Source organism: Thunnus thynnus, chromosome 7, assembly GCF_963924715.1.
Source record: "Thunnus thynnus chromosome 7, fThuThy2.1, whole genome shotgun sequence".
In the NCBI taxonomy this organism is placed as follows: Eukaryota; Metazoa; Chordata; class Actinopteri; order Scombriformes; family Scombridae; genus Thunnus; species Thunnus thynnus.
Genome location: NC_089523.1, coordinates 14,007,700 through 14,130,278, shown reverse-complemented (window position 1 = coordinate 14,130,278; position 122,579 = coordinate 14,007,700). Strand labels below are relative to the sequence as shown.

Genomic DNA, 122,579 nt, shown 5'->3' with positions numbered 1-122,579 from the left:
CATCAGCATGTGTTGACCTGTGAGCACAGTGGCTGTTACAATTGAATATATAGCACTGCTAGGACTTATTTAAAGTAGGTTTGTTTTGTCAGTCTTCACTTTCTTTGATAAATAATTAAACTACACATATTAATTAAAAGGTGTACTATACAGGGTTTCCTAAAAAATAATGCAAAGACTCATAAAAAAACTAATCCTTCTCAATCATCACTTATGACCCTATGGAAGTGTGTGGTGATGTATTTATCTACGGAGACTCTGCCCTCTGCCTGTATTTTCTGATTTTGCTGTGTTTGGGACAAATCTCAGCGTCAACCTTTGGACAAGTGGGCGTGTAGCCCCCAATAACAGCGTGATGGGTGTAGCGTAGCGACCAGGTTACATCACTCTCTCCATCTCTCTGTGTCATGGATGTATAAAGAGCTGCAGGTCTGTGTGTCTGCTTGACCGAGGGCGGGGATGAGCTACACACATGCAGAGCAGAGAGGCCACCGTGGACAGGATGAAGCTCTGCGTTACATGGTTGTGCAGAGGTGTGGGCGTGTTTATTTATGTAACAGCCTTGTTCTCACCAGCACCACTCACTCTCCTCATTCACTCTCTAGCTTGCTCGACCACCACTGCTCTCTCTCTCTCCCTCTCTCTAGTTGAGTTGGGGAGGAGGGGCCAACTTTGAAAGTTGTGTGTTTTTAAAAACACCAACTGACAAATCTTGCATAGTATACCTTTAAGGTGTATTCCAGCATTTCAGAATTGTATTTACATATAGTTGGGCTCTCGTCAGAAGTGTATTGAAATAAGAAGGAAGAGGAAAGAGGCTGAGAGTACCTTAAGTGCATGTTTTGTTCGACCCTCGCTCCTTGTGCTTTTAACACTGTCATAAATTTACCAGTTCCAAGCTCAAACTGAGATGACTCAGGTGTCAAGTCAGTTTTATTTATATAGCAACAAATCACAACAGAAGTTATCTCAGGGCACTTTTCACATAGAGCAGGTCTAGACTGTACTCTTTAATTTACAGAGAGCCAACAATTCCCCCATGAGAAAGCACTTGGCAACAGCAGCGAGGAAAAACTCCCCTTTAACGGGAAGAAACCTCGAGCAGAACCAGGCTCTAGGTGGGCGGCCATCTGCCTCGACTGGTTGGGTTGAGAGAGACAGAAGGAGGGAGGGAGAGAGAGACAGAGAAGCATAATAACAATAACAATGATAATAATAATCGCGATATGTCTAATGATAATAATAGCAGGTGTGGGTGTCAAGCAGGACCACAGCAGCCATGGTCCATGGAAGCCCGCAATCCATAACCAGGCAATGATCCATTGAAACCTGCAGGACAAGAAAGCACAAAAACTCTGGGGAAAAAGCCAAGTTAGTAACATGCATTCATGGTACATGAATACAGATGGAGAGGAGGAGGAGAGATGAGCTCAGTGCATTATGGGAAGTCCCTGGCAGTCCAGACCTATAGCAACATAACTAGGTCCAACTGGACCAAGGCAAGCTTGGCCGGCCCTAACTATAAGTTTAATCAAAAAGGAAAGTTTTAAGCCTATTCTTAAACGTAGAGAGGGTGTCTGCCCCCCGGACCCAAACTGGAAGATGGTTCCACAGGAGAGGAGCCTGATAGTAAAGCAAGCCTGCATTCTGACAGTGCAGTGTTCTAGTGGGATAATAAGGTACTATGAGCTCTTTAAGATACGATGGTGCCTGACCATTAAGGGCTTGTAGTTGAGGAGAAGGATTTTAAATTCTATTCTGGATTTTACAGGGAGCCAGTGCAGAGAAGCTAAAATGGGAGAAATGAAATCTCTTTTTTCTAGTTTTTGTCAGTACACATGCAGCTGCATTTTGGACCAGCTGGAGAGTCTTTAGAGACTTGTTAGGGCAGCCTGATAATAAGGAACTGCAATAGTCCAGCCTAGAAGAAACAAATGCATAGACTAGTTTTTCTGCATCTTCTTGAGACAGGATGTCATGTGACTTATTTTTTCAGACTTGACAAAGCTCCTCTAGAACCACAGAAAGCATAATACAACTCTTGTAAACTGACTTTGGCGTGTAAAAATCAGTGGTTTGGACTAGCCCCCCAAACCAAACCAATCTGTAATTGGTTAATCGGTTAAACAGAAAACTCTGCGAGCACCCTCTGCAGGATTTTCAAAAGAGGGCATCAGATTAGGGACTTTGTGTTCTTAAGGGAAAATCCACCCCAAAACAGAATTCATGATAATGTTTTGCATATTGCAGTATAAGACTACAGAATAAGTAGCAAAGACATGTTGTAGTTGTATGTCGCCCTAAACATTAAAAACAAAGGTCTTTTCCAACTAACAGCCCAAAACATGTCTGTTGTCTTTTGTGGATTCATGTTCATAAAAATGTTCATAAAAACTTCCTTACTTACTTTGGGATTTAGGAGACCTGACTGCTCTTATTTTGACTCAGATCACTCTCCACCTTGGTTGGATGATCTCTAACCTTTGTGACAGCACCATCCATCTGCTTTTTGGAACTGTTTTAAGAATAATTTTGTTCGAGACTATAAACCACCTTCAGCGTCCAAGCTGACCTTGGCCGGTCGGACTCTGTTAGCGAGTGTCTGAAAGCATCATCTCCCTTATGGTAACACTGCCTGTTATCACTGGAAAGCAGCTATTCTTAACGCCACGCTGATGAGGATTTTCTCCAACACAACCCCATCTCTTCCTCTTCCTCCTCCTCCTCCTGTCTTCCCTGACTGCAGCTTCCTCCTTCCTTTCCCTTCCTTCCTTGGAAGCCCGGCTCCAAGGAGAGGTTATGGATGATGAGACTCTAAATGAGGAGGGTGCACAGCTCCTTTGTTACTCTGCACAGTGTGTGTGTGAGAGAGAGAGACGTTTCGGAGAGGGAGTGTGTATGAAGGGGGTGGAGTGTGTGTGAGTGTCGTCAGCTATCATCGTCATAGTGACAGCAAAGAGCCCTCCCTTTCTCTGTTCTCCTCCCACATCCCTACCTTCTCTCCCTCAGCCTCCAGAGCATCAGCCAGTCGCCTCTCAGTCATTCTGCCTGCGCACAGCTGAGGCTCAACATCCTAACAGCCTGCCTCCTCCTCCTCTCTCTCTCTCTCTCTCTCTTTCTTACACGCACACAGTCGATCACACACCTCTCAGTTGCTGCTGAGCCCAGCCAGCACCAACAGCAGCTGTGTGAGCTCTGAGGAAAGACAAGAAAGAAAGAATAGAAACCAGAGTGAATCAGGATGAGTGTGTGCAGTGTTTTACAAAGCTTCACATCCCCGCTGCTTCTCCTCCTCCTGCTCCTGAGCAGCAGCAGCAGCGTCGGGGCCGTCCCTTCCCCGTTCCAGCTGGCCCCGGACACCCCGGCTCCGGCCGAGCCCACCCCGACCCAGGCCACACCTCGTCCGGACCCCTGCGAAGGCCGACCCTGCCTCAACGGCGGGCTCTGCCTGGCCCTCCCCTCCGCTGGCAGGCCAGAGGACACCTGGGAGTACACCTGCACGTGCAGCCAGGGCTTCACCGGACGCAACTGCGAGGTGAGAGCACTGTTTCTTTCATCCTCACCAACCTGTATGAACACTGGATCAATAATGAGCAGTCTGTGTGTGTGTGTGATGTTATTCCTCAGCTTTTGCTTGAGAGGATTGCACCCTCCAAACACAGAAACAGATACTGCATGGAGTATGGGCTTAAAAGTAGCCGATGTTCCAAAACAAGTCTGTTAATAGCTGTATTATATATATGTGGGAGTTTGTGTGTTTGTGTGTTAATTTTGTTTTTTGGGTTCATCAGATAGAACTGCACCATGTAGGCTTCTGTTATCTGAGTTTATTTATAAAGCAGAGAATAACGAGTTGAGTTTTCTTTTATTTTGATAGGAATCATAGGAAGCTTGGCGTCACCGGAATCCATTATCATTTTTTAATTTGTATGAAATACTGCTGCTGCTCCCCATCATGCTAGAACAATGTTTCTGCTCAAAGCACCTACCTTGGATAATGTGTGTAATAAACAGGCACTGTGTCTGTGTGTGTGTGTGTGTGTGTGTGTGTGTTTTGTGATTTGCATGTGTGCTGTAGATGACGGTTCTCGCTCTTTGCTGTTCAGGGATGTCTTTTTTTAATGGGAGCATGTGCTGTCACAGAGACACGGAGACAAGTGCTGCGTTGCTGTGGCAACAGGAGGGAAGAGTGGCGGTGCTGAGATGCGAGTGAAAACTGTTGGTGTGTGTGTGTGTGTGTGTCAGTGTGAGTTCCTGGGTATTTTGGACCCTTTTTTTTTTACCCAACGACTCCCAAATTTAGTTTCATGTGTGTAACCTGGAAATAGTGCAAAGCTGCATTGGATTCTGTAAAATGTATTCCTGTGCTGTGCTCTGATTTGTATGCACACTGAGAGAAAAACTCAAGTACGGGAGAATGTATTAACATCTGGGATACTGACGATCAGGCCAAAGGACCTGCAGTCTCCACACTGCATTTATTAACTGGAACATCTGGACAGTCATGAATAACATAAGTACTGTTCTACTGAAGGATCCACAACATCAATGTCTCATATTCTCAAAGTTATTTATGTCCATCTGGGTGCAGCTAATGCTTTAGCAATGCTACCTGTCTGTGAATTTAAACGATAACATGATCGAAGTATTAGTTTTTCCTCTCATATTATGCATCCAATTTCTAAATCATCACCTATGCAATGATACAAAAGAATCTCAGCTCTTAAGGTCCACTTACTAGCTGTTTCTGAGCTTTCAGCTACTTCTCACGGCCTTCTTTGTATCTAGATTTGGCTCACCAATAATGTTTTCGTGTGATGGTAGTTTTCAAGCAGATTTCTTTATACTGTACTGAAATAAGGACAACGAGGGTCAAGTCTGATAGAGCTAATCCACCTACACACATTGTCACATTCTTTTAAATGTCCCTGTCCCTGATGTTGACCTACACTGTAACTACTCCCCTTCTCCTTCCGACTGAATTGTTTTTAGGCTTCTTTATAGTCAAGGACACTGAAAGTCTGTGAAACAGCCCTCTTTTATTTTAATTTAGCAGTTTATTGATCTCTGTGTAAACCTGCTCTTTTTCTGGACTGCATGAGATTCGTCTGAGCTTATTATTAATGGACTGTGGCTGAGCTTCAGTAGCGGTAAGCCAGGCCTCTGAGTCATGCTGGGGTGAAAGAGAGCATCCGCCAGCAGTGGAGAGGATAAATGAGTCTGCTGCAGCATCACGGAGGGAAGCGACAAGGTGACTGGGTGAACTTTAGCAGAATCGCCAACAGGTGGCAGCCATATCTCTGCCCCCCCCCTTAGTGTTTACACATGCATATGCATGCAGTACATGTTTCCTTATCTGTGTGTGTGCTTGTGAGTGTATGTGAGGACAGGTGAGCCTGCTGGTAGTCTGCCATCAGGGCTGAAACTATTTAATGAAGCATTTTAGCCAAGGAGCTGATCACCGTCTCCTTGACTGTCCTGGTTTCATCTCTCAGAATAGAAAGCAGCAGGGGAAGCTGCAGTTTGTTACCTCTGCAGCCTGCTTCACTGCGCTCTGCTCCACAGAAACCACAGAGGACAGTGTTGTCACACAGCCTGAGCTGAGGACGGACAACACATTCATAGGTGGAAATTTTCCAGTTATCTTTTTTATATTCCATCACTTCTTGAGCATGTGAAATCCTGGAACAACAGCATCCACTCAAGCTTTATTCCTCTTATGCGCCAGAGCTCAGGTCCGGCACGGCCCCCGAGCCGAGCCAGAGAGGAATTATTGATTTTTTTTGCCTCGCTCCCCTCTCGCTGGTTGTTTCTTCTCCATGGAAACTGGAGCAGTAGTCAATTGAGATTTGGTAAATGACCTGATTGGATGAGCACAGTGCTGGTTTGCATCCCCTGTCCTCTGCATGCGTCACAACACAGATGGTCCAGCAAGGGAGAAAGAGAGGAGATCGAAGAAAGAGATAGGGGAGGAGGAGAAAAAGGACGGAGTGCTCTGATCATCCATGGATGTCTTCTTATAGAGAGTAAAGTCCTGGTTTTGTGCAGCTTAGTGAAGAAATGCTGTTGTAAATTAATTCTCTCTCCCTCACTGTTCTTTTATCTTGAATTCTGTGACAGATATGAAGTGCTGCTTGCCATAATCATCCCCCTGTTCACACTGGCCATTAGAGGAACCCTTCATAATACACTTACAATGTGATGGGGGCCAAAATCCACAAGCCTCTTTCTGAGCAAAAATGTATTTAAAAGTTTATCTGAATCTAATATGAAGCTTCAGTCGTCCAAATTAGTCAAATCAAGTAGATATCTTCCAACATTACAGTTTTTTTGAATAGTAGGATTAAAACTCAGTAATGCCTGTTGATTTCAGAGGATATTTCACAACTTTGTTTTTTTTAATAATCCAGCTAAATTGCTAATCCTGGCTGCGTTTTATACTGTAGGACTCAAAGCAGCCAAATGCAAACCGCAGCACCAGGTAGTAGGGGAAAACCAATCCACTCCACTCCACTTGTTAAACTCGGCAAGTTTTAATATCAGCCTGCACCTTTTCTGGGTCACAGCCTGTAAGCTGTCCTGTTGGAATTCTCTGCCGCTGGCCTTTCTGTAAGTTATTAGTTCCTCAGCTTCTAGCTTATTCATTATTGAAAGGCCTGTTGTGTGCCCTGATGGATTTGGTAACTTGCTCTACAACACAATAGGGCTGTGGCAGCGCAAAACAGCCATCCGTCACGAAACAAGTCTGGGGAGCTGTTGCTGGGTTACTCAGCCATTCTGCAATATGAAAGCAGTGGATCATGCCAGAATTTGCAGACTTCGCCTAAATTTTTTATTCTGCTTTTATTTGGAGAGGGGACATGGGACTGGAGGTGGTTAAAGAGGTGATATCTCTGAGGTGGAGCAGCAGTCATTTTCGATAGTTCTGCCACATTATAATAAGCTCGCACGAAGCATGTGAGAGCTGTGACGGAGCTTTTTGATCCTTATGATGAAGGTTTTTAGATCTCAGCTGAGAGAGTTCACCCTCCTTCTTCTCTCAATGCCTCCAGGGTTGCTTTCTCACTCACAAGTTCCCCAGTTTCACTGTTTGATAAGCATCACTTTAAGTCTTCTTCATCAGGTTTCTTACTGTGATTTTTTCATTTTTCCCCTTTCTGACTCTGAGCAAGAACATATTAAAGGAATAGTTTTGGAAATACACATATTCATACTCTCTTGCCGAGACTTAGATCAGGATTGATACCACATGTATGTTTGTACAGTAAATGTGTAGTTGAAACCAGTAGCCACTTAGCTTAGCTTAGCATAAAGACTGGGAACAGGGGGAAACAGCTAGCCTGGCTCTTACTTTATGAGGCAGCTGGATTCGTGGGATCACGACATCACGACATCACGCGAGAATCCATCTTGTCAGGCTTTAAGTTATGCGCTTGTGTCCGAACCACCAGTGTTTCAGACCAATCAGCATTTTAGGAGGATTCTCACGTGATCTCACGAATCCAGCTGCCTCGCAAGGTAAGACGGTTATGGACAGATGGTTCATCCAATCACCTGTGAAGTATTTTTGTTTTCAGTGCCTGCCCTTTTCTAAACAGTTTCCAACTATGACTTCTATGATGGTTCTGTGTAACAAACCATCTGGCATGTCAGGCACCTCTAAACCTCTCTAATTAGCACATTATATCTCATTTGTTTGTGTAGCTAAGCTGACAGCCTGTTGGTTGTAGCTTCATATTTACCGTACATGCAGTGGTGGTTGAGCCTCTCATCTAACACTCGCCAGGAAAGTGAATAACTATATTTCCCAAAATGCCAAACTATTTCTTTATATGTGTTGCCATATTTGTGATATGTATCTGTGCCAACCATAGACTGTATATAAAGATGGACGTAACAAGGTGTGACATCACCTGTTGGTTTGCATTGAAGCTGGTTTGAAGGCAGAGTTGCAGCTTATGGTCGGCACCAGGGATTTTTAGGAGCCAGCATCTAGCGGCCGTTGGTGGCATTGCACTTTACTTTTGCACTGGTTTCGGCCTCAAACTGTGATAGTTGCCGCTTGGTGTCACCATCTGCAGGATTATTGTGTACGTGAGAAGACAGATGTTGACTCTGAAATCCAATTTAATTTCAAGCAAGTTGAAAAAACTATTAGTGGATGAAGAGATCTGCGTCTGTTGCGGTTTCATATGTTTTATAAATTTGGCTAAAGTAACAGTATGTTGACATAAGATGCACCACTCTAGCAGTCTCAAGGAAAGCTGCACTTCAATCAAACACTTGAAATAACTTGACTTGCATCAGAAACAAGTTAAATGATCTCACACTTGGCAGATTTGTATATTCACAAGACTCAGCAGCAGACTGAAGATGTTAATTAGATATTAAGACGAGAATGCAGTGTGAGACTCGCTATACACACCCGACAGCCTTTCACTTGCAATCCAGCCAGTTTAAATAAGTGTCGAGTAGAAACTGACATTTGTTTGGTAATGACAGAAAATGTATTTTCTTTTCCTGTTAGGCTGAATGTGACAACCTTCCCACGCACAAGTTGTTGCATTCCTGACAGGACTCAGTGAAAGCAAACAAAGCCGAGTCCTGAAGCTGTTTCATCGTTATTGCGAGAAAGAGTTTGTGTGTGTGTGTGTGTGTGTGTGTGTGTGTGTGTGTGTGTGTGTGTGTGTGTGTGTGTGTGTGTGTGTGGTGGTCAGCTCTTGTCTCCCAGGGCCATTCACTCTGCTGCTACAGATACAGCCTGAGCTGCATCCAATTAAGCAGAGTTCAAAGCTCATCACCAGCCTTTGGTCTCTTTGATATCCCTGGCTTGTTAGTCAGAGGAGAGATAGAAGCTATGAGGAATGTGCTTCTATTAAAAATTATATATATATATATATATATATATATATATATATATATATATATATATGGAGTCTGGCCCTCTTTATATTGCTCTATTTGCTGAAGCACTTCAGTTGAAGGCAGCGGTCAGTTGTGTCGTTTGTTCAGAAGATCATCCATATGTCCTGGGCTGGTGCTCCCCAAAAGCCAATTTCAGCTCTTTGGGTTGCTAGTAGTTATCAGGGAGGGCTGCAAGCAATGCTTACTCTCATTACTGATTAGTTTATTGATTGTTTTACTGATTCATAATTTTATATGTCAGAAAACTGTGATCACAGAGCCCAAGTTGACGTCTTCGTATGTCTCGTTTTGTCTGACCAACAGTGCAAAACTCAAAGATATTCAAATAAAAAAGATATAAAACAGAGAAAAGCAGCAAACCTTCACATTTGACACACTGGAACCAGAGAAAGTTTGAGATTTTTGTTTGACTAATGGCTCGAATTTAAAGTTTCTTGCAGATTAACATTCTGTCGAAGGACTAATTGATTAATTGACTAATTATTTCATCTTTAAAAAGAAGACGGCATTGCTGTTAAGATGACAGTTCTGTGCATTACAATTTATACTATGCTTTGTTGAAATGCTGATTATTGTAGCAGGGATTGATTGTGAATGAAGGTAAAACGTACCTTTGTTAATCGTAACGTGTACAAGAAAAACACAAACACTATAAATAAGGCTTCTGGTTGGCCAGAGATCATTAATAACCTTCTTCTAATTTGCCATTTCACTGTGTCATCACAGATAGTTTTGACCAGTTTCAGCATGTACAGCAGAAAATCATTATCTTTATAGAGTTGATTATAAAAAACACAAGTCATCTGATCTTTGTTGTAACTGTCAAACCCTCTGCAGGATTCCCATAATTCCTCTGAGAGATGACCAGTTCAAGGCCAGTTTTACGAGGATTAAGCATGGTCTTAAAAATCGCTTATTCAACAAACTGTGAATCAGTTTTTGCAATCAAGAAAAGAGTCAAGAGATAAGAGTAAATTGAGTACAACTCTAGACAACGAACCACATTGTGTCAAGATATCACATTGTGTCTGACACCACAGATCCTTCCTCTGAAAGGATCTGTAATTAATTTTTAAGAGTTATTCTCTTTTTTTTGTGTTCTTACTTTGTTTTTAATGCTTCCATTCTTTGGTCTCATTCTTCTGTTTCTGAATATAAATGCATTTCAGACTGTACAGACTTTTTGTATGAGTGTGGAGATGAAGGGAAGGATGTGGGGGCATTAAAATCAAAACTGTTCATCTGCTCTGGAGCATGAATGTGCTCAGCAAATTTCATGGAAAATCTGCCTTTTAGATTAAAAAAGATATCTTGTGAGCAAAACTGAGATTTTAGCCTGAGGGTGGAGCAAGAAAAAGCTCATGAAGTGTCAAAAGTAGAAAGACGTCAAACTTTTTACAAAAATTTTAAAGTGAATTGTTGCAGTTTTTACCGTAAACTTGTAAAATAGAGGGTAACCTGTAGCAAACCAAGCATAATTTGCAAATAGAAACATGCATTCTCATGTAATCAATTACAGATGGTGTGATGAAAGCAGCTGATGTTACTTTGGTAACAGGCTGCTTATAACCCTGATGATACCTGTGATATCGCCGCTACCCATCAGCCAAAAAAAAAAAAAAAAGAGACAGCTTTGAGCTATTATCACTGAGCTATCACTGCTACTCATGTTGAAGTCCTTAGATGTTACGATGCGGATTGTGCTGCCTTTGAACAGGAGGGCTCATGGCCAATCACTTTGGTCATTTCCATATCACACATCACCTGGCCTTTTGATCTGTGGGGAGTGCATGAGGAGGTGGCGGCATGATGGTTTAGTGAGGCCTTATACATATGGATGATACAGGAGATGGTGTGCAGTGGACACCACTCAGCACCAGTACTTAACGCTCTAAATATCGATTTCTACAGGCAGTTATGGGTCATTTATTGGATTTATTTTCATTTGATTTATTTGTGCTAGCGGCGTGGCTTCAGGGGTGGCCAACTGGTTGGTCCACCACTTTGGTCCAGACTGAAATATCTCAACAAATATCGGGATGCATCTCAATTCCCTTAATTGCATCCAGTTTTCCCTCACTTGCCTCTTTATCTTCCTTGCATCTTAGTTCCTCCCACTAAAGATGCAAAGAGAGGCGCAAGGGAAAGATGCAGGAGAGAGGAAACGAGGAAATATGTTTTTAGAGAAATGAGACGTCCTTTCCTCTGAAGCGTCACGTGAAGCAACGTCTGTTTGACAAACACCTGCACATGAATAAAAACCAGCATTCTGTATTTATACTGTGTACTGTGTTCTGCTCAGAGGCACATGAACCATTTCTACTGGCAGAATGAATGCGTTTATGTTATTTATTAATTATTTGTGTCTCTATTTATTGATATTCTGATTGTGAATTCATTATTTATGAATAGGGTGTCTTTTGAACACTGGAAATGATCTATTGAGCTAAATGTTTCAGGGAAAATGGAAATTATGTAACTCATATCAAACCCGACACTCAGGAATTTTTCAGCATCACATGGGACTGAATGGAAATGACGATAAATGATGTAAGATATAAATGTGTTTAAAATGTGTTTCTTGCTGACAGACAGACTCTCCCTGACTTTAATTTGATCCATAATAAAAGTTCATGGGGGAAATAACAGATCATGAAAAGAAAAATCTTTCTAATAAATGAAGAAAGTTGTTTATAGTTCTTTTGTTGATCAGACCGTCAACTGACACAGATTTACTATTTTTAAATAGATGATGAATCAGAAAACATGTAAATATAAGACTTGAGAGTGATACACTTGAGTTTAATCTGTTATCTGTCTCCACTCCAGTATGAAACTGCAGGGATATTGTGATGTATCAGATCAGTCCGATCAATAACTGCTTTCCAATAAAAGGGCGTGTTGGTAAAAGACTTCCACAAAGTCTGCTCTTATGTATCCTCGCTTATGGCTCCTTAGAGATCCCTCCTTGCTCCTCAGAGCAGAAATAAGCGCTTTGGGACGGCCTTCATGATGGAGGACCAGGACAACTTCTGGGTCAAGCGAGGATTGAGGTGCGAGGATTGAGGTGCGAGCAAAGATCAAATAAGGGAATTGAGATGTAACCCGTGGATAGATTGATGTGAAAAATTTGTGCAGACAGTCACGGACCCCAGACAATTCCTTGTATGTAGTATGTTAACTTCTTAGCTGACAGTGAATGTGATGAACATTATACAGGCTTCACATCAGCATGGCTGTGTTCAGAATGGCATACTAACATACTGTACAAAGTATGACATCAAATTGAGTATATAGCGTGTTCCAACTGCATTGATTGACTGATTGATTGATTTAATTTATGGATTACACAGACACATAAAAAACAAAAATCCACAGGATGGCATGTTAAAGTGAAAACACTTATTTCCAACATGGTCCCCAGCTGTTAAAAGACAAAAACATAAAGAAACTCAAGACATTCAACATAAAAATTAAACAATACAATCCTGAAATCCAAAAACACATCATAACAATTTAAGAAATAAAAAAAAACTCCCACATCACAAAACAAGAACAGGTAAAGCAACAGTGTCTTTGCAGATTTCATTATAAATCTGTTACCCTGTTCCATACAAAAGTCCTAACCTGACTTGTATAAGCTCTCATATTTAAATACTGGATGTGTAGTGGAGGGCTGTTTCATCCCTGCTTCTTTGATTTTTTATTTTCTTTTTAATTCCTGTTTCTTTGAATACAGTCTAATCAGTCGCTGCTGTTGAGCATTTCTCAAGCACTCCTGACGGCTCACATATCTCCAGCCCATATTTCTTTTCTCATCGCCGCCACTCATCATGAACAGAGGCTCTTATCTCCGTGTCATTGGCTCTTTTATTTTCCTGGAGTCTGCCAGTGAAACTTCCCTCCTCTGTCCTGGATAGAAAAGAAGTCATTACATTTCTCCCTGTGGTTTGGTTTAGGTGTTTTTTTATTGCTTTTTGTCTGCCCTCATTGCTATTTATATCTTTAATGGAACTGAATGGAAGTGAGTTGTGTCACCATTCACAGCATAACGTAAAAAAGGGCAGAGCAGCTCTTACTCAGCAGTAATTCACCTCTGTAATAACCCTCTGCTCTGACACCATCATTGCACTGTCGCTTTTAATGATTAGTCTTGGTGTTGTTGTTGCTGGCATAATGAGCGTACAGTATGTGGCAGGAAGGAGGTGTGTGTGTGTTTAGTAAATTATGATGGGTGTTTTGTGTGTATATGTGTCTAAACGCTATATAACTGTGTGTATGAGTACACGCTGGCACTGTTATGTGTGTGTGTTCATATGCTGCAGATACACATGTACATGTCGGGGCTGCCTTCAGCATTTTCGATTCCTTTTGTGATATTTTGCTGTGGGGCCCCCTTTCCTAATTACCCTCCTCTGATAACTCACACATCTCTGATTTGTTCTGCGATTTAAATAGGTCTCGTTGTGCTCATTAACAGCTTTTACCCCCAGTAAGATGTCACCTTCCCACATGACTAGCTACTGGCTGCCTAGCTACATTACTGAAAAACTGCAACAACAAAAAATGGGCACCAACAGTTAATGCGACATTAGATTGAATACACCTGTCATGACGAACATTAACTTCTCCCAGCAACTACCTGTGTTACTTGAAAGATGTAATCACTTGGGAAATGTAAACACATTACATATTAATCACATTACTTTATTACTCATCATCATACTTTAGTTACTCAGACATCAGCTCCATCAAAAGTGCATTTTAAACAACTTCAAAACCTCCACATCCACATGTAACATCTTCTGTGTTTGACATGAGAGCAGCAGTCTACATTATTGAGGTATTGAATGATCATCAACAGCTATCTTAACGTTAGCTCCAGTAACTGCATGAAGTCCGATCCTCTCAGTGAAGCTGCGATTTTCTCTTCTCTTCTCCCTCCACCTGCGAACTACACCAGCTGATTCCTGCATGTAGCCTTACCAGCAGGTAACGTTAGCAAGTCAGGTATGAAGACACAACCTGTAAATTAGAGTCACATTTCTCCTCTTTGGGTGGTGGTAGTTGTAGTTTTTGATGAAATAATGTGTGATGTTTGTGAAGACAGATTTTTTATAGATCCGTGTACTGTTGCCAAGCTTCTTAAAACTATACATACTAACAAAGCGACGGGGCCGGATGGCATGTCTGCATTTCTTTTAAAGACATTCGCTGAGAAACTTACACCGGCATGGTGGCGACTCTTTCAGCTCTCCATATATACACACGCATTCCAGTTCCCAAAAAAGTCTTGTCCCAGGAAAATAATGATTATAGGTCAGTGGCTTTAACTTCCAATGTCATGAAATCCTTAGAGAGGATCACGACAGGTGAACTACGCAGGGAGGTGGAGCCATTCCTAGATCGGTACCGATTTGCTTACAGAAGAAATTGCAGCAAAAATGAAGTCATTTCTACAATAATGACTTAGAGAGTCCTGTTGCATATGCCAGACTGCTTTTTATTGGCTTTAGTTCTGCTTTTAACACTATTCATCCACACATTTTGCTTAGTTCAGTTGAAGGTGAAGTGAAAATTAATTCAACACTCTCCGATACAGCAGAAAGCAACACAGGGTCTCCTCAAGGACGCATCAGTTCACCCTTTTGTTTTACTCTGTATATGAATGACTGTGTCAGCTCCCAACCTAATCAATTTGTTGTTGTGAAATTTTTAGATGACACTGTTATTCTCAGCTTACTCACAAGCAACTCTAACATTAGCAGCTATAAGGCTGAAGTGGACAGGTTTGTGAACTGGTGTGCTGAGCATAATTAACACATCAATGCACGGAGAACTGAATAAATTGTATTAGATCCTAGATTGATTAGAGATCACAGCTCTGTTGCCATACGCAGTCATGACAACATCAAACAGGTCACTAGGTCATGTCGCACGTGTCTGTGCGAGAATTCATCAGCGCCTTCATTTCCTTCTAGACTCAGAGGTTATGGTGTCAGCAGGAATATTATACTCATCTTCTATAGAGCTATCATAGAGTCCATTTTACATGATGGTTTTACCTGCTGGTTTGGAAACCTAACGGTGAAGTTTAAGGCTCAGGTTTTTGGTCTGGTTGAGACAGCAGGGAACACCTACACCCCTCACTCCTCAAGATATTTTTGAGCAGTCGACTACCATCAGAATTTTATCTGACCCCTCTCATGTGTTGGTGCTAATGAACTCTGGAAAGAGGTACAGGGTCGCCTTTTGTAAGCACAATCGTTATAAACATTCATTTGTCCCTTTATCAGTTAAACTTACTAACGCACATTTCATGGAGGACGGAGGGGCTCTCAGATAACTGCTGCTCTCCATCGTTTCTCGTGCTTGTTTGTAAGCATGTAGAGTGAGATGTGTCTGTAATTTATTTACTAAAGCGTTAATCTCTATGTCTGCATATGAATGCAGAATCTGTAGGCAAGGGACGAGATTTTGGTATCGGAGGTGTTCTGGTTTCCATTTGTAATCCGAATAGTATTGACCAATCACGTTTGAGCAGAAGATGGAGCCTGAAATGTAGGCGACGATTTCTACAGGAACATGCTTTGGTTGCATGCAGGTAAACAGTCCGTGTGGAGAGCGAAAGAGGTGGAACACATTGGTTGAAATGTCGTCTTGACCTAAAACACCTACAAAAAGTATTGTTGTTTATGTATTGTGTGGAGAACTTCAACTCGTGTAATGAAAGAAACAAATTGGTTTCAAAGTCAGATTACACAATTGCCTTTGAAAAAATGACAGGAGTTGGCGATTCTCCCGGGGCCACATGTAACTCTTGTAAAGAGCTTCTAATACAATCACAGCAATGAAGAAGCCAAAACCAAAACTGATCTCGTTTGAGACAAGGCAGCAAATAAAGATATCACACAAAAACGCTGTGCACCATCAATGTCTTCACAAGACAGCAAAAGATGGGAAAGTACTGTGACACAGAACACATGTCCAGGACCAAGAAAAGCCTTGTTCACCTGGAATCTGACTGACCGATGTAGACGTCATCTCTCAACTCCAAATCCATTCTTGTGGCTCAAGTTGCTAATCAGACTCTAAACAATGACCGGTGCATGGAAGAGGAAGTCTTGGATCAGATATCTGAAACGTTGGCCGTTGCCCCCAGAGGCTAAATCGTTGTCAAATTGTTAAGGTGTGTATACTGTAAATGGAAATAGTATAACTTACTAAAAATAACTGAACAAGTTTAATAGATTTTAACAAAAATGTTGTGCTCACTAGTGTTTATGTTGCCTTCAAATGGACCTTGTGAGCTTGTGGTTATGACATGGGAAGTCGTGTACACGATATGCTTGGCTTCATCGTGTACACCGCTGCTAGGCCAAAAGACTCCTTGTTCTTTTGTCATTCTTTGCTTCTTTATATACATATACTATACTATTATACTATATATATACATACATATATATATACACACGCACACACACACACACACACACACACACATATATGTATATATATATATATATATATATGTGTGTGTACAAATTACTATAACTGTATGGGGCAAGGAAATCGATGAGGCCGTTGGGAATATCAACATTTTTCTCAGACATATAAAATAACTAAGAAAAACTCTATACGACTAAAAGAACAATATATTTACTTACCATCCACTGAAAAATTAACTTCCATAGCCTCTCCTGTTTCTGAAAACATCAACAACACGTCGCAGCTCGTGGACTTGGAGCTAAAATTTCAATGACTGAAAGTGTAGCCTGAAACTGGAGCATGCGCAGTTGTGTGCGCCCACCCCTGCTCTTCACCTGTGCCACCAGCCAGACAGGTGTGAGGGTTTGTCAAAGCTGCAGCAGCGTGAAGTGAGGCGGCAGAAAGAGGACACTCTCCTTGATCACTGAGGTAAACTCATTTTTATGTTCAACTTTTGCGTTGCTCATTAGGTTGATGCTGAATTAATTTTGCTTTGTTTTGCCCTGTTAACTGAAGTTAATGTAATTTAGCTAACACGTTTTAAACATAGCCTCAAGGAAACTAATTTAACCAATCAGCTCCGTCTGGGAACGTTTTCTCTCTTTCTCTGCTCCTTAATCAAACCCGCCACTTTCGTCTGGCCATTTTGGTTTGCATTAACTTACTGCCATGAGACGAACGAAGCTAATGAGCTAACGCTAATTAGCAATCGTTAGCGATGCGGCTAATGAACAAGGTCGTTTTTCCCAATTGAATAATAATGCCAGTTACCACGTTGAAACTTACTAGAGAAGTAAATTATTATTCTGTGATTATTCCACTGACAGGCACAGTAGGCATGCCATCCTCAGTAATGTAGAATAATAATGCTAACGGCGCTAATGCTAATGTTGCTAATGATAAGATGGTTTTTTGTTAAGTAACAAAAGGCGGGTCACAGGGACTTTTGTTAATTAACGGTCAGCATAACTTATCTGAATTAACTAAGCAAGCCCAACTTGTTGATGTCTGGTTGAAGTGTCTCTCCACTGCTCTCCAGCAAATGAAAATGGATATATAAAAATCAGACAACCAAATATTAAGTGACAGACATAATGAATAAAAACAATTACGAGAATGATAAGACATCAGATAGTAGAGATGATCTGAGCCAATCCTAAGCATTTAAATCTTAACAGAAAAGCTAGTTTGATTTTTGGGGTAAGTGTTGAATATAAACTGAACTCCATAGTATTCTTATGAGTCAGCATGAGTGTATGTCGATTAAAGTTTTAGCTACAGATGTAGAGAATAACATATCATTATTGATAATGATGTTGATTATTAATGACAATTGGAAGGCAACAAAGGCAGACTGAGGAATATATAGATGGGACATCAGAAGACTTTTACATTTTAGTGTTAAAATCTGAATGGTTGTACATATAAATATAATGATATATTGTGCTATTTGTTGCAGATTTGCCTGGATGTTGTGATGCCATGCAGTGGAAATGTAAGTTCTGCATATTTTATTCTGCAAAGAGGGCACAACTTTTCAAGCATTATCATCTAACATACTCCCACATTGTGCCTGTACCATGCCTTCATTCAGACTGTCTGTGAACTTTTAAATCTTTTAATGCCTTGAAAGTGCATTTATCTAAAAAAGACACACAGCTAAATATTGGTGAATCAAGTAGACTGGAACAAACTCACATATCTTAGCAGTGCCACCTTTTGATATTTGTGAGCCATGCACAGAAGATTATTTTTAACATTTGTCTAAACCCTTTAAGGCTAACCAGAAAGTTCAATGTCCCTTCCAAGACTGCTCTTTTGATACTAATGTCTACTCAACTTTTAACACACATTAAAGTAAGATGCATCACATTGACCATTTTTAAACAAGGGATTGTTTCAGACGATCAGACAAAGTCTATGTACAAGATATAACATGTTAATAATTGAGCTTGAAATGTGCTTGTAGGTGGATTTTGTTACTTTTGGCTGTAGCTTCATATTTCGCAGATCTATCAATCTTCTCATCTAATTGTCAGAATTAGCGTGTTTTCCACAATGTCAAACTATTCCTGGAGAAACTACAGGACACAGGGTTGCCTCCTGGTTGATGGGTAGCAGGGATGTAAGCCTCCTATTGCATATAATCCTGATTGTTTTCCCTTTTTCTTTTCCTCAGATTTGTGATGTTGATGCCAACTTACAGCCAAGTTACAGGTTCTGTGCTCACGGTGATCCCTGAAGATACACCACCCCAGAGTCCAATAGTCCCTGCACTTCAATCCTGTAAGAGCAATCATTCTGGAGGGGCAGATTGTGGTTGACGAAGATCCAGAGGGGTGTACTACGAAGCAAGTTCAACATACCCAGGCTTTCTTTGTGTGAGCTGGATCAACAAACCCTAAACTCGCGATCGCGAGATAAGTGGTATCACAACGGTGGATATGAACTTTCTTTGTTAACCCAGGCTTTCTGCTTCAGGCTCTGTGCGTGTCCCCATGAGAGGGGGCGTTTGGCGCGTCATTTGACTCTTTTTCCGCACAAAATGGACCGATCGCGTGCCGCCTGCTTCAGTCAGGAGGAACAGATCATTATAACGGAGAGCTATGAAGAATATAAATACATTATCACAGCAAATAGCAACACTGTTAAGGTGAGAGAGGAATGCTGGCAGAAAATTGCTGATGTAAATTTGTTAATCAAAAAAACGAATGTATTAATTACGTAATTAGTTTATATACATATTTTACCTCTCAATGCACTCTCCGTGCCTCCCTCATCCAAAGCTCTTAAACTTTAAACTTGATGCTGCAGATTCAAACATTATCCTTCATTATGGGACAGAGTCAGACCTGAATGCACTTCTTGAGCATAAGTGGAAATCACTTTAGATTCTGGCCAAATCAAAGTGAAATTAATATTATAGATTGAATATTATCTGTGATAAATACCAATAGATTAATCTTTTTTGTTAAAAGTAAGTTTTTTTTCATTAGTTTTTTGTACTTTTTACAATTTGAAATACAGTTTGATATATTGTAACAAAATCCCATCCCACAAGTAACCCTAACCTCTTGCACCATTACAAATTTACAATATGACATATCAAATCAATGGCAAGTATGGTAAAAGACTAATCAGTTTTCTAATCAGTGTTCTAATAGCTGCAGTAGCAGCAGTATTAAACGGACTTTGCAGGAAATCAGGTGGTTAGTGAAAGGGCAGCGCTTTTTATTGCCGATTTAAGCCGAAACTCGGAACATAACCTGCTCCAGACCAGGTTAAGTTTGCAGTATAAGTTACCATGGTGATGTAGCCAGGTTAAAAGAGAGCCACCTTCGTGACATTGAAAACCCTGGCTTTATGCTCAACCTCGCTAACCCACTAATCTCGCTTCGTAGTACACCCCTCAGATCTGGCACACACAGTTTGTGTGTGTGTGTACATTCTGAATTTGAACCAATGAAAAACACCTTTGATTTTATTCAGCGGTAGTTGTGATAGAAAGCAGTTTTCAGAGGAAAACAGCTCCTGTGTTAAGGTATCTTATTGCAAACACACTGAATATAATGATTTCAGTTTGTAGATGAGTTTTAGTTCAAGATGAATAACTGACAAGTATTTAGTGTCTCTAGAGCCTCCATTATACCTCTAACTCTCTATACCTCAACTAATACCTTAAATTAATAAGGTACTGCTGTTGGACAGTAGGTGCCAATACTTGGAGCCATTTGACACTGATGTCACTTACTGTCCACTTGGCATAACGGCGGGCCTGCTGTAAGGTATGAGAAATGTGGACAGTCAGTGACAGTGACCTAGCATTCATAATAACACCATATACACTATGTTACTTTTTGTAATAACACATTTATACTATGATAATATGAGTTAGCATTGATATTATATTGATTTAATAAGTACTTGATATTTTTTCCCAATCACTTTTTAATGTGGCAGTAATAATAGTTAAGTGTGCAGTTAGTAATACACAACAAAAGTATTCACAATTAAACCTTTTATTTTGCACATTAACAATATAAAAATATTAATACCATGAATAATATTTACAATATTACACTATGAATAATGAATAATATTGACTAAATGAAAATATGAATATTTACAATATTACACTATGAATAATGATATGAACTATATGAATAATATTAATTATATTTACATTATGACACTATTAAAAATCAGCAATATTAACAACAAGAACTTGCAGAGCACAAATATTTACCCAAACAGGGCAGAAATTGTTTTGGGTTTTATTTATTTATTTATATATATTTTTTTAATTAAACCTCAGCCTCTTGCAGGCAACTGTCTGTCTGACCTTTTCTGAAACCTTTTTAAGCTTTTCATCTTTCTTGTGAGATGAAAAGCAACATTAGAGCTTCTAATGTTGACTCTCCCTGCAGCCATGTTGAGGAGTATCCTACGAGTCATTTGTGACAAGGTGTATGGCCTTCAAGTACTTGCTCAGAGCATTACACCTCTTCAAACACAAAGGGCAGGAATGCATTCTGGCTTGAAAGGAGAATTTCACGGTTTACATTTTAAAAATAACTGAAACTTTTTTTTAAGAAATACATCGAAGTAATTCTGTCGTAAGGCACATTAGCGTCAGAGCTCCCATCTCTCGACCAAGCAGATCAAGGGAAAATCTAGTTTTTGGGCCTTCTCCCCAGTTTTTAGGACTCCGGGAAGATCCCAGAAGGAAAGGGTTTTGTTTGTCCAATTGGAGTACCTGGACCCCCATGTTAGGGTATTTGAAGTTGACGCCAGGTCCCTTACAGTATGTAAGAGAAGGCTGAAGAGAATCCATATTTGATAACAGTGTATCAATAACACTGTTTGGTAGCGTGAAATCCTTGTGTAGTCCATCGTAATCGATGTGGGCAAAACAGTAGCTGCTTTGGCACCACAATTATGTGGTCTTGACTACCTGTCCTCTTATTTCTCACCCAGTTCTTTCTCTCTCTCTCTGAACCACAAGGCAATACATACTGACCAAACTTCTCAAACTACCGGCAGTTAACATCATGGCTCGTTCTGAAACGTCAAGTGTCTGATAACTTGTTCACTTCTAAGCCTTACGTTAAATTACTTTGATACACCACCAAATACTACATGGAATCAACTGCACAGTAATAACAACCAATTTCATCCAAAAATAAGTGGGCTGATACCGTAGTTCAGCAGTGATTATGACTATGACATGTATGACTGGTTTAATTTAATTTATATAAATATTTTAAGTAATTTTAACCTACAGCCTCATAAGTGAAACAAACTGCTGAGCTTATTGAGGAGCGTTTTTAGCCTACCTGTCAGTTTCGGCCCAGATCACAGGCGTGTGGTAAAAAACAGTAATAAAACACAAAAAATATCACACCAACCCACGCAAGGCGTTTACACATTAAGAGAGACAGAGAGAGAGACAACTACTAAAATGAAAGCAATATTTGAGTCTAGCGGTGGAGCTCATATTAACTTTTTACTATTGGGAGTTTGCAAGCCGAATATGCTTCCTCCGAGTGGAGCAATAAAGAAAAGCTGTTCTCATGAACTGCTTGTAGTGGACCGTTCCTTCTGCCGCTGCTGCTTCTTCTACTTGTTCTCTGCCTCCTCCTCCCCTTTCTCAAATTGACCCATCTGTGTGTGTGTCGATCCCAGAGACCGCTGGTCAGGCGCCCTGTCCACTTAGAAACAGAGCCACAAAGTCTGTCCACAAAGTTATTTAAATCTGGGTCATTTATTTACAGGAAGTCATTAATATAATGAGATTCAAGAGTGAATTTACTTTTGTTCAGTAATCTTACTTAGAATTTGTCCTGTAGTTTACTCTTAATCAATGGGTTAAATGAGTTTTTAATGCATTACTGACTTAGCTTAAATTTGGTTTTCAAGTTTGCTTGGTAAAAGTCGGTTTCCCGCCTTTTTTTTGAAGTAAAGTGAACATGTTAGGATTTACAGTGTATGCTTGAGATGTTTTGCCCTAGACTGCAGTATTTTTTATAGAGTGGTTTTTGTACTAATTTGCTGATAATTTTTTATCTTAGGCCACTGCCTGCATATGTGTTCTTATTTATTGTGTTTTTGCTTAATTGTTTTATTGTAATGTTGTTGCAGCAATTCCCTTTGTCCAAGACGAATTTCTCCTGAGAAAGACAATAAAAGTGACCTTGACCTTGGCTAACCACGTCCCCTCACCTTCAGCCCCTGCACCAAGTTAGGATTTACCAGACCAGCCTGACCACTGAACGCACCAAACTGATATCAACCCTCAAACTACCAGATAGAAAACAAGCCCACCCTAAAATTGTCAAAGTAACAGAACATTACTGGGATTAATAACCATAATATAATTACTGAATTTCAAATTGTAATCACGTACGCTACTCGTTACTGGGGAAAAAAGCAACTGGCAACCATTTCCACAGTTTCTATGATGACTTACAATAACATTGGTGGGAGGAATAGTCACACACTGATAGATAAGAGGGAAAAAAACTAAACTAAATAACTCTCCTCTGAAACAGAAATAAACATATCATCAGGCTAAATAATGAAGTGAAATGAAATGGCAGTTCCATCTAATTATTGGCTACCCCCTTTGATTTCTAACCTCTCCTCCTCTGCAAAACCACAGAAGATTAAAAAAAAAAGAACATCTGTAAAACGATGAATACATTTTTCTGAGCGCCACAAACATATTCTGACAAGTCTTGAATCTGAGTCATTATATCCACTAGGACTCTCAAAGTGCCGTATCATTAAATTGTTTTCATGCCATTCAAGTGTGCAGGGAGCCAGCGGGAAGCCTGTCAGCTCAACCAGAGTAGCTTAATGTGCAGACTGTGAGCTTTAAACATAGAAAAACTTTTTTGGCTTATGCAACAGGTGGGCAACTTTTATTGAGATGAGTGGATGACCTTTTGGAACACAGTATCCGGTTTTCTGGATCTCCCTTCTTAGACCTGAACATGGATGTCTTATCAGAATAACACACAAATAAGCTATGAAAAAAAAACTTTTGGGTGGGGTCCTAGGTCGCCGCAGCAAGCTCTGAACTGGACAAGAGTGTTTTAGTGTGCAGAGGAGGGAGTGACAGCAGAGTTAGTGTGTGTATCATCCTCTGCTTTGTTGCCCTCATTGTACCGAAAGATATTCATTAACAGATGCAGAATTGCCTCTTGCTGTCTCCTTCTCAGACACAGACAAGTTAAGTTGATCTGACAATATGTTATTTAATGAAGCCAACTGGGAGAAAAGCCAGCACTCTGTGGCGTGTGTGTGTGTGTGTGTACTGGTGTGTGTCGTGAACATCTTCTCTTAGCTCTAGACAATAAATGCCAGTTTAATCCCAAAAATCCCTCCAGGACCGGTAGAGCACCTCCGACAGAGAGAGGAGCGAGGCGCAGTCACCAGCCTCTGCGTCAGACACACAGATTAGCTCGTATTAACAGCTGGGCCTGTCTGCGAGTTGATAGGAGAGACGATGTGGAAAATTTGGCTGTCTGTTGGGGATTGTGCTGCAAATTTATTCATCAGAAAGTAAACACAGACACTACAATTTAAAGAAAGTTCACAGAAAATTAGGATTTGTTGAAAGCAGTTTAAGTGGGAGGAGGGAATAGTACGGAAGCCTTGTGAGGCAAGTGAGGAAAAAAAAATTCTATTGATCCATTTTTTAAAGTCTGATCTAAATAGTTTTTTCTTGTGTGTTTATGAATTAAGAACAGATGAAAAAAAAAGGTTTTGCCGGGATATTTTTTCTAAGTTCCTTAATTTTTTTTTCGGACAAGTCATTTTTAAAATGTATTTATTTATTTGTTAGGATTATAAGTGTTTGTTGTTGTAATACTCATTTCAGCCACAGGGAGCTGAAGTGCACCACTAGCCCACTAAACTGACTAAAAGCATGTTTTCCTCCAGGTGAGTTTTAATTTCTCCATGCACTCTAAACACTAGGTACATATATTGTGTGTTAGCAAGTTATGTAACGTTACTGTCATGTGTCATGTGGCTAGAAATGTATTTTCATTGGTGCTAATCTGATCTGGATATCAATAGAATCAAACCCTTTCAGATATCCAATCTGCTTCCTTGAAGAGGTTGCATAATCTACTCGGGTCACCCTGATTGGCCCATCAGTCCGTGGTCAGTAGTTGTAAAGGATATCAGCTAGTTTGTGCACAATTACATGACAATTACACAGTTAGCTACAATTAAGTTAATTTTAGTGGTTCAAAAACATTGCACAGCAACTGTGATAATTTATTCATCACCTGCTAGCACAGATTAGCTATTGTTAATCTCCCATAGCAACAGGTCACACTGGTCCTGTGAATTTGTTAACATTTGAAAGCTTCATGTATTATGATACTAACTTGACGTCTCTTTCAATGAACAGAAGGCAACGCCCCTCAACATACTGAGAGTTGGCTGTGCTCAAAGAGGGAGCACTAATGCATTTATCACAAATCAAATGATACATCTGACACTGAAAAAAATGACACTCCTGACGTTTAACCCTCTACAATAAGCTTTTTTTCTGACTGAATTAACGTCATTATACTAAGTCTTTAAGGACTGTATATTTGAATATTATTTATAATAAAACAGTCTAAAAAAAAAAAGAGCACATTTTCAGTGTCTCAGTCTGAAAGCATCCAATAGCATCTTTATTGGTAGCATAAGACAACCTTCCTCTGGGTGAATCAGTTGTTGGAAAGCCTCATTTACAAAAGTATAGATCTGCTGGCAAACAGTTGTGGCAAAAGCCTCTGGTGTTGCAGAAAACTCCTTTTTTCACATGCAAATTAGTTTTGTTGCAAAGTTCTGGCATACGGCATTCTGGCAAACAGCTGTAGCAACGTGTGGCACCTGTGGTTTCTATTGTTTGCAGCCAGTTTGTAAAATCACATCTGTTTGTGGCATTTTTTTTACATTTCCCTGGCAAACACCAGTTGCAACATCCAGGTTAACAAAAAACATAAATACATTCTAATGTCAAATATCTTCATATGACTAATTATTTGACCATGTAAATTAGGTTTAGCAACAGACATTTCAGATAAAAATGAACTCTTGTATAGTGAAAACATCCCTGTGTTAAGTCATGGGATGTTCGGATTGTGATGCACCAACAACCTACAGTGTTTTCAAAATCAAAGGCACTCTTGCTCAGGATTAAGTGAAGAGGCCTGAAAGATGGATCAAGTAATGGATTGTGGTTTATGCTAAAATGATTGGTAAAGTGGTATTATAAAGCATACTTGATTGATATTTTACTTGACATGGGTGCCATTAATTCTGGAGCAGTGGATAGGTAATGTATTTAGGATACCTCAATCATCTCTAAAATCAATTGATGATGCATGGTAGCCAGAGACCTTGTGGCAGGGTGGTGCATGCGTAAAAGCTTAACTGAGTGGAAAACTTTTTCTATTTTATAAATATCTTTGTAAAAAAAAAACAAACTTAGATACTGATGATAGGGGTCTTTTAAGTGTGCAGCTTACTGCCTGGCTGGCATTACCAATATGGAACTGACTTGTCATTAAACAGACTTTGGTTTAATTATTTAATATGATATCTACCACAGATTACATGCAGTGAAATTAATCAGGTTGTGTAAATGTCTGATTATGTCCTCCAAAACTATAGGTACAACTCTGACACAATACGGAAAAGCTGGAAACTTGTCATGTCCTCATCTGATCAGGTTCAGGTACTTGGCCAACAGTGGAACCCTCAGGTGTGCTTGGACCTTTGAGTTGTGCACACTATATTTTTCCTATAGATTTCATCAAGAGAAAGTATGATTCATTCACATGAAATGACTCTACTCCAATCAGCAATAATATTATATTTTATATCACAGCAAACAAATGGAACAGTCTAAAAATAAAAAAAGGAAAGGGAAGGGGAACGAAGGGGAAAATCCACCACTGAAAGTGAGCATAATTATAATATACTGAGAGAGTGAGATAAAACTGTCTTTTTAATGTGCTGCATGTTTTACAATCATTACTGTGTTTTGCATAAAAGTATTCATGAGGTTAGACTAACAACATGTTCTTATTTTCTCTCCGAGCACTTTCATCTGCCAACAAAATCAAGTTCAGCTCCCTGCTCCAATATGCTTGAATAGCTTGGGTCATACTTTATAACACCTTACCTACGCACAGCTGATCAGGTTTGAATATCTACACAACAGTGAGTAGGTCTCATTCTGGCCTCTGTGAAACAAGACAGCATCATTCAGAGTCATAGTTGCTGTTACTGAAGCGTTTCCATTAAATAAACAAAGTTTATTAACCTTACATGGCCTCCTCCCTCACTGACGTGGCTTAACCCTCTAGGATGGAACTGTTGGACCCACAAGACAAATTTTGGACTTCACCCTGTAATATTAAACAAACAAAAATAAAATGACTGGTTTCAAGGGTGATTTATATTGGTCTAAGTCATTGGTTCTCAATGTGGGGTCCGGGGACCCCCAGAGATCCTTGAGGGGGTTCCAGTGGGGAGTAGTTCAATTTTACTAATATTCTATTCATTAGAAGTTAACACAATGTGAATGAATGACTATTCTGATCAGAGGGTTCACTCGCCATGGTTATCTTCCCACCTACAATATAGACAGTTTCTCTGCTAAATCATATCTAACAACTCTCCTCTCATAGGGGTCCCAGGTACAAAAATCTTATCAAATGGGGGTCCACAGCTTGTTACTTATCAATTTGAAAAGGTTTGAGAACCAATTGTCTAAGTACCAATAGTTCAACTATCAACTGAAGGACTGACTAAAATTAAGCATCACATTATAATTGAAATATTCAATAAACAGCATCAAATTCTATATCATAAATATGAATAATAACATTAATTTAAAATGCCAAAATCAAAATGTATCCAAAGTGCTTAATCTGTTGTGTATAGCTGTCATTAAATGTACAAAATTATCCTGTTCCCTTAGCAAGTGTTCAAATGTCCACTCATAAGGTTTTGATTTTTAAAAAAAATCTTTTTGGTAAAACATCCCACTCATAGAGGTGAAGTGTCTCTACAGTAAACTAACGTTAGCTATGCATTCGACTTAACCTAGGTTGTAGCTTTTGGTTAGCCATTTCATTCGCTAGCTAGCAGGCTAACAGCTAACGTCAGTAAAGCTAATGCTAACGGTAAATTAGCGCTGATTAAAATACATTTCTAGCCAAAAGAAAGACATGACAGTAATGTTGCATAACTTGTCAACACACAATATGTGTACCTTGTGTTTAGAGTGCATGGAGAAATTAGAACTCACATGGGATAGTGGTGCACTTCAGCCTCTTGTGGCTGAAATGAGTATCACAACAACAAACACAAAAAATGATCCTGACAAAATAAAAAAATTCACCTGCCAAAACTTTTTTTCACGTGCTTTCACAGATGAAAAAAAAATTAAGTAACTTAGAAAGTTCATCTTGGCAAAACCTTATTTTCACCTGTTCTTAAGTCATAAACACAGGAGAGAAAAACAACTTAGATTAGAATAGATCACCAGATTATTTTTCTCACTTTCATCTAAGGTTTCTGTAGAGTAAACAGGAACAAAGACACAGAATGTGAAGTTTATCTGACAATAAAACAGAATTATTAGTGTATATTGGTATTTGCTCATTACATTTAATGAAGCTACACTACACATTGTATTTTATTTTATTTTTTATAATGTACTGTAAGCTGCTTTGGAAATTTGGTTTCAATTACATAAACATATTTTACATAAATCCACTTAAGTGTCTCCAAAAGTCCATTTAAAGTCTGTTGAAATTATAGTGAAAACTGTATATGTAAGTTTTCTGTAAGGATTTTGTACTGGCACTGAAGTGAACAAGAAACTGGTCTTTACACAATATCTGTAGCATTATGTCACATGTTTTGTAATAATACAAGTTATATAACTGCAACACTAAAACAGAAGGCTGCGCAGATGCTCCATGTTGTAAAAGGAGACATTTTTTCTTTCAAGGAATTATTTGAACCCAACTGGTCTTTTAGCTTCTGCATAAAAGGGTTTTTTATCAGAGCGGTAAGCCTATATGATGGGATTTTAAACAATATATTCACTGTTGGGTAACTGGTAAGCAGTGATGTGTTAGACTTGAGTTACAGCTGCGGGGGACAGGCAAGCTCTCTGCCGGGAGGAATTGATCCTGTCTGGAGCTTCAACTCCTGCTGATTCATCCGCCTCTCGCAGCTCTGCTATGATCACATCAAACCTCATTGATCAGCAGTCCATCACTGTTTATCAGCAGGGTTTTGACACATTTATGAGGTTGCACTTCTGTTCACAACATCTCACAAAATTGAGACTTTTCAAAAGTAATTTGTACCATTCAGTACCACTTTAGTGTTTTTGACAATATTGAACTCAATTTAGCGGACTGAACAATCAACATATTGAACCAGGCGTAGAGATGCTGCATCTTAAATGGCTTTTAACAACACCGAGTCTCTGTCGTGGAGTAAAATAAGCAAATAAGTGTTTGGAGAGAGAAGGCAGGGATAAAGCTTTAATATACACCAAGATATTCAAGAAAAGCAAAAATGTTCATCTTTTATATGTGTTATATGAATAGCTGATTATTTTAAGGCAAAACCACGACTCCACTGTTCTCATCAAAAAAAAAATAGTGTATCCTGGTGGCTGAATGGTTAAGACATGCCACAAAACCAGAGCATCCATGGCTACAATATGGCTGGGGATGTTTGTTGCATGTTACACTCCCCCCTCTCTCTCTCCTCGTTTCCTGTCTACCTCTGTATGGCCTTTAGTCTGCTATCAAATGAAGGCAAAAATCACAAAACATATCCTTGCCTTTGCCAACTTATGTCCTGCTGGTTTACTGGTAGTTTGAGATTTGGGAGCATTTTTGGCAGCTTGGAAAGCTTGCACAACACTCCAGATTTGTTATTTTAGTCATAAAAATGTTTAGAAAGTTGTAATATGCATCTGGGTCTGTATTACAATACATATAGTGATAAAAAATCATGAGACAATAAAACGTTCTCACCCATCTGTCTGAAATCCTTAGTTCATCCCTCTGACCCATATTGTTGTCCAAAAACTATTAAAAACACACTTTCCCACTGGATGACATGTTCCTTCATGACCATGAGCTCATGCACTATAGTTTATTTCATTCAATCCCACACACACCGTCCTGCTGCTGTAAATACTCCATAGCTAGCTATTCCAAATGTGTTTTAATCTGCCACTACAAATAGTCCTCAACAAATTTACAATTTACTGCTGTTTAAGTAACATTTGGTTGAATCATCTCTGTCCAGCTGTTTTAGGAAATTATTTCACTTTTACATCTTAAGAAGAGACGGATGGGCTTCCACAGACAGGATAGTATTGAGAGATGGACAAACACACTGTTGGTTTTGGTCTTGTCATGGGATTTGTTGAAAATGAACATTATTAACATTTATTGCTATGGTCTATTTCAATTCTAGTTAACCACACACAACTGTGTTCAGGGGAAAAAAAATCCCCTGAATCATATTTGGTATTGTCAGTTCAGATCATGCTTCCTGTCGTCTTTCTCCCTGCCTCTCTCCTTGTTGGAGCATGTTCTGTAGGCGGTTTTGCAAATCACAGTCAGATGCTCAAACAGGATGAAAAGCTGCATCTTCGCTGTTGTGGCTTCTAAAAAACATGTTTTCCTTCCTCTTCGGGGACAAAGCCGGTGGGTGGAGAGCGATGATACATGTCCAGTGTCACCTCCTACTATGAGGCCCAGTTTTAATTTTCATGCCCCCATTCCTCCTCTAGGATCTCCATGGCAACAGAATAATGTAATGACAAGTAGAGCCAAAAGATCAACAGGTGGAAAGTACATAACACCGAGCAGAAAATGTCAGCTACTTCCTGTGCTCGCTATTGATTACTTAAATTCAGAAAGGAAACATGACAAATCACGTGTCCCACATTAAACAGACAGAGCTGTCGGCAGGAGGCATGACATGTTTTCAAAATTGCTCTTTTGTACGATCTGTTTTTTTTTTTTTACAGAATTATTCCTGTGCACAATAGCCATCCCGCTGTTACCTCACTTCCTGAGAAGCAGGTCCAATGAATGGTGATAATTTACATCAGATTTTTGGTGACAATGGGAACAGGATGTTCTACTTGCAGCGTTACAGTGACTACTTGCCTGTGGCAGCAGGACCAGCTCTAGACTTATTTTTAGCCTGATGTGAAGCAAAAGGGATTTTTGTGATTCTCCGCCTCATACCTATTAAAAACAATAAGATGTGACTTGGAAATCATCTGCTCAGTATTTGAAAAGCATTCAAAACACCTCATGTCTTTGATTTAACACCAGCAACTGTTTTGCCTTCATGCCAGCGCGCTTTTAATCATGTCAGCAGTAGGTGTCACCATTTTTTTCATACGGTGGATATCTTGTTTTGCAAGGAGCCTTCTGCGTATGTAGGTCAGAGCGAACAGCGAGCTCGTAGATCGCCGCACAGAAGGACATCCGTCTCTACCAGCTGTGGCCTGAGAGAGAGACACACAATTAATGTTGCAGTATGGTGTTTTGCTCCTGATGAAAACCATTTATTTATACTTTAATTCCCCCTCTCTCTGGATACACCAACTATCTACATCTAAACCTGTTACCTTAAATTTACCGTAACGTATAATAACTAACAGTCATGCTCCTCAGGAAGCCAGATCACAGTGGGGTAGTAACTTTTTATGCAGAAAGTAATGATGAAACAGCATGTCATACAGAGAGACAGCTTAAAAGCCAGGAGGAGGGCGTCCATCCAAATCATTAAGTCTTCTGTGTCGCACAGCGGAGCCTGCATCTGATTTAATGCTTTGGAGAAGGCAGCAGTGAGAAAATACAGAAAAACAGCCGTCGGGCCCTGTGGTGTTATTGCTATAACATCATTGTAACATGACATATGTGTGATATATACTGCACATAAATACATACACACATCCAGCGTTGCACCGTAACTGTCTGAGACTCTGATTTTGGATTTTGGAGCTGTCAGTAAGTCGGATCACTTTTACTTTAATGAAGAGACACACTGCTCATTTTTCATGCTGCGGAAACACTACCGCTGGTGATATGCCATCACTCATGACTCTGATTAATGCACACACACACACACACACAATCATTCATGGATGGTAATTTATGGTGTACTGATCTTCTCTCCTTACTCTAATGTTAAACCTAAAGCTATCATTCCTCAACAAGAGTTACCATTCCTCATGAGATAATGTAGCGTGTCACTCAAAAGTCTGCAAAAGTTACAGGGCTCAAACATTACAGGGTGTGACTATGCAGGATCCTTTTTTGGAAGTATTGAGTTTGGTGTTTGTGCTGCAGCGTTGCAAACAAATGTGCGTTAACTATGACTGGAGGTGTCTGTTGCTGTCTGTGCCTGGTGGAGGGTCTTGAGTGAGGAGAAGAAACATGATGAGAAAACCATACACATGTCCCACATCCATACCACACATACGTGGCCACTTGTATGAAATGAATGAACTGTTGTAGACCGGATGACATATTAAGAGTTAATGTTATGTTATGAGTGTCACTGTGTTCACAGATGTTAAAGAAAGATAGTTTAAGTGAGATTTCCAGGGTGTCATTAACATGTTTTCAGTTGAGATGCTGTGAAGCCCCTCAGTCATGTTAGATCTGTGTGAGATAGTGTGTGAGATAGTGTGTGTGTGTGTGTGTGTGTGAGAGATAGCTAGAGGGAGCTTAGGGAACATATTTTGTCTTTCCTCCTCTCGATTAGACTAAAGTTTACTCTAAGCAAGTTTTTTGCCGTTACAGTCCTCAGTAGCCTGTGTTTGCTAATAATTTGTAAGCAAAGCTAGGTGACATCTTCTTCCTCAGGGATGCTACAGTTCTTTACTGTCCTGTACTAACAGGAAATGAACACAAAGAAAAAGCTATATGTTTCGCCAATGATTTATTACTTAATTTTAGTTTCCTAGAAGTCCTCAGGCTGTCGCCACCATCCACAATTTGTTTTTATATTTTGCAGCTGTAAGAGCAGTGCCTCCATTTTCTATGTGCCGTGTATTGTTGGGCAATAATGTACATTAACAGCACAAATCAAGTATTTCTAGCATTTTGAGTATATTTAAAGATCCCCATCAGATATGTTTTAAGACATATAAAAATACTCTGCTTTAAATCATAATTTGTGTGTTTGATGATGATAATTTGTCCACTGAAGGCTTCAAGTTTCTACATCACACTTGTGGAAGTTGCGTACGGGACCAGGATTGGCTTCCAAACTAGTTGTGATGTCACAAATCATGCTCATAGGTCCACCCCTTAAAATCTGATTTTCAGTGAGCACAGAGAAACTTTCCACTTTCAGCAGATGAGTATGAAAACATCCTTCCAGTGTCAAACTCTGCACGTACATCATTCTGCACAGTGAAGCTCGAACATCCAACTGCAGGAACAAGAAGAAAAACATTTTTGAGTGAAGGGAGACTTGTCACTTTTCCAGTGTGAACACTCTACATACTCAAAACATGTTATGATTAGCATGTAGTATGAAACTGGGACACAGCTATGAACAAAAAAATGAAGCCAACCACTTCACATTGTTCATTTTATTTAAATGTGTCATTTTGCCATTGCAGACTTAGTCATTTGAACCTACGGTTCTCAGATCTAGTAGCTGCACATGAAGACAACGCTACGTACTTTTCCCCGACAGATGCCCATGACAAAATGTGTCCAAGGCTAGAGGCTTTTAGATCACTGATCCAAACCAAAATATAATTTTATGATTCAGTTAGCTCAGTCATATGTTTAAATGATGAACTACAGCGTATTTACTTATAAATAAGCAAGCAGACAGACTTGCTGTCATTGTAATGTGAAAAAGCTGCGTATGGGAGATGTAGTACCAAACAAAAGACACTCTATCTCTTTTTCTGTCAAAGTATCTACTGCAAGAGCAGCTTCTGATGGATTGAGAGAGAGCCTGAGAGGTCCTCATCCATTTTAGTCCCTGTCTGATAGAATAAGAAGACAGACAAGTGTGTCCCAGCCCTGGAGAAGAAGACGCCCGAGTCCCCTGCAGCCCTGGCTTGACTTGGATAGGTATAAATAGAGCCTTGCAGCACCTCCTCTCTTAAATCATTCTCCACTCACTTAGTATTCTCCTTACTCCTCTCCTCCTCCTCCTCCTACTCTTGATCTCATTTTCTTGCATCAATCCCTCTATCGCTCTATCTATTTCAGCATTTGGAAGAGTAGAGAGGTAATTGTCTTTTGAGGGATGATGTCGGGCAATCATGGCAGGTTATTTAATGTCATGTGTTTGATGACAGCATTGGGACTCTGGCGGAGCGAAGTAAGCGTCCTCCTGCTGTGTGCTGGCTTGTGAGTGACAGATCCTGTGCAAAAAAAAAAATACCCAAAGCTTTTCTAAAATATTAGGAACAAACCAAGATTGATTAAAAAAAAGATCTAAAATATTTTATTTGGATGACAATTATGAGTACGACAGGCAGTTTCACCTCATTAGCATGTTCCTTCCACCGCTCCTCCATTTACATCTATTTATGCATCAAGGCGAGATTGAAATTTATCAGGGAGCTCGACCATGTTTGTGTAGGCTTCATGGGTCCAAATTGTTAAAGAGGAGTTGCTCTTTGAAGCCACTGGGCCAGGAAGTGATGGGGAAGTTTGCTAGAGAGAGGGAGGGATGACAGACGCTTTGATGTGCAGAAATAGATAACATTAAAGGCTCGCTGACAAAAACACACTTTCTGGCCACAACACAGGCATCGTCCTGTGTTACTGGATGGTACAACAACTTGGATGAATATAAAGCAGATGGTTGCAGATTGAGGACGAAAATGTAGGCCTACTGTTTTTGGGGTTTTTTTGAGGATTATCTGTGTTTTCATACATTTCTGGGAGCCACATTTTTAAAGAACAGTTATTAATATTTTCTGGATTTTTTTTTTATATTTTAAAAAGATGATTATGAACATATTGTGTTGTTGTGGTCAGAGAGATGGCACCTCATCAATGCCATGGATGTATAAAGAGAACTGGATACAGTGTTGGAGGCGGGGCCCCGTTCATTCTTATGAAAGTTGCTCAGTGGCGCATGAGGCCAAAAAAAATCGACTTCCCGGTATGAAAGTACTTGGATCTTCGGCATTGTGCGGCCCATAGAGCATGCGCACTAGTGACTTTCGCTGGCTGAGTCGGCTACTTCCGGTTTAGCCCTCCGGCTAACTTGAATGGGAATAAAACAACTCAATCATGCGACTCTTCTAGGCTTTTGAAATGTGATCGGACCAAACAGATTTAATTCTGATAGAGAGACAAGTCATTTCGCGGGGGTTGTGATGCTCAAAAAAATGTATCCGCTGATTTACAGACGTCTCTTTCACAATGTAAGTCTATGGGAAAAAGTCTTTTTGGGCCAGTGTGCATCAGGTGACGTTTTAATTACACGGTTTGGCCGCTATGTCAAATTGGCTTCAAAGCCTGGCGCTCTTCCTGTATCCAGTTCTCTTTATACATCCATGCTTTAAGCTGGTTCACATGGCTCAGTCTGATAATGTGGACAGCAGCAGCCTGAATATGAAAAAACTTGCCAGAAAATCCAGTCACAGGACGTAAATTCCTCTGAAAGCAGTTAAAGTGTGCTTTAAGTACCCTTGAGCAAGGCTGTTTAGCAGTGCCAGCAGGAAGCCCCGAGCAGTAACTGAATGAGAGTAATCCATCTTTTTCCTGCTGTACTCCCGCAGGCTTTGCTGTAATTTGTTTTTATGAGGCAGCATGAAGGGCTGCACAAACTGTATGGTCTGTATGACTTTCGTTTGTTGGTCATATTGAATTTTGTGCAAGTAGAGCATTTGTACCATCTTTGTATATCTGGTAAATAGCTTTATCTTCATATGAGGCTAAATGGTTAATACAAAAAATGACTGGTGTTTAAAGCCTATAATCAATAACTATAATCAATGTTTTTACAATAACAATGGATCACATGACTTGTATTAAAAGGTGTGGCTGGTCGTGAGAAATCACAAGGAATTATTATTTCACTCTTCAGTTCTCATCAGAGCGTTTGATTGTCTTTCAGTTCATTGTTTTGGTTTTCTGGCCTCAACTTTACTGTTTCGATTCAGATTCACCGCTCTCATCAGTACTGTTTCCAGGAAACTGCGGACTATTTTCAGCAAAGCTACTCTAAACAACCACTGTATGCTACCTAACCAGCACAAGACGGTAGACATACAAAGTTAGCGACTAGCATACTGGAGCATTTGGCAACTATAGAGATCAGCAGATATTTCCCTCAGGAGTTGATAGAGAACAAACCAGAGCTTAAAACAAGAGTAAATATTGGACCTGCATTCAACAGGTGGCCAGAAACACAAATGAATGCTAATGTCACTCTGCATCTGCTTGATGTTTAAATTAGATGCTAATGCTAATTTACACAATAATGTAATGCACGTTTAAAGCTGCATTGTTTAATTTTTGGACACTTAAAAACACACCTTTTGAAAACACATCTTTGACATATTATCACCTTTTAGGGTGTTATGATGAACATCTTAGCAAACAACTGCCTTATTACATTCAGCTGACAGAAAAATGTGTATTTGGAGTCATAAAAACCAAAGTGTTTTATAGAGCTGAGAGACAGTGGGTGATATTTCTTTGTGGGTTCATCACTAACAGCGACGCTTCTCATGCTACGAATATAATTTGATCTATTGTAAAAATGAAAATATTCGTGCAGCTTTAACTTCTACATGCATTCCTCTATATATAACTCAGTTGTTTGTGATGTCAGTGAGATCACCACCTCTTCTTGCTTTAGCCGTGTCTGAGACTTGTCAATCACCTCACAGATAGCAGAGCTGACAGCTGACACTCTTCATTCCAGTTTAACTTCATACCCAAAATGGCTCGTAGGATTAAAAAGAAAAAAAAAAAAAAGTTGTTGAGGACCGCAGCCTCTTGAGAAGAAACTAACTCTCCACTCCTATTGAAGAGGAGGAAAACACAGTGTTTACTTAAGCAGATCAATGCAGTGGAGTAATTGTATTGGCTGTTCATGGTGTTGAAACTGAAGTGCTGGATTTTCACAGGAACTGCTGCGGTTGCTCCTGCTGGGAAACGGGGCCAAGATATTTCAGTATACTTGCTTCACTGGCTGTTCCCAAACTCTACAAGCAGACATCTGGGCATGTGATGCATGAACATCGCTTCTCTTTTCATTGTCTCTTTTTATTCTTTGTCACTGATTTAGAGACAGCATGAGCTCATTGGTGTTTTCGTTGCTGTTTGCTGTGACAATACATTCTGTGTTGACAAAACAACTTTTTCTATTTCTATTTCCATTCCTACTTTCCCAGCGGGGATCATTAAAGTTTCTACTGATCTCATTTTTAAGCATATAAAAGGGTCACTAGAAAAATCTATTTCTGTTTTGTGCTCTTAGTAAAGCATTTAAAGTTTTTTTTATTCCAATATTTATTTATTAAAATATTGCAGTTGTCTTGAAGTAGGTGGAACGTTTTTATCTGAACAGCCCTGTTGTCTCCTCGGCTCTTTTATCACTCGACAGCTGTCACTCCCTTCTCGGTGGATGATTTGATTCATGTCTTCTGTCTTCTTCGCACCAAACAGACAAAAGCCTGAGGACTGTTTTTACACTGATGTGTGTCTTCAGCTAAAGCACGAGCCCTAAAATGGGTCGTTGGCCTGTTTCTGTTGGGTCTCCATATGACAAGAGCGTTAATGTATTTTAATGAGCTTGAGTCCCAAGACAACAACACAATTATTCACTTTCACTCGTAGGCTTAAAAGATTAAAATGTTGTTTTGTTTTCGTTATATTGGAGGACGACGATGTCTGAGCTCTTCTTATTTGTCCAATAATAATAATTTAGGTTCAACGACTGTGACAGAAAAAGGCTTAGAGGACACTGCGTTTCATAAAGGAACATGAAAGTGACAACAAAGGTGCAAGGAAAGAAATGCACTTTTAGTTATTAGCTAGTTTCCTACCATGAGTAGATCCAAGCAAGCACCTGCTCCTTCATTCAGGACCGTGATAGAAATGGGAGAAAGTGTCAGACTGAGTATCTAAAATGGTGTCTTTAAGCTGCGTCTGTGCTGACAGCAGAAGTGATGAGGCTGGATCATGAGGGGTTTTACGCTGGGTGGTTTTCTGACTGACGGGTGTAATAAATCATAACAACAACAATGTCTGTCTGGAATACTGACGGGATATCGCTTAAATGCTTAACCTCCAGCTCAAAACACTGCATTACCCCGTCTTTGGATATCACTGAGATGATAATGTTGACAGGGTGGCAGGTGATTACCTTTTTACTTGAAAATGTTATAAAAAAAAAAAAAAAAAGCTAAATCTCACCTGTCTACTTTCTTTATCCACTTTTAATGTTCAGGGATGAAGGGCAGAGATTATTACAGCATGTGTTGAGCAAAAGTACATCTTTGGCAGGTTGCCAGTGCTTCCTGAACAGCATCATTAACTCCTACAGGATATTTAGAGGTTTCAGTCCACTTGACCTGTCTGTCTTTGGACTGTTGGAATAAAAGACTACAACACCCAGAGGAGAAACCCGGCATGTTCACTGAGCCACTGAGGCCACTATATAATCTGTACCATGCTAACACTACCAACAGCATCGTCCACTGTTCAGATTATATGCTCACATTAAGTTTTGTGAAACGTTCCTCCACGATGAACTGCATTATACATACAGCATGTGTCCCTGTGTCCCTTTATATGATAGTAGCACAAACTGAAGAAACTTTCTCAAATGCACATTAATTAATTTTGGCCACTTCAGCACAGAAAAACATCAAAACATGCAGAAAAAACACACAACTACCACTTATCCTGAGAGTGGTTTTGGTTAATGAGTTGTCCTTCTCGTTGCCTGACAAGTGTAAGTCCAACATTCATTCTTTTTTTTTTTTTTTTTAGCTCTACTTTGTTCTCCGCCAGCTCCTGATAAAAATCTCTGGATCTTAAGCTCACTAGACCTTTTTCACCAGCTAACTCTAGTTGCTAATTTTGTCTGTCTGCTGTTTGGTGCTGAGCAGGTAGCATATAGTCAGTTTATCAGAGGTTGTTTGCTGTTGCAACACCATTTAAAACATATGGTTTGTATGCTGGTATTTCAGATTACCAAAAACCTAGAAAATATACTGCATGTTACCGAGTCCAATGTTCCCATTTTCTTTCTGAATAGATGCTCAGTAAATCCAATTTTTTGCCTCATAAGAATTTTTGTGTTTTATCTATTTACAAGGCATATTAGCCCTTTTCTATTTAACTCACTTCATGCATGGAGCATTCATTTGCATTTTAAGACACTTTGCTTGCTTCATGAAATTTCAGGAAGCTCCTGGAGACACATCCTCTGAGTTTTTGTGAAAAGAGGCTTTGTAGTGCAGGTACAAAATGCACAGTAGCTGTGACTCATCAAGTCTTTCAATTTTATTTGACACTTAGGCAGTTACTCAGCTGGTTTTCCATAAGTCTATTGTATTGTAAGAAGGAGCAGAGATTAGACTCGCTGGCAAAAATGTTGATCCTCTTGTGAACAAAACTGCCACTTTTCTGCCAAGGATGGAAATGTTTGACACAGTCTTGCATCATGATGTGAGCATTATATAAAACACTTGAAACTCAGCTTGTTCTTGTGACAAGCTTGTATTCACTTCACAGTATGATGCATTTTAACTAGGGGTGGGAATCTTTGAAAATCTCTCAGTGATGACGTAGAAGCTTCACAATATCCTTCATGTTTGTCTCACAAACTGTAATTATTTAGTCATTAAATCAATGCTTGCAGCCGCTGCCTCTTTTGAAGATGAAGCACAAGATAACTCTAGCGTGTGTGTGTGCTGTAGATGGTCTGGCTGCTGCACTGCCCTCACAGCTGAGTTCCACCTTTTTTCTTCTGTCAACATCACGTTATTAACTAACATTCAGACATTTTTGACATTTGTGAATCAATGCAGAATCGTCCACATCACGATGCGTCTAAGAATCATTTTTTCCTCCCACCCCTAATTTGAACTCTCCACTTTTTATGTAAGGAGTACATATTGCAGTTTATTGTCATATTTTGTCATATGGACAGGTTATAAAGGTCTAAATACAGTTCTATGACGGAGGAAATCTCACTTTGACCAGCAGTTTTCATAAAGCTCTATTAAACTATCTTTGGTTTATATCTGGAAATGCTCTTAGATCTTCATCGTCTTCCGCCTGGACCACTTCTCTGCTTTGTTGATTCCTTAATCGTCGGTTTATTTGTTTCTTCATGCTTCATTCGGTCGTCTTCGCCTGCTCGACTCCAATTCCATGGTCACTCCTCACCTAAAACAGGGATGCAGCTCAAAAAGCCTGCATGCACTGCACACACACACACATTCCTGGGGCTGTATGAAAGCTGACGTTTCCAACATAGTGCATTTTTAACTTGATTAATACAGTTAATTATGTACCAGCAGCGATTTTTCATGCTTTTCTGAAAGTATTTACTTCATTTCTAGATTTTTGTGGCTCTTCCTTATACAACCAGATCACATCCCAGGGCTCAAACCTCAGGAGAGCAGATTGGAGAGAATACTGAGGGGGAAAATTACACCATTGAAGGATGATTTTCAAGCAGGCCTATTATTTTGTCACTATCATGAATTAAATATTTTGTTTTAGCTGGTGCTCATTATGCACTGCTCATTCGAGATAAAAATTACTGCTGGCTATATGAAAGTTTAAATTAGTTCATCTAGCTAATTGCTGTATGATTGATTATATAATTACAGAGTATTTGTTCCCTGGCTGTTATAGTCATAGTTCTGCTAGTAATTCCCTAACTGTGGTGATGCAGTTTCACAGATGTCGATCTTTGGAGGCTAATGTGTGTATATGTATATATAAGTGTGTGTGTGTGTGTGTGTGTGTGTTGTAGGGTGCATGGCCTGTGTGTTGCAGGGTTGTATTTTCTCTCCAGCCTTTATATTTCCTGATGTTTGTTCTGCTCCTGTGAGATTACGCAATGCAGAGAGATGCTCCAGTTTCTCTCTGTGGCCTCGAATTCAGCAAACAGCCAACGCTTGACAAATACTCGCCCGCTCACTCTAAAAAAAAAAAAAAAAAAGACAAGAAAAAAAGATGGATCTAGATCAGACGCATCAATTTTTAAGCACCCTCTCATTAGTAAAACATGAAAAATAAGACCATTGTAGATACGTCACATGAAGTTTCTACTGATATCCCTTGTAGTCGGGGCTGCAGTTTGAGAGAAGCACGTTATCATAACCATAGATCCTGCTGAAAGTGATGTTTGCACCACAGATTTTCATTTGAATTCCTACTATTTAAATCATAATATGAAATAAGCTCCAGAATAATTGACAAAAATCCAGCTTCCTGTCTCTGGCTAAACCTGAAGCATATTTATAGTTTAACTACTGACTTTAAGTGCTTTGATAAACCTCTAGATGTTTTTAGCATGTGAAATACTTCTTCTTAATTCAGAATGACAGCCAGAAATGCATCAGGTGAAATGTTCCAGTACTCGTATACAGCATGTTACACACCCTGCTCATTGCTCAGACAAAAATGAAAGAGTTGTGTTTTTGTCTGAGCAGACATTTGTGGCTAAAACACAACACAGACTGCAAGTCAAAGCACTTAACCATCACTGAATTTTATTAAAATTTCAAAAACAGCAAAGAAAGAAGCAAATAAGACATGGCTCTATATTTAACAGCTGCAAAAATCTGTGTGAGGTGCCAACTATGCATGTTTTGATTTTTTTTTTTTTTGGTAACACTAACAGGCACACAAAATATTGAATATTTACCAAGAAATGATTAAGGAACAAATCTGGAACTTGCTGATTATTGATGAAGCTCTAATAAGTTGTTCCTGAATAACTCAGAAACATGGAATTTAACAATGATGAGAACAGACTGTGAGATGAGACATTATGTAAGGAAGTGAATCCACATTTAGACCATTTTTTCTTCATTTCAAAAGTGAATCAGTGATGGTTGATGCACTTGTGATCTTTTGTTCGTTGATCATGTTTTTCAGCCGCATATGTCTGCATGTAAGGTCAAGTACATACAGTCAATCTCATTAAATCTCAGACTCTCCACATTGAAAACTTACATAACACTTTATTTTAAGTCCCCCTATTTAGCATTTATAAGCGATATATAAAAAGTTAATAAACGGTTTACATCACACCAATGTAGTATGAGAATTTATTGTTGTATTTGTCAACTATAACTCCTCCTGTGGGCATTTATATTTGGATGCTGCTGTAAACAGATAATGACAATATATTAAAACACAGTTGTAATATTATAAAATATGTCTTCATAGGAGTTATAATTCTTGAGAAATAGTGTACTGTATTAATATACACTTAAAATGTCCTTATATCTGCTACATTATAGTGTGTTATAAACCTTTATTAAATGTTTATATACTATTTATAAATTATAAATAGGACTTAAAGTAAAGTGTTATCAAAACTTCTTCTCATGTCTGTTGGTAATGCATCCTTCTGCCAAATGACAGTAGTATTTGCTTCCCTGTCACACTTTGGAGTCAGTTTCATAAAGAAAGAATCTGTTTTTTACAAGAATGATGTGGGTTTATCATATAGACATGTGGTCCTTCCCTCATCTACAGTATGTATGTGTGTGTTATTTAGAAGGTTAGTGGATTGTTTGGGGTTTAGCTTCTGTATGTGTAAAATAGCAGATAGCCCAAATGGCCTGAGATGTTCTCAGTTAGTTTTGTTGTTGGTGATGGTCAGATGAAAAAATATATGATCTGGAGATAGTTGAAGCAACAGTTATCAAAGTGATGTTGGGAAATCTAGAGTTACTTTAAACTACAGTTAAAAATGCAGCCTGCCGCTCAACCTAACAGCTCTGCTTCACTTTGAACATGTCACCCTATTCTTTGAAATATTTCTGGCTGTGTCTGGAAATGCACTTGTCAGTGTTCAAACTTCACCATCAGACACTGCAGATGCTCTGTGGCATCACTGCATCACAGCGACTGCAGTCGTCCACATATGAACATCCTGACGTTCCGTATAGCCGCTGGAGCAACTTTTATGAGACAAATTAATCCTCTCTGAGATCCTGCAGAGATATTTTTTCCTTATTTGTGTGCAAGTGTTTTCATGAGAGAGTGATTAAGCAAACGTTATCTGTATCTAGTTTGCCTCTGCAGCGGGATGGGGGGTGGGGGTGGGGTCTCTGACTGAAGGAGACAAAATGGTGATGAACAGCCCAGATGAGCAAGTAAGTGGATTATAAGATGGATCACCTCTCTGCAGCATGATGGGACTCTTTGAGCAAATATTGAGACTGTGTGTAAGGCACAGGTGAGGTGGGGGGCGTGAAAACACACACACACACACACACACACACTCCCTGTGTATAGTACAGTGTGCTAATTGCTCTCATCTTACCTATCTACTGTAGCTATGGCAACACATCTTGATCGTTATAAAGGGGCTGTAGAACAATTTCATGAAACCTGCTGAGTGACCATATCAGTTTTTCAGAGTGTCACACACTCATCTTTTCGTGTTCTTTGCTGGTGTCTCTGTATGTTTGTCCTCGTCTCTATGACGACATACCTTACATGTACAATACATATACATACCCTGCATATGTATTATATTACAAATGCTGAAAAACCTACTTTGCAGACAGATAATTTATGCTTGATCAAATCTACGCTATAATACACTTTTTATTGTGTATATTTGCACCATTTTCATGCTTAGTGCAAAACTTTGTTGACGTTTCCTCAAATGCATTGTGAGTCATTTCTGCCCTTCTAACTAATTTTGTGTGTGATTAGCTGAACGATCTGGCCATTCAAGTGAACCCCTGCAGTATAATCGCCTATCGCTCAAATGAGTCACCCATAAACAGTAAGTGGCTGATAAAGTGGTGAAATGAAGCGCTCAGTTAACTACTGCTATGAAACAGCAGATTGATCAAGCTCCACCAGGGCTGTAGCTTCTCAGACAGAAGATGCCACTAATCTAAGTACTTGAACCTAAAGTCTTAAAAGCAATGATTCAAACATTCTTTCCACAAGATTTGCTAATAAAAAATGAGAGATAGTCCACACACTGAATACTGAAAACTCCCAAAACATTTAATGATGCAACATGGTGACCTTCAAAGTCTTTTCTGCACACCGTCCACCTTCTGTTCTTGATTTTCTTCCTTTGAGCATCAGTGAGGTCGGGCACTGAGTTTGGGAGATGACGCCTGGCTCGCAGCCAACGTTCCTGTTCGTCCCAAAGGTGTTGGATGAGGTGGAGGTCAGGGCTCTGTGCAGGCCAGTCAAGATCTTCCACACAAAACACTTTCTTTGTGGAGTTCACTTTGTGCATGTGGGTCGTATCATGATGAAACAGGAAAGCGTCTTCCTGTTGCCTCAGAGTTGTAGCACACCACTGTCTAAAATATAATCGTGTAAAAGATTTTCCTGTTGCCCAAACCTTAAAAAAACAACCTCAGAACATCCTCATCTACATGCTTTTGGCCATACAGTATACTGTAATAATTAAAACAATGAAAAAAGGACCTTAAAGTTGACATATGCACATTCCCAGGTCTATATTTACGCTCCGGGGCTCTACTGGAATATCTTTGCATGATTTACTGTTCTCCTTATTTATCTTATAACGGACTTTTACCCGGTGAACCCACTCTGTTCTGATTGGCCAGCAGACTTTGAGGAGAGGCTACGTCAAGAAACATCAGATTTTACTTCTTTTTCTCGGTCTTTACTCATAATGGAAACCTCTCAAATACAACCAAGCCCGAATCCAATCTGAAATATGGGTGTGGACAATGCTAACAACCTTAGCAACAAAGGCTACGGAACGGACTGCCGTTTGTGGGCATGTGCAAACAATCTGACGTCATGACGAGGTGGATATAGAGGTACCTGTGTTAAGAGCATTTTTACATACATTTACTTTGAGTTTTGGAATTTTGACCATTTTTAACACGGACATCCGACATTACAGTATGAAAACCACCTTTAACATTCACCATTCACTGCTGTGATTTAAATAACTGAACAGCAAAACACAACTTTTGCACATAAAGCATTTCAGCCACTTGCTGAGTTACTTCAGGCAATCCGCACTGGGAAAACCTCATAACTCTAGCTATTGATCTTTCTTAAGCTTTACTTGAAGGATTACATACTGCTCAGTCACGGTCAGGCTAAAAACAAGGCCATTTTTCTGAGTTCTTGAGAAGTTGGCAGCACATGTTTTCACCCGACAACAACAGTTTGTCGAAAAATCAGTTGTTGAGGTTCTTTTCATAACATTAGAAGTGGAGGATAAATCATCATACGGCTGCCTTTCTTTTCCTCAGAGAACCACTTTCCTCAATAATGTTCGCTGTTTGTGATCACCACCTACTTATTTTGTAATATCAGGCTGATTTAAGCCCTCTGCAGGCTGCAATACAACTCAACTACTGTATAACCCCCTGGACAGAGCTGATATAACACAGATAGTGGGCAGTTTTATAATAACAATTATTAATCTGCATGGAGAAATTCTCTTTTTACTCTCTCAGAGGTCAGAGGGCAGCTTCAGATCTTTTGCACTGGTTTGGATTTACAGTAATTACTTGCTCAAGGGCACTTCTGCCAGTTTTCCTGCCTGAGCTTTTTTTTTTTTTTTTTTTTAAAGGGCTCCTTTCATCACTAATTCTGCAGCCAAACTGACTTCAGTTCACTTTTTTAAACAATTAGGACAAATTCACCCACATCATGACAATATTAAGAGATTTTAAAGATAATATTCTTATGCAGATAAAATGTTAATTTATGGAGAATGTTTTACATGCCCTTAAGACAGAAAGGAGCAGAAGTTCAGCTGAGTTTTTGAGCAGGGCTTAATTTTTTTTATAACATGAGTGTATGAATTTTCTTGTTTTCCTCATTACAGAAGCTTCAGCTCAGTGACACAACATGTCACATCTGTTGGATGCATCATCAGAGTGTAAACCTTTCCTTTCCTTTCCTTTCCTTTCCTTTCCTTTCCTTTCCTTTCCTTTCCCGTCCTTTCCTTTGTTAATTGTCAGACATGTCAGGTTGTCAGGCGTACAGTTAAACAGCTTGAAAAGACACCATTCAGTTTGTTTGGTTGATGTCAAGGTGCAGTGCACGCACAGCTCAACATGTTTGGCTGCAATAACTTCAAAAAGGGAATGTTATACTGTAACCATATGTTTCTTACCAGGCTTAGTCAGCCACTTCTTTCACTTACATTATTGATGTGCGGAGACTAGGATGTAATATAGTGGTCACGTGTTGTGTTTACACTGCTAAATTACATTATCCATTTGCCGGGGTTCATATTTAATTTACGATTCTCCAAATGAATAAACCTACACCCGAAGTTCTGCTCACTTTCTACATAATGGCTTTCTTTTGTGTCGTTCGTTCACCAGTCCAGTCCAATTAAAACACACTGTGCAGAAATGCATATGAATGTGTTCACTTGCATAAATGTGTCTCCCTACCAGAGTTTGAAGAACACGTGTGTGTGTGTGTGTGTGTGTGTGTGTGTGTGTGTGTGTGTGTGTGTGTGTGTGTGTGTGTGTGTGTGTGTGTGTGTGATATGGCAGGAGTAACAGACTCATCCCAGCCCCTCCACCAGGTTAAATTGATGATGCCAATAGTTTAAGTAGCGTTGCTGTTTCCCTCCATTCGGCTGTATTGATCCTCTCTCCTCAGGGCGCCCATCCCAAATTAGCAAATAGATCACAGCACCTTGTGAAGCAATTAATTTGGCCTCAGAGAATCTCTTTGTTCTGTTTGTTGGTCTATGTGGCAATATACTGTAGATAAAGAGACTAATATGGGTTATTATCAGCTGCTTAGAAGAAATTGATTCACATGCTTTGCCAGAGCCCAGGGCGTATAAGCTGTTTGGTGCTGGAGAGTAACGAGCAAAATCATGCAGGCCCAAATGCATGGATACTAATGTTACCAAGCAACATAGCGAGCGCCATATACACTGAGTAGTAATGTCACCAACAAGTTAGAGATGAATGATGAACAAAATTAGTGAAATGACTAATGTTGTGAATCTCTTACCAACCAAAATAGCAGTTTTTACTAAACAGTCTGAATCTGATATAATTGAAATGAGAGTTTAACCTGATGTTCAACCAATCAGCAGTGCAGATGTTCAGCTTCAAGGGCTGCAACAAATGATTATTTACATTATTTACATTCCTTTAGATTCATCATTTAGTCTAAAGAATTCCAGAAAGTTGTACAAATTTCCATCAAAATCTTCCAAATTCAGGTGTTGGAACCAACTAATGTTTGGCATTTTTGCTTGAAAAATGACTGAAATGATTATCAGATCTGATAATACATTGGTTGTTTCTGTTAGTATTACTGGAATCTTTAAAGGATCACAGTGGCATTAATTCAGACAAACATATAAAAACTACAAGAAAGAAAGCACAGGAAATAAATACTATTTACTGCTGCATAAAAGAAATGGTTACATTTATAGTTATTGAGATAAATGTGACATTTTATTCCGATAGACTTTAGATTATATCACCAGCCGTCTATAAATCCCGATGTACCTGCTTTATTAGAGGACAATCTGTGCAGCATGGATGGAGGCTGTGAGGATGGAGGAGAAATCAAGAGTGACACATGAAAAAGGTCATGAGCTGGGCTTAAATGTTTCCTGTAACCCAGACAAGCCAAACGTTGCTGTCTCCTAAAGGTTTAAGGTTAAAGTCAATCCCTGGTGCTGTTTGGGTGGAGATAAGAACAAGGGACTGACTGTGTGAGGACATCCGAGTGGCCTGCTGGGACTGCTGCGCTTCGGAGCAGAAAGAGAAAGTTTGATAGAAGCATCGCAAGTAAGAACCTGAGAGAGATTAGCACTAATGAGCTGTGACTCAGTCGTGGAGAGAACGGACTGTTAATGACGCTCTGTTATTCTGCTTCTCGCTCTTTCTCTCTCACTTTCACACACACACACACACACACACACACACATATGTACATTCACATGCTCATATACACATCCATATGCACCGGAGGATTAGGTATGAGCATCATCACCATCCCTCTGTTCACCCTCGCTCCAGCATGGCTTTTTGTTTTTCTCATGGTGTCATTAAAACTGTTATCTGAAAACATTTAAATCGGACAGCTGGAGCCACAGATACCTGAAGCTGTTTCAGTGAATTTGCCAAAAGAAAAAAAGAAACAGCCGGATTAGAGACGTTCTTAAGCCTAAGAAGGCTCTGAAAGCCATGCAAAAGTACAACACGGTGTTAGGCGGAAAGCTACGTAAAGCTCGGCTTTGTCCTCTTTCACCTTCAACATCCATAATGTTTTTCTCCAAATATGATCAATTATTGATGAGGGAAAACAGCATGAAGGAGACTGTCAGGGTGCATTTTTATCATTGCTGCATGATGGGGGGAAATCTTGTTTTGAAATGAAATGCGAGTGTGTGTGTGTGTGTGTGTGTGTACCGTCAAATTGCAGTATATGTGTGTATGAGAGAGAGGGAGAAACGCAGCCCTGCAACTAGAGCCGGCCCTGACCAATGTGGTGCCATAGGCGAGGTTTTAGCTGGTGCTCCTTGCATCGTAGCCAGTTCCACCACCAATGTTCATACACTCACACAGAAACTGCACAGCTTTATGTCTTTGAGATTTTCTTTATTTTTAGAAACAAAAAACCCCTCCCACAAAATAAAAACAGTATTAAAGAACCTGATGCTGCATTGCTGGAAGATGCTGAGGTGGAGAAGGTGTCTGCAGGTGGCCCAGGATTTGCAGTGGTGGGATTAAAATATTTCAAAAGTGCATCTGAAGAGAGAAGAGGAGTATATGTGACCATTGGGTGTTACATTATATTCATAAAAAAGCTGCTGATGGTGAAATCCAGCCAATAACGGCACCCAATCCCCATTATAGCTGATAACAGTATATACATAAACAGCAAGAGTAGACCGGGGGCAACTGTAACATCTCAAATTGCACCAATCAGAAACAAGACAGAACCATGAAACTCATGATGTACATGATCCCTCTCTGCTGCTGATGTCTCTAACTATATCTAAATGTTGATAAAAGGAAACCCATTTTTTGTGTGTGTGATGCTGTTTCTGTTGCTTATTCATTAATTGTTTTTATATTAGTATAATTATGATTAATTATACTGTTTTAGTTTAACTGGAATTAATTGTTCAATCGATATTAAATTGTTTTAACTATATCTATATTCACAAGAGTTTATTGTGGTACTTGGTATTTATATGAAGGTATTATGTGTGTTGTTACAATCGCCCCTGCATGTGGGGGCAGATGTAACATTTGACTTCTAGTGTTTCAATCAATACTGTGGCTCTAACGTTGCTTGTAAAAACATTTGATGATTGTTAACAAGTAGAACACAGATACAAGTTTCCTACATACAAACTGCATCCAAATAGTTCAAAAGGTTTTTGAGTTATGACAGAAAACCCAAAAATTGTTACAATTGCCTGCAGTCTCTCCTACACCCAGGAGACGCCAGGCAACTCAGAAAATAGGGTCTATTTAATAGGCTATTCTATGTAGTTATGTTGTTGTGGGCTTTTTTTGCAATATTTCCCTCATTTGGGGCGCCCCTATGGATGGACGGCACCTCTAGCATTCGCCTATACCGCCTATGCCATAGACCAGATCTGCCTGCAGCAATTTATTAGAAACACAGAGTCACAATGTAATAAAAGGAAAGAGCAAAGCGCTGAGTCAGAGAGCAATAAAAGAAGGAGTTTTGACTAACAGTATGCGCTTTCTTGTTATTCACAGTATTTTAAGGACCACTCCTTGAGCCTGTATAAAATGACGCTCCCAGGTTGATACTTGGACAAACTGACCGAAGGTGACAAAAAAAAATGTAGATGATCAGACGGTTTAGACTACAGGAGGACAGCAGTGCAGACAGGAGCTGAAAAAAACACACTTAGATAATAATGTTTTTGTTCTGTCTCTCTCTCTCTGGCTCTTCCTGTTTTTATTTATGTTTCTCCTTATTTCAGTTTTTCACAGACCCTTGTGCCAGCAGCCCCTGTCTCCATGGAAACTGCAGCCGGAGCAACGGCGGGGAGGAGGGGGAGCCGGCTTACACCTGCGAGTGTAGTGAAGGCTACGAGGGGGAGAGGTGCGATCAAATCCTATTGGACCTGCCGGCTGCAGACTGGGACCTCGCCACCCCCTCCGCTCCTGAGCTGGCTACTCCCGTCGCCTCCACGACCGTAGCCGCCACTCAGCCGCCGCAGCCAACCACCGTGCCCTCCACCACAACACCAGCACCTCCCACCCTGCAGCCATGGAAACCCAAACCTGGGCAGAGGCTGCTGGTGGTGCCGTGGGAGGCAGACAGGGTGAGACGAACTTCCGCGTTGAACTCACGCTACTGCGGACTGACTTCATCTTCAGAATCTATAAACAAATATATATATTATGTGCGTGTGTGTCCTCTTTCAGGTGACTGAGGGTCTGCACTGTGTGAGCAGTGAGCTGTGTGAGCTGACATCAGGAACTCTGACTCTGTCTCTAGATGTGCCCGAAGAGACGGCTGTAAAGTAAGAGCACCATTAAAGTACCTTTTTATGACTGACATCTGTCTCCTTAAAGGAATACTCCATTAAAACTGTATCTTTCAAGCCTGCAAGCAGTGGATATTTCATACTCGGTCCACTCACACAGATGTTTTGCCTGGTTAGACCTCTTCTCAGGACTGTGTGAACATGTACAGACTGTTCTATGTATATATCTCTGTTGGAACAGGACAGATTACACCTTTATCATGTTTATGACTTCATAGATTTTGGTGACCTCACATACAGTTTTAGTCGCATTGTCCTAGTAGGAAAATTGCAGGTGTTACTAATATCATTAACAATGGCTCTGTTTTATTAAAGTGTCCCCATAAACCATGACAGTGAGCCGGTAATTGGAATTCAGCCATCGTTAATTTTATTATTAACACCTGTGCTTTTCCTCGCTGTGACAAAACTAAGGCTGCGGTCCAACTGTCTTTTTTGCTCAGGAAGGTTCCTAACTGAGTGAAATGACCTGGAAGTATTTAAGTGGCAGCATTGATAAGAGCTGGTCGAATTCTCTAAATGCTGAGAAAAGGTACTTCAGTGCTTCCTTTCTAATCTCTTTTAACATAGGATACACTTGACCATCCTTTACGAAAGGAAAGGAGATAATTCTGTGCCACAGTTCCTTGCAGCAGCAATATTTAAAGCGACCAAGCGACGCACCATTCAGACAAAATAAAGTTTCAATAGTATAAAGTGTAAATAAATAACTAGTGTGCTGTTTTTTCCTCTTTTTTTTAAACCTAATGATGTATTATTGTTGTGTAAGGCAAAACAACAGCAATATTCTGTGTGGAAACACATTAGATATGCAGGAACAATTTCAGTTATGCTTTGATGTTATGTTCAATTGAAGCATTCCCTGTGATCTATGTCCAAAACACACATCAGCATCCTCTTGCCATTTGTGAACACAATGCTATGAGCCTCCATAACCCTCCTCTTATCAATGTTTCTTTGGTTTCGCTGTGAGGTGAGCCACACAGCAGCAGCAAGCCCAATGTCTTTGCTGTACAACTCTGATACTCCCCAGCTGCCCTTTTATAGGCCAGTAATTGAAGATGGGCTCATTGGGATATATATGATTCAGCTGGCTAGATGGTTATTGGCCAATCGTTGAGTGCAGTAGCGTTGGGTCCTTGATTATCTGATAGTAATATCTTTGGGGAATCAACGATTTTGTCACATTGCACATCCACAGCCTGTATCAACCATAACAACTTCAAAGCACATTCAAGTCAACATTTCAAGGTGTTTGCTGAGTTGTGTGGTGGTTCTTAAGCTATTATAACAGATCATAATCGGCATATTAATCATAACAGAAGCCTGTCATTCAAGAAAAAGGGATGTGAGACATTTTTAGACCTCATGACGTTTTTCATCGAGGTCAAGGAAAAGTAGTTTGGAAAAAAGGATAGGACGTACTTGTTGACCGCAGCCAAAATTTGTTCACTGATAAAAAAGCCTAATCTCAGCAGAGTTCTGCCCAAATCTAATCAGCCAGAATAAATGCAGGTCCCTTAAAAGATAAAGTCTTCCTTTAAAAAGTAACAACAAGTGAAAATTTTGTTTTTGTTCGCATCCAGGGGATCAGGTCCTCACTGTACTGCAGTGTACACAGCATGTGGTTAGTATACTCTGACAGGTGCGGTACAGGTGCAATAGGGTTTCAATTTTCAAAAAAGCTCAGAGAAACAGTGTGTTTCTTGCATGTTATTCAGTTACACTTCCGAATTAAGCCTAAAAACGGCCTTAATTGCCTGTTGTAATATTTGCCTGTTTTTTTGGACACTAATCAACAAGAATAACAACAAAAAATACTGTTTACTGTATTCATAATCAACATAAAGAATACATAGAAATGTTAAAATAGAAGCTGCTTTGCACAGCATTTTATCTGCATACTTACCATGCAGCAACTTTTGTAATTGTCCGCAACACTACGACTTGAATCTACGCATGACTAGCATGGCTCCTGAAACTCTGTATTACACGACTCCAGGTGTTTTCCATCTTTTCAGAACATATTTGCTCATCAACAATATTACATTAATTCTGTGAAGAAGGTCAATGAATTATGCAGAAGCAACGGTCAAGGTGAATATTGAACGTCCTTCATGTTGCCCCTCATTATAGATGGCAGACACGACTCAGGGTTCATGTTCACGATGGCAGACTGGGAGCTACGAGCTGCAAGTTAATCAACTGCTGCTGCTTTGTTTTCATACTGTATAATTACACACGACACCTGATTGCAGACCCAGATGCAGGCAGTGAAGGACACTTACATACAAACACACCCGCACCACTTAGAAATGAAGCACTGATCCAAAAGTGACATCGATTTAGAGATGCTGATAATTATGTAATAAAACTCTTGTATCCCAAAGAGGCTGCAGAGTGAGTGAGAGAGTGGCTGTCACTCTGCCACTTTGTGTTTGCAAAGAATTACAGATAGACTACAATGTTATGTAATAATATTAACAACACTGATGCTGAGTATTACTCAATAGAGTATCAACTCTTGTCTAATTAACTTAATTGCTTTGAAATTAATTTAGTAAATAACAACCGTTCACTAAGCCCCACCCCCACTTTGTATAGCCTGTGGAGCTTTCAGTCTTTGCACAGCACGAATGCTGTTTAGAAAGATAATGGTGACAGATTTACCACTCAGACTACTTTGTTAATTTTGAAACAAAGTGCACTTGGTTTCAGACAGATGTAAACAACAGCAGGCTTCTCATTTCGAGCTAACAGCTGTCGATTTAACATGGACGTAGGTCATAGTTAGCTAGTTAATTAAGTTCATGTTACCTCTATGAGTTGGTTTAAAATGCTTTCTGCAGCTGAGTTTTTAGCTAATGTTTCCAGCTGACTGGTTTTAAAATAAGAATCCTGTACATCGGTCCTAAATGTGCACTTGATAGCTGCATTAATGGTATTGTACCAAAAAAGTCAACATCCTCACCAGTTGAGGACCCTGTAGACATGAAAATAAAGAACCAGCATTGTTCTGAGCTCGTTTGTCCTAATAGCATAAGGAAAAATCTAAGATTAGACTGTTATTCTGCTCTAACATAACCCTTTTTTGCTGCTTAGTGTACATGCTTGTTTGCATTTTTAAAAGTATGTTCACACTTTGAATGTTAAAAGAGACTTTAGAATGAGGACTCACATATGTATTCCTTTGGCAAACTGAGTAACTTTAGCTGGGTTGTTGACAGAGCTGCTAACGTTAGGTGCTACGGAGGGTAATTCTGTACAAGGCCGGCTTCTACAAAGTTATGAAATACATCACAGTTGATGTGTTAGTTGTTAAGAGGCTTTCATAATATAATCTGTAACCCCACATACTAATGTAGAAAGTTAACAATGTGCTTGGTTATTACTGTAGGTTGGTAATGACTGCAGTTCATGTTGGAGCAGAAAAACACAGTTTAATTCATTCATTATACTTAAGTTCTTGTGCTCTTATGATAGCCCCATGCACAATGCGTCAGCGTCTGGAGAAATCCAAAGCTTGACATATCTGTTGTGCCTATTTATAGCAGCTATGACTGGATGATTGGGTTTAGCAAATGGTTAACTGATTGGCCGCTATAAAAACTTGAAAATGGAAAAAAACAAAATGAAAATTAGATGAAAATACCAACGAAATGAACTTACATGAAGTTTTACTACATTGAAAATATGTCTTAATCTGCAGGGAACGTAGCTATAAAATATAGGGCATAATTTACAACTATCCCAAATCTCAAATTACTCATTTCAGCTAGACAGGAACAGCAGCTCCCCAGATATATGAGCTCCTTACGTTGTCCTGCAGGCTGAGCCCAGTCACCCTGCAAAGGAAAACTCATTTCAGCTGCTAGTAGCCTGTCCACCATCTTATTATTTCAGTCACTGCTCACAGCTTCACCTTCAGACCAATGCAGCTTCCTTTTTTCACTAAGATTTTGGGACAGCCGTTGTGCCGATCCACCTGTGACGCTCCGACTTGCCCTGACTAATGAACATGACCCAAAATATGTTCCGTTTATATCCTGAACTATGCTCTGCTGTTTTCCTCTGATGGTATTTTATCTCTCCTAAAAGTGGGTTGCATATTTTTTGTAATGTGGGAATGATTATTTCAAGTGTGGGTGTGAGGTTAGAGGGATACTTAGAAGCATTTAGCTAGTGAGAGGCTTCATTCAAGCTGTTCAGTATCCGGCTAACAGTTCTGGTTGACAGATGTCACTCTGCTGCTATTTCTATCTTTCATGAGGACTCGTAGTGTAGTGACTCAGCTTGGCTCGGCTCTGGTCTTTGCTCTCTCCGTAGCAGGCTGGCAGCTATTGGAGCTCAGTGTCACATGTAGGAAACATGTCCTGAGTTTGGCTGATCTGCTCAGATGTTTACAGATGCAGTTATGAGCCTCCTCAATATCCTCTGATGGGCAGCCTCAACCACAACAGGCCTGCAGACAGATAATTGATCCTCTTGGTTCATGTTGTCCATGGTTTTTCTTGAGGTGAGAGGTGAAGTGAACTCTGTCTCTCCTCAGTCTCACCAAAATACCATTTGCATTATCGGGAATGTTGACTGGAATAATATACCTGAGTCAGTCATGTATGCTGAAGATTTTGATGTTATTAGGCTCAACCTTACCAAAGATTTCTTGGTAATAGGTCTGGTTTCTTCACATATGTGTCTAGAATTAGAGGTACAGTACTGTGCAAAAGTTTTAGGCACTTTAGATGTTTAGATTCTTATCCATAATAGAAAACCATCAGTGAGACATCTGATCAGCCCCAAATTTATTCTGCAACATGACAACGACTCCAAACATACAGCCAGAGTCATAAAGAACTATTTTCAGCCACATGAAGAACAAGGAGTCCTGCAGCAGATGGTTTGGCCCCCACAGAGCCCTGATCTCAACATCATGGAGTCAGTCTGAGATTACATGAAGAGACAGAAGCAACTGAGACGCCTAAATCCACAGGAGAACTGTGGCATCTTCTCCAAGATTTAGGAACAACCTTGAAAAACTGTGCAGGTGTACTGACGAGAACTGCCAAATCAAATATTGATTAGATTTGGGTTTCTTCTGTTTACTGAACTTTGTATGAAGTTAACAGATAAATAAAAAACATTCATGGCATTTTTTTTGAAAGTATCCTTACCTGACTTTTAGTGCCTAAAACTTTTGCACAGCACTGTATATATCAAAGTATTTACCACCATAAATACTTTCAAATATCCCTTTGACAACACGAGTCATACAGTGTCCAAACTTTAAAGGGTTCATCCTTTGGGGACCATAAATGTCAGTAGATTCCTTCTCATTAAATTTTGATTCTGTATGTCTGATCTCTTCCTCATGGCTGGATGTGGTGCTCCAGGGATCGTTTTGTCACCGGGGTCTGTTCATGTCTGCATGAAACCTTCCAACAGCAATAAAAATGAAGACAATTCAATTTTAATAAGGAAATTTTAATAGATATCAGCACTAAATGCGTCACATTTGAGTATCAAAGTATCAAGTGTGGTATTGAGGTGACTACACACTCTTCTCTTCTCTTTTCAGTTGGTCCGTCTTGATCTTTCTCTCTTTAGTACAAACTGTCCGAGATCCTGATGAATGATAGCGCCTGACCACACTGGCTGTATTTCACAACTGTGTTCATGAGGGTTTCAGTGTTTCCACAGGAAACAACATAACTCCCACAGAGTTAGATCACTGGCAGCTATTACTCACCAGACCTGACCATGATGCCAGGGTGCAGTAACAAACACAAAGACTGTCCTCCAGTCACCAGTCTTGGGTTCAAACATGGGACAAAGTGTCCTGACTGTCAGCATCACTACTGCTGTACTGCCAAGGACCATGTGTGACAGAGTGGAGAGTCATGTCTTATTAAACTCCTTATTTTGAATACATAAAGATTAGAAGAAGCAGGGAAGTTCACATAGAGTATTAGTTCATTCATCTTATCTTGCATGCTGATTTTGCTGACATTTTAATGCTGTTTAAGATGTCCAGCAAGGTGAATCAAGTGCTCAAGGGCAAAGTACAATATACAATATGTGGATTGTGTTCCTAATATTTTGTGGATTCAATGTATTTCTTGGTAACGTCTGGTACAATCCATTATCTACACTGTAAATATGCAAAACAAGCTGAAAAAGCAGATGAGAATGACTTATTATAACTTATTGTTTGGGACAGACTATAATATGAGTCCAGAGGAATCAGATTTCCCTTTACTGTGGGACCTTGTATCCCTCCCTCACTGACTTTTCTCTCTCCTCCAACCAGAGTGGTTGTGAACGCCAGTGGAGCCCCAGTGCTGTGGCGTGTGAATGAAGAGGGTTTCCTCCGCTCCTCCATTTTGAATGGAACTACAATGTGGTTCCTGCAGGCCCCTGATGGACTGGTGGTGCCAGACTACTCGCTGCCCCTGGGACAGAACTACTTCCTCAGTAAGTCACCTTAGTTCTTAATAAAGCATGAAACATGAAACATTATTTTCACATAACCTCTGTTTTATCATACAGCCACAAAATGGACATCAAAGCTCATTAGCTAAAACTCAAACATACACTCATAGACTAGTAGTGTTGGCATGGAAACCCCTATCAATTATAAAGTTACCATTGCTGCTATAGAGGAAAATACAGTATGAAAGCAGCATGAAGGTGATTCATTCTGAGGCAAAACTCACAAAAAATAAGTGACAAAGACGAACTGAAATAACTGAACTGATACATTTGGTTTTAACTTTTAGTTTGTTTTGGAGACACAAATGATTTGATGAAAACAAGCTTAATAGGATGACTCAATGTCAGTACCAAACCATCTCCAGAACAAAGATGGCTGATTCAAATTTCTATTTGTCCTACACTTTAGTTTTTGATCAAATTCCTGCTAAACTAATGACATTCCCACCAGACTCAACTGTACTTTGTGTGTAGTGCTAATTGGAAAATGTTGGCATGCTAACAAGCTAAATTAAGATGGTGAACATGCTAAACATCAGCACTGTAAGCTCTTCTAGTTAATTGATACATGTGGTCCGTCCATATGATAGCATATCGTAACTCATTGATTATGCAACTAAAGCTTTGCAAAAGGAGTTTTTGCAAGTTTTTACTGGATTAATGTGTTTTTTCTTGTCATGACTCGGCAGCAACATGTAGCTATTGAAACTTAATATAACAACTTAGCATGCTGAAAAACTGTGTAGTTTATTGAAAACGTCACTGCCCACCATAACTAACATATCAACCACCAGACAGGTAAAATGATAAATATTCACCTAAGTGCACAGAAACACAGAATGCTGAATTATTTATCATATGAAGCATGTTTTAATCAAATCAGATGAGTTACAGTTTAGCAGAAAATGCATCATTTTAATTATACTATGATTGATGACTGTTTTTATCATTTAATTTGTGTTAAGTTCCACCTCTCACGGTTCATCGAACAATTACAGAGAAGCTAAATAGGAAACATTTTAAAATACCTCCAAATAGCTCATTTACAACCGAGCCAAAAGCATTTGAGGATTAATAAATTTGAATAAATTGTATTTACAGTATTTATTCCTGACATATAATTGGGGAGAATCGCATAATATTTGCATTTATATATGAGTCAGAATATTATATTTGCATATTGAAAGAAAAAATAACATATTTATGCTGATATTCCATCTGTACTTTACTGCCGCACACACACTCAGACGTAGATTTTGTGAAAGAGTACTCACACGATTGTGCCAAAATTGTGTAGTGAACTGCAGCTGGTCCTGGAGGGGGTTAACTGTTTGACTGAAGGGCTGGCTGACCTCTGCGTGTGCTCTACATGTATGATGCTGTTTCACTGCTGACCTTGGCATGTCTGGATGCTGCCTGTCTGCGTACCTGACATGTCTGCTAACTCTATGGCAGCACAGCCTGAGAGAGGAAGAGAGAGAGTGAGAGAGAGAGAGGTGGGGGGGGGGGGGGTGGGGGGGGGGGTGACATTGGGGAGTTGAATCAGGGGGGAGGAAGGATAATGGAGGGTGGGAGAGAGTCAGATAAGGAGAGAGAAAGACGGGAAATACGGCAGGGTAAGACAGAAAGGGATTAGAGAAAAAGACAGAGGGACAGAAGATGCAGAAGGAGGGGAAGACTGAAGGTCAAATTGTTAAAGATGAAATCGGATGGTGGTTTTTCTGCTAGCAGCCAAGCTAGATACTAAATGAGTAATGTTCACACTGACTGACTTGTATTTTTACACGTTAATACAAGTGTGCGGCGTGTACTGTAGGCCTGAAGGTGTGTGACCTTGCACAGGCTCATGCGTGGTGTGAAAACCCGTGTAAGGAGGGAGGGAGGAGCAGTGACATTGCATTTCCTTCTTCTACACGTCATCGTGTCTGAATGTTGCATGCTTTCACGACTGAGCATTTGAAAGGAACGGTGACTGTGCAGGTCCGACGTTCGATGTGATTGGGTTGACAATCATTCGGTCATTTGCTTGACAGGGAAGCCTCTGATTGGCCAAGGAGCGTGCACTGTCTGTGTCTCGTCAGCGGGTGTGCTCGCAGCTCATTGGCTCGCATCAGGCTCTAAAAAATGGCCGTTAATATTCACTATGAGGCTATTTTTATCCAAGTGCCTGTGTGGCTGTCAGCTTTGATTGAAGATAATAAGAAATGTTCTGAACTTAGAGAGAGACAAGACAGAGGGGGACATAGGCTATTTTAGTCATGATGAAGAGCTGCCTACATCAGTTCTTCTCTTAACATGTTTTATTAGATTATTGTTTGTAGTTAATAGTGGCAGCAAACTGTAGTTTTCAGAAATTTACAATTTGACAACCATAGTACATTTTAAAAATGCTGTTTTAACAAATGATTCTAATAAAAGTTGTTTATTTCTCCTCCCTTCTACATTTTCAGACGTTAGATGATGTATTTAAATATCTGCCAATGTGGTGAATATATTTAGAATAAAACTCAGCTGCATTAATAAAAATGCTACATGAATAGTTCATAAGCACCTCAACTCTTCTGTGCTAGGTGTGATACGCGTGGGCGCCCCCACAGCCCCGGAGGTGACCCTGCGTCTCAACCTGACGGTGAAGGCCAGCAGCTGTGTGGAGCCTGGCAGCAGCTTCAGTGACCCTCAGTGCTCCGGCAAAGGCAAATGTATAACACAGCCATCTGAGGTAAGAAATCCACGAATATAAGACCCTCAAAACTCAAGATGTTTCTTTTTTTCTTTTTTTTTTATCAAGATGACATTTCAGCTTTATTAGAAGCTGAAGCTGAGAGGTGCAGGAGTAAAATGCTGCAGTATCAGTTTATACTAGAATAGGAAATCTTATAAGATTAACAGTCCTTAAAGGGAAATTTGTAGACTGAACTGAATCTCACCCAGATGTCTGTAGGGATGTTATTCAGTCAGGTGTGTTACTAGTTTATTAGTATTAGTATTAGATAAGTTTGAATAAGTATTTTAGCAATCTCTCACTCGACACCCTTTCAACACAATAATGCAACAGCAAAATAAGCAAAAGCAAGGTTTCTATATTGCTGTAACCTATCATTCTCACTGGAGCTGCATCAGTGCATGCAGTGGTGCAAACATCCTTTGATAATAAGCAGAAACATTTCTCTATGAGCTTCACTTAGCAGAGAACGGAGCAGAACAGCACATACAACAACATAACAAAAGCTACAATAGAGCAGAAAAACACAACACAGTGCTGCACAATGCAGCAGTGCAACATGATCAAATAGGCCTTATTGTAATGCTCATCATCTGCTGCTGATTGTCAAAAATGCATGTGGGTCAGCTTGAAAATAAGATGGTGTCTAATTTAGCACTCAAAGAGACAGACAACACTGCAGAGGAAGTAGATGGAAGCACTTGAGACCCATTGGTCCCCTTTGCATCTGTACTTTGAACTGGAGGAGATGTAGCGGTGGTGACTCACCGGGTGAGCGGGCAAAGAGGGAGGTGTTGCAAACCTTTTCATGCTTTTTCTGTCTTTTCTTCGCAGTTTCTCATTATCATTCCCCTCACTATATCAGAAAGTCACGCTGTGTAACTGCTGCGGCTGTTACTGAATAATTTTACAATCTCATTATTTCTGTTTCACAAGTTTTTCCTGTCATATCTATTTCCCAATGTTTCACCTTTCAGGTTCATTGATTTTGAAAATTACACGTGTGCATGTGTGTGTGTTTTTTTTTTTTTTTGCAGAGCACTTTCTTTTGCGAGTGTGAGGACGGCTACACTGGAATCTTTTGTGAGGAATTCGACGCCTGCCACCACCGACCTTGTCGCAACAATGGCACCTGTACTGATGTTAGACAGGGGGGTGAAGGACGCAACTTCACATGCACCTGCCCACCAGGTGTGTTCATGTGGGCTCATGTGTGCATTATGCCTTTCTTCATGGTGTCTCAAGCCCGCAAGTGTGTTTATTTCAGGGCTGTTTCTGTGCACATTTATGTAAGACTTCATGGAGACACACTGGCCTAGAGCTGTGTAAAAGAAGACAAAGACCCCCTTGACAAAATCACTGAATTATAACAAAAGAACAAAGTGTATTGAACCTGTGATCTTGTCAGATGTACTTGGGGACAGGGACTTGAAGTGAGGGCCTCTGTTATGAAAGTAAATGTCAGAGGTGACCACTGGTTTCCCATCACTTCTCATTAGGGAATTGTGCTAACAAGACCTGTGTAAGTGGCTAATGAGAAAAAACGTACAAAGGTGGCAACAGATAACAGACAGCACTGTCAAACGTAACTAACTCGGTGGCTTAAATGTGTGCATTTTGCATACAATAATAACTCATTTATATGCTGTATCTCTGTATTTCTTTATTAGCATCACAATTAGCTACCATGGTTGCTGCTACTCTTCCTGGAGTTCACAGAAATGATATATTGTAGACAACTGACAACCAATTACATACAATAATAAGCCATAGTTTTTCGTAACCAACGCAATCAATCAAACATGTTAAATGCAAGAAAACACAATATTTTACACTACACAATACTACACACCTGAGTAATGTTGCCTGGAAGACTATTCCATAGTTTTACAGCTCTATAATTAATATTCTGTGTGTTGGATTTGTTCTGGATTGCAAGAATACAATAAAATACATTAGTTTGTAAGCTGCCATGACATAAATACTGCATGGACATTGTCCCTGGACAATTAAATGAGAAATCAGGACACTATTTTTTAGCTTAAACAGCTAGCTTTTAGCTGCATTTGACTGAATGTAATAAATGTGTGTGTTTCTCAGGTTATGAAGGGGAACGCTGCCAGTTGCTGGTTGACCACTGCCTGTCCCAGCCCTGCAAGAACGGAGCCACCTGCTTCAGCAGCCTGGCTGGGCCCAGGTGCTACTGTCCCGAAGGTAAGTAGCCAGTCACTGCACGCTGGAACTAATCTGAATGTGTGTCTGAAATACATGGCTTCATATTGAATAGTGTCCACAGTATGTCAGGTATTTGTTTTGATGCACAAAGTCAATTTCTATTCACCATTCACAAGGAAATAAAAATACAGATACACACACCTGGGTTGCACTCGCACGTCTGCCAAAAAACCCTTCAACAGTTCATGAAGTTTGTGTGTCTTTGTCAAAAGGAAAAAGAGGAACATGTAGACTGAAATGAGTCTGTGCAATAGTAAGTGTGTTTTCCAGCTGTCTGATTCCAGTTATTATGCACTGTCTGCTGCGTGTTTAACAGTATCTGTGCCACTCAGATGCTTAATTTAAACCTTCCTCTTCTATTCTAATTAGTCTTCATAGCCTCAGCGACCTGCATCAGCCTCTCTGGGGAAATCTGTGACTGCAAAATCTCTGCCGAAACAGTGATTCTCAACAAGAGCACGCTAGTTCGCCATTTATGTACATGTGTATCAACAGTAGTGGGAACAGTGTGTATGAGCTCACAGACACATGTACACACCTACAAAATACAGGGAAAGCATTGAGTGACAATAGATCTCACTACATAAAGAAACCTGGTGGGAAGGCTGTTCCATTGTTCCAGGTACAACTCCCAGCAGTCAGTATATTGTCGACATGTAGGAGGCCTCACTCGCACCGCAACACCTGACTGTATTGTTAATCTGCAGCTGCCAAAAAAAAACAAGGTCTCCACAGAGGAAAGGAATTCATAATCCACAGCTTGTGTGTATGTGTCTGTTTTCATAGAAACAGGGGTGAGAGCGGCTGCGAGAACTGTGGCAGCACCTCTTAATTAGTGCGAGGAGATTTTGTCTTAGGAGCGCTTTTGAAATTTTCATGAGCTTATTAGTTAATTCTGTGTCTGACAGAACTTCGACTTTTGGACAAATTACCTCTCGATTTGTTTATCTAGTAACTGCAGGGTAAATCAATGTGTAACACTCCCATCAGTTTTTCTGTTTAATGAATAATTAGTCCGTTTATTAAAAAGTGACTATAAGAACATTTAAGAACAAACTTTGCAACAAGACAACCCAGTAGTACCATATACTATTAAGCCATTCAACATACTGTATACCAATCAACATTAATACCAGTGATAGTTCATGAAAATAATGAATTTATTGAACTTATTGTCAATTGATTAAGTAAGTGCCTAGAAAGTAATTTCATTCCATATTGCAGCAGCCACTGTGGTTTGTTTGAATGATTTTGCTTGTTAGGAATAAAAACAGTTAGCATGAGCAGAGATATCTGCAGTAACTGAGCAGCAAAAAGAAGAGCTCCACTCTGCCTTCTGTTTGTGTGATTGGTTTCGCTTCCTTACCTGGATGAGCCTCCATTTGTAACAAATTGGCTCAGTGTCAGTGACAAGAAAAGGAATCACACATGAATAAATATCTAAAATGACATTTATTATCAACTTAAGGTGAAATAATATAGTAAAATAATGTTAGTCAGTTAGGTTAGTCATGAATTCAGTGTGTGGATGAGTGTGGTGTGTGATGCACGCAAACCCAATTGGCTGGTGGAGACCTAGGAGGTTAAAAAGGAAGCCACTTAAATGGACTCAGGGCTAAACTATTCAAGTATAGGTAGTTTCCTGATGTCCCCTCTGCCTATTGGTTCCTGAGCCAGGAAGCGAAACCAGTCACACAAGCAGAAGGAAGAGAGAAAGAGAGAGAGGGAGGGATGTCACAATATATATACGTTGGCTTTTATCTCTCTGTGTGTTATGTATAAATCACATTGTGGAGAAATGTAATAATTCTGCTCACACAGTCACATTATGGGGTCTCACCTCCCATCTGGGAAAGAAGCTGGTTAACCATTACATGTTTTGTTTAAGGTTAGACATTATGGGGATGACAAATGATTTCCTGTCCTAAAATGAACATCTGCAATAAAACATCCAAAACAAAAAAGATGAAGATAAGCTTGAGTGCTTGTAGTGCTTAAAGTTGAGGGTTGGATAATTCTCCAGGGAATAAATTTAAGATGTTTTTGTGTTAGAGAGAGAGAGAAATACAGAGATGAAGCAAGAAGTGCATCCTTACTGATAGTGGTGAACTTATCAGAGGAGGATGTTTTAGATGCTTCTTTGGATACACAGCCTCTGGGTAGGTAATTACAAGGAGAGGAGATATTTTTTCATGCAGAATTATGTTTTTAACTTGGACACTGTGATACTCTCTATTTTCCTCATGTATCAAACAAGAGGTTTCATTAATCCTCCAGGTCCAAGAAGTCTTTGCTGTGTAAAACCTTTCAGCATGTAGAACAGGGAGAGATAACAAGAGGAGGAGAAGAAGAAAAGAGAATTGAGAGTGCGTTAGAAATGAGACCCGGTGTTCTTCTGCCTGCATCCATTTCCCTCAGGAACGAGTCCCTGTCGCTTTGATTAGAGCAGAAGTGACAAGTTCTTTTCAGTCTTTTTGTTTCCTCAAGGAGAGAATAGAATAAAAATGCGATACAGTAAGTGATGATTGGGACTTAATTTATACAGTAGTGTCCTCCGTAGGCAAATACATTTCAGCACACTCAAACGGCCAAATGAGTACACACAGAGGACAGATAAGCACTTTTTCACGCTGCGTAGTGCTTTACCAGCATTCGGCTCACACCTGCATACATCATGTCCAATCTTCTCTTCCACAGTTCTTTCACAGGCACTTGCAATAAATAAAATGATGGATGGCATGACAACTGTAGCAGCTGTCATCAGAGACGTATCAACTCTGTGATCACCGGGCCAACTTTGAGAACAAAAGCTGCATTTTTATTTACTGCATTTCAAAGCAGGGATATTCAAATAGATTCACCCTGCAGGGAAGGTGGTGATGTTTTCATTCCCGTTTATTTCTCTCTCAGCAGCACATTTCAAAAACTGACAGATCTTCAGATAGAACTTGGACCGGTGAGATAGAGACTTGAATCTAAGTCGCAACAGTTCATTCATACAAACATCAACTTGGCCTGTGTGGTTAACATCCTACCAAAAAAACAATTTAAAGGGGAAATATCATGCAAATATATGGGTCTATATTTATATTCTGGGGCTCTACTGGAATATCTTAGCATGATTTACAGTTAGAAAATCTCTTTATTTTGTCTTATACCGGCTCTTTATGCAGCCCCTCAGTTCAGCCTCTGTCTGAAACAGGCCGTTTTACCTCCTGTCTCTTTAAGGCCTCCCTCCCAATGAACCCACTCTGTTCTGATTGGTTGGCCTCAGGAAGCTGCGTCTTGGCAGGCAGGCTTCTGGCGGCTCGGGAGGCCACGTAAACAAACAGTAGTAGTAGCATTTCACTTCCTTTTCTTGTTCTTTACATGAAATGGAAACTTCTTAAATACATATGTATATGTTTGAGTCCGAATCTGATCTGAAATATGCAAACAACCTGTAGAACAACCTTAGCATCAAAGGCTGCAGAACAGACGACCATTTGTGGGCATGCATGAACAACCTGATGTCATCACGAGGAGGTAGTAAAGGTAACGTTACAAACAAAGAATTCAGAGCAGGCTGAAGCCCTGGATTTTGACTTTCAGGGAGCATTTTTCCATATGTTCACCTCAAGTTTTGGAACTTTGACCATGTTTAACAGACATGACCAACTCAACTGTATTCAAGCCATCAACAAGAAAGGTTTGATCATTTGATAATCCTCAATAATATAACAATACTAATACAAATAATCAAGAGTTGATTATAATCCAGGGCTATTTTGTTCTGGATATTTATTACATAAAAGAGTACAAGAATAAAATACATAATAACCTGCATCGATTATACTAATGGCAAATTCTTATGTACCATTTAAGGCACTTGATAGATTGTTTTTCTTATTTCAATCAGAACTTATATCTGTTCATGTTTACAGGGTAGATTTACCATAACAGATCATTTAAAGTATACAAACGATATCTCCGGGCAGCCAGCTGTAGAATCAAGTATTTATGGAGGTCTCCACTCTCTGACTAACGTCTAGTTTTCACCCTCACACTCTCAGTTCAAGATAGAGCAATGAAGAAGTCAAACCTGTATGAATACCATTAATAATATGAATTTTATGGATGTGCTCAAGTAAATTTTGCTCCCTGACTCTTCAACAGAGACTCACATTAACTTCCTTTCACTTATTTTCACCTCTCCCTCTATCTATCTCACACACATACGCACTGACAGGAGAGAAAGTGTGAGTGTCAGTACTGTGACTGCCTCCAGTCACAACTAGCAAGGCGGGGGAGTGAGCGGGCCAGCTATATTTAAACTGTGAACTCCTTTTAGTGTTGGCAGGTTCGAATGCCAGCAGCAGGAATGAACAGACTCCTCTGTCAGCCATGTCACAATGTGTGCATCTTTAGTTAGAAAGACAAATAAACCAAAATTTGAGAAAGGTAGAGAGGGAAATTGAGCTCAAGATGTAGAGATTCTGTAAAAACAAACAAAAAAAAAGTTCTTACAGCGAGCAAAGAAGCTAAATAGCAGGAGATTAAACCACAAGAGAACAAATAAAATTAAAATATTAAATTTATGCAAGAGCTTGTGTGTGTAAGTGTGTGTGCGTGGGCTAGCATATGTCTGTGTGTGTGCAAGCTTATAAGAATAAGAGAGAAAAAAGGCAAAAAGGGAGCAGATATGGGGGAGGCGGAGGAGCGAAAAAGGGAAAGGATGAAGCAGAACGAGGCAGTGGACAGAGAGAAAGGGAGAGAGAGAGAGCTTTGGGTGAAAATTTCCCCTGACTGCTGCAGATTACTCCTGTCTCTCCGCTGCTGAATGACAAACGTCCTCCTCACACAGTGAAATAAAGTCTTGCAGATCAATGGATGCTTGGGAGAGATCTCTTCATTAGTTCAATGGAGTGTGCAGTCAGCGCAGGGATTTACTACAGTGTTGCTGTAAATCAGAGAACCCCCCCACACACACACACACACTAATGTATATCACACCACCATACTGCATGTGCATGTACACATTGAACACAACAGAGTCTTCCTCCACTGGCAGTTCTCATGGGAGGTGAAGATAGAGGAGGAGGAGAAGGGGTGAAGAAAAGCGGGAGGAAGTTATTTTTAGAGGAGGATAGGTGAAAGTAGCAGAGGCTCACAAGCTAATGAGAGGAGGTGGAGAAGAAACAGTGGCTTCAACGCACGAGTCACCCACAAAGAAAATGGAGTGTGTGAAAAACAGACACACATGAACAGACTTCATAGAAAGAATAACAGACACACGAGCACAAGGCTTCACTCGGTTTATCTTTCCCTCTAACAACAAAGAGGAAGGGATAACAGAGAGAACATTAAAATTTCTCTACGTGGTAATTTTGGGTGGTAGATGATGACAGTATATATTATCTTTTAATCGTTGATGTCACTCTACCAACAGCTGCCACTACAAAACTTGTTAGTGATGAGCCTTAAAGGAATTGTTTGACTCACAGGAAGGGTTACGGTTATTTGCTTTTTTGCTGAAAGTCAGATGAGAAGATCTATCTCTCTGATGTCTGTGTGTGTGTGTGTTTGTTTGTTAGTGGGGCTAAAGTGAGGAGGCAATTAGCTAAGCATCAAGACTGGAAGCAGGGAGAAACAGCTATCCAGGGTCTGTCCACCAACAACATGTTATGTTGTGGTTTAATGGGGAGTTACGTGCCGTATTTCTTGGCAACCAGGGATGCTACACAGAAGTGCTGGACTGACGGCTAAATCGGTGTTTATCAAGTATTTACAGATGTTCTTCCTAAAACCACAAATTGTCATTTGTATGGTTCTTTCTGAATATTAATTAAACAGATGAAATATGTGCAATTTATTTTGTGAGCTTTAAAGGTGTTATATTTGAACATATTTTTAAACTTTGGAGAGATTCAGGCTAGTGTGAATTCAGTGTTAATCGCTAAGCTAAGCTAAGCTAATCTTAGCTCCACAGTTAACAGTACAGACATGATCTTCTCGTTTATCTCTCAGCAAGGATGCGAAACAGTGAGCCCAAAATGTTAAAGTAGTTGTCTTTATAAACAATAATCTTAAACTGTGTCTGAGGACGGAAACCAAGTCAGATTGTGTCAAATTACTCTGACAAGTAGAACTTTAAAAGTTGAAATAATTGCATTAGAAAGGCATTGAGTTAAAAGTTTAAAATATCACAGGCTAGTTTTGTGACCGGGGTGAAAGCTTGTTTAATGCAATTATAATTACCTTGTTTACGTTACATAACATATTTTGCTTTTTTATGTTTTTGCTTCAAGAAAAACATCCAATGTCATCCTGCAGATGCTTGCTACACTTCTAATGACCTGCGCTGCACAGCTTGGAATCTATGTGGAATAAATTACTGTTGTGCATGCTGGAAATTTAGTTTCAGATGTTGGTGGAGGCTGCATATTTTTAGTCCTTGGTGCTGTGTCATGAGATTAAATTAAGATACTCACATTGAATGAGGCATGCGTAATTGTGGTAACAAATTCAAAATGCTCAGCACATCCCTCACGTTAGAGACTGCAGATAAAACGAACACATGATTTTGGCTGCCCTCGGATAACTGTACAGATTTAATCCTCTGTGAGGGAAGGCACTCAAAGATGCTAAAAGCAGCTGTGGGTGACATCATTGGTAAGAGTCATGTAATGACGTAGAGACAGTACCTTAAAGACATTATAAATTGCATCTTGATTTGATGTTTATAATAGATATATTATTAAAGTGAAAGACAAAACTTACCATACATTTCAGTGTAGAGGTCTCTAAACCCATGAGCTTATTTGCATTAAGAGGTGATCTTAGTGGGCAGGAAAGTAAATGCTGTCTCTTTTCTAAATAGATGTCATATCTTGCACTGCACCACTTGATTTGCATAACCACCCCCGCCCCAAAACTTGAGAAAAAGTTTAGCTGATTTGTGTCTGACAGAACTGGCAATCTGCCTGCAACTCTACCAGCTTTGTGCTTCTGGTGTAAGGAGTAGATAAGAACACTTGTACATTTTAAATTGCAGTTTTGTGATTAAATTATGAAGTTAATGATAAATTTACAATGTCTTAAACACAACAGTGAGAGCCTTTCTAGTATTAGGCACACACGGTCTCAAAGTTATGGATTAAAGATCAGAAAACTGGTTGAAGCCATATGACATTTTCATCATTTCCTGTCTCTTTCCCTCACTATCCTGCCATCTCCCACTTACTTTCTCCCTCTAACCCCTCCTGCAGGATACCAGGGTGCTACATGTGAGCAGAAGGTGGACCCGTGTGCCTCCAGCCCCTGTCACAATAATGGGACGTGCTACGCACAGGGTCCAGGCCCTTTGGGGTTCGGCTGTAGCTGCACAGCAGGTTTCACCGGCCCTACATGCGCCCAGCTGGTGGACTTCTGTGCCCTGAACCCCTGTGCCCACGGGGTGTGCCGCAGCGTGGGCAACAGCTACAGGTGTCTGTGTGTCCCAGGTGAGCTGCGCTGTCAGACATCTCAGTGACTGACACGTTTAGTAAAGGCTCACGGTGCTGCTGCCTGCTAACATCATGACGCTGTGGGCCAAATTTATCCAAAGTCAGATAGAGGAGAGACAGCTCACGTCATTGTTTATTGAACATTAGCTAAATGATGAAAAGAGCATTTGTTAGATGACTTTCCAAATTTAAATCTATGAATCAACGGAAATAACTGCTATTTTTTATACAAGTCCTCTTACTCTTTTTCCAAAATACAGTTTGTGCTGCAGGTACATGTTCTTCCTCTTTGTTCCATTTTCCTCTTTGCCCCTTATCTCTGCTCTAAATCTGGCTTTACAACCAACACATAAAGGTTTGCAATAAGTAAAAGGATGGTGACTTGTAGCACTGTCTCAGACTCGGTGCTCAGAATGGCAGTAAATATGATGAGTTGTTTTTAGATGGGATGATTGTAGCACTGGTGCTGAGGCTTCAGTGATGAAATCAACTGAGTAGAATGATGAGTTATCATTATCCATTGTCTTGCAATTACCTTGCTGGGATGGTGAGACAGATGACTTTCCCAGTGGCCCATAAACATAATTTGACACACTCCTGCCCCTCCTGTTCTCTGTTTATGCCATCTGTCAGTCGAATGTGCGAGCCAGTCACCATCTTGATCTCTTATTTCATGTTCTCATTCATCCTCTTGTAACAGCAGCCTCTACAGCTGCTTCTTAATGTGACAATATAGATTTAACCACAAAACATTAAGACCTTCAAATCATTTTTAGTTGCTTATGGTATAAATATATCTTGACTGTTTGGAGATCTTGTAAATGTCTTTTAGATAAAGATGTGCTGTCTATGCAGGACACAGATGAATTGCTACACAGCTGTTCTTTCACTCATGGATTTAGATTTTGTAAGATGTCTGAGCTTTGAAATGTAGTTGTAAGATTTTGGGGAAACCGTTTTATAAATATTTGAACTTGGAGAGCTATTTCTTGAGTTTACAATCCCACTACACATTATATTCTTCATGTTTGTCCAAATATTTGAATGATTTTCAGTCTCACAGTGTCCTGGCGCTTTCCAATTCTTTCCAATGTCAAACATTTTCTTAACCACAACCTTTGTGTTTCTTTCATATTTTTTTCATCTTCATACTTGTCCTTTTGTCCTTGCTTGTCTTTATCTTCCTGCCATTTACCTCACCTCATTTCCCTGGCATCCTTTGTTGTCTAGTTGCCATGGTGAAACAGTTACTTTACAGGTGTGTGTGTGTGTGTGTGTCTATTGTCTGTGTCTGTGACTGTATGCTGGTTGAGCAGATGCTACCATCCAATAAAATGTCTCTACTCAGACAGCCCTGTCTAATGGGATTGGTGAAACTGGTGATTTGTAATTAGCATCCCAGACATTACAGCGAACACACACATGCAAAACACAAACACACACACACATACGAACACACACACACACACACATTGTTTTGGACCAAAACTGACCTTTTCACCACCTCATCAAAACACCAGCTGGTGTCTGAGGTACGAGTGTGTGTGTGTCTGATGTGTACAAATGTTTGTATCTCTGTGTCTGCGTGTGCACGCCCAGGAATACAGTGGTTTGTGTGCTTGTCAGTCTGTGGTATAAGTGTGTTGATGTGTGTAGGGGTTGTGTAAATGCCTGCTGGCTGTCTGAAAGAAGGCTGCTGAGGAGCTGATAGGTAGAAGGAGCTGTCCTCCAGCTTCTTGTAATCCAGCTCACACAAGAGGCTGCCAGCCCACCAACCAGCCCAAAGAAAGCAGACAGAGTCTTGGAAAGGCAATTGACATTTCACTGGCATTTCACAGAGAGGACCCACAAGGCTCTAACTAGGCTCCTCATTAATTCCCCCTCTTTCCTTCCCCAAACACACGTTAGCTGTGGCCCAGGGAGGGTTTCCTTGAAATTTAGCAAGCACTGGGACCCGATCGAGGAATTTAGTCAAACTGGGAGCTGAGCTAATGAAAACAGATTGTACACACGAGTCATGTGGAGACTCGAGAGACACTGGTCCTCTGGTGATTTTGGTTCCTCTGTCATAGATGGTGGAATATTTCTATGAAGTAGCGGTTCATTTGAGAGTGTCACCAGTGTTACCATACATTATAGCTATTTGTCAGCCTAATTACTGCTGATTTAAATACACGGTGGGACCAAAATTAATCATAGTGTGTTAATACACATCCAGACAAACATGCACTTCTAGTCTTTACCGGTGTTTTTTAAGCTGTGTCTGCGTATCCACACACTGTGGCAGTTAAACAGACACAATTAGCTATGCCATATATTCTTTTACATACTGTACTGCAGATTACACTTTGCATTTGTCTTTCGAGTGGCCATTTATTGAACAAACACAGGAGAGGGCACTGATTTTTTTCTGTCATGCACTGACCATGTTTTCAGATGTTACAGGCTCATTCTGCCTCAGTACACAGCTGCCATCCTATGGAAAATACTGTGCACTGCATGTCATTTGACCTTATGCCTAATGGCACTAAAAAATACTGGGCTTACAATATATTCATACACTTATTGGACAATTTAAAGTTTAATTGATTGACATCTGTAATTTAGTGTTGTTGCATTTGTATCAAAGCAGCAATGGATCCAAAGATGTGCTGTTGTCTTGTACATCTGGGTCTAATTTTTAAACAATTCTTTGAAATGGATCAGTGGTGGGTGCAACATGAGTGCGAGAAATGTGAAAAAATTGGACTTCTACAGTACAGTTGCAATGGCAGTGAATGAGGAAAGCACTTAACACTACACGCTCTTCTCATTAGTGCCCTGCAGACAAATGTTATAGTTGCACTGGGACGTTCTCTGGGGTGATTTGTGAATAACAGAACTGATTGGACAAGTCTGTAATTTGTGTTAAGCTCTGAGAGCTTTATGAGTGGCCAGCCAGGATGTTTGGAGGAGAAATCTAAATCAGGTGGCAGCTGAAGTGCTTATACAAAGAACTTCTCTTTGCCAAGCTTACTACATACTGCTGCAATAGTAATAGTGCTTACCAGTAGTATGCTACATCCATATATATGCAGAATTTCCCTCTCTTTCTTATACATTAACAGAGACACAAATATATACAGAAAGAGTTCAGAGTATTGTGTCAGCACATCAAATGACATACGAGATGTAAATCTGAGAATTGTCCAAGTCAGTGTGCATGAAAATAATTATGATGTTACACTGACTCACTTAAAATTAGAGGGTTGAAGTTCAGTTATGACAAACTAATTACTAATCTAATACCGGCTGAGCTAAACTACAAAGTGTTTAGAGCTTCATCCTCCACTGCCACATCTACAGTGAATGGCTGATCACAGCTAAAAAGCATACATTTTCAGTAAAACTCTTTCCTAGATAAATACAGGTGAAAACATCCTTTGGGGTAACTTTTTTTTTATTCTTTAATGCCTCTAACATTTATATATACCATGTGTATTTGTGTCCCATTAAGGCTACCATGGCTTATACTGTGAGGAGGAGTACAATGAATGTCTGTCTGCACCCTGCCAGAACTACGCCACCTGTAGGGATCTCATCAATGCCTATGAGTGTGTGTGCACACCACAGTTTGAAGGTATGTATGGATGTCTATTAATAGATGTGGGCTCCCATTTTTAAATAAACTTCGCTTCCTCATAGACTGTCTGCATTTTATGGTTTCACAGGACAAAATGTCCAATGAGACATATTAATATGAGGTGTGTGTGTGTGTGCAGGCAGACACTGTGAAATCTACAAGGACCCATGTCTGAAGATGCGCTGCCAAAATGGAGGCCGCTGTGAGAGTGCAGGACTCAATGCTTCCTGTGCCTGCCCACCTGGATACCTGGGTGAGCACTGGTACTTTGTATTAGCCTGAATATTAGCAGGCAAGCTACCATTTAGTACGATTTTCATGGCTGGTGATAAGCCTGAATACCAAGGACTAACAACTGCATTAAGCTTAGGTTTTCCACTAAGATACAAAGAATATGATCAGAGCTACCCTTCCCATACAGAGTCTACTGTGATAATATTTGTGACACAGGACAATTCTGCATTTTGATTGGTGTTAAACCCTAAAGTGTCCCCGGGTTTGAAAACCGTTGCGTCAAGAATCAGACTACTGTGAATACTTTCTGCTCTTGGCTTTGTTGTTCTAATTGTTATTGAACACAACCTTACCTGTCCACTCAGGGGAGAAGTGTGAGGTCGACATCAATGAGTGTGAGAGCAACCCCTGTCACCACGGAGGCACCTGTATTGACCAATCAAATGGCTTCACCTGTCATTGTCCACCTGGGTGGGTGGGGCCAAGCTGTGAGATCCGTAAGTCAACCTGTCAGAAAACGTCTGTTCAGGTATTAATCTAAAATCAGACACGTGAAAAGCTGTATGCCTCTATGTGTGTGTGTCAGACCTGCAGTGGAAGCCAGCACATTCTGAGGACACTCTGACCAACATGCCTCGCCACTCCCTCTATATCATCATCGGAGCGCTGTGTGTGGCCTTTGTCCTCATGCTCATCATCCTCATCGTGGGCATCTGTCGCATCAGCCGTATTGAGTACCAGGGGTCGTCACGCCACGCCTACCAGGAGTTCTACAACTGCCGCAGCATCGACAGTGAGTTCAGCAACGCCATCGCCTCCATCCGCCACGCCAGGTTAGTTTTTCAACTGTGTTGATTAACGACAAAGTGTAACAAAGACTTGTAGGTTACTTATAGTATTCTTTACCACTAAACAGAGTAATTTATGCAGTTGTGAGTTGGTGCTTTTTCTGTATTTAATGAGGTGATTTAATTTACTCATTGAGTTTCCTTTATATTCACTTGCCATTTTACAAATAAAGGTCTATTTAGTAGTCATGGAGGGTACAACTCGCCCTGAAAAATGTCTTCTGTGGCTCTCAAGGAGCTTTGTCAAGTCTTCCAAAATAACCCTGATGATGTCATAGTGATGTCATCAGGGTTATCACTCGCTGGGGTCGGACAGACTTGGAAACAGAAAGCCTGCATTACAAACTGGGGAGATTAAAAGAGGTGAGCATTTACCAGGCAGGGAAGGTCTACCAGAAAGATGCTAATAATTGCACTGTGGAAAGTGTAGAATCCAGTTTTTATCTGTCCCTTGTGATCCCCCTAAATTTATGAAGGTTCAGTACTTAAAAGAGTATGATTTAGTGTTGCATAGTGCAATTCAACCGCCAACCATAGGCTATAAAAAAATAATGGACGTAGCCACTGGACGTCACCCATTGGTTTGTGGACTCCCGCTTTGAGGCCTCGAATTTGGCATTTTGACTGTTGCCATCTTGGATTTTTGGCCAGAATGAACCATATTTGGACGAGAGTGGAGATGACCCCAACACTAGCTGCTAGCTTAGTTAGCATGGTGCATTTACAGTCTATGGTTAACTGTGATAATGCTGATGCCAATGCTAATTTTGGCTAGTTAAAAACAGGTTCAAACAAAATGTACTTACCAGAAAAACTGAAAAGCTCTTTTAGTACAACCAAACGCTGAACAAGACTTTTTTAGGTGACCTAAATGTTACAATTAACTTTCATGAACTGAAAACACACTAAAATAGAGACAACTACATCTATACTCCTGTTCTAATCTGGGGTTAAAATGGGGATACATAACCCCAGATTAGAATCAGTCAGTCACAAGGTAGCCACACCCTAAAGCATACCCTGCTTTATTGCCTGTTTTACTCTAAATGGGACCATAATTTACAAAATGAACATCATGCTGTATTTGAGAAGACTTGAAACTATTGATGGGGACCATAAACTCATTAGGAAAGTGTTTACTGAGGTAATAAATCAAGTGAGGTGTAGAGTCATTTTTCTTGTAGACTTCTATACAACGAGACTTCTTTTTGGAGCCAGTGGATTCGCCCCCTGATAGCCATTAGAAAGAATGCAGGTTTAAGGCACTTCCACATTGGCTTCACTTTACAGACCTGGAGCTTGCTGCTAGCACTTTGGTTCAGAGATTTGGGTGTGCTATGCTAGTAGCGGCTAATATAACCTCGGGCCTCTAGCCTCAAGTGACATCACTGTAAACAGTCTTTGAAGTGTAAAATTGCTGAACTTCCCATTTAATCACTGGAGTGCCCCTATAATAAAAGTTCTCAGCTCTCATGTTTTGACCATATAACTTCTAAGGCAAACAGAGGATAAGCTGCTTTGAAAAACTGTTACCTGATTATGCAATATTGATGCACATTTGATGTTTATGTTTTCCTATTAGATTTGGCAAGAAGTCCAGGCCTGCCATGTACGATGCCACTCCCATCGCCTATGAAGACTACAGTCCTGATGACAAGCCTTTGGTTACTCTCATCAAAACAAAGGATTTGTAAAACACAACCGTCCCAGCACATCACAAGCTGTACACATATAACTGCACATGTACATATGTGCATGAAGACACACACATATATCAGATCATGGTCAATTTTGGGGACATTACACAGACTAACATTAATTTCCTGGAGATTTACCCTAATCCTAACCATAACCTCTACTTGCCTAACCCTAACCCTTACCCTAACCTTGACCAATGACTCTAAAACCAGCTTTTTCCCAACTGGGGACACGGCTTTTGTCCCCAATTAGACAAACCATCCCCAATTAACTGGTCTTTAGTCTGAAATTTGTCCCCAAAAGTAGCCTATGACAGACAACACACACACACACACACACACACACACACACACACACACACATACAGAAAGTCAGTATAAATCTTGAAGTATTTCTTAAGAAAAAAAACAAACAAACAGTAAAACAAAATTGAATGTAAAATGGAGAAAAAACAAAACATACTCATAGTTTAAAAAGAACAAATCTGGAATTTGATACATCTATTTTCCTGTCAAAGTCCATGATAAGGCTTTATTGTAGCATAAGAGCATACTTTGCATTACTTAAGTAACTGATGATGGGCAACACTACCAGTAACCTCTGCTGTACAATAGAGTGATGACTTTAGTCTGCACCAGACTGTCTGTCTGCAGGTGGGGCCTGCAACCCAGGAGCCCAATTTCTAAATGTAAACTCAGCAGACAGTGCTGACAGTCCTTACAGGTGTTGTAGAAATAGGTGCACCCATCATGGTGCATACACTGTATCTTTTTCTATATTTAAAAAAAAAAATCTGCAGTAGGTTGCCTTACTTCGTGCATGGTTAGATTTAATGTTCTCTCTGCATTATTTTGAAATCCTTTGTACTTGGTTGTTGGTTGTTTATTTTTTCATTGCAGTTGTATTTTTCTCTGTCAAGATTGTGCCAAATATTTCTTTGGGTAATTTGTGGTTGGTAGATCAAATACACACATGTATAAAAATACTACTCGCACAGGAGCAGAGGGAGACTTTTTTTTTCTTTTAAAAATACATATCGTCCTGTTCTTTACATGCAAGTTTCTCAGTGGTGTATGAATAGTAAAGAAAGTGGGTTCGCTGGAGTACTGTGACCCTACCATCCTACTGTATGTATTTCAGTGATATTTAGGATAATAGGTAGGTATATTTCTAAATGCACAGAAACATAGTTGGTTTTACTCGGTGTACCTGTTTATGCCAGTGTACAAATTCACCTCTAGTATTGACAATGTTGAATAGTTTCTCTGCTGGAATGGCCTTGACACTGACGGGTGGAGGAGGAAGAGGAGGAGAGCGAGAGGTAGAGGGGGAAATAAGGGGAAAAGTTGATGATATTGACTGCTCCAGCATATATGTGCTTCTGTGTCCTGCCAATGGAAAACTCTCTGTCTGTGCAGCTGTGTTGTTCCTCTTAAGGTCAAGCAATGTTTTACCAATAGGCTCAGCTAATCCTCAAATTTGTTTTCTCTCATTTTAAACACAGCAACCACATGATTACCTATTATCTATGTTGAATGATGTAAACAATAAAGATTAAAGTGAACATAATCACTGGGTGTCTTGTGTGAATTCTGGCTAAATTGTTATAAACTAAATTTAAGTAGGTTTTGTGTTTTATTCCCAACAGCAAGAGTTGGCGTTTTCCTAAATGATGCTAAAAGTATGTGTGATATGTTTTTTTTTTGTTTTGTTTTTGTTTTTCAGGTATGTGTGTAGAACACTTACAGCTGAAATCAAACGAAAAGATTTTTTTGCCTGGGGTCTTACTCAGATTAAACATACTTCCAGGAGCATCTGGCCAATAAGAACAGGGTGGGATCCTCAGGGGGGGAGCCTTAAAGAGACAGGAGCTAAAACAGCCTGTTGCAGACAAGCTGAACTGAGGGGCTGTGTAAAGGGTCGGTATAAGATAAATAAGGATTTTTTTTTTTTTTAACTGTAAATCATGCAAAGATGAAAAATATAAATCTATAAAAAAATATAAAAATACATGATGAAAGATTACGAATCTGCCCAGACATTCACTGCCAGCTTTTGGTACTTGTCCGTTTTCAATAATCTGTATTGCAGACACATTTCAGTCTGTAACAAAAAACTATTGAGTTTTGATAAATTACCCTCATCAGATTAGTTTGAAACTCCATTTAAAAAGATGAATGAGAAGGCAATGTTAGAAAATAAACCCACTGTTTATTGAGTGGTACTGTTGATTGTTTTTAAACATTAGTATGATGGAGAAGGATATACAGCAGTTCTATAAATTTAAATAGATGACCATAAAGCTGTCTAGATGACACAATAGCACGCCGCAATACATTTTTGGACTGAAATTATAAAAAATATTTTGAAAACATGGAAACGAGCATCTGTTTTCCTACGATGTCCCAAGGTCAAACCCACCAGACCGAGCCGTCAGTCGTGTGAACGACCTTTTATGGAGTGTTGGTAATGTGAACACCCTCAGTGACCTCAGGCTTCATCCAGATGTTCCCCATGTAAACATCTCTAAATACAGACTAGGACTGGGGAGTCATGTCGCTCAACGTACCTACATACATTATGTGTGTACACAAACACACACACAACGCAGGAGCACCAGATGGTATAGATAGCTCTCACTTTTGCTTATGGTTGGAGTCAGAGGCCTTGTGCTTGACCTTTTCCCTCTTTAAGCCCTAGAGGTTCAGGACATGGGTCACGCTACACGTCGTCTATTGCAGAGATCCTCAGTCTCTTTCAAGGCCTCTGTGAGATTCTGTCACTGGGCTAGAAGCAGCTATATGGTTTCATTATAAGGTCACTTTTCAGAAAAAACACAATTATTACCCAATAGCTAAAATATGTACAATATTTTAGCTGCAGTAAAAATGAATTAATTCATAATTTTTCCACAGAATAATGTATAACGCTCCAGTGGATTTCCAGACGTCACTTTTAGAATAACAAGGTCATACTGAACCAATCTCAGTTCAAAACAGTCTAGGGGATTGAATGTTTTTGTTACAACTTGTTTCTGAGAAGCTTAAGAAGATCAAAATGTGTGGGCATGACTGCAACCATTCACCATAGACTTTGTCCTTAGCTGCCTTTGCAAAACTTCAGAAGTATGGGAATGGAAGATTTAAACTAACCACATATTTATTGCCACTCACCACTGAAATAATGCCATGCCATTTATGTTAGGTTTTTATATGATCATTACCATTTTACCAGCATTCCTGCACTAGCTGGCTAGTCTGGTCCGGATGACTAATTGTCTGTCCTTGAAGTCCTCTTTAATATGGTGTTAAACATCATTATTGGTGCCTTTTGATGTCTAGCTGAAAAATCATTCATTGTTCATGTTGAAAATGTTCAAAATGTCAGTAAGAGACTTAGCTACTCACTTGTTTTAGCAACTAATTTTCTGCCGTTGTAGCCAGAGTTGTGGTCCTTATCTTATGCAGACAAATATGAGAAGGTGGACATCCATACAAGGGACATACACCAGGTATTCAGTTTGATTACAGATAATGTGCTTTATTTTAGTAATTAATGTTCTTGGCCACCTGATGAATGTTAGTCCACTATTTCCTCTGTTTTTAGCTTTGGTCTGGTTATCCACAAAATCCAGGGAGAAATTTGGCTCCCCAGCTGCTAAACGTTCCAATATTTTCACCAGGTGGTTGCTGACCTTGTCTGTCTGGGGTTTAGTGCTAGATAGCATATAGTGGGTTTATCAAAATGTTGGAAACAGCTGCTGGATGTGGTTTAAAATGATGCTGATGAGAGTGAGTAAGACTGATCCAAAACTTTAAAGTTGCGGGCCATAAAAACCAAAACAATAAACTGAAAGAGGCTAAAATGCTTCATTAAACTGAGAGGGACGTATATAATCTCTGTAGGTCCTTCTCTAGGAGTGACTCACATTACATGAAGTCATGTATTGTTAATAAAGGTCAAAATATTGGTTAGTGCAGCTTTAACATGAGTAACTCTTGATATAAAGTCCCATTCCACTTAAAAATGCGTTTTGCTTATTGTCACTTCAGTTGGATGTTTGAGCATCACTGTGCAGAATGATGTATGTACAAAGTTTGTTTTCACATTCATCTGCATCTTGTCGCATTGCAACCAGTTTGGAGCCAATCGCGGTCCAGTATTCAACTTACACAAGTGTGATGTGAAAACTTGAAGCCTCCAGTGCACATAAACTGACAATGGACTTTACAGTGAAGTAGGAGACATCTTGTGTCCAGAGGTTAAACCTCTGAAATGAAAAATATTTGCATATTCATTGATTCTCAATTTTTTCATGAGGGAGAAAGAGCTGATGTCATTTTAAGGATTTTGAGGGGATAATTTAACTTTTTTTGTGGAAAAACTATGTTAGACTGAAATGAGTATTCACAGGCAATGGAGGTTGTGTCGCTTGTGGTGGAAAAATCTATCAGATAGGCGAGTGAATCTTCAGATCCTCCAAAACATATAATTATTCAAAAATAGTCAAAATACCCAAAAAGTCAAAAACCAATTCAAACAATCAAGAAATACATTGAAACAGGCTGAGTTAAATGTAATTATAGATTTACTGTGTATTCAGCAAGATACAAGCAAATTGGAGGCTGGTTCATGAGGCAGACACTCAGTGACCAACTCATCAACACTTACTTATATACTAATACTAATACTTATACCCTCTGTTCAACTCCTCCTATTGTGGAGCCTTTCCCGTAACTCCTCCCCCAATGTTATCACTCATGACCTTGCAATACATTACAAAAATTTGGTACAGACAGCTGTGGTCAGTCACGTAGGCAACAGATACTGCAACATTCAAGGACAAATTTGCCTCATTGGTTACAATAAAGCTACAGTGGTTACCAGTATGTGCTGTTCTCATGTGCCCAGAGTGGACTGATTTTCTTTTTAATCAAAGTTATGTGCATGTGCTATATGCTATATTGTTGCCCACAAAATTTCTTTTCTATTGGGTACATACTGTCATCCACGGTCAAGGCCTATACACACAGCTAAACTCAGTCCTCACACATAGGTTAAACACACAGTTTATATGATTACACATATGTAGGTGATTGCACAGTCACACGATCAACAGTACAAGAAAATACAGAAAATCCATCACATGCTCATCTGTTTTTGGCAACATCTGGTAGTTGCTTGACGTCCTCCTGATCCGATTCTTCATATATGTTATAAATCTATCTATGGTTTTGTCCTCCTGTTTTTCCATGCTGTATTACTGTAATTTAGGTTTCTTTTATTCTGTCTATTCTGTGTGTACACATAACATCTACTGCATATCTATCTGTCCCGGGAGAGGTTTCCCTCCTCTGTGGCTCTTCCTGAGGTTTATTCCATTTTTTACCCATTAAAGGGTTTTTTTTAAGGAAGCTGTTCCTTATTTGACTCGAGGGTCTAAGGACAGAGGATGTTGTATTGCTGTACAGACTGCAAAGCCCCCCTGAGACAAATTTGTGATTTGTGATATTAGGCTATATAAATTTCATAATAATCTTAACACATTTGGAGGGGATCTGTAAGAAAATCATAATACGAGAAAGTTTTTGGAAAATTGTATAAATTGACCACAATCCACGTGAAGTTTTGATAATGTGTATCTGGGATTTAACAAACAGCATACATACTGTGAAAATGTAATATCATGAAGCCCAAATTATTTGCTCAATATGGTCAGGCTTACATGTCTACCCTGTTATGGTAAAATGCATGTACAATAAAGGCTAATGAATGCATAAGTACAAAAACAATTTAAAAATGTTGCTCCTTGAGGCTAAAACACCCCTGTCCCAACCTGTCACATTGTACTCTCTAGCGCGAAGCTTCGATTTCTGATAGCCCCTGAAAGCAGCATCCGGCGCCAGACCGGACACAGGGAGCCGCTGTTACCTCCACCTGCTGGCCGCGGAGGTAACTGCAGCCAGGCGGAGCAACACATCCTTCATTACCGACCAGTCCAGATTGAAGGAGGACAAGAGAGGCAAGCCGTGAAAGCGAACAGATGTGAGCCGGACTACGAAAAGAGAACAAGCTGTAGTAAAGACGGAGATCCTTTGAGTCTGCTAATATGTGGCAACCCGCGTCGGAGCGACTGCAGGTAGGAGACGGCTGTGTGTGAAGAGACGCTTATTGTCGACCGGGCAGCAGTAAATAAACGGTGTTAACAGTTGCTGAAACCCGCCGTGCTGTGCAACGGTTTGCGAGCAGCCACAGATGTTTTGTGAGCGCAGTTAAATATTGTCAGCCGTATTTTAAACGCTTAAAATCAGCTCAACATATTCATTTTCTGCTCCTTTCTCCCTCTCTCTCTGTCTCTGTCTGTCTTTGTATGATTTTGGTGCTACGTTTAAATGCTACCTATTCACGTTACGCAAGCCGGGGGTACCGTGCAACAACATTTTGTACCTCCGCTGCATTCCTGTGCTAAATCCACCGCTGGATATTTTCTTAAAATGTCAAAGACAAACACACGCAGCTGTGTATAACAACATGGGCCTATTTCACCAAAATCTCTACCTTTAACACCACCAACCTACTGAGTGCAACTGCAGGCCGCCCTCCTCCTGTTGTCACTCTTTCTTTTTTTTTTTTTTTTTTTTTTACCACGTCAGGATGCTTAATCTCTGCTTTCCCTCCTCATTCCTGTGTGAAATCCCTGGAAAAAGCAAGCTCCGGCCAGTAACCTGCCGTCTGCGACCTGTTTAGAAATGGAAAAAAAACAGCCCATCGTTAATGACACGTAGTTTGATATCCAGGGGCAAAGCCGCGCACCGAGCCTGGCTTCACGTCTCCTGCAGACGTAATGCTCTCCAGATGTCGGCCTGTGGACTGCCTGCCAAGTCAACTTGCACAATCTCCTCTTCTGCCCAGGCGTCAAGAAGATGGAATCGCGAATTATTAAAAAAAAAAACCGAGAGTTCCGGGTGTTTGTCCTGCAGTCAGATGTGGAGTTAGGAGCTGTAAATTATACCACAAACACACACGCACACACACACACACCTAAATTATAAATCTGAGCTGCAAACTAACCGGTTACGACCACCAGTGGTACTTGTGTGTCGCCTAGCAACCGCGTTCCAGAATAGTTGATAACGTTCTGTTATCGATTATGGTCTGTTGAACTTTTTTTTTTTGGATAAATTGTGTTTTGTTCACCAGGCTTCAGTGACATGCTTAACAAGTGTCACAAAGTTTTATGTATATATATATATATATATATATATATATGTCATATTTTCCGTGGCTGGTTCCGTTAGCGCATGTGTGCAAGTGAATCATGCGTTCAGCTGACTATACTGAAAAAAACAGTCATTTGTATATAAGTTGAAATCATTTGAGGCAAAGTTTTATTGAATTTCACAACAGCTCATACTTCTCGGAAAGTATAACTCGTTTAGGTTCATATACCTGTTGTTATTTGGTTAGATGTCAATGTCTTAAATATTTATGACCATGTGATGACCAATAATATCTCATCCAGTTTCCACTTCCTTCAAAGTGAAGAAATCGGCACTTTTACGATCATCTTCAGCCTACCACTGGTTGGTGGTCCTAACAGAGTGATCGATGCGTGTGGCACAAGATCACCTGAGGTGCGTGTTATAGTGAATTCTGCTCTTGGGGTCTGCCAGACCTCGGAGACCCTATTTAATGTGTAGCCTTACTACAACTCTGCTCCCAATTCCAAATAACATTTCAGCTCTGGGAGGTTGTGATAGAGTCTGTCAACGCGCCCAACCCTGCATATCATGTGTCAGCTCTATATTGACTTTTTAACAGTCTCTTATGGTTGTCATGTCGTTGGGTTCTCCCACATTGTCATGCTTCCTTCCTGTGTGATTAAACAGATATGATTTTATTGCTGGTACATCTGTGTAACCTTTAGATTTGGCTTAGATTTAGACTTGGCTTGGTGACTACTAATTTTTAACAGAAAGCCTGCTTTACAAAGTTGGAGCATGTAGCGCAAAAGACATGTGCATTAACCAGGAAGGTATGGGCTAAAGAAAGACACTGTCAAGTGGCATTATGGGAGGTGTAAGATCCAGCTTTTTTTGGAGCATTACCCGTACAAGGAACTGAAAGTCAGAATATTCCGACTTCTGCTTCAATAATGCTCATATTAAACTGTCTTTCACAAGTCTTCCAAGTTAATGGAGAGGAAGTACTGACATATTGCGTCTTTAAGGGAAAACATAGGTTTGTGTGTTTTGGTCACCACCATTTAGTCCACACTAGCTTTCTTTCTGGATATCAGCTGTGGTAGCCCAAATTTCAAGATTCAGAAACAATTTATGGATGTCCTTGGATCAACAAAATCTGCTCAGGTTGTTCCCCTCTCAGGATAAACAGCAGGATACCTAAATCGCCCATGATCCACACAGAAAGCCCAAGTGACTCAGGAGGATATTGAGGCAGGAATTGTGGGGGTTTTTCTGGAGCCGAAGCTATCAGGTAGCTGATCTCGAATGTGCTTGTGCTTTATTATCTTGTGTTTGGTTGTTTTCATTCACTGTGGCATCCGTCCATATTATTCTCACTCGCGCTGTCCTACGTTGCCATAGCAACACCTGATGTCTTGCTGCATTTTTGTCTCACGCTCAGGCAGGGAGAGGAGGGGAAGAAGAGATAGATGGAGGTGGTTGGGGGCGAGGAGAAGCAGGTCGTGGTGGGAGATACACAGCTTTTTACAGTATGTTGAGGATCAGGAGTGTTGTGGTGGTGTTGCTGCTGCTTCGTCTGCCTCTGCCTCTCTGTTTTCTCTCCCTCTGTCCGTTTTTCCCTCTATGTTTCTATTTCCCCATCCCTCCTACCTCTCGCTGACCACATCCTTCAATCAGTTTCAGGCGCCCTTCCTCCCAAGCACAGGCCATGTTAGTTCAACGACACATTGCACAATATGCAGCGGTCTGGGCACGAATGAGCACATAAATACAAGTTGGCACGCAGGTTAAGCGTACGCACACAACACAACGACATGCTTCCTTTTTGAATCCCCCTGTGGCTACCAAACATGTTTTTTTTTTTCCCTCTGTCAGCGGCTCTTTCTTTAGCTGTGGTTTCCACTTTTGATGCTTTTTAACGTGTGTGACACTGACAAACTTGGGCCGAGCGGATGACAAGACGTGGAACTGACGGTGCAGAAATAGCTGACTGAGGTCAAATTCGGTCAGAACTGTCCGTGCATCTTCACTCGTTACTGTTGCCATGCCCACCTGTATTTATTTGTTTGCACATCTGTCTGTCTGTCTCTTTGTCTGTCTGAGGTTGCTTTGTGGTAATTGCTATGTAGTTGAGACTGTGGCCTTTGGTGGCAAAAGGAATCTATGAGCAGACTGGCACAAAATAACCATGGGTTTTTTTTTCAGCCAGCAGACATTTGCCCCTTGTGAACACACGGCTTTTGACTCGCTGGGGTGCCTCTAATCTGTTTGTGGAGGTTATTATTTTTCAAGGGTTTACATTTGACAGAGTTCAATCCTTCCCATTGATCAAACAGAACGGTCTCACCTGTGTTAATTTGTTAATAACTTGTTCTTACTTCCTGTGTTCTGTTGTGTCCAGAACCCTATTTTCCTAGATTAAACCTGAGGGTGGAATTATTGTTCTCTGTGGATCAGAAGGGTGTTAGGTGCTTTTCTAGTTAGCAGAGGCTCACATAGGAGTTGACATGCTGATCCCCCAAATTCTCAACAACGCATTGTGTGGACTCAGAATCAAACAAGCTGATTGATTGATCCAAGTCCCAGTAGGAGGCAAGGCAAGGTAGCTTTATATCTACAGACAGGTTTGCAAAAAATCTGGTGTTTCAGTGGAAGCTTTGGTCCAGTTTTACACATCAGTCATGGAAAATATGCAAAATTTCTCCATCGTGGTTTGGTTTGGTAGACGACTGCTGTTACTAATGCACTGAGAAAATTGTTGAAATTTATCTAAAATGACTGTTTGAATATTGTTAGATAATTCTCACCCAGCAGCTTCCCTCTGCGAAGAGGGATAGTTAGTCTGTTTTAAAGCTTAACACTTTAAAAGAAGTACAGTCCTTAGCACTTTAAGATACTTAAGATACACTCCTTGTGTGTATTTTCCTCCAAAATCTATCCAAGTGTCAAAAGAAACAGTCGTGAGAACGTCTCTGTACAGCAGGCTGGAGATGTTCCAGCCTTTATGAGACACAAATGTAGAGCTGCAATGATTAGTTGCCAACTATTAAATCAATTGCCACCTGTTTTGATAATCGATTAATCAGTGTCAGAGTCAGAGTCATTTTTTAAGAAAAAAATGTCCTAATTCTCCAGTTTCAGCTTCTCATATGTGAATATTTTCTGGTTTCTGGTATGATAGTAAACTGAATTTTTGGGTTGTGGACAAAATAAGACATTTGAATCTGTCACGTTAGGCTCTGGGAAACAGTGATCAACATTTTTCACCGTTTTCTGACATTTTATGGACCAAACAACTAATCGATTAATCGAGAAAATAATTGACAGATTAATAGATAATGAAAATAATTGTTAGTTGCAGCCCTACACGAATCCAACACAAAGTTCCTAGTTTTCACTAATAAACTAGGAAATCAGTGATTTAACAAAAACTTATCACCTAAAAGTCTGATCAGTGGTGTCTTACAAACCATATCACATGTGACATGAATGAACCAAAGACTGCACCCTCAGTGCAATTTCAAAATCGTCAAAGTACCTTCGAGACTAGTCAACACCCATTTAGTGCTGCCTAAGATTGCTGTGATGACTGAACACATAAATGAACCAATGAAGATCTTGAAGCGCTCAATGAAAATTGAAAAGTAGGTTTCTTTTCCAAATTAATAATGTTTTTGGACTTTTGCATTTTCTACCAGACAGTAGGTGAATAATGGAAAATGGACATTGTTCTCGACTGTGTCCCGTGTTTTTTATCATTTGCAGGTCTTGCCCATGTGCCCGTCTTCTCCACAGACTATTTAAGACGTTGCGGTGGGTTCATTGTTTACGTCAAAGAGTTGTTGATGTTTTTACTGCCTGCCAGAGATTGCCACCTCCGGGCTCTGAGGTTCGAGTGCTTTAATACGCACTTCCTTCCTGCAGAAGGAACCCACCAATCGCAACATCCAATCATTGACTTGCTCCAACCTACGAGCCTAGCCCTCCAATCACAATTGAGAAAAACAGGTTTTCCTCTGCGTAGGGGCCGGATGCAGACCTCCCACAGTAATCTCTGGGTTGAGCCCGTTAAGACATATTTCTTCTCGTAAACTGTTCCCGGATCAGAGGGGGAGGCTGTAAACACATGGAAGGACAGCTTTAGAAAGTTACACTTCCTGGTCCTCCTATGACTGTTGGTGGTGCATCCTACTTTAGGAAGTAACTGCCACCCTATGCTTGAGTAGCCCTCCTCCTTCTGCTCTACTGTACCTGTGAGCATCAGTGTATTCCTTCAGGACGGTTACAGAAGCAAGGTTAGGTAAAGATAAGATGCAGAACAGATGACCTTATAACAAACAGTGATGTCCTACTGTCTTGCACCAGACAGACTTACAACATCTGGTAGAGCTCAGTGAGCTCTTTCATCTTCATGCCCCTACATATGTGTCTGGGTTGGTGTATGCAGATGTGTCTCAGACAGGCTAATGTTGTTGACAAACTGTTTTGGTCTTGAGGTCTGTGTTAAAGCTGGAAACCATCCTCTACATCACAGACCAGATTTGAGGAAGAACCAGTAGCCATTTCAGGGCCATTTGTGTATCCAAAGGGTGTATTATCCTAGATTATCATGCCTTTTAGACACGGAACATCTCTCCTTTTTTGCTTCTGCTGGTTTCTTAACATTATTTCCAGCTGTTTTTGTCAGGATCACATCCCTATAACCCCTATTTTGTGTGTCTCGGTGGGTGTGGCAGAGGCCTGTTGTTGCCCTGTTATGCAGCGCCTTACCATGAGATTGACCTGAGAACCTCTTTCCTGTAAGAATGCTCCCTCAGGGGGCCGAAAGTTTAACTTACCATCTGTGACCTGTTAAGCTCATCACTGCAGGAGGCAAACTGCACAAGACACCGACTCTCCAAAGACTGTCTGCTTGATTTCTCATGGACGTGATTGTTCAAGTACTCTCCCAGATTAACATATTTCTACATGCGCATTTTCCAATTATTTAAAAGTAAGGGCTCTTTGGAAAATTAGCACACGTACTTGTCTTGATGACACTTGATTTCCAACTGTAATCAGAGACGTACTTGCAGAGCAGTCAGTCAGAATTAGCTGGCAGCAGGGAGTCTGTTTGGAGCTAAGATCCAGTTTTGACCTTGGTCGCCTGTCCAAACTTAAATATTAGTAGTTCCCTTAGAAGAAAAGTTAGCCTATGCCAAATATTGTAGGATAAAATTTATTGTCAGTACTGATATGAAGCAAAATCATATTATATGGGCATGGAGATTCATAAAATATAAATGACTGGATTGTTATAAAAGTCACACTGTAAGATTTTTGGCACTGTGAGGCTTAGTTCTTTTTTTTTATTGTAACTTTGCTCTATAAATACACATTAATCACATGGATACAGGCAGCAATGAGTCAGTGTTGATGCTTTTAGTGTTACAGTTATGCTGCTGAATAAGTAGAACATTAATGTTATGACAGTGGGTGTCATAACTGGTTACGTCCAAATAGTTTTCTTAGATTAACAGCAAGTCTAAATGTATAAAGAGTTTAAGTAACAAAACTTTTAAGTCTCCCTCTAGTCAAAAATGTGTTTTTCTTCTTGTTCCTTCAGTTGGATGTTTGAGCTTCACTGCGCAGAATGATGTATGTGCAGAGTTTGACGCTAGAAGGCTGTTTTCACATTCATCTGCTGAAGTGGGGAAAGTTTTTCTGAGCTCACGTTAAATCTCAGTTTAAGGTGTGTACGTACGAGCAGGATTTATGACATCACAACTAATTTGGAGGCGGTCGTGGTCCATTATGCAACTTGCACAAGTGTGATGTGGAAGCTTGAAGCCTCCAGTGCATACATACTGATAATGGATTTAACAGTGAAGTAGGAGACATCTTGTGTCCAGCAGTTGAACTTTTAAAATTTAAAAATATTTACATATTCATAGATTCTGTATTTTTCAGTGAGGGAGGAGGAGATGTAATTTTAAGGATAACTTTTTTTTGTTTGTTTTTGAAAAAAACTTATGTTCACAATACATTTTTCAACTTTTTAATTCACATGCAATGAGAAAATATCCCATATTTTCTCATTAATAATGTGAATCGATGGAAATCTGCTAGCTAGGAGTGAATGTGTACACTGCTAACAGGTTTTGTACTGTATGGCCTAACCTCATCAGTATATTAAGTATATCAGTATATCTTGGCTCTACCACTTCAGATGAATGAATGAATGAATGAATGAATAATGAATAAATGTTTCCTCTTCTAAAATAGAAACATAAGCAGCTGTAAAACTAGCTGTGTCACATCACATTAATTGTTTTTAAATGGTCCAACAGAATACATCAAATCAGGGCACCAGTTTTTGAGAAGAGGCCATGTGCTTCATTGTTTCAGGTATAAAGTGCAGATCAAGACTGACCAGGGATTTCTGGGCAGTTCCTGTACACTAAATGTGGGCGACCTTTCAGAAACACGTCACAGTCAAGCCATGAAACTCATCTGAGGAAGTTGGTGAATGTATGTTTACAGAGTTTATACGGAGACACTTTGATAAGGTCTGACCAGGCACCTGAAAGTAATTCACATTCCTCTGACTCATTGCGTAAGTGTCGATATCAAGACAAGGCTGTTTTTCGCAATCCTGACAGAGGGCCACTATTTGGACATTTGACTTTTCTAGTGATAGCAGCCATTGTTTAGCATGTAGATTGAAAGCATAGACAAGACCCTTGACTTGTAACTGGCTCAAAACCAACCAAACCCACACCGACCTGATGTTGGAGATGGAAAACTCCCCGGGTCCACGTAAAAGTCAGAAATAGAGTCAATTAACATCAGTAACTTGATGAGGAGACTTTTGGGGTTTGAGAAATATAAAAAACATTTAAATGCAGTGAAAATATTATGAATAGAATTCCAGCGGTACTCCATAAGCAGCCCTCCGCTCAGACCTTTTGCTCCTGGTGGGGGGTGGAGGACTCAGGGAGCCCACCACACACCCCCAGCACACCCCTCCTCTCTCCGTACCAGGGCCAACCGCAGGAATGCGAGCCGCTGTCAGGAAGCTGTAAAGTGCTGACGCAGAGGTCAGCAAGCGTTTACACACATGTGGCTTTACTTTCACAACTCCATCTTGCTTTTTTTCCTTTTCTCCTTCATCTGCTCCTTGTTTTTTTTTCTTGCCTTATCTTCCTCTTTCCTGACAGCCCCCCCACCCCTCCTTTCCTTTATTATTCTTCTCTCAACATGAAGGTCCACTATAATGAGTGTGCCTGTGACCCCAGCGGTCCTGTTTCTGCACCAACGAGATGGAAGTTGGAGTGTTGTAGGGCATCATCATAGGATTAAGCCTATTAGTCGGAGGGCACTGAATTGGCCTGTACATTTTTTTACCCATATAGTATGTAATATGTTATTCTACAGACATCATTTAACACATTATGAACACAATTGCAAACAGGACCCCAGAATCCCATTTAGACACAAAGACCATTAGGACACAATGTGAAAATGATGTTAGAATTTAGGAGTATCACTCATTGTATTAATATTGTACTACTGTCATTATAGTATTAATATATATTAGCCAACTGATAATGAATTGTTGACCGATCAATATGACTGGACCTGTCACAGACCTGACGAGTTTGAGCTACAATGCACCTATGTTAGGAAATACACCAGAATACTCTGGACACCAAACCTATATCTACTTCTTGAAGTTTATTGAGGATGTTCTTCTTGGCTTTTCCCAACAAACCAATAGAGAAGATTGATGCTAGCGTGTATTGGCAGGATTGACCACTTTCATCGCCTGAAAATGTTGACCATCTGTTATATAAAAAATAGACCTTGTGTGCAGCTCCAACACGGAAAACGGTATTGAAGTGCCAAAGAGAAAAGGAGAAAAGTGAATGCGTCCACATTAAATCCACATTAAATCATTTTTTTTTTCATGTCAGAGTTGAAATTCTGAGGCCCCTCCTCAACCGCAACCAAATAGCCAAGAATGAGGTACATTTTGTTCATTGACTCCCCCCAAATGTGGTAGCAGAAACGCACAAGTATAGTAAGTGTGAGTAAGTATAAAAAGCGGAACACAGGCTGACCTCGTAGTGTAGCTAATACCAAAATATTTTTCAAGTTAGTTGAAGTACTCAGTATTCAAATCTGCATTAACTGATTTTTTTGAACTTGTGGGCAGCAGAAACAAGTTGTGAACACCTCATGACACATCATCTTTCAAGCTAATATGTTGTACTTGTTAGCAAACAGTCACATATTTACTCATCCAGCCGTTGTGGAGCAACATTATCATTCATTTGGAGTCATGTTTCTGTCCATTTAGTGAATGTTAATCCAATATTCACTCTTTTTTAGCTCTGTTTTTTATCTCTATCAACTCCTGAGGAAACATCTGGCTCTTTAGCTGCTAAATGCCCCACTATGTTCACCAGCTAGTCACCAATTGTGTCTGTTTGCTGTTTGGTGCTGAGTGTGTAGTGTGCAGTAGGTTCACAGCCAAAAACGTCACTATGAGAGCCGTGAGAATGGATCCAAAATGGTGTAGTTGTGGGTTAGAGGGCTAAACGGTGAGCTGAAACTCGCTATGAAGCTCCGTAAAGCCGAGGGGAGCAGCAGAGTCTCCAATAACTCTGTTTAGGTTCATCGCTATGAGCGACGCCTTTGACAATACACACTGTCATTTGATACATTATTATTATGGTGATGATTACAGCCGCTTCAAGTATCCTGTCATCACCAAAGCTAACAAGAGCTATTCACACCATTCCCTGACAGCTCCTGTCGTCTCCTAACCCTCCGTGGATTCTCATTATTATTAGGGGGGTTTGGGAGGGTCAGGTGGACATGGGCTCTCCACCCTCTATCACCCTGAGTGCCCTGAGAGTCGTTGCCAACCTTGCTAGTTAAAAGTAGCTAACGCAAAAGTCTTTCCCTAGTTTTAAAGCTGTATCTAGGAGAAAGTGAGCAATAATGAAGTTATGAAACAAAGAGAGTGACATACAGTAACCTTGCAAGTCAGAATCAAAGCAGCTTCTTGATGTGGTGTCTCTGCCAGTTCCCTGAGGCAAGCATGCCTAGTTAAATTCATTTCACCGTCATATTATACAAAACCTGTTAAAGCTGCGCCGGCGGCTCAAGAAAGGTCATCCAGAGGAGCTGCAAAGAAACCGATAAATAAGCAAATTGCCGTTAAGAATATTAGATTCCAAACATCCGCAGGTGCAACAGGCCTCTCAAATGTTATTTCTCATGTACAAGAATTTATTTTCTTTCTGATATATTGCCAGACCAATACAGTCTTAAATAAATAAGGTTAGGCTGCAGACACACAACCCAGCTGACATGCCACAGGTCTGCCTTTTCTTTCTCGACCTGATTTCATTAGCTGCTCCATTTTGTCTCGACTGTTTCGAGGAAGCCCAGAAATTCCACAGGGTGCACACAACGCACGGGGCCAGATCGACCATGTGGTTCTGCTCGGCTTCAGGAAACACTGGCCGTGGACTGTAACGTAGTGTGAGAGCAGACGGCTTGCTTGTCTTGTTTTGACGGAGGCAGTGAGGGCAGAGCTCCCCTTTATCTGCTCCTCACATTCCACTTTCTGCTGCAATAAGGCCTCCCTCACCATCTCACGTCCAGTCATCATCTCCAGTTTTCACCACCGCGATGTGTTCTCTGTGGGAGTGTGTGTGTGAGGGGAAATCTGGAATACTTGCACCTTGAGTATCATACATGGTATCTTTTTTTTTTTAATACGTGTCAAACAAAAGTTTACAACATAATATCCTGTTGTCCTTGGTATCAGTATTTTATCACCTTGGAGTACCACAACAGTTGTATTGAGCAAAAAGCAGCATTTTTTTTTCTATCTTCACTGTTGTGTAAATCTCACATATTTGTGAGGCTAGTTCTGTATTACACACACAAAAAATGACAAAAACCACTAAAATGCTGATGTGTGGGGGTTGCAGTTTTTTTGGCCTCCAGCAGTGTTGACTTGGAAATTAAAAATGTTGAACTACATGCTTACAGTTGTCTGATACGGATTGGGAGTTTGGCTAAAGCACAGTCTCAATTTCTGTCTTTTCTCCATCAGCACTTTCAGAGCATGCTGAAGACCAAGCTAAATGTGCTGACGCTGAGGAAGGAGCCGTTGCCCACGGTGATCTTTCACGAGCCCGAGGCCATTGAGCTCTGCTCCACCACACCGCTCACAAAGTCCAGGACCCATGCTGGATACAAGGTAAAATCACATGAACCTAATAATCCCTAAATCCATTCCTGTCCATGAATAGTAAATCTATAATAGCATTAATAGACCCATAATCCAACTGTTTTTCCTTTTTTCTTCGGGACACACACGTTTTATTGTACACCCCCAAGTAACACAGTTTTTACATCTGAATCACAGTCTCGATTTATTTGTGTTAAATGTGCGTGTTTGTGCGTGTGTTCTGCCATGAGTGTGTTTGTTTTCCTCCTCTCTGGCTCTGCTAAGTGTCAGATGTAGAGTTCGATCCAATGAGCTGTTTGACTCGCAGCCTATTCTCCTTTCTCTGTCCTCGAAACAGAAAACAAACGGGGCTGCAGATTAAAATAGCCAACAGCCACGCTCTGTTATTACACACAACACTTCCAACCACGTAACCAAGTCTGTGTGTGTGTGTGTGTGTGTGTGTGTGTGTGTGTGTGTGTGTGTATGTATTTGCCTATCCGTGCCACAGCATTGTAAGCATAACAACATAAACAGAGACATGGGTGCATGTGAGACAGCTTCAAGTGGCTGTGATTTTGTTTTGCAAGTTAAACGTTGTTTCAGTCATTAATACTGTACCATTAACAAACATGTCTGAAAAGTAATTGAGCTTTTCCAACTTAACCTCGCTATATGAAGCAAACTAAAACAAGAATAAACATTTCAAAGCTGGCAGCTGCCTTGAAATTTTGAGGAGAAATATTGCCTCTTGAAATTATTGCCAACAAACACAGAAGTGGAACACACAGTCCCAATGCTTGCTGTTGGTATTGGTCTGTGTTTGTTGGATCACCGAGGAGTGTACAGAGACACACACAGACACACTATCACATACATGCAGTGACACACGTGTGTGTGTATATATGTATGTGTGTGTGTGTATATGTATGTATATATATATATATATGGATACATATGTACATAAACTGTACTGAAACTTCATTAGCATTTGTCAAAAGTTCAAATGTCAACATGAAGTGAAAGTCAGTATAAGTCAGTTTTTACTGGCAGAGCAGACAGATTTTGGTCTGGCTGGGAGGGATACACACACACATACATACACACACACACACACACACACACACACACACACACAAACACACCGAAACAAGTTAATTAGCAGGGTTTTCTCTTAAATCTTAATGTGATTTATAAATACAATCTGGTGTTCAAAATCATCTTTAATCCATTGAATTAAAAACAGAACACAAAACTAAAAGCTGACAGATGACAGCTTTGCTAAATTATTAAAAAAATATGATGATGTAACATTGTTAAGCCCACTGTATTATTTACAACAAATCCTTTCACCTGTTACGCTCGTCACTCCTCTTGCTCGTCACCCTCTTGTCTCCTAACAACAGCTGTTAGCCTGCCAGGCCCGATTAAAATCAGGCAAGATTTTCACCTCTTGTGAGTACTGCAGGGAAGTATAACTGTTTCCATTTCTTCATTAGCTCAAAACATACAAGCAGACGAGTAAGATAACACTAGAACACTGCTGCATTCTCATCAGCTTTGCATATTAAACATGACACAGATGGAAACGATCCCTTGGCTATTTCAGTTGGCAGAAAACTTAGCAAAGAATCAGCATTCTTCTATTGTGTTTCAGTACCAGAGTTGCTTCAGGGTACTCTAATTTGGGTTCTTGAAAATTCCCAGAATATGTGTAAACCAATGAGTATCTACTCAAAATGTCATGACTGGAAATAAAGTCACTGCACTTCCTTTTTTATGATACTTCTCCATAATAAACTATAAAGCTACCAAACTGACCAAACTGAATTTACAAATTAGGTTTTAGCACAGCCACATGCAGTTTGTACACTTTATTGTTTTTGAAGGCCCAATGAAATGGCCTTTAGAGTATCTTTAGCTTCAGTAATGTGACAATTAGATTTGATCAAATCTATTGAGGATGAAATTGGATCTGTCTAAAGTTGACATAGTTTAGCAAGCATAAGTCTCTGGAGAATTACAGTAATTGAAAAGTTATAGTTTGTGTTGTTAGATAGGAGAAATAAATAAATTATATTTTGGAAATGTAAACAAAGTTTTTCCCAAAATCATATCTAAACACACTCATCCAAATTCACTTTTCATGCTCTGCTAGCTAGCAGTCGGGTATGGCTTTATATGATCGGAGTTAGCAGGTCACCCTAAATCAGATTTAATTGGGTAATTATGTTTAAACCCAAGTGCAGGGGGAGTCATAAAAATATTAAATCTTATGCAGGAATATGAAGGAGAAAGAATGTGATGTATACATACTCAAAAAGGATTTAAAAACATGTATATTTGGCATGTACCAAGAGATAACACGATAACGAATGCACAGATAAAAACTTGGATAATTTATCTTTTATTTCACTGGATCTTTATGACTTTTTACTTCATACTTAAGCTACAATATGCAAGTTCTGGAAATCAAGCTAGCGCTAGCATGAGACTCAAAAGCAAATGACTGCACTCCTCCTCCTCCCTGCCCTTCACTTCTGCATTCTCATGACTGTGGGCCCCTGGTGTATTGATTTCTCCCCAGGAACTGGACGTAAAGGTGCTTTCCCATTCTTGCATGTGAGCTTGGAGCCTCACTAAAAGAGGAAGACGTGCGTTCATCTATTGATTGACATCTGTGAGCTCCTACCTACCTATACTTTGGCCTTCTCTTATTGGTTAGAAGGACGAGGCTTGCTTAAAAACTTGAGAAGGAAGTATCTATATGCTGCTGCCAGGCTGTTCAATGAGCCTGAGTCACAGAAGCCTTTAACAACAACTCTCCACATTAAGATGTTCTTTAGAGCATACCAACAAAAAAAAAAATGTTTAAAAACTCACATACTACAGCTTTAACTCCATGATGTAGTGTTGTCACACGTTATTGACTCATCTCTCTCCCGGTGTTAAGTGCGTCATACTTAATTTCCCAACTCGCATGACTGGTAACTTTTAATTACCAGTTTTGTGGCTTAACATACAACCCAACAACTTGGACAAAATTTTAATTTTCAGTGTGATGATGCATAGATTTCACTGCACATTAGTGAATCCAGGCTGCAGCAACACACAGCCGCTTCTTGTATCATCCTATCGGCAATCACTGCTGTGATAGATAAATATTGATGTAACGCCTAGGTGAACGGTGCCCATAGTTGGACTTGATATCCCTCTCTGTCTAGTGTGAATCCCAACATCCACTCGCTGCCTTCTCCTCTGTACTCTCTGCTCTTTCCAGCTTTACCGAGGATGCCAAGCCATGTTGCCATGGATACCACTACAGCTATTCAGCAGAATACCAGCCACAAAAAAAAAAAAAAAAAATCTGTCTGCTACCTCCTTACAGTATGCAAGTCCGTCTGCCTCACCGCCTGCATCTGTTAGCTTGTGTAACTTCCTGTCTGAGTCACTACCTGCCTGTCTGCATATCTGTCTGCCCACCTGCTTTAGCACCTCTGCTCCCAGACATTATTTTCCTCTGCGTTGAAATGGGAGAAAGGGAGAAAACTGAGGAAACAATGGTCTTTTTTGCTACTCCTTGCCATCCTTCCTGCTCGGGTTTTATGTGCTACAACACAATATGATACCATTTATTAACCACATGGACTGTTTTACATTCCCTTTTTTCCATTCTTCATCCCCCTCCTGCTTCACTCAGTCCTCTCCCAGCCCCCAGTTGTGCTCCCAGTTTGCAGGCAGGCAGGAAGGCTGGCTGAGGGCCGCTGTCCCGCTGCCAAAGCTAACAGCTAGCATGGATGAAAGGCCACCTCTCATCTTTGCCTGCCTGGCCTGCTGCTGTCAATGTCGCCCACTTCACATCCATTGAGAAAATGTGTTCATTGCACTCTGCAGCTATGCCAGCTTCTCAGTCATACTCCAAGATAAATGTTAAATTACTTTTGGAGTCTGCTCAAAATACAATTCACGTGTTTACGCGTGATTTTGTTGTGTTTCAATTCAGTCTATTGAGAGTAAAGCTGAAACTATTATTCGAAATTCGCTTATTCATTTTCTTGCTGAGAGTTAAATGAGAAGATCTTGTTTGTTTGGTAAACATAAGGCTGCACCTTGCAGCTGGTTAGCTTAGTTTAGTATAAAGACTGGACACAGGGGAAATTAGCAAGCCTGGCTCTGTCCAAAGCTAACAAAATCTGCCTGCTAGCACCTCTAAAGCTCACTAATTAAGACATTATATCTTGTTTGTTTAATCAGTACAAAAGTTTAAAAAACAACATCTTTCATTTTAATTGGAGATTTTGTGCCAGACTATTTCTTGACAGGAAGCGGTTTCTTATTGCTAAGCTAAGCTAACCGGCCGCTGACAGTAGCTGTAGCATTAACAGACAACGTGAAAGTTTTATCATTCCTCTCATTTAAATTTTGGCAAGAAAATGAATCAGATTCCCCAAAATGTCAAACTATTCCTTTTAAAGGCATAGAAAGCTCAAAACTGTGAATTTGTTGCTTAATAGGTGTTAATTAACAGTTGGACAGTGCGTTGTCACACTGAACAAAGTTATAAAGGTAGAAAGAAACACCGCTCTCACCTGGGCGTTGCCATAAAGGTGTGATTGACAGTCATTAGGCTGAATGTGATTAATAGACCTTTGACACAGTAGGAAAAAGGCACAGGTGTAAATAATAAAATTAATGGCTGAATTCCACTTAGCTGCTTCAGTTTCAGACTCCTGGTATTGTGCATACTGGCTGGCTGTTACACTGTCATGACTTACTAGGACACTCGAATACAACAGAGCCATTGTTAAAGTCATTAGCAACACCTGTCTTTTCACTAGTACAACATTACAAAATGTCTGCTGTGAAACAAGGCCTATTGTCAGTTGCAACACTAGTTAGGAGCACAGGTTGTACACTGTTTAGTGAAACCCAAATGACTGATAGTGTATGATTCTCTCAACTTGACGCCATTCAAGCCAACAGCCCAGGGCCACACTGGTCCTATTATGTCTTTATCTAATCTGTTAGCCAGAGAGGCTTTTTGTCTTGCTGTACTTGGTATTCTGATGTCAGTCAGTGTGCTGGGCGTACCATCACTTCTTCTCCAGCGAACAGAGAACAGAACACACAGTGATGACATTTAGATGATTAGCAACCTCTCAGCTGAGATGACCGGTGCTCCCAGTTCCCTGGTGAATGTGTGTGTGTGTGTCTGTGATGCTGTCTGTTGGAGCCCTTGTATCAATATTCTTGTATTTTTGCGTGTGTGTTTATAGATTAAGACATGATTTACTGAATTATTGACTTGAGAATTATTGGCTTGCTATTTTGTTATTCAAATGCTTGTATGACAACTGGAGTGGAAAGGTGTTAAAGATAGTCTGGATTCAGGTTGAGTGGTGTGTTGTCTCTGCTGGCACTGCTGCTCATCAGTGGAGCAGCCAGACTGGGCTGCAGTTCAGGGTTGTAATGTAATGAAATTAACAGATATGATCTCAGTTTAGTCATCATATTCACATTATCAATGATTTTCTATCAGAAAAAAAGAAATATTGTGTTTTAAATATTTTGAATGCACTAGCAGTCATATATTATATCCATCTATCTTTAGGTATTTAGTTAAATACATATTGTGATATTTGATTCTGTAAGGTCTGGTTAGGATCTTCAACTGAAATCAGATAAATCAACCTGATTAACGGGCGGTGACACAAGAAGGCTGTGACCTTCACCACAGGATCATTTCCATTAGAGCTGCAACAATTAGTTGATGAGAAAATTAATTAGCAACTATTTTGATGATTGAATAAGTCAAGTCAAATTTATTTATATAGCATATTTCATACAACAGGCGTAAACTCAATGTGCTTAAGTGTTTTAGTTTCTTTTTAATGCAAAGATCCCAAATATTTGCTGGTTCCAGCTTCTCAAATGTGACAATTTGATGCTTTTCTTTGTCATAATATACATTATAGTAAACTGAATATGTTTGGGTTTAAGACTGTTGGTCGGACCAAAAAAAGACACATGAAGACGTCAACTTGGGATGCGGGATATTATAACAGACGTTTTTCAGTATTTGCTGACATTTTACAGCCAAAATGATTTAATTGAGTGAGAAAATGATTGTCAGATTAATTGATTATGAAAATAATTGTTAGTTGTTATTTAGCTGAACCACCAAGTTGGATCAAAGGGATCTTCACATAGACAGAGAACAACAATTCTACTTACATATTCAAGTAAAAATCTTCCCAATGCCAATTAACATTTTACTGGTTTCTCCGGTGTGACAAGAATCAGAATGGTCTGATGTGAGTGGATCTGCTCTCCCCCCATTAACATATTTTATATTTATGCACAGAACAATGTCTCTGCAAAAATCTGTAGTAGTCCTTCTCCTGATGGAGCCAGTTAAATTATTTGCATGTGATGGTAAGGAAAACACAGGAATACACTTTGGCACTGCAGCAAATTTGTGGTTGAGACCAAATTTTGTGGTCAGTATTTGAAAATGCTCCTGGCACCAGTGTCACCAGACTAAAAAGTTAATGTGGAGTCTTAAAACAAATTTTATTGCCATCATATGGAGATTTCTTATGCTATAGTAGGCTGTACACAAGGGGTCATGGATGTGAAAGCTTCTTTCATATACACTGAGGTGCTCCTGTCTTGACTTACATTGAAACACTCAGACTCTGTGTCGCACTGACACACACACACACACACACACACACACACATATATACACACACATATACACAGCACCTTCTTCTCACCGCGCAACCCTAACACAAACAAGCAAGTACACACAGCACTTTTAAAAAAAACCTCATCCATCTTTGCATGCCGTGGCAAGCAGAGCCAGCTGTGCTGTGCTGATTCAATAAGTTTAGAGGAATGTTAACAACCTCCTCAAGAATGCTGCATTCCCAAGCAGTGGATTCCCAGTCATGTAGGGGGATCCAGACACAGGGGCCTACTGAGGGAGGACGCCAGGGTAACCTCCCTCTCTGACAGTGTGACGTTTGTGTTTTACCTTTAGTACACAGTGTTTCGTTTTTACACTGGGCTCACTAACTGTCTTTATTCCAGTGCCATACTGACTACAGCCAAAGGGCTACTGGATTTTTGATATTGATATTAATTTGATATTAATATTTTTACATAAACACATAAAATACACACACAGTTTCCATGAATTTTATTTTCTTGTTACTACTTGCTACTCATCGGACATATGCCAATGCAATATATCTGCAATAAGCTAATATTGGCTGATAGGCTACTGAGTAGGCTGCTTAATCTATGAATTTTCATTTATGTGTAGAATAATTGAAAATATAGCTTGTGCATCTGCTTTCAACACCATTTGAATAATGTAACTTAAAAAGTTTTTCTTTTGCTTTTTATTTAATAATTGAAAGGGCAGAGAGTCAGGAAAAAAGGGTAGAAAGAGGGGTATCGCATGCAATAAAGGTCCACAGCTAGAAGTGAACCACATACATAGCGAGTTATGTGGTCTGCATCTTAACCACAAGGCTACAGGGGTGCTGGTACTTTTGAATAAAGGAATAGGAAGGAATGGTATGAGAAATCTGGTAAATCTTAATGTAAACACATAACTTTCTTGAGTTTCTACTTGTGGCAATAGGCCTGGCAATTGTAACATGACCACCTGTAAAATAGCAAATTTTAATTTTTACACTTCACTAAATATATTTTGCTGAGCTTCAAAGGTACTGGCAGGCAGAGTTTATTACCTTTGGACAGAGCCAGGCTCGATGTTGAGGCCAATTGCCAGTCATTGTATTGAGCTAAGCTAACAGTCTGATGGCTGTAGCTCCATATTCACAGTACAGACATTGAAGTAGTATCAATCTTCTCACCTAACTCTGCAAGAAAGCAAATAAACAATTTCCCAAAATGTTAAACTGTTCCTTTTAAAATTAGCTTGTATAGCATAGCATAGCCAAGTTGTGTTGTGTGTAGCCGCGGTGTTCCCGGCTATTAAAAAGGAAACACTGCAGCTACACACAACACCGTAACACAAGAAGAAGAGTTAAATTTAATGGTTGTTGTATACTATGTGTCATTCAGTTGTCCGCTGTACTCTAATTCACGGGCTCTCAGTATGTTCCATTCAAGAGCAGCTGAGTCATGTGCGACACCTAGTGGTGGTCCAGTATTTGGCTTAATATCAAACCAGTTTGAAAATTTTTACATCGGCCCAACCATAGTCACCACTGCCAGATACTGGTCTGATGGATTTCCAAATAGTCAACTGCTAAAGTATGAACAAAAACAACACATTCTTATTTCAGGCCATTTGGAAAAGACCACAAACTTACAACTGGATGGCACAGTGGAGGCGGGGAAGAAAACAGGCCCAGAATGACAGATAGACTGTGTGTTTTGTCTGCACCACCTGTTTGTCCTTGGACCAGTGTCTGGGAAAGAGCTTGATGCTAAAACGACAAGTTCCAGAAGTGTTGCTGACTGTTTGTACCTTCACATTACAGTCTGTTCCCAGATCTGATCCAACAGGACCCAACTGCTTTCCTCAACAACTACCTCCTTGTTCTGCGCTCAGCCCCTCTTCCTGTCATCCCATCCCCTTTCTTCTTCTTTCTCCATGTTCCCAAAGCCTTTCCGTAGGGACAGGTATGTCCTCGCTGATTCCTCCAAGTCTCTCTTCCTCCTCCTCCTTTTCCCATACCTCCTCCTCTTTTCTTCTCATCTCCTCTGTTCCTTTCTCTGCTGATAGCTGAACCAGCTGTGGCTCCAGCAGCAGCAGCAGCAGCAGCTGCCCTAGCTCTACACCTCTCATACGCACATGCATGCCTGTGTGCTTACACACAAATATACACACACGCTAACACAGACAGACACATAGACAGTGTGTGTTGTGCGTGAGTGGACCAGGATGTTCCTGTCTCTCTTCCCACCGGCTCGCTTGCAGGGCTGCGGATGTTTTTTCTGTCTCCCTCTGTGGATCTCTCACTTTCTTCTGTCGTTCTTTGCATTCACTTTCTTTCTATCAGCTTTTCTCCCCATCTGTTTACAACAATACATTTCTCTCTCGCTCCCTGACTCTGTGTCTGTCTGCTTCTCCCTTGTCATTCCATAAATGTGGTTTTTCAGGCATTGTTGGGTTTGCATCACGTGATTCATCAAATAAAAGTTAAATGCTAAAATCTGTTTGACTCATTTATCATTTAACACAGAAAGTGTTGCGCTTATAAACAGCGGTGACAGAGTGACAGTGTTGGCATGTATGTGCTTCATTATATGTTTTTAATAAGTAATAGTGTTTGTTGTAAACATGTGGAGACATAGCTGAAGCCAGCATGCACATATTTGCACAACATGCCTAATAATTGCTTTATGTGTCCTTAAGCACAGATAAACCAAGACGTTGGGAAGCAGAGCAGTGATTTGCAACTGTTTTAGTTTTTGACCGCTCAGAATGAGACAGTATGTTCTTGTGACACCAAATCACATCATGGCCTCAGTGAGGATATAAGTTATGAGCACTTGAACCAAAAAGTGATTTTTCCTTGTCAGATCATGTCATCAGAGTGAATTTGGAGGCCCGAAAGAGGTAGAAATAGCTAGACAAGAAAAAAAAGCAAAAATTAGAGCAACAGAAATACTAGTGGCTAGGGCTGGGTAATATATATCAATATTATATCGATACTGTGATATGACTAGATATCGTCTTAGATTTTGGATATTGTTATATCGTGATATGGCATAAGTGTTGTCTTTTCCTGGGTTTAAAGGCTGCATTACAGTAAAGTGATATAATTTTCTGAACTTACAAGACTGTCACTAGCTGTTATACTATTTCCCTTTACCCACTTACTCATTGTATCCACATTACTGATGATTATTTATCAAAAATCTCATTGTGTAAATATTTTGTGAAAGCACCAATAGTCATCCCTACAATATTGTCATAATATCAAAATTGAGGTATTTGGTCAAAAATATTGTGATATTTGATTTTGTCCATATCGCTCAGCCCTACTAGTGGCGTGGCTCTCGAAATGGCAACGCGGTTGGTCGGTCAAAGGTGAATTGTAATAACTTTGATGATCCCTTAACTTTTAATCTAGCGTTAACCATCCAAGGGTTGTCAGCCGCTAACATGGCTGTAAACCATCTGTCTTAATTATCCCTTTAAACATTTTGTGACCCCTCAGATGTATCTTAAGACCCCCTGGAGTGTCCCAACCCCCATGTTGGGAACCACTGAGCTAAAAGTTTGAGATATCTGAATGCTAATCTCTCCAAGTGTGTGTTTTCCCATGCGTACGTGAAAGAGAGAGAGAGAGAGAATAGGAAAGGACAATGTCTTCCATAAACCAAGAGTCAGTAATGGTGGCCACATGTCTCACCACACATGCAAATGTTTAACCATGCTCCTCCCCTCTCTCTGTCATACTCACAAACACTCTCACATGCCTTTCTTTGATTTTTGTCTCTCCCACAAAGCAGGTACAGTACAAATGTAATGCATCCTATAGCTGCGGTATCTACTTGCATTAAAAATACACACATGCGCACACACATATATTTAGTCTCTTGTCTGAAGAAGTCCAGTGGATAGTTTACATTTCAACCTTTACTTTTTTCCCTTGTTCCTCATAGTTTTCTTCAGCCTCTGTCTGTTTTTTCTGTCAATGTTTGCTCCATTTCTCTCTGTGCTGTAGCATTCCTTCTTTGCAGCCCCCAAGGCCTTCGCTCCTCTCACGGATCTTTATTTCTGTCTGTGTATCACTTCACATGGAATCAATATCTTCAGTTTGACGGTATGGAACAATTAACAATTAGCCATAGAAGGGAGCACTGAACAGAACAGTAGAGGGGATGTGAGGATAGACGAGAGGTGAAAGTGGGGGCGGGGGGGGGGGACTGATGATGTGTGCAGGGAAGTAAAAAAGAGAGGAGAAAGTGAAGTTAAGCGAAAAGTAGACAACAGGGTTTCAGAGTGGAGGAGAAACACATGGAAAGTTGAAACAAAGGGGAGGACTCTGTAGATCTCTGGAATGATTTAAGATGCCTGCCTGACATGCCAGCACTTAGACGACTGGTGAGCAGGCAGCCAGAGCACAGGACAGCAGATGTGTTCTGGTCTGGGATGGACGGATTGATGTATCAATTTTATACAGGGCTTGATGATGTGTAGAAAGTCTAGTGACACGCACATACCGCAAGTGGTTTTCTTCATACAGAGCAGCCCCACAAGTCTCAAAAGTTTGGCTTGGAGAGTCAGAAAGCGTCTAATTTCTGCACTGTCAGTGAGTCCAACCTGCATCAGGTCTCTTCTCCATCTGCAGAATTTACGATCATTGAGTCAGTGTGTCTCTTCCTTGTTCCAGTCATAACCCATGATATGTATCTTTGGAGACGGTCCTGATAAACTCACACTCTCTCAGAAAGAGACACAGATAAACACACACACATATTGCAGCTGTTAAAGTCACCCGGTAATTTGTCTCGAGTCCACCTCTGCAAGCTGCCTGCTTCCAGACCACGCTGTTTTAATGCACTTGCTTACCAGGGCTCCAGCCTTGGGGCCTGACGACGCGAGAGAGCCCACGAGGCTCAGGGAAAAAATAAATAAAATAAAATTCACTAGGGAGAAGAGAGGTTGATACCCTGAAAAAATAAATTAAAGCCCCTGTGATCGGTAAATGTATGACCTGCCTGTCTTGATCGTCCATTGAATGAGTTGCTGTTCTTCAACTGTTTATACGTATGGCAGTTTCCTGGCTTGAGTAGAAGTTTACTTCAAAAGCCACGTTTGCAAAAATGTCTGGAAAAAAAATGTGAAAGCGTAGCTCAAAAACCCAGATATCAAAGACAGAAAGGGCAGCGGGAGTCACAGCTGTTAAGACAAATCACCAAGCTAACTGGATATTTCAAAGCTGCAAGCCCTGAGGTCGAGACGACCGAAATAACCCCTCCAGCAGCAGGACTAGTAGCAGAGCTGGCAGGGGAAACAACGAGGACGCCAGCAGAATTACCACCTGCTTCCACAGGTTAGGTATCTAGCAGGCTAGGTCTTAGGGAGTTAGCTAGCTAACTAACTAGCTCGACAACATTAGTGAATTTAGCTAACAAATAACTGTCAGTCAGGAGAGGCCGAAACCAATTATGATGCGCAATTCCAGATTGTTATGAGTTTAAGTTTTAACATTACCTAAGCTAGTTAACATTAGCTAGTGCTAGGCTAACAAATGTTATGTATAACCGCTGGCTAGCATTAGATAATGTAGAGCTTTAATTTAGCCTGTCTGATATACCACTAGAGCCCCAGTATATAAATATAGACCTGCAAATGTGCATGATATGTCCCCTTTTAAAATTTCTGTTTTACGCTATATATTGTGTGAATTATTTGTGACTCCATTCAAACACACATGGTCCTCAGATGCATCCCTCATATGTGACACAATGAATAATTTGCCTTCAGTGTCTTGGACTGGAAAAAATGGTTTTGATATTCCAACATGCAACTATGATTAGTTACCGCAAAGCGAGCCTGATGGGGAGGATCGTGCAGTTGATCACTGTCATTTACTGAGTTCAGTCTAACAGCGTCTCATGTTTTGTGATGTGTTTATATCGAAATACTAGCATCCTCTGAAGGTTTTATTCATTTTTTTTATGACATTGCTATTAGCAGCCTTGCCTGCTAGGACTTATGTGGCATTCCCAAACTTTATAAAATCCACATTTAGTTTTGCATTCAGTGTGACTGCGTGTTCATGAATGCACAAACATTCAGCGTTCCTTATACAGATGCTATATTCACCTAGACCACATTTTAATACCAAGTGTAAATGGGGTCAGTGTTGTCTAAGCCCAGGAGGAAAAATGTTGCATTTGAAACGGGTTATTCAACTACTGCAGATAAAAAAAAAACATCCAAGTTTTAGTGGTGTATCTGTTTTTTTATGAACAAGGCCCTATAAACAGTTTTTATTTGTCATCTTTCCTGCTCAAGAAATTCAACAATTTCCTCTTCAGCTAAAGAAACAAACTCAAATGTTTGGTCAGACATGCAGACACACACACACACACACACACACACACACACACACACACGCACACACCTGTTGTCACATACTTGTTGGTCTGGTCTGTGTTCACTCCACTTGTCTGGCTCACAACAGAGAAAAGTTCCAGATCTTCAGTTCCAGTCAGTGAGTGATGAAGCATTGCAGTTGGAAAGAAGTTCAAACTCAGAGAGAAATTTAACAATCAGCCCAAATAGTTCAAAGACATGCATGGCCAGACATGCAAACTCTGACGACGTGCCAACAGTTTACTCAGTAAATCCTGTGTTTTGTATTATACCAATTATAGCAATTTAATTTTGTTTACCTCAAATGAAGATGATTGCTTTTCTACCTGTCCTTTCTTGATCTTTCTACAATACTTCTCTCTTTCCCCTTTCCCTCTCTTTAACACCTCTTCCATGTAAACAGAGGAAGCTTTTTAACTTTGTGTGACTATTGTCAAGTTTAAAATCAATTAACGTTGGCAGTAACTATTGATTAGTTGGGGCAAAATGAAATCCTCTCCTCCTGAGTTGTGAACATTATTTGCAGGCACTTTAATTACATCACTTTCTGAGCAGAAATGAACAAAGCATCAACAAAGACGAAGAGTAATGCGGACATATAGCCTATAGATAGAGAGAAGACATCAGCTGCCTTTCAGTGTTTTGGCCAACACCCAGATGCTCCAAGAAAATTAAACCTGGCAAAGCAGTTTGCCCTCATTCAACTAGGAAGCCGGCCATTTAGAAGAAACGATCAAAGTTTAAACAAGTAATTCGATATCAAAATAGGAGAGACAAAGAAAAGAAGTCTATAACGACTCTTTATTGCTGTTCAACATAGAAATAGCACACTTTGGATGGTTGATGTATTTTGGCGCGGTCTTTGGATTTGTTGGCTGGCTGAGTGACTGACCGCCTTTTGGCTGCGATAGGGTGTCAGTGTGGTCGACTAGCAAACCACCCTGCCTCCAGGCTGCTCCTGCAGATCTGTGGTACTCAGCTGAATGATGGATCCGGTCAAAGGCTGCATGTCCCACCCAGCGGTCGCCGCTTATGAAAACCAGGCATGAGGAGGCAGCTGCTTTCCCTGACTGGATCTGTTACTGTTGCATACAGGAAACTGGGAATCAATGTCATGTCACGCTGCAGTCGCGGTATTTCAGGGGCCACCACCATCCACCATAGTGGTAGGATACTGGTGTTTTATATTTGGAGCAGATACCACGGATAATACTTTTGAGTAAGCTTCAATACGGATCTTTCTGATAGTTTTTTTTAATAGTATCATTCACCAGTCGGCTTGACTGCCACATGCAATATTTTTATATATCTTTCTACATTGTTTTGCCTTCTAGAAAACCAGGAGAGTGTTATCGCCCACATTGGAGACATATCTCTGATTTAATCATTAAATTTGTAGCATGAGTTGCTAACTTTTTGTTTGCAGGATATTTATGTAGTCGTCTTATATTTCATAAATGTGTCTTGTTTATAAAAGGGAGCTATATCAGAAACATCCTTCAATTGATTCAAAGGAATACTTCAGCAAGTTTGGGGAATTTATTAGTTTTCTTTATGAGAGTGAGATGAGAACATTGATACCCCTCTCAAACATGATATTGATATCTCCCTTCTCATCTCACTGTTATAAAGAGAACAAATAAGTGCGTTTTCCAAAATGTTGAACTTTTCCCTTAAAGGTAGTGGAGAGGGAATAAATGATGCTAATGCTAATATTACATTTTACAGTTTGTTTCTGTTATTTTCTATTCATCACTAGCTTCCTCTCCCCCCCCCCCCCCCCACACCATTGTACTGTCGCTCCACTTCTCCATTATTTTCATTTCTTCATGTTTTTATATGATTTTCTAGTTCTAACATGCATGTGTTTGTGTGTAATTAAGGATGGAAAGAACTCTTTTGGGCTCCACAACTGTTGGATTACGTACAGTACATGATTTGACAAAAGAATTTGGCACGTTACAACGTTTTACCCTAACTAAAGGGTAGCTTCATCTGTAGCTTTTTGGTAAATGCTACTCCTATCCTACGCAAGTCTAACTGCCCATCTAACCGAGAGGCTGGCGGACTCAGAGAGCCAGTGACTGGCTGATTGTTCTACATGCGCACTCTGAAAGATCCCATTCAGTCAGAATCACGGCAGAGAAAGGTAGACATGATGGTTGCAGACTAAACAAAACTTGTGAAAGAAGAGAAGCAGTCAGATCATATGATAAATAAAATAGGACACTGGTGTCTGCTTTCTGTCATGTTTCTGGTGTTCTGTGTCAGTCTGACATTGGTATGTGTTGATTTGCTGTTATCAGAATGATAAAATGTAAGAATTGGAAATACTTGAAGATAAAATATTAATGAAATCTCTTTAGGGGAAAGTGTGATTGACCACAGACTGGCTTGATATTAAATCCACAATTGCAGGTCACATCTATATACTTATATAATACACGTCTTTGCTTGATGTTCAGTTATCTATTCACACTTATCATTGCACCTATCTGCAGCCATGTGTCAAATGTGTGCTGCAAATAAGCCAGCTGTAATGAACTCTTGAGAGAGGAGTATTCCCCTGCCCCAGTATAAACACAGACAGGAGTGAAAACTCTTTTGAGTGTTTGACTCGTAGCAGGCTCCTCCTCTGTGTATTTTTATAAAGCCATAAAGAACACCATGTAGAGAAAGCACACAAGTCAGCCATTATTCCTGGACCGCTCTGCAATTGGCCACGTTCCCCCTGAAAACTCCAGCTTTGTTCACGTCTTAGCTCTCTCTCTCTCCCCTTATCCCTCTCCATCTCCTCAGTCTATCGCTCTGCTGGTATGTGGTGTCATTACTATGGTATTCTATGGTCCTTGTTGCAGCCACAGCTCAACATAGTGTTTTCTCTCTTTGGGAAAGAACACACAACCGTCAGCATGTCAGCACGGTTACCACAGAAAATTAGTAGAGCCTTTTATCACCACCACTAGCTCTTAAAACACATCTTCCTCTATGCAGAGAGACTTAAGGCACCCCAGTTTTTTGGGGTTAATTAACGTAAAGAGGTAATCTGAACATTAAATTCATTAACTGACAGTGGAATGAATTATTACACTTTTGCTCCACATTGATGACCTTTCAGTACCTTTTACAAAGAATGTTTTTGATATTGAAAACGTCTGGAGGTGATTTCAAAATAAAAAATTTGGCCCAACTTTGCTTTTTAAAAATAATGTTTTTGCTCTGTTTTACCTCTGCTAGACACTTTGTGTACACTCCACTAGAAAGAGATAAAGACCCATTAAGTAGTGAGTTGGACCATCTTTTACCCTGATAACAATGTTCTTACATCATGACAGTGACTCAGCAAGGGACCTGTAGTATCCTGGTGTTAAAGCTGAACACAAACACATAAGTTCTTTGTAGAACCGTCCAATGTTCTGCGGATGCTCCTTTTTCAGGTCACAAATGTTTCACGTGAATCTTCTTGACACTTTCCTGGAGGAATCTCTCAGTATGAAAGGGAACGTTTCATCCGAGGAGCAGGGTTTTTTACAAGATATATGATCTTTTGACATTTTTATGGTGTTTTTGAATCCCTTTCCTGTTGTTTTTTCCATTTACAGCTGTGACTCTGTTGAAAGGGTAGTGGTGTATCAGTGGCCAATTGCGTATTTATGGTCGTTATAGGTTGTCCTAGTGGAAAAAGAAACCTTTTTTATGCAAGTCTAATAGTATCTGTGTGTGTGTCTCATTTCCTGCAGGTGACCTACCTGGGCAAGGTGACCATCTTTGGGACCCAGTTCCTGTCTGGCTGCACAGAGTCGGCGGTGGTCGGTCTGGTAGAGCGCCGTGCCCTGACCCAGCAGCAGGGCACCTGCCCCGCGGGCAACTCTCTGCTGGAGATTCGGCCATTCCAGGTGCGTCTTCACCACCTGGATGAGCACGGCGAGGCCTCAGTAACCATGGACACCTACCAAGTGGCGCGCATCGCCTATTGCACAGCCGACCACAGCGTCAGACCCAACGTGTTTGCCTGGATCTACCGGGAGATCAACGACGACCTGTCCTTCCAGATGGACTGCCACGCCGTGGAGTGCGAGAGCAAGCTGGAGGCTAAGAAGCTGGCGCACTCGATGATGGAGGCTTTCCGCAAGACTTTCCACAGCATGCGCAGCGACGGCCGCATCCACAAGAGAGGCTCGTCGGACGACTTCGCCGAGGACTCATCCACCCCTGAAGACTCGACCCCAGACGACGGTTGAACTGACACTCGCCTAAACCCCCTGAACACCCATCCTAACAAAGCGAGGGGTGACTGGAAGGATGGACAGATTACCTGCTCTCTCTCATTCTCCCTACTGTCCCTCTTTCTGTTATCAATTTGGAACAAAATTAACTTACCCCGTTAACCAACACGCCCAGGATGATGACATAGCTTTTCAATAAAGGGAAAGTAAAAGACAAAAGACATACATTAAATACAGGGATAGAAAAGTGCTGCCACTTTTAATGAATGGCCCTCAAAGACCCACAGGGGGCCTCTCAAGCACCTCTGTAAACGCCCTCAAGAGATTGACTAGACATATCCATTTCCCACCACTGTCACTCCTGCACCCAGAGGAGACACTGTTTGTGGTTCTTAAGCTTTTCTCATCAAGGGAAGAACAAAATGCAGTCCCTTTTCTTCAGACCCCAACTCATGAAAAATCTGTTGCTACTCTTGCCATTTAGGGACCCAGCAAAAATAGGCCTGTGACTTATTTTGGGTCCCAACCCAGAGTTTATGAGACTGTTGGAGCACATAAATTCTTTAAATGTTTAATTATGTGGATCTCTGTTACAATGCCTTTGACCTTGGTAATAGCAAATGAGGATGTGAAAGAAAAGCTAAGCCTTTTAAGCACTACTCATGTCATCACGATGGTACCTTAGTCCAAGTTGAACCCCAAAACGATTTGCCAATATGGCTTTTACTCATGTGGACAATGGAGCCAGAGTTTCTACCTCTGTCTCTGTTTAATAGGTACTTAAAGATTCAGATTAAGGCACCTGGAAGGGTATAGGTGCTAAGTAGATGTTACATTTTAGAAGTTCTCGCAAAAGGCTGAAAGCCTGCAACACCTTAATCATCCACATCTGACTTCTGTTTTGAGTATACCAAAATTCGGGCTGTATTTTGCCTGTCAGATTATGTGCCTCACTTTCCTCTCACATTAGTTTGGTCTCTTACCCAGGTCCCAATGTGTACGTGTGGCCATATGTGTGTGCAAACCTTTTTTTTTTTTGTTGTTTTTCTGTGTGTGTATGTAGGTGTAATTGCTTCTGTACTTTTTGTGTATATGAATGTACACGAGTGCTTGCATCTCTATGTGTGAAAGAGAAAAGGTGAGGATTAGTAGGAGGAGGAAGGGGGATATCGTATGACTAGCTGGAAGTGAAGACTTCTCGCCCTGGAAGCATCCGTTTTTGATGCTTATGGAGGCGTTTTAAAATCAGACACGGTATTATACCCATTTGCCACGTTTTCTTACTTTTAACCTCGTAAGAAATGAAAAAAAGTCTACATGAGTGTGAGAGTCTGAATGTGCCAGTCACTCAGCGCGAGGTTGTAGTAGGACCCTAAATCACAGCCGTCCAAGATAACAACTGACGCCTCCTGGCCTCTGCTGAATGTATGATGAGTCCAACGTGCCGCGCACCATCTCCGGTCACTTCTGTCTCCCGTACTCTCCTCGTGCTATCACAGACAGCTGTAAGGGAGCTTCCCCTTGCTTCCCTGCATCGTCTCTCTCAGCGACTGAGGGGCAGAAAACACATCAGAGCTCCACGCCACTCTCTTCTTTTCTAACTGGACTGTGTTGAACAGCTGTCGGCGGAAATCGACCATTGACTCAAACACACACACACACACCTGCATACGATTATACATATGTACACACACATTGTATTTGAATCCCGCTCAATAAGCTTATGTAAATACAAATGTATCACTTTCCAAATATTACAGCATAAATGTTGATAGCTATTTTAAATAATAAAAAATATGTTGATTGAGAACCATCATACGATACAGAAACAGTGTTATAAAGCCTACTGTGAATAATAAGTGGAGAGCCTGATAGCGATGCGCGCGTGTGTGTGGAAGGGATTGTATGTGGCGGGAAGTGTGGTGAGGTGTGTGTGTGTGTGTGTGTGTGTATGTGTGTGTGTATGTGAATGGACAGGCCAGAGGGAGAGAATGTTTATAAAGCTGTAGATTACTGTGTCATGTCTGTCTGAAAGCTCAGGCGCGCTTTAAATGTTTGAAAAAATGTTACCTTAAGTGTTTTCTATACAGTGTTTGCAAAGATCAAGAAACAATTGCATATAAAGTATTTACCAAGACCAGTCATGTGACGGTGTGGTCTGTTTTGTCTCAAAATACATACATCAGTCTCTCTCTCTCTCTCTCTCTCCTTCTCCACCGCATGTCAGCAGATCCTGGCTAAAAGAGGTTTTTACTCGTTAAACTCTGCTCGATTTTAACTTATTGGATTCCCTGCTGTGGTCGTGTGTGGGAGGATAAATACAAAGCATGTTCAGTTTCAGAACAAACAGAATTGGTAACCAGATGATGCTCTTGACAGGCTGCCAAGACAGATGTAAAGCATAACCACCAAACACACATGTTGCTGCATACTGGAGTGTGATTCTCAAAGTATTTGAGGTAGTTTTGTAAAACCCTCAGTGTGTCGTGTGTGCTTTAAGAAGTGTTTGGATGTATAACACACAAGCTATTCATTCTTTTTTTTTTTCATAGGATTATAGTAGATGCCAAGTGTAGGTGGGGTTGAAATATTTGAAATAATTTTCAGGCTGAATTGTGACCAGGTTTGAACATCCATTGTAGTTGATAACTGCTTCACCGCGTGTGGTCAAAACCCCCTGAACAGCTCAACTTTATGGTATTTCCAAACATGCTCCAGGTTTTAAGTGTGACACAGCCACAGCTTTGTCTGTTCTCTGAGGGAGGTTTTACTCTCCCATTCCTGGCATTCCATCTTTCTTTTATTGTGTTGTTGTGCTCCGGCCTCTCGCCCACCAGAACGTGGCAGTCCTTTCTCCTCAGTGCCCACATCAATAACAAGATAACTAGCAGCTCGCTGCTTCTATGGCTGGCGATCATTTTACAGTTTAAGAGCTGCAGAGAATTGGAGGCAAAATGGATGCTGTGAAGAATGTTTATGTGCGCTGAATGAGAACACTGCCTCCCTCTGGAAACTACAGCAACAGCCTCTGCTTTGAACATTTTTTTTCAAAGAGGCCTTATCATGTTGTCATTCAAATCGAGATGAAATGAAAAATGGCTTTTTAATCCTTTTAGATCACATCATTGGTCATATTGTGCACCTGTTTAACAAGATAAGCCAAAAAAATCAATTTCTTATATCAAAATCCAACCATGTTTTCTTCCTGTAAAACAAAACATAACATGATTACGTAGGCTTGAACCAATTTCAGCCAATAATATCATGACATCCACCCATCAATCAGTCTTCAACTTTTAGTGGCACAGAGCTAAGATTCATTATGACATGCTCACTTTTCAACATTCAAATAAAATTCCTCCCAATGTTATGTCCTGCCTGTCTATCCTGTTTTGCTCGGAAATCCGTCATGATACGGAAGTTTAATCTGGACTTTAACAGTCTAACTCCTCATGATGATAATCTTCATTTTGTATATGGCAGGAGGGAAACAGATTGTTCTGCTATTACATGCAGGGAACAAAAAACAGGTGACATTTAAGCACCTTGATGAAATTTTTACACCAAGTGAACATGTATGTGTACATAGCAGATTTCATTTTTTATCTTTATCCACCAGTTTGGCAATGGTTTATATTAAAACACAAGCAACATTGTTCTGTTGTTGAACAGAATTTGGAGTCTTGTACAGTCAACCACAACCATAATTTGACCACAATACTGATAATCATCTCTGCTCTGGAGGTTTTATAACACAACGTCAACAAAACCTTCTGCCCCTGTCTCTTCCAGCTCACTGTACACAAGCTCCCCTGTTTAGATGCCTCTTTGTCTTGGAGCTCTGCTGAGCGTACACCCCTCTGATTGCTCTCCACTGTGCTCTTGTGTCTGTCTGACCCACTTCAAGCAGCGCATCAGCACAGAGGGGCCCCAGAAAGAGGCCACCCCGGCAGCCTGCGTCTCTGTTCCGCTGAGGCGTCAGTCAGTCAGTCAGCTCACAATACCACTCTGTTACTGCTCCAGCTGGCTGCTCTTCCTCCTCCAAGTCCCAGAACCGGCTGTCTATCTGCCCGCCAAGGGCCCACACGCTTGAGGTCCGGCTGGGGAGGGGAGCAGTGCCAATACTGGCTTCTGATCAGACCCCTCTTACTTGCTCAATATCTGTGCCTTTACCCTCTTTTTCTCCAGGCTGCCGCTCCCCAAGCAGGGGGCCTGGGCCTCTTGGAGATAGAGTGTGGTGGAGTTACTGTAAACATATGTGTGTAACATATGTGTGAACTAGACTAGGAATTGTACACATTCTTTCTCCCTCTGGCTTTAAATTGCAGAAGATGCAAATAGTTGATTAACATGGCGATTATTTAAGGTTTTAAAAATTCAGTATTTGGAGCAGAGAGCAAGTGGAAGTTTTACATAGTAGCCAGGAAAGTGTAGTCAGAAATAAAATATATTCAGTATTGCACAAGATGCATATTTTTTTGTCCTTCCTTGTTTTAAGATGGCTTAAATTAGTTTGGCAGGTTCCCTTTGACGTTCTTTTTTACAAATTTATCAAAACTTTCTTCCGCTATCAAAAAGGAATTGTAAGTTTGAAAGTGAGCCTACTGCATGTAAGAACACATTTTTCAAGATTTCAAAAGGACATTGTTATGACAAAAGGAAAAAATAAAGAAATAAAATTGAAAGGAAATTAGTTTAAAATCAATAAAAACAAAGAGTGATGGGATCGTAAAGCTGATGTATCTTCCAGAGCTGAGGATGAATGATGAAGAGGACAGCCTTAGTTTCTTCCTTTCTGACACACACAAGCATTTCCTCTGATCATGACCAGATCCTCACTCACTCATCCCTCCTGCTGGACTGCATGGTCCCTGAGGCCTTTGTATGATTTAAGATTCCTGTCATAATGAAATGTGGACTGGAATGAAGGTGAGGAGGGGGGGTCTGCGCCTGCCTGTCACAAGCTAAAACTCCAAACTCTCTCATCCCTGTTAACTTGAGCCCCAGAGATTCTGTGCACATCACTATTGTAATACACTTGCACTCACATACAGATGAGATGCTGCCCTGATCCCTGGGGGACAGGAAATGTCTGGACTGAGATCCAGGAGGAGCTGGTATGTAGGAACAAGGGATAAGACTTTGAGAGAACAACAAGATAAAACAGATCCTGGAGGAATGTCAGCAGCTCTGTCTGTAAAGTCCTGCTGTGTAGGCAAAGTGTTGCCTGTAAACCTGTTACTCTTCATACAACTAACATTACTAAAGAAATTAACAACTCAAAAGAATATCTGACTACATGTTTTTCTGAAACTTTAAACCACATGTGCTATTTGGATAGCTGTTTTTAGCCATGTTAGCCGCATGGCTCCAATGTAAATCTGATGGTCTGACTGAAATATCTCAACAAATTTTGAATGTATAGCCATAAAACTTGGCACAAACATTCATGTCCCCTATAGGATGAATTGAAATAATTCTTGTAATCCCCCAACTTTCCATCTAGCACTGTTATCCAGTCAAAATTATGCTAGCATTCAGCTTGAAACATTGCGGTCTACAGCCTTACAGGGCTGCTAGCATGGCTGCAGACTGTCAGTCTTGTACATATACACATAAGAATTTCCCACTCATGTCAACTTGACAATTTTGTCTATGAATTGTCTTTCTGTAAGAGAATTAACTAAGATTTTGTAATGTTTTTGTAACCTCATGTCCTCATATTAGCAGTAGTTTTGTAAGCTAAGCTTTTTTATTTATTCTTTAATTGTAATTGATCCCATATCTTACTGTATTGATAGTGTAAGCAGTAGATACTGTATTTGTGGACTGCTTCATCATACAAAAGGATTTGGAGAGTTCACTGCCAAAGGAAGAAAGTCAAGAGAAGCAGGAAAAAAGGAGGACATGTAGAAGATAATAGAGGAAAGTAGAAAGGAATGCATGTGAAGAGGAGAAAAAAAAAACAAACGATGAAAAGGTGACAGGAGGGAAGACACGGCTCATCTGGTGGGGCATCTTGCACCCAGATGTTGAGGGAAGAGTTGATTGGGTAATCCAGCTCTGTCATATCCTGCTGGTTGGGGCCAAAATCACAGCTCAGAAAATAAACAGCTGACCAAACTGTCTCATTGGTTATGAATGAGGTCACAGACAAAAATAGAAAGATGCTTGGGAAAAAAGAAACACTTCTTCCTTCGCACCTATGGGGAAAAAGTCTATAGGGTTCAAGACTTGACTCCACACAGCTGATGTGAGGTGTTTTGTCCACTTGGTGTCATCATAGCTCATCTTTTAGAAGCAGTCAGCCGCTTGCATACTGTTTGAAGAGGGGATTGCCTTCAAGGAGATTACAATAGTGGAATTACATACATACTGAATAGGCTATATCACTGCCCCCCAACCCAGAAAGCAGCACTTGCAAAAGTTGTATTAATTGCTGAATTTCGTATGCTTGGAAACCTGGCCGATGATGTGAAGAAAAATTTGTATTTGTGTTGCCATAAGTGAAACAGGGTGGGAAATTGGACTGAAAAGGAACTTATTTTTTTAGTTTTTTTTCCCTCTTAAATTATCATAATGTGACCTCTTTATACTTCCTCAAAGTAGAGACTTTTAAAAAGTTTTTTTTTTTTTTTTTTTTTAAATGACAGAGGTCAGGCAAATGTGGCGAACAGCTCATCTCGCAATCAATTTTAAATGTGAGAGGTGCCAAGAGGATATTGAGATGTTTCAGTCTCCTCTCAGTCACTACAGGGTTTCTTTATTGAAAATGTCATGAATTCTGGATGGATGCCGCTTCACATTTGCTTCCCTTCCCACATGTCAGAGCCTTTGAGACGAGTACAAAGATGAGATCACTGAACATCATGGTGGCAGGCGGTGGCACTTGATCCAGTTCTCAATCCAGAATTCAGTGTATATAGATAATAAACAATATACATGGATAATAAACCATTGTCACCCACATACAAAGATGTAAATAACATGAAAATGATTACATGGAGTAATATGTTTTCTAAATAATTTAAAAATCTTTTGTCTGAAAAATCTATCTTAAAAGTCAAGGTTTTAGATTTATATCTAAGCAAGCATCAACATTGTGCCAGCACTGCTACACAGGCCTTCTGTGGCTCCTTAAACCAAAGTAAGAGCATTTCAACCATGACCTTTAGCTTTGCCATCTGAAGTAGCAATCTACCTCTGTGGCTCAGCTGGTTTCATCCTGAAGCCCAGAAGCTCTGCAGGTTGTTGGGAAGGAGGGAGATCTTCAAAAACATCTCTGAACGCAGCACAGATTTCACAGCACCGTGCTATCGAATCATCTGATGGTGGTGTCAGTGTGTGTGTAATGGTGGTTTGTTTGGGGAAAAAGGGATTCATAACCTTAATCTGAGATTGGAAATGGATTCCATGTTTGTCATCAGTGATAGGATCATCATTTTTACTCCATAGCTACCAAGCTCTATGTGACACATCCCTATATCCAAGAAGCCTCCCTGGCTTAGGACAGAGCATATTGACCATAAGATAATGTTGTGGCTTTATATGACTTCTATATGGTGTGTGGTGACCTGAAAACACTTGTATGTGTATTTGTTGAGCAAATAAAAGGAAAGAAATCTGCTTTTACTTGTTGAAATCCAGTCAAGCTGAAGCAAATTGATTTTTTCTTCTTTCTTCTCTATCTTTAGTGTTTTTAGTTGACTTGCCTGTTAAATAAAATAACAAAGAGCAACTTCTGAACTATACTATATATACTTCTATACACTATATACTATATGACTCCTGTTCTGGAGTCACGTCCTCTGAGTTCTGCCTTCAAGCTGATGTCTAAGACTCGCTGCTGTAATACATACTAGTAATGATAGAGATTTAGACTACAGCCGATTAAAAAATACAGATGTTTTGTAATCCTTACAAGATGTAAGGCAGGAATAAAAAGTCAAAAACTGAAGAACAAAACTGAAAAATTGCCTGGTTATTATACTTAGACCATAGAGAAAAAGATTTTACACATTACTGGCACTCTGGTACTGTATCAGCTGCTAGTTGTTTGGGTTTGCTGTAAATGTTACTGCATTTATACAAAACTGTCATTATATCACTTTGCATTTATTCTATTTGTTGCATAATAACAAAATAATCATTTATTTTGATTAAAATAATGAAGTGTTGAAATATAACTGTCCAGTAAAGTAGCACATACCCATTTATCTTGAAATATTGACAATATCATATTTCAGTTTTTCAGTAACAACAATAAATCCTCTTTGTGAAAATGCACCGAGAATTGAGCGCTATAGGGGATCAGAGGGTAACCAGCTAATCTGATCTCTGTGTCTGCAGGCACACTGACGGGCTTTTCCCTCACGTGTTTCCTCTCCTCCTGAGATGTGACTCATATGCTGTAAAATATTCTAATACCACACCTAAACTTATTATAAACAGTAACTACAGTATATGCCAACAGCTTGTCAAAAAAGTGAACATCAGCCCTCAATGGCAAAAATGTTTCATCACAAAAACATATAATAACACAGTGTCTATGTCTATTTCCAGTTCTCTAACATAAACACTTGAATACTTCATCTGAGAATATAGAGCACACAGATGGGAATTAACATAAAAACCTGAATAAATGAATGGAGAAACATAACAAATGCATTTGCCTCCATACAGGGCATGAGGGGCCACTAATAGGCTCTTTTCATAATTGTAAAGGCACAGATGTTTCTAATAACATTAACGATTAATAGCTGGACCCTGAAACTGAAGCAGTTAAATGGAAGCCATCAGCCATCACTCATTTTATTACTCACACCTGTGCTTTTCCTGCTGTGACATGTCAAAAATGTCTTCTGTGAAAAAGGCCTGTTGGTTTGATGATGGCCTCCACTGAACACCCATGGTGGGTTTTGAACTGAGATGTTAGACAGCGCTCTCTATACTACCATCATCAAAACACCAAATGAGGGGAAATTTTTGCCAAGGATCTCTTGGATGCTTCTTTTCATTTTTCCAGCTATACCCCAGTGTAAACAGCCTGTTCGTCCTCTTGGCCGAGCTGCCTTTATGTTCCTCACTGTCAGTAGTGACACTAAATTATTATTATCTGAGAGACACTATGTCATTTTCATTTAGGCTTGTGGTACATGAATGCAAGTCTCAGAAGCTACAAGGCGACAAAGTGCTTCCAAGAAGCCTTGTTTGTTGTGGAAGTAGCTGATTCACTGGTGACACCACTGTGACCACCTCAACTCTTCACTGCTCTCCTTTACTGTGTCTGATGATTGTTTGACTGTGCTCCTTATTCTCCCAAAGCAGCGTGTTCTCCCCTCGGAGTTGAAATTCGACATAGCAAATAATTCAGGTGATTGGTCAGTTTATCTCCAAGCAAACACTCAGGAGGACCCTGAATACAGAAGACACGCTCTCTTGGACATCAAAGGCCTTAAGGGCTCCTGTGTGGGAATGTCACAGCCATTCATTTTACAGCCATCTGGCCGGGGTGACTCCTGAATCAGACAGAGTGCAACAAAATGCGTACTGACTCCTCTGTAATCAGGTACAGGATGTCTGCTGTCAGAACATACGGCTGAGCATTGTAGGCTTGTCAGATGTAATAACGTTACCCATCGTCTGTCTGCACACTTTATTGAGGATAATCACCCTATCTCCTCTCCTCACTACATGGGGACTGAAAAGGTTGAAGGTGGCTCTTCCTAGACGAGAGGAACGAGTCAAACTTTCTGCCAGTGAAAGAAGAAGAAGCCTGGATTTACAACCTCAGGACCCTCACTCCTGTCAGTCTCAATGTACTGTACAATATGATCTCTGGTCTTTACTGAAGTCGATGGTTATATAATTTTACATAGGTCTTATGTACTAAACATGCTATATGGTATGTGATTTATGTGAAACCATATGTTACGCTGTACTGACAGCACTGAGTCAGTGCTGTTTTCTAATGAATCTCTATGGCAACTTTTGGTATATTTTGTATTTAGTATTTAGATATTTAGCATGAAGCATAAAAAGTATGAGGTGTAAAATATACTCATTATGCAGAAATGCCACATTCAAGGTGTTATATTTATCATATGTACATTATTGTAAAACTATTACTGATGCTCCAATGTGAAAGCAGCTTTTTAAACTCATCAAGGTTGAACGAATTTCAACCACTTTATACCGTACAATGCTGGGTAGTTTATAGGAATAGTTCAACATTTGGGACATATGCTTATTCCCTTTCTTGCCAAGAGTTAGATGAGAAGAGTAATAGCACTCAAATCTGTATAGCTTAGCTTTGCACAAAGGCTGGAAACAGCTAGTCTGGCTGTGTCCATATCTGTCTACCAGCACCTCTAAAGCTCATTAATTAAGATATTATTACTTGATTGTTTAATCCGTTCAAAAACAGGGGTATAAAAACATCAAGTTGTTGTTAATCCATAGTAACCTCATAGTGACGACAAGAGTCCAGGAAGTGATTTTATTGATCTTCTTGCATAACTCTGGGCAAGAAAGTGTATTTCCCAAAATCTAAAACTATTCCTTTAGTCTATAAACATCAGCAACATCATATTTTATAAGCAGATAATATCTTTTATTTGTAAAATCCTTATTTAACTGCATGTAGTATCTATATCTCTCAAATTAATGTTGTGAGGTAAAAAGCACAAAATTTCCCAGTGAAATGTAGTGGAGTAGAAATATAAAGAAGCATAAACTGTCCAGTAAATACTTGCATTATATACAAGAACCTCAAATTGTACTTATGTACAATAATTGAGCGGATATAGTCTACTTTATAATTCACAACTAGTAATATTTGGTACATTTGAATTCTTCCTCTTTCCTATGTGTATGTGAAAATTAATTTTACAAGTTCAGTCTTGTCTTCACATGCTCACTGGTGTTTTCTAGGATAATTCGTCATTGTCTTCTGCGCAGCCATTAGACACCTGTTTTGTCTGGCTTGAGTATAAGCATGACAAGTTATACCAATGAACGCTTTTATCAACCTGTTTTTCTTCATTATGGTCAGCTAACGCAATATCTTCTGGAATAAGGAAATTATGTCTGGCGTCTGTAAAAAAAATCATCTTAATGAACAGACATTATTGAGCAGAACAATTCTGCAGCTTGAAATATTATTCTACAGTATATCAGATCTGCGGGTGGCAGGAATTCTTCACAGGCGATCTTGTTAAAGCTCTGCACATTGTGAGCATTCACTGTGTCGACGATACAAAGCACAGCAGCATCAGATTCTGCATGAAAGCTGAAGAGCTGCAGTCTTTGAAAAGCTTTCAAAAAAACCGAGAGCTACTGCAGTCCGTCCTGCTCAGAAGGATGTTCAACTCTTGTGTGATTTACTTACTTTGTTTCATTTGTGGTCCTGAACCGAATACAATTTTACAAATGTTAGACTTGAATTACAGAGAGAAACAACTGCAGTCATAAGTGATGAATGTTTGATTTGGTCTGTCAGAGTTGGTCTATGTTATTCAGACATTTTGACACAGTGAAGTTAGTATGATAATGCTTCCTGGGCTATACCCCTGTAGAAACACTCTTCCACAATCATGGCAGTGACTATTAAAGATCTCTGACACCTCTGTGGAAGTTTCTGCACAAGAACAAAAGCCACTGACAGAGAGACACTTAACCAGCTCAGACAAGGATTTCAGCCACAATGAGCTCCATCACCACTGACGACACTCCAGTCTGAGACATCTGAGAAAATTGATTTTCTTCAATCAATCGTTTGTTGTTCTTTTTTTTTGCTGCTGGTCAGTATTACACTTGTGTTTCTGGGTTCATTTCATTGTGGTTTCAGTTCATATTACTATCTTATTGTTTTTTTTACTGATTGCAGTATTGATGACATAAAATTGTGTGATCCTTGAAATGAAACATGAAATACTTAAATTATCACTACTATTTATGCACATTTCATGCAGTTTTGACATCAAGCATCTTAAGTAGCATTTTGTAAAACAAAACCCAACCATTTCTGTTCTTGCAATAAGACAATTACAACAATAATTTCACACATATTCTCTCTAGATTCTGTATGTAAGTACACCTTATATGGAGACAATATAAGTCACTGTAATGGTGTTTAATGGCATAATTTCGTAGCATTATACTCAAATAATGTCTTGTTTTAACAAGAGGCAAAGAGAATTGATTGAGAACTGATTAATTCCATTAATTTGTTACTGGTCGACATATTGATTTACTTTTTTTTC

The 122,579-nt window shown here is 40.1% G+C and overlaps 2 protein-coding genes and 1 long non-coding RNA gene across 4 annotated transcripts; 2 read left to right on the top strand and 1 right to left on the bottom strand.

Moving 5' to 3' along the window:
- Positions 1-2,985: 2,985 nt before the first annotated feature.
- Positions 2,986-77,124, top strand: dner (delta/notch-like EGF repeat containing). The gene is made up of 13 exons (XM_067594482.1): positions 2,986-3,535; positions 49,654-49,998; positions 50,102-50,199; positions 56,531-56,694; positions 59,283-59,431; positions 60,472-60,625; positions 61,535-61,648; positions 68,917-69,150; positions 72,650-72,772; positions 72,915-73,028; positions 73,375-73,506; positions 73,596-73,842; positions 75,440-77,124. Exons 1-13 carry the CDS (start codon positions 3,242-3,244, stop codon positions 75,549-75,551), a joined length of 2,280 nt encoding a protein of 759 aa, XP_067450583.1. The 5' UTR covers positions 2,986-3,241; the 3' UTR covers positions 75,552-77,124.
- On the bottom strand, positions 24,006-29,561 carry LOC137185930 (uncharacterized). 2 transcript variants are annotated; one of them, XR_010928936.1, is made up of 3 exons: positions 26,750-29,561; positions 26,609-26,669; positions 24,006-26,224 (listed from the first exon to the last, which is right to left on the bottom strand). It is a non-coding gene; the product is annotated as an uncharacterized lncRNA (long non-coding RNA). The 2 variants fall into 2 exon arrangements; XR_010928937.1 differs by having other exon boundaries at positions 26,755-29,561.
- Positions 77,125-81,511: 4,387 nt separating the features above from the next.
- Positions 81,512-112,456, top strand: pid1 (phosphotyrosine interaction domain containing 1). Its single transcript, XM_067594481.1, has 3 exons — positions 81,512-81,694; positions 92,875-93,021; positions 109,831-112,456. Exons 1-3 carry the CDS (start codon positions 81,665-81,667, stop codon positions 110,329-110,331), a joined length of 678 nt encoding a protein of 225 aa, XP_067450582.1. The 5' UTR covers positions 81,512-81,664; the 3' UTR covers positions 110,332-112,456.
- Positions 112,457-122,579: the final 10,123 nt, after the last annotated feature.

Bases quoted from the DNA above. Each gene is read 5' to 3' on its own strand.
- dner (XM_067594482.1), top strand. From the start codon at position 3,242: ATGAGTGTGTGCAGTGTTTTACAAAGCTTCACATCCCCGCTGCTTCTC. The intron at 69,151-72,649 runs GTGAGCTGCGCT...TGTCCCATTAAG, and splicing joins CAGGTGTCTGTGTGTCCCAG to GCTACCATGGCTTATACTGT. The intron at 73,029-73,374 runs GTGAGCACTGGT...CTGTCCACTCAG, and splicing joins CTGCCCACCTGGATACCTGG to GGGAGAAGTGTGAGGTCGAC.
- pid1 (XM_067594481.1), top strand. From the start codon at position 81,665: ATGTGGCAACCCGCGTCGGAGCGACTGCAG. The intron at 81,695-92,874 runs GTAGGAGACGGC...TTTCTCCATCAG, and splicing joins CCGCGTCGGAGCGACTGCAG to CACTTTCAGAGCATGCTGAA. The intron at 93,022-109,830 runs GTAAAATCACAT...CATTTCCTGCAG, and splicing joins GGACCCATGCTGGATACAAG to GTGACCTACCTGGGCAAGGT.